Raw genomic sequence first — 109,534 nt, forward strand, 5'->3', positions numbered from 1 at the left:
ATTGGTCAGATCTCAATGGCATACTTCAAAGTTACTAAAAAAAAAAATTCTTGCCTCGGGGTGCCTGGGTGGCTCAGTGGGTTAAAGCCTCTGCCTTCGGCTTGGGTCATGATCCCAGGGTCCTGGAATCAAGCACAGCATGGGGTTCTCTGCTCAGCGGGGAGCCTGCTTCCTCCTCTCTCTCTGCCTGCCTCTCTGCCTAGTTGTGATTTCTCTCTGTCAAATAAAATATTAAAAAAAAATACTTGCCTCTTGGACCAGATGCATTTATTTTTTTCAGCTGCAAATTACCAAGTCTCTGCTATAAGGCCATAAATGTGATTAAGAGAAAATCCTGCCTCAATAATACTATAGTCTAGACAAAGTATTGCAAGTTCAAATGCCCACCTGGACCAGGCATGTAACACAAATGATTGAAGTGGCCCAAGAAACAACTAGGGTGGCCCTATAAGTTCCACCATATTGTTTCTATCTGGGCCAGATATTTCCAAGGGAAGCCATACATTCATATTTTATGTGATATTTATATTTTTTGTATGAAGTATGTGGGCCAAGCAAAATTCACCTGCAAACTGGATTTAGCTTATAGGCTACCAGTCTGAGATCTCTGGCTTAAGCAATAAGACACATAAATAAGGACAATAGGAGGTAAACAAGACTGTAATTACCTTGCAAGGATTGTACATGAAGTATTCAGAGAAGTCAAATATAATTTGCAGTTAGAACATTAGAGATGACTCTGGAAGAAGTCACCTTCGAGTTTATCCTTCCAAAATGGGTCAGCTTTGGAGCCACTGTGATGGGTAGAAATGCTGCTTCAGCTGCCAGAAACAGTAGGAATGAAGATCTGCAGATGGGAAGTGATGGGTCAAGGTCAGGGAACTCAGGTTCCATTACACTCTACTCTGTTTTTTGTTTTGCTTTGTTTTTAGTTTCTTACTGAAAAAAAAAAAAACGTATTTTACACATCATCTGCAGTCATCAAACTTAGGAAAAATTTTGTGTGTTTTCAGTAAGCACTGTAAGCACAGAGAAGGAGATACGGAGGCTGGAAATTGTTAGGGTCCATAAATCAATGGAGATTTTTGAGGCAGAGGAACACTCACTGCTTGTAGTCTACTGCATGGTGTGTGGTAGGACATGAAGCTTAAAAGAACATCTGAGTCTTGGAAGGGATCCAGCAGAGGCACCAGGACTAATTTGGGAGATGAAGGGTATGTCTTATGAGAGGAGGCTTAGAGAGCTTAACATGCTTCTGCTTTAAAATAAGGCGGGTGAGCAGAGTTCTATTGATAGCCTGCAAGGCTTCCAGCATGAACTTGTACTTGGTGTGAGATGAAATTCAAAGTCACACTAAGGAATGTCAAGAAGGCAGTTTTCTTTCTTTCTCGTTTCAAGAATGAGGAATCCAGGAGCATTTTGCTCAAGAAAGTTTTTAAAAATGGAATAGATTCCCCTTGAGTATTGTGGGGAGGGGAAACATCTTCCATTTATCACCATCTGTTCATTCATGGGCTTAAAGACTGGTTATTCATAATACCAATTTATAATGCCATGAGTAGAAACATCACTGTCCTGGTAGTTGTAAGGGCACATAGAACAAACTTCATACACACACACATGGAAAGAAAGAGAAATAAATTTCACTTTAGTCATCGCTTTGCAAAACTCTGCTAAAATTTTGCAAATTCGCCAAGCCTTCACTATCTTTGCCTCTTCTCCCTTCTTGTTTCACATACAATGAGGCAATTTATGATTGGGAAAATTGATGGACATGAGGATATCAGTAAGAATTCTGTGGGGTCAGGTTTCACATTTAAATTACTAGATAACCTGCTTTCTGTTGTGTTTTGACTCATCTAATTTTGGATCCTGGACCTGTGCTTTTCACAATTTAGTTAAAACTCACAATTCTCCATAAAATATGTATGGGAAAAAAATGGAAGGAAATATAACAAATAGGGCACCTAGGTGGCTCAGTGAGTTAAGCCTCTGCCTTTGGTTCAGGTCATGATCTGACAGTCCTGGGATCGAGCCCCACATCTGGCTCTCTGCTCAACAGGGAGTCTGCTTCCCTCTCTCTCTCTCTGCCTGCATCTGTCTACTTGTGATCTCTCTCTCTGTGTCAAATAAATAAATAAAATCTTTTTAAAATTTTAAAAAATCAGAAAACCCAAATATAACAAATAAACATAACAAATATAAAATATGTATGGGAAGAAAATGGAAGGAAATATAACAACATAACAATTATAACATCTCTAATGGATTAAATTTTTAATATCCAATACACATGGTAGGTTCAGAAGTGGAACTCAGGAATGAGGTCAGAGATGGATTCTGGGAGTCATTCACACAGTAATAGCTGAGAATGTGAGAGGGGGTTCGCTCACCAAAGGAGAGAATGTACATAGGGAGCAGAGGGCCCGCAGCAGAATCTTGGGGAAAGCCTCCCACCCCCAAAACACCAAGGGCCCAGGCAAAGAGAGAGAGGAAAATCAGGGGAGAGGCAGGGTCTGTTTCTTGCCACTTAGATATACAGACCCCTTCTTCCTGACCACTGTCCTCTTCTGAAATGGATCATTTAAACAAAGCCTTGAAGCTATTTTGTTCACATACCTTTTGCTATGAACTAAACTGTGTGGCTCCAAAATTCATATGCTAAGTCCTAAGCCTAAATTGATGGTATTTGGAGATTGGGCCTTTGGGAGGTAACTAGGCTTAGATGAGGTCTTGAGGATGAGATCATCATGATGGGATTTGTGCCCTTATAGGAAGAGGCACCAGAGGGGCCCCTGGGTGGCTCCGTGGTCAGTTATGTGTCTGACCTTTGATTTTGGTTCAGGTCATGATCTCAGGATTGTGAGATGGAGCCCCATTTCTGCTCTGCACTCAGCGGGGACTCTGAGGATTCTCTCTCCTTCTCTGCCCCTCCCCACTCTAAAATAAATAAATCTTTTTTTTACCTTTTTTTTTTTTTAAGATTTTATTTATTTGTCAGAAAGAGAGAGAGCACAAGCAGGGGGAGCAGCAGATAGAAGGAGAAGCAGGCTTCCTGGTGAGCAAGGAGCCTGATGTGGGATTCAATCCCAGGACCCTGAGATCATGACCTGAGCCAAAGGCAAATGCTTAACCAACTGGGCCACCTAGGTGTCCCTAAAATAAATAAATCTTAATAAAAAAAAAAAAAAGTGGCACCAGAGAGCTTGACCTCTGTATTTCCCTGCCACATGAAGACACAATGAGAATGCACCTGTCTGAAGATGGGGAAGAAGGCCAGAACCTGACCATGCTGGTACTCTGATCTAGACTTACAGTCTCCAGACTTGTGAGAAATAAATGTCTGCTGTTTAAGATACCCAATCTATGGTATTTTGTTATGGAAGCCTGAGCAGACTACCGCACCTTCAAAGAAATTTTGGACAGCCTTTACAGATTTTCAAAGTGCTTCTTTTTTTTTTTTTTTTTTTTTTTTTTTTTTTAGTAGGTCCATACCCAGTGTGGAATCCAACACTGGACTTGAACTCATGACCCTGAGATCAAGACCTGAGCTGAGATCAACACTTAGAGGCACCTGGGTGGTTCAGTCCAGTAAGTGTCTGACTCTTGATTTTGGCTCAGGTCATGACCTCAGGGTTGTGAGATCAAGCCCTTTGTTGGACCCCACACTGGGTGTGGAACCTGCTTAAGATTCTTTTTCTCTTCCTCTCCCTCTGCCCTGACCCCCAAACCCTGCACATGTGTACACACTCTCTCTTAAAAAAAAAAAAAAATGCTTAACTAAGCTATCCAGACACCTCTTTCCAATTGCTATCTAAAATTTTCTGTCATAAGCTTAAATAGCTGAAAAGAATGCCATTTCCAACCTTCTATAAAAGTTGGCATCAAAAATAAAAATAAAACTGTAACCTCACTGTTTTAAATATCTCCATGGAATAAAAATGTCAAAGTGATACTAATAGCTTTCATAATATATTCTAAACGTATAAATAAGTTCTTTAATCCCTGGAAATTTAACATTATTTCTCTTCTCCCTGAGTAAATATTTTCATTCTATAGGATTCTTCTCCACTTAACATAATTTCTTGGGTTTTTTTTTTTTTTTTTAAGATTATTTATTTTGAGAGGGAAAGAGAGTATGAGCGGGAGGGGCAGAAGGAGAGGGAGAGAGAATCTCACATAGATTCTGCACTGAGCGCTGAGCATGCAGCTTGATGTGAGACTTTATGGGGGGGGTCAATCTCATGACCCTGAGAGCCAAAATCAAGAGTCGCATGCTTAACTGATGGCCCCATCCAGGCTCCCTGCCTTAAGTTTTTTTTTTTTTTTTTTAAGATTTTATTTATTTATTTGACAGAGAGAGCTCACAAGTAGGCAGAGAGGCAGGCAGAGAGAGAGGAAGGGAAGCAGGCTTCCCACTGAGCAGAGAGCCCGATGTGGGGCTTGAACCCAGGACCCTGAGATCACGACCTGAGCGGAAGGCAGAGGCTTTAACCCACTGAGCCACCCAGGCGCCCCGCCCTGCCTTAAGTTTTAAAAAAACTTTTATCTTATATTTCTTTGCCTCAAAAGTTATATAATTAGAAATTTTTAGAAACCTTTTTTTTTGGGGCACCTGGGTGGCTCAGTGGGTTGAGCCTCAGGTCATGATCCCAGGTCCTGGGTTCGAGCCCCACATGGGGCTTTCTGCTCAGCAGGGAGCCTGCTTCCTCCTCTCTCTCTGCCTGCCTCTCTGCCTACTTGTGATTTCTCTCTGTCAAATAAATAAATAAAATCTTTAAAAAAAAAAAAAGAAACCTTTTTTTTTTCTGTGACCACAGAGCTTTAGAGTGTTAGCAGTGTATTTAGAATTTAGTTATTGTTATAAGTATTGTTTATAAACAATTGATTAAAACAACATAAAAGATACTACTAGATAAGTAATTATTAAGCACAAAATAATATTTTATTGGAAATAGAATACTTTTTTCCCAATTAAATATTTATTCATACTTGGATATTATCTATTGTCAGAAAGGGATAGAGGTTGGCATCAATATCAGAGAGAATATTCCAGCCATAAAAGGTCACATACTATATGACCATTTATATAAAATAATCACAGGATAGGTAAATCCACAGAGACAGAAAACATATTGTTGGTTGCTGGGGCTGGGCAGGAGGGTGAATAAGGAGAAATGGCCTGATGGGTTTAAAGAGAAAGCACACCAACCAGTGAAAAATGTACGCTGCATCTATGAATAGATTTAAGTTTATGTGGGAACTTAACATAAAATCTAGGTAACATTTCAGGTCAGTGGTAAAGTAACAGTGAAATGGTGCTGGCATGAGTCTCTGTTAAGCTGGGGATGTGAACAAAAACAAGTTTATAGCACCTAATTCACATAATAAAAATATTTTAATATTTAAAAGGACTTGAAGAAAATTTATGAGAGTCTTTGAATAATTCTGGGTGGAGAGACTTTTTTTTTTAAAGTAAGAGAGGAAATCCAGAAACCATAATGGAAAAGATGACAGATTTGAATAAATACAAATTTTAAAAATTTATTCTATCAAAAGACATCATAAAATCAAAAGACAAAAAAGGGGGAAGTTATTTGAAACATATATTACAGAGTTAATATTGTTAATAAAAACTAAAGTATTTGAAAGCAATTCACAGAAAAAGAAACAGATCACCAATAAACATGAAATACTGCCTAAATTTTTGGAAAAATTGAAACTTAGATAATGAATAATAATTATTAATAATAATAATAACAATAATTTTGGGGGGAAAATATTCTAGTAAAAATCTATTAAATCTATTAAGATTCAAACTATGCATCGGAATCAGCAAGCTCACTTTTAAGAATCTATCCTACTAATTAGAAAGTATCGAGATATAAGGTTATAGTCTATAATGTTTGCTACAGTATTAATTGTGGTGGTGAAACACTGAAAACAATCTAAATGTCTACCAAAAGGGAAGTTAATTTAAAAAATAAGGCACATTACAGCACACCCATACCATGAATGATTATTCAGCAATTGAAAAGATTGAGTTAGGGGCATCCGGATGACTCAGTGGGTTAAGCCTCTGCCTTCAGCTCAGGTCATGATTTCAGGGTTCTGGGATAGAGCCCCGCATCGGGCTTTCTGCTGAGCAGGGGGTCTGCTTCCCCCTCTCTCTCTCTGCCTGCCTCTCTGCCTACTTGTGATCTCTGTCTGTCAAATAAATAAATAAAATCTTTAAAAAAAAGATTGAGTTAGGTATATGTACATATACACATGTGCGTATGCATATGCACATACACACGTGTATATATGTGTATGCAGGCACACACATACATATACGCACATATGAATATATATGTATGCATTCACATACACACACATATATTAGCATGAAGTGACAGGTTAAGCGAAAAAAAGCAAGTTGAAGAGTAATGTAAATTAAAAAATAGATGAATAACTCCCCATATGTGAATATGTAAGTTTGTACTTTTATACACAAGGAAATTTAGACCTTAATTCACATAATGGAGTGAGAACAAGGTTAGGAAGAGGATGAGGCTTATATTTATACTTCTCTGTATTCTTTGGTTGGGGCAGGGAACATTATTGCTTTTGTTTTGGAAGCTGTGACAGAGATTGATACTTGCAGGTCCAATACGCATTCTCTTTACTCTCTTTAGCAATAAAAGTCCATTGCCACTGAGAACAAAAAAACCACACTTCCCAAATTCTTTTGTAGCCAAAGGCAGCCATATAATCAAATTCTAGCCAACAGGATGTATTAGATGTTTTGTGTAGAACTTCAAAAAAGTTCTCTTAAAATGGAGAAAATGAGTTCTTTTTTTCTTTTTTGCTGCCTCCTGGAATGTGGATGCAATGGCCAGAGCATTTGCAGCCAAACTCGGGCATGAAGTTACCTGGAGAATGGTGGAGCAGGAAGAAGCAGCTTGGATTTCTGATGACACTGTGGAACCACTCTAATGACCCTAATCTAGTTACTTTTGGATTTGCTTTATGTGAGCAAGAAATATCTTGGTTTAACTGTTGTTGTTTTAGAGCTATATTCACTCAAATATAACCCTAAATAATAAAAAAGGAAAAACCCGAAAAAGCATTTATTTTTATTTATTTATTTATTTATTTGACAGAGAGAAATCACAAGTAAGCAGAGAGGCAGGCAGAGAGAGAGGAGGAAGCAGGCTCCCCGCTGAGCAGAAAGCCCGATGTGGGGCTCGAACCCAGGACCTGGGATCATGACCTGAGCCGAAGGCAGCGGCCCAACCCACTGAGCCACCCAGGCGCCCCCCGAAAAAGCATTTAATAAAATTATTTTTCTTTAATAAAAAAAGAGCGTTGTTGACCATTTTCCCCACTTCTTGAGAGTGTTGTTGGATTGAAGTCTGTAACCTACTAGATGGATATATTAGATCAGAAATAAGGATTGTGTGTTCCTAAAACAATACAGCCCTAGAAAAATTACATATATCTACTTACTATTCTAATTTAAATCTTACTTGAACCATCTTTTACACTTCACAACCATTTGTCCTAGAATTTGTCTGTACTCCAATTCCTCCAGTAAGTTCTTATCTTTTTAAAATCAAGTCCTGTATCACTAAAATTTTTATAGGTCATAACATATTTTCTCCATGGGTTGCAATATATCCTGGCATTTGTTCACTTCAGTAAAATGATCAGTGCATTAAAGACCCAATGGAGTTTCTGCAGAAGCCAATGATGGCATGGCACCTCTTTTGTGGCATGTGTGAAATCTGTCCATCACTATAGACATTCTTCTGCAACATGATACCTTGTCCTTATGTCCATTTCATATGTGGTGTCCAGCGTGCTGGGAATGTTGGGGGGAAAAAGATTCTTTTTAGGGACCACTCATAAAGAATCATGCTGTTAAACCTCGAAGGGGCCTCAGAGGTCATTTTTTTTCAACCCCTCATTTTACACAGAAGAAAGCTGAGGCCTAGAAAGGCCACCCCTTTCTTAGACTAACTCAGCTGGTTAATGGTAGGTTGAAAAATAGAATCCAAGGGCCTGACTTCAGATTCTAGCCTCTTTAATTGGTTTCATCTGTGAATAGATATTCTCACGGTAGACTCGGGGGAAAAAAGTTACGGTTTCTTTCAAGGCACTTCTAACTTTGTATTACAGAATCTGCTGTTTTCTGGCTGACATTTAGCTGTTTCATATCTAAAAGCACAAGAATATCTTAAAAAGCAGAACAATGTGGCCGGTCTCCTTATGTGGTTGAAAAAGTCTTTCTTTGTAGAAGATGTTCACTGACCTTCTTAACTGGCTTTCCTCCCCCTCCCCACCACATAGCTAAAGCATGATGCCATTGAGTTCTAAGTTGAGTTTCCATCCTTATATGAAAAGTTAGCTTGGCACAGAGTTTGGTAGAGCTAAGTCTGACCAGCTGCGCTCTTAGCCACAAGGGAAATTAAACGAGACAGTGTGGCTGGTTCAGTACAAATCAATCAAAGTCCCTTGAAAATAATCTCAAAAACACATACCAATAAAGATACCTGAACGGTCGTCTTGTCACATAAACTAATTTTAGTCCTGGTCTTTGAGGTGCCATGTATGAGACAAAGAAAGCAAGGTGTGTTTTTTAATTTGATCACATGATAGTTCATATTTCTTCATCAGTTCTATGAGAGTTTTGGAAGAAAGTGGCCAAATCTGACACAGTCTGCCAATATGTGAGTTTACGTTTGTGTGTCTGCTTGCCATCCTGAAGCAAGACAATGGCTACTAGTCTATCTTTCCTCACAGCCCAAATATTTTTAAGTGTACAATTCCTTGGCTTTTAATATATCCAGTACAACCATCACCACTACCGGATTCTAGAAGACATTTTCATCATCCCTCAAAGAAATTCCATGTCTATTAGCAGTGACTCCCAATTCCAGCTCCCTTTGGACCCTGACAACCACGAACTGACTTTCTGACTCTATGGATTTGCCTAACACGGACATTTCATATCGGTGGAATTTACACTGTGGTCTTTTGCACCTGGCTTCTCTCACTTGGCATATCACTCTGAAGCTTCACGCATGTTGTAACTTCTGTTGTTACTTCATTCTTTTACATGCGCCCTATAATTTTTTTAAAGGACATTTCTTTTTTTTTTAATTATTTTTATTAACACATAATGTATTATTTGCCCCAGGGTACAAGTCTGTGAATCACCAGGCTTACATATTTTACAGCACTCCCCATAGCATATACCCTCCCCAGTGTCCATAACCCAGCCACCCTATCCCTACCCACTACTCCCCAGCACCCCTCAGTTTATTTTGTGAGATTAAGAGTCTCTTATGGTTTGTCTCCCCCCTGAACCCATCTTGTTTCATTTTTTTAAAGGACATTTCTTTAAAAAAGTAAACGCTATGTATTCCTCAACAGAAACACTTGCTATTCTTCGGAAAGAAAATGAGACAGGATCATCAGTATAGAAATTTGGCTTGATGGGGAGCCTGGGTGGCTCGGTTGGTTAAGTGTCTAAGTATCTGACTTCAGCTCAGGTCATGATCTCAGGATCTGGGATCGAGCCCCAAGTCAGACTCTCTGTTCACCGGCAATTCTGCTTCTCCCTCAGCCTCTCTCCCTGGTTGTGAGCTCGCTCTCTCTCTAATAAATAAATAAAATCTTAAAAAAAGAAATTTGGCTTGACAAATTAATGTTAACGGGTTAATAAAAATGGGAAAGAAAATTAAAACCAGGGCACCTGGATGGCTCAGTTGGTTAAGCGTCTGCCTTCAGCTCCCGTCATGATCCCAGGGTCCTGGGATCTAGCCCTGCATCAGGCTCCCTGCTCAGCACGGAGTCTGCATCTCCCTCTCCTTCTGTTCCTCCTCCCCACTCCTGCTCTCTCTTTCTCTCTCTTTCTGTCAGTCTGCTCCCTCTCTCTCAAATAAATAAATTAAAAATCTTTTTAAAAAGAACATTAAAACCAATGATTAAGAACAGATGAATTGTTCTCCAAACACAGAGACTTTTTTTCCTTATAATCTTAATGAAAATTAAGGTGTATGTTGAATGAGTATATTATGATTTTTAACTTAATTTTTTTATCATCTGACAAACATTTTGCACTCCTGAGTTGTCACATGCCTCTGTCAGACAGAAAGAGAAAAGTAAGAAGGAACACGAAGCTGCAGCTGAATTTAGAAAGTTAGAGGTGTTCTCATAGCCACATGAGATGGACAGGAGATTCCTTCCAGTAGGCGAGAGAGCAGAGTGCAGACAACAGATGTGAGAAAGGTCCTCCTAGCTGTCAAGTTCCAGCATCCTTGTGTTGAAGAAAGGGAGGTGCCAACATGATTGCTGTGCAGACAGCGTATAAAAGCCCTGGACTTTTCCCCAGCTGCTTGTCACGCTGACCTGCACCCTCTCTGACTGCCTGTGGGGTTTCTGTCAACTGGTGTCGGAGGGGAACAAACTCTTTGGAGAATAACATTTTCTTGTGGTCATGCCAGAACCCACTAAGAAAGAGGGTAAGACTCATCCATAAATCTCTTTGTTGCACTTTTTAATAAAGTATGTTTATTTCTTCAACAGACTACAAGATAATAGGATCACTGCGATTTAAGGAAAAGATCCTTTACAATAAACAGACCAGAGGCAAATTATAGGAAAAGTATAACAGATTGGAAAATATCTGATACAGATGGTTTATGAAGGTATAGGGACTAAAATGATCAAATTTTAATGTTATCATTAAGTTGAAAGGAATCATCAAAGTGTCATGTAAAGAAGTTCATGATGAATAGACTGCATTTTCAAGCATATTCTCTTAGATTCAGTTACAAAGTTTTCATCATGTGTTTGAAACTCGTGGGTGGTGGGAGGGACTTTGTAGTAGTTTCTTAGTTAATAAATTTGATCGAGATTTCAAAAAAGAATTTATGACAGTATCTCCAGATTTGCTATAGTTTTTCATGGAAAGACATTTAAAATATACAGATTTACAGATGCAGGTATTTTTTTGTTTTTATCGGTGTTTTGAAACTTCATTACTTACTATATTGCTAAATTCTTGCATGCAAAAAGGAAATCAGACAACTTGATAAAAGAATATTACTGCTAGGTTGTGTTCTTTAATGAGTTTTGTTGTAGACCTATTCATAATATGTAGCCTTTTAAAAAGAATTACACTGAAAATATGATAATATTCTTCATTAGAAGAAATGCTTCCTCCAATCAGTAGTTTCTCCTTTCTATGAAAAAATAAGTATTTGAAAACTACTAATTAGCAACAAATAAATTGGAATTAGAAATTACTAAAATAAGTAATGAAAAAACCCACATTAGCTGCACAAGTACATTGAGTTTAATTTTTAATGGAAATATCTTTTTAAAATATTATTTCATTCATGTTAGTCTTCATTAGTGCTTACTGAATCTTTATTTTTTACTTCTGCAAATAAAACCAAAAAAAGATGAGCAGGAAGCATAAAAATAGTATTTAGTATTTTCAATTTTTAATTCTTAAAACTGCTTTTAACCACTGTTTTGAAGAACCTTGGAAAAGATGCTAGACATTGAACCTGAAGTTGAAATGCTACCCAAATTATCAGAAGTCTTTGAAATATATTTTCTTTATGTAATTAAGTAGCCAGTGTTGACAGGCTGTGGTGATCAGTTTACAGGTTAGCTTTACTTAGTGGTGGAGGGCATTGATGGATGAAGTCTTCCACCCAAAATAACCACACCAAATGCATGCATTAATATGGGAACTTAATCCCGACTATCAGGCAGTGAGTCCAACCCCTGCTAAAGTGTCTTATTTGTAATGCAAATGATTTACATGTGTATTAAGTGTCCTTTTTATTTGATCTGTCACTTGACTAGCCTCTTCAAGGTTTATTTGGGTGAATTGCATTCTAAGTTTCCTGACTAAGGACAGAATATTGTTTTAATTATCCTGCATTTAGTGGATGAATTCGCATGTGTTATTTTAACACTCCATTGAAAATGACAAGCTGAAAAACTAATAAATAAGATGACAGACTGTAGAGCCTATAAAGCTAATTAAATTATTCTGATTGCTAGAGGTGATGAAGTTTTACTCTTGGTCTGACAACTGAATCTGACCCACTCTGCTTTTAGAGACAATGAAATTTTAGAGCTACAGAGAGGAAGATCTATCTTTAACTTCAGCATACCGCCCCAAAAATGTTTCTTTTTTCCTTTTGAATAAATCAATACAGATACCATAGTTGCCACGATCATCTTTTGCCATAAAAGCACTGTTGATATGCTGTGTCGGAATCCCCCAACCCAGGACAGTAATTATATACTCATAGATTCTTCGTTAGTTTAAATTTGGATGGTGGGGATAAAAAGAGTTTTACTGATATATTTAAAATCGTTTGAGGAAGCACAGGGATTTATTTGTTTGTTTCCTTGTGAGCAGAACTGATTCTTAAAGGAACTGTACTTTACACAGTTTTCCTAATGAAATCACTGCCTTTTAATAGTGTTTCTATTAAGGAGTAAGGAGTACGGTAATTCAGGAACACTTCTGGTCCTTGCACCTTCTCCTAACTGATTTCATTTCCACTGGGGGTGGTTTTGTTCCATAAAAGCATCCCTCTGGATGATAGCCTCAAGAATAAAACATGTCACCAAACCAGTTCTTCAGAGTCATTTTGAACTATCGACAGAAATACCCCCAAGGGACAGGTTCCTGCAGTCCCTATAGATCTCCTTACATCTCTTCTCCTGCTGGGAGAACCATGCCCAGGAAGGATATCACCACTTGCTATGAATCTTAATAGGGTATGGGCCTAGGATCCAGGAGGACCTGGCAATTCCTCAAAAGAGGCTGAGCTTTCAGCACGTGTAAAAGATATCTCTCTTAATCACCTCCCAATCTACAGTGGCTGAATTCTGGGAGCTTCATGTTGGGTCTTGGGAGAACTAAAATCTTCTAAGGAGGTGGAGGAAGGACAGGTGTAACTTTGTCCCTCAAGGAGGAAGTCTAGTGGAAGTAATTAGTCAACAGTCCTGATTTAGGCTCTTGAAAATATTCTGGATGGTTCAGTAACCCCTTTTGGAGAAAGAAAGCCCTGCTTTTAAGGAGTAACCACTTCCCATTGCTCTCCTCTCCACCTTCATCAATTGTAGAGTTACTCATCAGAGAATTTTTAGAGTATTTGTACTGGTCATTTGGAAATAAAAGATCTATCTTGCACTGGGGAATCATGGAGAACCTGAGGCCTAGCAAAATTAGATTATTCTAATCGAATAGTAACAGGATGTGGGCAGAAGTTTCAGATTTGTGGGAATCTCCCAGAATGCCTTACTGATACATGTATTTATGTATCAGCCATGAACTGAGGACTTACTATACTCTAGTCTCTGGGATTCTGTTCTAAAAGCCCTCATGGTTAATTGCCTCTGGGTTCTACTATGTAAAGAAATTACCTTTCACTAGAAATTTCTCTTTTCCTGTCAAAAAGTGATTTCTATCAACGTGAAACTAGAAAATTTCTAATTAGAAATTAGAAAATTCTTCTGCAGTAGAATCCCTAATAGTTTAAAATACTGTAAATGGCTTTTCAATCCACAAAAATGATTTCCTCAATTCTGTCTCCTCAGTACGTGATCATTAAAATCTGGTTCTTTAATATACTTAGACAATTGTTAACTGTCACAATCTATAGGGCTTAGAAAACTTAGCTTCTAAAATACCAAGTTGAGGCCTTAACAAGAATTTCACTTTTTGTTATGTGATATATCAAGCCCTGTTATATTTCATGTGCTTAACTTGTAGGGAAAAGCATAAGTTCTCTTTGGTGCTTGGGTGTGATTCATGAAACCTTGGGAGAGACACTGTAGCCTTCTCGTCTTCCATGTAAAACCTCTTCCTGAAAATTCAAACATATGACAAAACATAGGTTCATTTATGACCATAACTTTAAGGGACCATTCCGGTAACTCCAGGGATCAAAGGTATGGCATTGTTACTATGGACTCTTTTGTCATATCAACATACAAGATCTATCTGTCAAAACCATCTTGGCCTTTTTCAGTAGGAATAGACAGGAACATGGTAATAGAGAAAAACTTTCTTTCAGTCCATAGGAGATTTTCCTTTGCTTTATCCTTCCTTCTTGGTCCCTAGAGATTTCATCACATTTTAAACTTCTGCCCCAAACCTATCTGAATGTAGAGCAGGATTCATGACCTCTTGCTTATTCCTCAGCATCGCCCAAGGCTTAGTCATCGTCAGAAAATGTGCCCTGGTGATGGCAAACCTCCCTCTCAGATTTACTCCTTGACCTTCAAGTTCTACCTGCATGAGACTGGAAGGCCTATTTCAAACACCAAAATAAATTTTGGGGGGAAATGTCATCTCACATTTAGAATACCACCTTTCATTCAAATTGAGGGAGAAGGGGCGCCTGGGTGGCTCAGGTCATGATACCGGGGTCCTGGGATGGAATCCCGCATTAGGCTCTCTGCTTTGCTGGAAGCCTGCTTCCCTTTTCCTACTCCCCCTGCTTGTATTCCCTCCCTCCCTCCATCCCTCTCTCTCTCTCTCTGTCAAATAAATAAATAAAATCTTTTAAAAAAATTGAGGGAGAGTTAATTTGTAGGAAGTAAGAGAAAGAATGGGAGAAGAGGGAGGCTATTTGATCAAGGGCAACAATTTTCCTCCAAATTTGAAATGGTTCGTGTAGGCCAAATTGTAGATTTGGATGAGGAATAAAGAAGTTGTATGAATGAATGCCATGCTCTTTTCCCCCTGAAAAAATTTTGCCACACCGAACAGGAGATGGGTGGGGGAGATCTGAGCTCTCTGCTGTAAGAAGGAATACTCTGGGGCAAATGCACACCAGAGAGGCTTAATACTTGGCAAAATCATTCTTTTTCAGTAGCCTGCTTTTATGACTGCCCGAGCTGCACCTGTTAGGAAGATAAATAAAGGACTGGCCAATTCTTTCCTCTCAAGCGTCCTAAATATATCGCTTTAAAAAAACTTTGGAAAAACAAATTGTATCCCTGCTTCTCATCCAGTAAATCTGAAGAAGTCTTCCCCAGGCCTTTCAAACCCCAGCCAAGTCAGCGGTAAGAGAGTTCCTGAAATGAACAAAGGAAAAGGCTGGGCTCTCCCGGGTGTCCAAGGGACCTAAAAGAAAGGAAAAAGGAAAGCACCCACCAGCCTCCGTTCCCTCAATGACTCCCTTTATTTTGGACACAAGACATGGCCTTGAAACGTGTCATTTTAGGCCCCTTATGGACACACAATTCACACTTTTCCTTATTTATAGCAACTTCAAAGGATCCCCGAATCTGACATGAACGCTGAAGAAACCATCCAGGCTGAAGTCACTTTTAAGAAATGCATGGGTGCAATGACTAAATAAACAAGTGGCCTTTTTAGAAACTTGAGCAAATATGAAAACAATGGTTTTGTAATACTTTCATAAGCAAATAGATCCCTTTTTTAAGCGTTAGAGAGTTGTGGGATGAAACCGCCATGAAAGAAAATAAGTGTGGTTTCTTTTACTGCCCTAGAAAGCGTTTTTGTTATTTTTGCTGAAATTTCTTATAATTATTTTCTCTAAAATTTACTTGTAGGTTCTTTATGCACACAGAGAGAAGAATTTTTATTATTGTTAATAATGACTATTTTTATCTGTGCTCCTCCTTAACTAGTCTTTGAAACCTATATTAAGAGACACAAAATATTCTTGGCAGCCTATGGCTTCTGGTAATTCTAGACCTCACCTCTAGACATACTTGGATGTGTTAGGTAATAAAGAACAGGATTAAAGAAAGCTCAAGCAATCAAAAATAAGCAGAAAATTTTTATTTTATGTGTGTACCTGAGGGACTTTGGCCATGTCTTCTTTCTTTGTTTTTATTCTATGTCAGTTCCTGACAGGAACAGATGTGTTTTCTGGAGTACTTGTTGGTACAGCCTATTACACCCGAGGAAAACCCAAAAAATATGTAGAAAGGCAGTTACTGACTTACAGTGTTCCTAGTTAGGGTAATCACGAAGTAGCTATTATTTACTCAAGAGCAGCTTCCTCATACTTGAAGGTATAGTGATAAAAGAATATGAAGCTGTGAAAAAGAAGACTTTATCACTTAACTTCCTCTAAGTATGCAAATCATCTTATAACCAGAGAGAACAGGGCTTCAGTCCCCACAGCTTTTTATAAAGACGAGCCCAAACTATAAGAGTGACAATATTGTTTGCTCTCCTCTGTGTCGCTAGGCCCAGTTTTAACTTACAAAAAGCACATTTGTTTTGGACGGCCTCACCAGTAGACAACAAACCGAATTTCAGGATGTTCCCATTCACGGACAGATTATTTATGGGTTTTCTACTCCTGTGTTATGGGCAGTGCATTATTTATGCATTTCCAGAGTAACATTTTAGATTCCATCAGACTGGGGCGTTAAGTAGTCGATTTGGCAAACCAGGATCATTTAATCACATGCTTACTTCTCTCTCTAAAATGAGTTCATAAAAAGCTAACTGTAATCTGACTTTCATTATGCCTTTCAAGTCTGAAATCCACTTTGATAAGTCTTTTGCCCTTTTACACTCCCTTAGGAATCTTTTTATGGGCCAATTTGGCACATCAATATAACACCTAAAGTAATGTTTAATAATATGTCAGATGTTAGATCTTATAATTTTGTTTTATTCATTTTTTGGCTTGTACTGTAGATATTTACAAGAACCTAGGCTAGAAAATATTTTTTTTCCTCCAAAATCATCTAATTCTCCCTCAAAATAGTACCAAATCTCTTTTTAAACTCCTCAGGAATTCTTTACTTATATCAGCTATTAGCTTTTGCATTTAACAAAATTTTATATATCTTGTAACAGATGCTCTATTTATAACTAAAAATTCACCTATTTGTATAATTCTTCATTTTAATTTCTCATTTTTTAAAAGTTAGATGTCTTTAGACTTGTCCTGCATGTAGTATGCATTTGGGCTTTTTCCTTATGCCTATTAACTAATAATCATTATTAAGCATAGTGACATAAACAAAGTGTACTATTCATAGAACATTCTAGATTCTTCCAATTCCAGCTGGACCATGTATTGAGTTAGTTACACTACATATGCCTCAGCTTCCTCCTCTGTGTAATGTGAATAATAATAATACCTAACCCATTAGGTCTTTACATGAAGGAAATAAGATAAATAAGGTAAAAAACTCAGAACAGGACCTAGCTTATAAGAGCTTAACTCTTTTCTTTCTAAAACAGCAAGCTCAGAATGTAGTATAAGGTGTTACATGCCTTCTTCTTCTCATACATTTTGAGGGCATTCCAGAAACCCATAGCAACCACTGTAAGGTACCTAACAATGCCTGCTCCTCTACTCAATATTTATTTAATAAATATCATCAATATTTAGAATACATTCCCAAACAGTTGCTGTTATTATCCTAGCCATGATCGTCACCAATATGAGTATTTTCTTTTTTTACTTGTAAATCATCTTAGCTTCCCCCCCACAGAAGCCCAGATCAAATAAGAGGTCTACGCTCCAGAGCCTCTGCTGTGTTCCTACTGAAATATGCCATGTCCAGTTGGGGGTCTCCAGCTGTTAAACAGATGAAGATGACTAGTTGTTTCTTCACTGTTCCATTGTGGGAGCATGGCCTTTCCCACTTAGATGAAAGAGTCACCCTGCACAGTTGACCATGTAACTATATCCACCCCCAAAGTTTGAAAGGCTTGGGTTGGTGGAACATTAAGATTTCTCTCCCCACCAGGGGTGCTTTTAGCAGGTGGGGTCTTCCTCAGGTCTGAATATTTCTAGGATATCCACATAACGAACTCTCCATGACCACATATGGATGTAATTGATTGAGTGCCACTGTGTTTACTGCTGTGGAATTTTATTTTTATGACCCCACCTGGCAGCAGGCCTGTCCTTCCTCTATTTTTAAAAAGTCACCCAATGTGAGGCCCAGCAATGCCTTGCGGCAAGGCCTGTAGGGGATGTATCTGATAACCATAGAACCACTTAAGAATGGTGTGATTGTGGTGAAGGTCTGCCCAGGAACAGACTCTCAGGAGAGGCATAATCAGGGACTAAAAGGGGAAATTGTTAACAATTCGAATCACTTTTGCAATAATTTCCTTGTGACCTCTGCTAAATTTTTAAACTTTCTCTATTTGCGTAAAGATTTTCCCATACCACCACCCCCATCTATGCCACTCCAACCCCTGTTTGATTCTTACTTCAAAACATTTTAAGAATAACATAAAAGAGACAATTCATCAGATCTCAGCAAATGACCTCTTTTTCATCCAGCCCCATGTTAACAATGAGAGGCATAGTGTTGCTATGCAATACTAACTGTATTTTAATCCTCTTCCTGTGTGGAATGACTTCTGCAAGCTGAAACACAGCGTAATTAGAAAGACATAAGAACAATTTGACTAGAAGGGGGAAAAAATCCTGTGAGTTCAGGGAAATTCCATCAAACTGAATAATGAGTCATTGAAAATTTGCACACTTGATGCATAATTAGATTCATTTCTTCAGAGTCTTAGAATATGGTCCGACAATATTTAGCCCCAGTGAATGAATATGGATTTAATTGACTGAAGCTTTCTGAAACAGCTGATTTCCTTGGATATCTAAGAGTTTATTTTGCTCTTGAACCTTATTATTTTAACCATTTTGGGTAGAAACATACTGAAAATGGAACATATTACTCCTTGCTTTTAAAAACAAAGGTCAGCTGCGTATAACTTTGTCTTAAATTATAGATGTCAGTTAGTGTACATGATATCCTGAGAGCCCATATTATTTGCTTTTGTATTAAATGGGCTCATATTACTTGTATTTTGAGTTTGTGTACAGTTTTTCACAGCTCTCCTGTTTTATCCCTTGCTACAAGTCCACTGTCTTCTTTTATTACTCTTGTCAGTCAGTATGTGATGCTGCCCTCTCTTTTCTTGTTTGTTGTGGACCCAAGGCCAGGTCTTTAATCCCCCAGAGTGGGGCTGCACTGTGGAGTGTCCCTGGGGCACCTGTGGCAATATGTTTAAGGAGGCACTCACTCTCAGGGTCGTGCAAGTGCTGGATTGGCACTTGTGAGCAAGGGCCTCCTTAAATCTGGCCCCTGGCCTGCCTCACTCTAGTCCCACTTCCCATGCTAGCTGAGGACCTGGGTGGGCTCTCTTGTGAGTAAAGCATTTGGCACTCCCAGTGCACAGAGCTTGAGGAGCTGGAGACAAATCCACTTTGCATTTTGGAGACCCTTCTAAACTGGCCAGTCAGCAGCTGTTATCTGGACAAGTGAGGTTGCTAGATACTTGAATTCTGAGTAGGGAGATGGTGAGGTACTAGACACTATTGCCCTTTTGTCTCTATTACTGTACACAAAGGAAAATAACTTATATTTCAGCCCACTAAATCAATTTATGATTTTTGACTGCTTCATTCATTTTATTAATCAAAGCTACAGATTTTTCCTTAATGACATATGACATGAGTTTTTTTTTTTAATTCTTTTTTTTTTAAAGATTTCATTTATTTATTTGACAGAGAGAGATCACAAGTAGGCAGAGAGGCAGGCAGAGAGAGAGGAGGAAGCAGGCCCCCCGCCAAGCAGAGAGCCTGATGCGGGACTCCATACCAGGACCCTGAGATCATGACCTGAGCCAAAGGCAGAGGCCCAACCCACTGAGCCACCCAGGCACCCATAAAATAATTTTTTAAGAAGATTTACCACAAATTCTAAATGTTTCTTAAACTTTTTGGTTTCAGATACATTGGCACTTAATAATTATTGAGATACTAAAATGTGTTTACACACATTGTATCTGTCAATATTTACTATATTAGAAATTAAAAATGATAAAATTTTAAAACATAAAAATACACAGTACACATTCTATTAGCTTTCAGACAATTTTGATGTCATCACACATTATATATCCTCTGCATATCTGTTGAGAGAATATGAGTGAAAAAGGCAAATAATGTCTTAACATTATGAAAATTGTTTTGACTTTATAGACTCCCTAAAAAAGTCTCAGGAGCGCTCGAGGAGCCTAGACAATACTTTAGGAGTCACTATTACAAATAAGTAAAGAATCGCCTCTAAAAAAGTATCTAAATCCTTAAATACCAAGGTACAAGATATCCACACCCACAGCCTATAATGAATAGAATAGGGGACGAATTAAGCATATAACTATGAAAATGTTACATTAAACATTTATTTATGTCCAAAATCTAGATTCTGATTCATAAAGAATATGACCAGTACGAACGCATTGTCATTGTGTTTTTAATGACACTTATAATTCATATATCCAAAACTTCTCCAAGTATTATTAACATCTTCATGCAAATAATATTTTATATTAAAGCAATCTCCATTGTGCTGGACATATGAGGTCGAGGCTGCAACATGCATGCAGTCCCAAACCCCACTATCAACGGGGGATATGCCAGATGTGTTTAGCCTATTTAACCTAAGAAGAAAGATAACTTGCTATACTACCAAAAATGACAAAAACAGGAGTTGGCCAGATAGATCCTCATTCACCACAATGTTTACAATATATAAAGCATTCACACAGCTTATTTCAAACCAAGAGTGAGACTTTGAGAATAAATAATAATTAAGAATAATGTAACAGGGTCGCCTGAGTGGCTCAGTCGGTTAAGCGTTTGCCTTCAGCTTAGGTCATGATCCCAGGGTCCTGGGATCGAGCCCCGCCTTGGGCTTTCTGTTCGGAGGGAAGCCTGCTTCTCCCTCTCCCTCTCCCCCTGCTTGTGCTCTCTCTCTCTCTGTCAAATAAATAAATAAAATCTTAAAAAAAAAAAAGAATAATGTAACAGTCTTCGTCTACACACCAAATTACCAAAACATGGTTTTAGCACATTTATTTTATCCCAAAAAAGTGACAAAAAGAAAGCCACAAAAAAGACATACAATCCTACCACTCGGTCATAACAACTGTTATTATTATGTTCTCCCTGTCTTTTCCATGCCTATACAACATATTCATATGTTGTAATTACGTTCTCCATGCTAGCAAAAGGCTAAATTGAGGGTCAATAGGATACTTTTAAGTAGGTCAAACAATGTATTATATGAGCCCGTGAGCCCATGGGAAGGAGAGAGCTGGGATGTTTCTATCATTTTGGTGTGGAGACACCTAGATAGAGAGAGGCAGGTTAATTAATGCCTCCTAAGACTAAAGATTTTTTTCCTCCTTCAATTTACTGACTATGGAACCCTTGATCCTGGAAAATAGGAATGGACCTCATTGGAGAAAACCTGACCATTTATGGAGTGACTAGGTTCTGGTCTTCTAGCAGAGCACCAAGGCCACATATGGGCTCTCTGTTTACTAGCTGCCACCAGTGCCCGTCAGTTAGAATGCCCTGGCACTCTCCGTGTGGGCATGCCATTGGTGGCATACCTGTGCTTTTTACAGTAGGTGGTCATAGGAAAAATCCACCATAAATAGATCAAGCCCTTTGAACATGTTTCAGTGTTGCAGAGGGAGGGAAAGACTATATCTGTGAACTAAAAAGGATCAAAGAACAGCCGTCCTTGCCTGAGGAAGAACGAGGTAGCTTTCGTTGCTGGTTCAGAATCTAGTTAGTTTTCATGTTGTCCACAAGAATATTTCTTTGGGCTTATTATTTTCTGGGTTTCCGAGTTTCTTCCTTTTATTAAAAAGAAGTTTAAAACAGCAGGTTCTATATCCTTTAGTCCATCCCGTCTGTGTGTTTCCTAATCAAGGCAAGAGGAAGAGGGAGACAAAAATCCGACTTCATTCACCTGGCAGAAAAGTCCTACAAAAGCTGCCTTTGGGTTTTTGAATAAGCAGAAGCATAGCAGGGCCTCCCTTCAATAAATAACCTTCTGCTCTAAATCTAAAGACATGGAGAGCTTCCCAAGGACAGGTGCCTCCTGAGAGTGTGGACAGGGCTAAGCTAATTGACAGTGGAGCTGGCATGGCTGATGGAGGGTTATTTGCTGAGATTGTTATTATTTGGGTTATTTGCAGCCCAGATTTTGGAAGGCGGAATTCCTTAGAAAGGCAAGGGTTTATCGGCACCAAGGGGCAAAACTCTAGCCTGATTTCTCTCCTGCCATTGTTAAGAAACGATGGGGTTGGGTGAATGCCTCCCACCATTCAGCCAGCAGGAGGGTCGCCAATGGGAGACATAGTGTTCTCTGTGGGTAACGCAGATGAAGAAAGTTGCCCTTGGAGTGCCAGCAAATGGTTCTTGATTTCTTGGCAATGAGAAGAAGGGGTTTTTGTGCCCGTAGGAACACTCTGCCAGTCAACTATATTTATAGAGCACCTGCTGTGCAGAATTTGAAAAGGAGGAGGAGACAGACCTTGTCCTCAAGAAGCTTGTGATCAGAGAGGAAAACTCCCCATGTACTGTAAACCCTTCACCATTTATAATCACGTTTGAAATGGGACAGGATTAGGGGATATTTAGGGCATAGTCTGAGCTTACTTACACACAGTGTGGGGTGTGGACTAGCAGCATCAGAATCACCTGGGAGCCTGTTAGAAATGCAGAAACTTAAACCCTGCCACAGACCCCCAGAATCAGAATCTGCACTTGACCAAATCCCTAGGTGATTTCATATGTGCACAGCAATTTCAGAAGCACTAGAGGGACTATAGATGTTGAGTCTTGAATGTTTTGAGAGTGCAAAGCCACCTGCTTTTGTGACTGACTTGATAGAAAAGAGTAGTTAATTTACCTGTGAGCATCTTCTTTTTTTTTATTTAAAAAATGTTAAGGGGCGCCTGGGTGGCTCAGTGGGTTAAGCCGCTGCCTTCAGCTCAGGTCATGATCTCGGGGTCCTGGGATCGAGCCCCACGTAGGGCTCCTTGCTCTGTGAGGAGCCTGCTTCTCTCTCTGCCTCTGCCTGCCTCTCTGCCTGCTTGTGCTCTCTCTCTCTGTCAAGTAAATAAATAAATAAAATCTTAAAAAAAAATGTTTAAAGTAATCTCTACACCCAACATGGGGTTTGAACTCACAACCCCAAGATCACGAGTTGCATGCTCCACTGACTGAGCCAGCCAGGAGCCCCAAACTGTGAGTTTCTTAAACACAGGCATCTCATCTTATCAGTGCCCACTCTTGGGAGATTTATAATAGATTTATGCTCAATGAATTCCGGCTGCCTGGGTCCTTCTTCCTACAGTTCCCATTCAGTGGGTACTGTGGAAATCGTTGTGAATGAATCATTGTTATAGAGGCAGCTAATGAATCTGGGGAACATACAAATGGCTCTTAGAGGTGTGGGTGAAGCTGGGCTTGGCACAACCTATCAGCGACAAAAGATGCCTTGGAGTAAGAGAGATATATGAGCAGTTCCTTGAGGCAAAAGGAGATGCCTTAGGTTCTGAGACATACCTGTAATCGTGCATTTTCAATCTAATTCCTTTAATTCCTTTAATTCGTGGCCTTTACTATTCCAGCTTCCCCATTTCTCCAGGTCTAAGACAGCTGGAATTCTTCATTTCAAATGTCTTGCAAACTATTGAGAGTTCATCTTTTTATCCTTTCTCTTCTACCAGGATTTACTGATTGGTGGGTCCATTTATCTACATCGTACAGACTCTGCAGTGTATGTAAATTTCATCAAAAATCAATTATTATTACCATTTTACGGTTAGGAGATTGAGGGGTCTACCTCCTCTGCTTCCTCAGCCCCCAACCCAATTCCAAACATGTTCTAACGTGATATAGCCACAGACCTAGAAATAAGGCAAATCCCTAGCAAATGGCATGTGTAGAAAGACAGGAGTGCTGTACTCACAAATGTGTCAGAGTAAAATTATGACAATACCAGTGATAACAATAAAAAGAGATTGAAGTGTATATGTTGTTACCACATTCCTTGCTTCCGCAGGAATTCACCCACTTCTCCCAACAACTCTTAAGATAAGTTACGCTATTGTTTCCACTACATAGATAAGGAACTTCAGGCACATTCCACTCCTACAGCTAGTACAACACCCATAGGAGGTTATGTGGCCATGGCAATAGATCAACCAACTCACCAGGAAAAATGGAGTGATATTTCTGGAAAGTCCATCAGTCCACTTCTGCCTCCACCAAATATGAAAGCTGAGAAGGGAAGTGCAGCCCCACATGACAAAGTCAAGGTTCTGAGTCAGGCAGACCCGGACGGAGCCTGGCTCCACCTTTCAATGGGCTGAAGGACCTCAAAGGGCCTCACTTCCCACCTGCAAAATGGGGATATTTAAAGCACTGATTTTAGAGAGTAGTAAGGATGGTAAGGATTAACACACATCAGCATACACTGTGTCCTTCATGCAGTGGGTGCCTATAAGTAGTTGTTGCCTATTAAATTCTCCACTGGCTATAAAGTAACAGGGTTTCTATGATTTCAAGAAGGAAAAGTTCTGGCTCTGCCTTCATACCAGGCAGGCATGCATTTTCCTACTTCCACTTCCTGCAAACATTCTAAAAATATCAGTATTAATATCCTATAATATTTCTGCTGATGTTCTGTTGATAATCCAATCGGCAGTTAATGATCGAAGTTCTGTGGATTTGTTGGAACTTGAACTAAGCCCTTTAAATTCTCATTTTGTTCTGATTTGGGGGCTTTTACATACAAACACAATGGAAACAGACAATTCACATTCAGAACACACTTAGTTTCAGTATCCAGAGTAATTCTCTTTTATTTATTTTTATTAGATTTCACTCTTGGCCTTACTTCCAAAACAGGATTTTAAGTAAGCACAGCTTCCCTTACAAAAATGGGCTTTTGTTTACATAGATGCTGAGAAAGCCTGGCCAGTGTGATAGTCCCTACATGATCACCAGTGAAGCCCTTTGAATTCTTTTTTATCAATTCACTATGCATTTAATGTGTTTCCAACAAGAAAATGAGGTATTAGGGAGACAAGAAAGGAAATGAAAGATCCCTGTCCTTGTTCAGCTAGGAGGGAAAAGAAACAAATACACTGAGATAAATGGAAAATAATTTTATTTGTAATTTTTTTAAAAGATTTTATTTATTTATTTGACAGAAAGAGATCACAAGTAGGTGGAGAGGCAGGCAGAGAGAGAGGAGGGGAAGCAGGCTCCCTGCTGAGCAGAAAGCCCAATGCGGGACTCAACCCCAGGATCCTGAGATCATGCCCCAAGCCAAAGGCAGAAGCTTAACCCATGGAGCCACCCAGGCACCCCTGGAAAATAATTTTAAAATAATTAGTGAATAAAGAGTATATTATCATGGGGTTCTGAATGCCAAGAGAATAAGGGAGGGGAACAGAAGGGAAAATCATTCTGGGAATCCTCAGAGAAATATAAAAAGATAGACCAAGACTGACAAAATAACGATAGTACTTATTATTGTAAATTATAGAGCTCTATCTACATATGGGAACTGTGCTTATAATTTAGTTAGATTAGTACCTTGTTGTTATTTCACAAATGAGTTCAGGGAGGCTGACAGAGATTAAGGATTACCCTAGATTACACAACTAATAAGGTGTAGATTCAGGATTCGAACCGAGATCTACCTGTCACAATCACATTCAGAGAATAAACAAAGTCTACTGGGGAGAAGATCATCACTCTTCTCAGGGGCAGAAAGATCAGACATTGAAAAGAGAAACCAGAACAGCGGGGGCCACCAGGGTGCGCTAAGGGAAGGGAAGGAGGAAGTGCCCACTGGCAATGGCTTTGAATGTCAACTTAAAGAGTGTAGACCTAACCAATAGGTAACAGAGACCCTCTCTGGTAGAATAACAGGGTGAAACACGGTTGTGGCATTAAGTAATCCCTGCAGTTATGGGAAAAAGAGGCTGGAAGCCAGAGAAACTCATCTACAAGGAGACCAGGCAGAGGTTCTCGGGCATTAGGCAACAATGACCCTGTCCGAAAGATAGTATGCCAAAGAAGTTGGCTTCTTGCTCTCTGTATTCTGATATCTGTGTGCTGCAACGACTCACCCAAAGCCAAGGGGTCAACATTAGATTCCCATTTCTGCACTCAGCTCTCTGAAAATAAAATGCTTTGGCCGAGGGCTTTGTCTTCTGGTTGATCTGGCACTACAGATCCTTTCCATGACGTGGTAAAGAAACTAAAGTGTTTCCCTTGATGCCATCCAGGGGACACTTGTTTCACTGTATCCTCAAACTATATTGCATCCTGCCACATTACTTTCTGCCTGAAAGCTATACGTTTTCTCTCCTTTGGTTTTATTTCTTCCTCTTTAGTAAATAGTACCGTATTTATGGGCATCTGAATGAAAATAAATTTTTTTTTTAATTTGGAGTTTGTACCCAGCACACACACACAAAAATTAGTGATGGAAGGAGATATCACGGCATCCTGATAACACTGTGTTGTTCCTTTCTTGACTTCTGTTGGGGTGCAGTCCATTCTTTCTTCTATGTCCATTCCAGCCTGCCGGGACTACACATAGTGATGACCTTTGGGCTAAACTGTTTGCTGTGAGCTGTTTTCCTCTTTGCATAGAAAGAGCCAGTCGTGGGAAAAATAACTAGAAAATCCTAGATCTGGACAAGAACAGAGCTCCTGGGATCCCATATGTGCTTATAATATGCAAATTTTTCTTTGACAAGCAGAAAATAAGTTTAAAGATTACCTTCATTAACTGCCTTTTCTGCCATGGAGTAAGAGAAGCTGATTCACACACATGTCACTAATTCCCAGTTCACGGAATCAATGGGGATTCAACAGTGGAAATTCCATGCCCTTTGGTCATGGGATGTGCCCTTAACTACTTGGACATAGTATATTTTTTAACAGAAGTTTCTTTAATAGAATTCACTGCCAGGCTTCTCTATAATTCTGGATATCCAAAGCCAGGTATAAAAACCTCAGAACCAAAGCTCTCAAAAATTTGGATATGTGTAGATAGAAACCTACTCCAGGAGGTGTCTGAGTGACTTGGTTGGTTAAGCTTCCGAATTTTTATTTCTGCTCAGATCTTGATGTCAGGGTCCTGCCGTCAGGCCCTGTATTGGCTCCGTGCTGGGTGTGGAGCCTGCTTGAGATTCTCTATTTCCTTCACCCTCTGCCCCTCCATTCGTCTTCACATGCACTCTCTCTCTCGCAATTAAATAGATAAATAAATAATTTTTTTTTAAAGGAAAGAAATCTACACCAGATACGTGCATTCCCAGAAATAACAGGGAGAGGAGTTGATTCTGTTTCCCAATGAGTCTTGCTTTGACTTGTGATAACTCTGCAGAGCCAGAGGACTTTGGTCTCATCACCATTCAGGAAGTACGTCTCATGGGGGCAAGATGATGTCAGAGATGCTGCAGTGTCCTTGCTCTCTGGGGAAAGCGGGCTCTCATTTACCGAGCACTGTCCTCACCTTAGGCTCTGCAGGGTGTGAGTACTTTGGACCATGAGGGACACGAACGCCACTCAGTGTGTCTCATCTTATCCTCTTTGCAACCTGTGCATATGGGATAGGTGTTGTATTCACTTTTCCAGAAAAGGAAAACAGGCTCAGTTTAAATGCCATTAAATGTTCTGCCTGCTGGCCAGGACATCCTGGATTCCCATTTTACCTGTGCTCTGCCCATCAGTACACCATGGAAATCTATAGAGTGCCATTTAGATCCTCACCTCATACCATACACTAAAAGGCAGTATGTCTTGGCCACAGGTTGAAGCTTTTCCTGCTCCATCCCTCTTGTCAGTACAGGTGAGTTGGCTGCCTAGAGTTGAGTGCAGCGTGGGGCTGTGGAAAATAGCTTTTGCCTGTGAGAAGTGAGACTAACACTTCCATTATTCTTTTTATTTCCAGAAAATGAAGTGTCTGCCCCAGCCCCAGCCCCAGCCCCAGCCCCACCCCCAGGTGAGTAAAAACACCGCTTCACGTGTTTGGGCCGCAAATACAGAACGTCCATCCCAGCATGATCTGGCCTCCACTGAAGCTGTGAGTTTTAACCTAACTCCTATGGAGAAGTTGGATGACCACACTTGTCATAAGCTTATACTAATAATGATAGTCATAATAATAATGCATTGTATTTATATATCCCTCTCATGGTACCTGATTTGAATGCATGTCACATACTTACGAAACCTTTCTAGCGACGCCAAAGTTGTTGTTATGCCCATGTTTTAGCTTTGTGGAGCCTGAGCCTCCAAGGGAATGAAGGATTTGCAGCACTTCTTCACATAGAGCTAAAGGCAAACAAAGCCCACATCTTTCTTGTGAGTTTAGGGAACGCATTTTACCTCAGTCCTGGAAGACAAGCAGCCCCCTGCCCACTTGAACTATATCACCAGCAAGCACCTGGAGAAACAGTTTCCAGGACAGTTTGGTGGCCTCTGAGGCTCCACTTCTCCCATTCTTAGTACCCTGTTGTCCACCAGGTGGCAACAAAAAAACAAGGAGTAAAGAGTTGTAGGGAGCGACAGTGGGCATTACTACTTCACAGAGCAGGTAAAGCCCGCTTTTGCATTCACATAGACCTAAGGAAGAGAAAAAGACTGGAACTCCAAGCGGAAAACATTTCCCTGGATTCTGTTTGCTTACAACCGAGTAGAAGATAAAATACAACCTGAAGAACCCCTTAGTATAACATAACCGCCAAACTGAAACGCAAGCAATACCGGGAGAATCTCCCAAGGCCATCTGTGATTCAAGGCAGGTTTCTTAAATTGACAATATGGTGTGAAGGAAGCGGGTGAGAGGGCACTGGAGACCACAGTCTAGGTGAAAGAGAAGCTCACTAGGCCTTAGTTGCTGGTGATCTTTTTGCATGGACATTTATAAGGGGATTATGAAGCTCTTCCATCCTGGAGATCATTTTCAGGAGGGAACTTTGAGAAATCTGACTGTTCATAGGAGCCCCTTTGTCCAGCTAAGAACACTGGATTCACACTCTCAAAGCCTTTAAACAGTATAGAAGAATATTGCTATGTATCAAAATGAATAAATGAGGCTCTGTGCCTTCTGGGTTCAAACAGGGACAAGCTCTGTTTAGTCTTCTTTTAGCCGGTATAGTGTGACATTCTTCTTAGGACGTTCTTTGGTGTGTTTTCTTCTTGCACATACCAATTTATTTTTGACAATACTGAGTACACTGAGGACCTACAGGCCATTACGGACATAACCTTTTCCTTCTATTCTTCAGATCAGTTGCTGTCACTGAGCCACTCCAAAGTTTCCCTTGTTATAGCATACGCATATTTCATATTCATTGTATAATACTGACCTCCTGTTGCTAAAACAGGTCTCCTCCCAAACTCTGTTAAAATAGTTATTAGTTAGCTGAGATTCAGACCTCTGCTCATCAATCCAAGAAAGAGAGAGAATTCATGCTTAAAATAATTATTTTCTTACACATATCACAAGTCAGACACCATTTGCAGGTATCTAAATATGATTCCGGACAGAGAGAAGTAAGCTAGATAGTCTGTCTCAACTGATGAAATCGGATGTTACTGCTCTCGGGTTCCATTAATTGCCACTCATCTCAACCTAGAAAATTAGTACATGCACCAAAATATTTTCCTTGAAACTACTGGACAATTATAGATTTTATACCCTGACTCATTACTATTATATTAACTGGAAGTCTAAACAATTGGAATCATTACATGGGTCAAGCTTCCTTAAAAAGTCAGTTCCTTTGGGGTCTAAAATGAAGTGACCCACATTTTATACTCACTTTCACACCAGCATATTTAACATAGTCCCAGCATAGCTAAGTATATTTTAACAAAATCTGTATTGCATGTTTCTCTGTATACTTTTTTCAAAAGTGATCAGATTTATTCATTGCTTTTATTAAAATTTTAATGTGATTCTACATTATCATTCCCATGTTCATAACTCATGTATAGCATAATAAATGAATATGTAGCATCATTTATGATGTCTTCTGTTCTCATTAATTTCTTCTCTCCCACCCTCCACCCATTGCTCATCACATAATAAAATGGTTTCTTTAAGACACTTTTAAAAATGTGCTTGTACTTTCCACACAGAACCGAATAAAGAGAAGGAGGCTGGAACTACACCAGCAAAAGGTGAGTTAGAGGGAGGGAGAACAAGGCTGAATTCAACAAAATTAGAAGCAGAAAGAGGTCAGTAATGATTGTCATGATGGTCTGATAGAATTTCTCTGCATTTCCTTTCATCAGTGTGGTTTTGAGTTCTTCATTTGCATCTTCTCTGCATGACCATTCAGCATAATGAATGGATCAGTTTTCATGATACATATTTCTAAAAGAAAAACAACAATGATAAAAATATCACAAGTGTTTGTTGAGATGCCAGCAAATTAATTGGTAGCTTGCAAGTTATGTGCATGTGAAGGAAAAGACGTGTCTGATCTTTAGGGGATTACGCCAGTTTGGAAAGTTATCTGGATTACACATAATTAAAAAAAAATAAACTGTTTTTGTATTACTGTGTGAACTGTTCCAGATTTCACTAGTAATCTTGAAGGCTAGCATCTCATTTTGTAGCACGATGAATTTGCATGGACTTATATAATGGCTTATATATGTTGACACGTGCAACCTTAAGCAAACATTATGTTGCTCCTTATTGAGCTGGAAACTCATTTATCATTACAATATTATTCTATTTTTATTTTATATGGACATAATCCAATCTGAGAAAATGAATAATCTTTATCATGTACTGCTGTGGATCCATGAAATATTCATTCCTTTGTCTCCCCATGGAGGAAGTCATTGTCATTACTGACCAACTCTTCTAAGCTAAGGAGTATTACTCTTCCAAAAAAGAAAGTTTTCACAGAGGTAGATTTGACAATTCTGCCTATATGTTTGTATCATCATTTTTAAACATTCATCTTTTATTTGTGAATTGAATCACATAGTTTAAATTTTGGAATAACCAATTATTTCCTGATTACAATAAGATGTTTCTCTTTGTCTCAGATGCTACTCAAAATTATGCTAAGTATTTCTTTGTTCTTACTATGTCATATTTCATTACTTAATTCCTATGGTATTATTGTCTCCTATACATTAATAAAATACTTTTTTCTTTTTTTCAGTACACTGGACCTCTTTACTTCAGCTACCTTGAACTTACACTTTCATAAATGAACACACAATGTTGGTGCACTCATTTTGTCCTTGACCTTCAGTGGCTCCCATGGATAGTAACATGAATACTACTCCTGGCCATGTGGGCTACAGTCTGAAGGTTATTTGCTTATGGAATGCAGACAGTGCAAACTCCTAGAACTCCTTCCATGAGATGGGTTCAAGGATGTTTGGGCATCTTGGCTGAAGCTATTGTAACATTATTCTCTACAAGACCAATGGCATACACCTCTGTTTCCAAATTTGGAAAGGTAGTTGGACTAGGCTGTAAGGCTCAACCAACAAAGTAGATGATATAATCCCAGAGGGCAAGCTGTCAGTGTTTCGACAAAGCCTGTGACTGACCCTTAATGTGAAAAGTCATTATATTATATTCACATGCTTACTTGAGAATATGGTTAAAATCAACCAGTCAATGTACAGTAAAAGTTCATTACTATATGCAGAACACAGTATGATAAAAGAGCAAAGGCAGATGACTAAGGAATCCTGTAGTTAGCCTCACTTTTTCTGACATTTGTAGAAGTTAAGCAAGGCCATGGCCACGTGTAGTCACGTGTCCAACCACATAAACTGCCATGTTTATATTTGCTCTACAAGATTAGGAAGTAAATCGGTTTATGATACAAAGTGACATCCCTAAATAAAGAAAGTAGGTGGTTGGAAGTTATTTCTTAATACACAATCCTCTTCAACTATTACTTGCTTTCATCAAGGACAGGGAAATTTCAAAGAAAATGCTTAAGTAAAAGGCAGATACAATCATGGCTATATGTATTTCCCTGGCTGAGAAAGAAGGCTTGCATGAGCATAGCAAGACTGACAGGGGCAACGCGACATGTTCTGCATTGACCAGAGTGTCCCTTCCTACCCTTTACCCTCCCCCAGCCCTCAGCCCATCCCATTGTTCTTTAACCAGTCAATTCAGGTTCCACTCCCCTGTGCAGCTTCCACCTGACTATCTTAGCTCACTTTCATCTGCCCTTCCTCCTCCTGATTTCTCTTGGACCTATCGCCTCTGTTGCTAAATCACTCTTTTCTCCACTTAATCACGTATTAGTGGTTCACTCCTTTCCCTAACAGGTTGGAAGTTTTCTGACAGTCAGGCACCATGTCTTAACACTTCTTTGGTCCCCTTAGCTCATTTCTTCCAGTGTTTGGCAGAGAGCGGCATGTGGCAATCTCCTAGTAAATACTTGTAGAATGAACAACTGAGTTTCCAGGAGGGCTTAGCTGTTGATGATATGGACAGTGGTCATCTCCAGAGATTTGTATTCCCTTTTGCCATGTTTGCTGGACAGGAGTATGAATATCGCATGCATACTTTTAGTCAATGAGATTGAGGAGGAGACACTGGTGTTGTGCATTCTGAGTGTTCCTCCTCAGAATAGATGGATGATTTTTACTGTAAGGCCAACTCACTTAAAACTATTGAAAATGGTCACTCCTGGATATTAGTACATTTTCAGTACTTTAATTCGTCCTCTGTTGAGTTAATTGATGTATATTCAGTTAATAGCTCCAAAACTATTACCGGTAAGAACATCATTCACAACAATGTAGCCTTAATATTTTTCTCAGATTGCCTGAATTTTTCTACAACAATCTGGAAATGTTCTGAAATTATTTTTGTTTTTTTTCATAGCTGCAGAATGTTGTTTGGTTCCTAAATCAATCTTATAAGTAGTGTTTGTAGTTAGATTTGCCAAATATTTCACATTTACTAAGGGTTTCTATCTGGGAAATAGCTGATTTCCCAGGAAGGAGTTTTAATATGTGTTTGTTAATTTGCTCGCTTGCCTCTGGAGTTGTCCATCCAGCGATCCTGCTCCCTAGTACTGCCAACTTTCTCCTGGAATTGAAACAAAAGAGATGACAATATAGAAATGTGTGTAATCAAACAACAAAACCAGAAATTAGATGCACAAATCCCATTTAGAGTAATCATACTGGGAAGCAATGTCCTCATAAAAGCAATGCTACTACCATGGCTTAGAATTCATCCAGAATAATACAGGTGGCAAATCAATGAAGTACTTTCTATATGCTCAGCGGGACCAAAGATCTATCTTTTATCCCAGTGTCCTTTTATTCAGTATGTTTTCACTAAGTGTTGGCTCTGTGCCAGGCACGGGTCTGGCTGCTGGGTCCTGCAGTTCTGAAGCCAACTTTAGGGAGCTTTGGAGAGGAGAGCAACCGTCAGCAGAGGACAGTTTTAGAAAAGGCAATTGTCACGGAGAGCCATGTGTAAAGAATAATGTGGGTGATCAAGTAGGATCATACTTCTTTTGATCAGCCAACCTTGGTACATGTGAACACAGGGTAATGAGATTGGGTCTCTTCTCTACCTTAACAATTGGCCCTAAGGGAGGTTCAAAACAAGTCTTGAAAGTAGCTCCAGATGTGTCAGAGCATAGAATCAGACACTACTTTATTTTACTTTTTTATTTATTTTTTTTAAAGATTTTATTTATTTATTTGACAGGGACAGATCACAAGTAGGCAGAGAGGCAGGCAGAGAGAGAGAGAGAGAGGGAAGCAGGCTCCCCGCTGAGCAGAGAGCCCGATGCGGGACTCGATCCTAGGACCCGGAGATCATGACCTGAGCCGAAGGCAGCGGCCCAACCCACTGAGCCACCCAGGCACCCCCAGACACTACTTTAAAGAGCAGTATTCATTTCAATATATAACTTCTGACATTTAAAAACGATTTTTTTGTTTTTGCATCTTAATAGTTTATAGTCTGTCCATATTTCAGTAAGCCCAACTGGGATATTTACTGCCTCTTTTTATTTTTCTTCCAGAAAAATATTTGGTTCTGTAATCACTGCAAGTAAATAAAGATATATTTTCTTTTTCCAGGCACTAACATTAATATTACCACATAAACTATCGTGAATGAACTTTGTGCATATTAAAGATCTTGTGTAACTTGAGATGAAGAATCTTTCATTTGGTGTGAATGTGTTTGGCAGATGAGGAAGTGAATCAGACCAAGTTCCAGCCAGTTTTCTCCTAACTGATATGAAAATTCTTAAAAGAATGATTAAACTTCTTTTTCTTCATTTAGATCCCTTTTCTGCAATAACATTATTCTGGTGCTTTTTACTCAATGCTACATTTTTTTGTGTCTAATTTTACCTTTAGGTGTCAGACAACCAACCATCTAATGGACTTTCTCTATGCTTTCTAATTACATTAATTTTTGTAATGATCTTTGTTAGAAGCTAATATAACCACACTTTTCAATTCTGGGACACAATCATTATAAATTGCAACATAGATTTAATAGATTTGCAGGAGGAAAAAACTCATCAAATATATGTATTCTGATTTTAGAAGCATCAAGGTGTGAAGGCATGTGCCTTTTCATTATGAAACTATGATAAATTTATCCAATGCCTCCAAACATGATGAATTCATGTTAGCTGTTGATGCTATTGCCTTCCACACATGGTTGTTGTTGCTGGTGTTGTTATTTTTGTCATGGGAGCCTACGTTTTCCACAACTGATTTCTCCACTTGAGGATTCTGATCTTAGTCACAATCAAACAAGGTATTATATCAGCATTTAAGTGAGGTTTGTTGAGAGTCACATATATTTTAATTTTATGTGCTTTTTGGTCTTTGCAAAGATCTCATCAACTGTCCCAAGTTTGCATGACTTATAAATTAATTTAGAAAGGCAACTTAAATCAACCACAGGTAGAAGTTATTTTATGGCAAAGTAAGTATGTAGAAGCATAAGAATCTATATATTCTACTCTCTCTTCAGTTCTCACCCTGCATTCCAGATTTCATGTGTGCCCCCCCTAAAATCCCAGGCTAGTAATATGAGACTGAGTTTCTTCTCCGCTTTCCAGGCCTTCTTCTCTGGGAACTTCAGTTATTTCAAGAATCATTTTTATGGTTTTACAAATGCTATTTTCCCATGATTTAAAGACAAGTGAAATTTTGCTTTGGTAAATTTCCTTCCATGAACTAGGGGAGAGAGTCTGCTGCTGTGGTCTGTGGTCCCTTAGATATGCTATATCCTAAGGATCCAAGAACAGATGTCTTTCATCATCATGGTAGTCACTTGTAAACAGAAAAAAAGAAAATATAACTTACATATTGTATTTTTTGTTTTGTTTTGTTTGAAAATATTCTTTGTATGATGCCAAGCCTTTCACATATGTGTTGTTGAATTAGGCACAACCCAGAAGAGTTGGATATTCAGTTTCTCTGCTAGCAGTAGAACCTGTTTTCTCACAGTAAACGGGAACAATTAGACCTTTCATTCTCATCCAATTCAACAAAATTCAAGCAGGCAACTTCTCAAGAATTTAAGGTCAGGATCCAACATCCTAACTACATTTCCAATCTAATGGGATGCCAGGACCAAAGCTACTTTTGAAAGGGAATCAAAAACTTTGCCCCTGGTCCATTATATTTTCTAGCACTTCAGTAAATTTGAGCATGTATGTATGTATGATGAATCGTCAGTTGAGAAGTAACTGGTGTTTGGAAGTAATGTTGGATCATCCAGAGTATCATTTCATGATACCTTAAAGCACTGCTTTAATACAGTAATAGTCTAAAATAATTAGACATGTCCCCCCAAAAGGTTTTAGGTTTGCTTTGAGTTTTTATTTAAATTCTAGTTAGTTAACATATAGGGTAATATTGGTTTCAAGAGTAGGATCTAGTGGGACGCCTGGGTGGCTCCGTTGGTTGGACGACTGCCTTCGGCTCAGGTCATGATCCCGGAGTCCCGGGATCGAGTCCCGCATTGGGCTCCCAGCTCCGTGGGGAGTCTGCTTCTCCCTTTGCCCTTCTCCTTGCTCATGCTCTCTCTCACTGTCTCTCTCTCAAATAAATAAATTAAAAAAAAAAAGAGTAGGATCTAGTGATTCATCACTTCCATCTAACACCCAGTGCCCATCACAATAAGTGCTCTCCTTAAAGCCCATCACCCAACTAGCTCATTCTTTGCCCACTCCCCTCCATCATTTAGCGGACTTTGAAACTACTCACCTATCAAATGTTTACTTAACAAGTGGATTCTCCTTTCATTTTAGTTTTATGAAGGTATGCTAATACTCTTTTCTCAATCATTTTGAATTCCAATTAATTCAATTCACCATGCACAGTGCACAAAGCAAACACGCAACCATAAAAATGCCTAAAATGAAGCGATCATTTGACTCAAAATGGTTCTAGCTTCTACTTTACATATAGTAAAGATGCTCCTTTCTAGGATTTGTTTGAAGTTTAAAACTTTATTTTCAAGAATTTTGACAGGACTTTAAAATCAAGATTCTTTTTTTTTTTTAAAGATTTTATTTGACAGGGAGAGAGAGAGAGAAAAAAAGAGAGAGCATAAGCAGGCAGAGTGGCAGAGCAGAAGGAGAGAGAGAGAAGCAGGCTTCCTGCCAAGCAAGGAGCCCGATGTAGCACTTGATCCCAGGACCCTGGGATCATGACCTGAGCCCAAGGCAACCGCTTAACCGACTGAGCCACACAGGCATCCCTAAAGTCAAGTTTCTTTACATATTTCAGTAAATAAGAGTCTCTGAATAGGTTGCAAGAATAAAATTCTAAATACTGAATTAAATGCATGGCAAATAATATAGAAAAATCTCGGGATATTTTATTTTTAGTTATGCAGAATTGTGATTATTTAACGGCGTTTTGGAATAGCTCAGACATACCTATGTTTCCCCAAATGCATGATTTTGTGGAATATTAACAGATGTTTCAGGAGAAAAGTATCGAAAAAATGAACGAAGTTTGGGAAAGGCTAACTGCTAGATCTTTTTTTGTCTCTATCCCTAAATGTCAGTGCCCATTAGCACACAGAAGTCTGTGATACCCTTCAGGAAGTGCACATTCATACAATCCAGTAAAATACACGCATTTAATTTCATTTAGTTTAGCATTTTTCAAGCTTCTTTGAGCCCAGAAAGTTTCCTCTGGAGAATCCTAAATCCCACAGTGTTCAGCGAATCTCCTCCGTTTGAAAGATAATGACATTAAGTTTCTTACGTATTACATTCATTATTTTGTTAAAAAGTAATAATACATATTACTGGTTGGCAGTTTTAGAAAAGAATTTCAAGCTAGTAAATAATCTTTGTAGTAACTATTCTAATAGATTATATAAAAATGTGCTATTTTACCTCTTGTTGGGAATTTTTTAAAGCACTTAAAAATTAACAGCTGGGTGCATGTGTCCCGTATCCTATTTTATATAGTCATATAGGTTTGTGCTTTGAAATTCACAACTATTCTAGTGTTTTAAGTACAAAGATTATTATTATTTACACTAACATTAATGTTTATGCTTTGGGAAAGGAAAGGTAGAGATTCAGATAACACCAAATGCCTATTTAAACATCTAAAATTGTAAAGACACTTTGAAATTCAGACATTTTAGAAAAGGAGAATATTCAGTGCCTCTGTTCATAAATAATATAAGGCATATTTTGAATTTTACAAACATGCTTTCATAAGGATTAAAAAAACATACAGCATACCAACATTAATATAATTATGGGAAAATGCCCTCAAATTTCCTAAAATAAATATTGGTAAATTTAGCAAGTGTGACAAATTTATTTATCTTAGTTAATGTAGTCACTTTTTCCTTTTGTCTCCTAAATATAAAAGGGGAATTAATCACAAGGTTTTCAGGGGCAGAAGAGACTAAGTTCTCATTCATTTATGCTTTTTTATGTCTATGTCCAAATGACTATGGCATATGAATTATGTCTGACATTGACTTTAGGTTACAAAATAAGAACTTGAAAACACCTCTATTGTTGACTTTGTCAAGGTTTGGTTTTTAACATTAATTTTTTTCCTAATGTACAATCACATGAAATATTTGCACAGAGTTTCATTTCTCAATCTACAATTTCAGAGGATTTCTCTATTCTCTCATCCATTTACTTACTTATTTTTCTTTTTGATCTGAAATATTGAGTTTAATCTTTTAGGTACTGAGTCTTCTGAAGCTTACTCATCAGTTTAAAGCGTTTTGTGTTTTCTTCTCTTCTTTTTCAGCTTTCTCTTTTTGCAGGATACTCAGGACAAAATCCTTTTCTTCTTGACTTTTTATTCCTATTTCTTGTTTCAGATGAAGAGGAAGCCTCCCCACCTAGTGCCCTGCCTCCAGGTTAGGACAATTCCAACACCTTACCCCACATTATAATTATTGTTAATTGACAGTAAAGAAAAAGAAAAGGCAGAGAACCTTGATGACACAGTGTGCAGAACAGGGGCACTAAGTTTTGCCCCTGTCAGCCCAGGAGGGATACTTTGGTTTTAATGGTGATTTTTTTTTTTTTTTTTTAAACAAAAGGAGAATTTCTTTGTGAACTAAATCAGATTAGTAAATCTTGGATATAAATTTTAAGGACAAAATGTTTGTTCTATTTCCAGCTGTATGCCCTTATCCCCTGTTCTTTAGATATTTGAGTTATTTTATTTTATTATTGTTTCTTAAATAAGACACACACTTTTTATAGATGCTTTCATAGTTGAAGGTCTACTGATTTTCAACCCAAGCTGACTCTAGTTCTTTCTCCCTATCATGAGGAGAGACGGGGTTTAGGGGAATCCAAGAAGGTTGAAGTCAGCTCTCCATTTTCACTCCTTGCCCTTGTATCATCCAAATCACGCTTTCCTTTCAGGTATGGGTAGTCGGGCCCTGGAAAGAAAAGATTCAGGTGAGCACTCGCCTGGAGTAAGGCGTCCGGACGCCATCCTAATATAGTCACTAATGACCTCATCTCTTGAAGCTGTTTTGATTCTAATCTTTGTTTTATTCAATTTGTAGCTTTTTTTTTTTTTAGCAATCTTTCATTATGTACCTTCTTATAAGAAAACTAATTTATTGAGAAATAATTAATTTTGCATGACACACATACATACAGTAACTTAACCACATATACCACAGATTTGTGGTCATTATAGCTGACATTTTTAACATTTAGCAAATGCACAGAGATGAAGAAACTGAAAATCTCCATTTGGGGGATCTGCTAAAGTTAGAGAATAATTTACATTTCCATAGAACTTTATTACATTTTATAAAAGCCTCCAAATGCTTCTTGTCATCAATCACTACAATCCATTCAATAAATTCATGTTGAGGACCTACTACAATCCTACTGTGGGCCTCATGGACCAGGCACTTTTGTAGGTACTTGTAGGTATAAAAAGGAAAAAAAAAGACAATACAAGTTGTATTACAAATATGAGTGGCCACAATTCATTATTACTATGAATTTCACAGACATACACATACCCCACTCCACCCCCCACATAATCATGTGACTACATTGCATAACTTCATTGTGAAAGTTCACATCACTTCATGATGATCTCCATGAATAGCATGATCGATACACGAAAACTAAAATAACTAAATGTTTTTCCTTCTTTTCAAGAATCATTAACAGAGTTGGCACCCATGCATTTTTTTTTTTCCCCAGTTACTAAGTGGCTGAAACTGAACTTCTCTACATTTAGCTCGTGGAGACAGAGGGAATGTCTTCAGTTCTCTCCCTTGCCCTCCTCACTGGAGTGGACTGCTGATTCACACCAGCTAAGCACCTGGACTGCAACCTAGAAAATGAAAACAAACCTCACTTTCAGCTTCTCTCTCTTCACGGGAAAGCCTCAAAGAATTGATTTTTTTTTTTCTTTTTTTGCTTTTCTTGCATCTAGTATTCTTGAAATTTGTGCCTGCAGGTCATGATCCCTTACTTAATTGTCCAACTATGGCCTCATCTATACAACCCTAATGGAATTATCTAATCCTATAGCAGCAAGGAATCTAGGAATACCAGGCCAGGTTTGGCTGCTTGATCCTTCCCAGTTGACTAGCAAACTGACTTATCCCTTTAGTTTTTTCCAGTTCTGCTGTTGTATGGATGTGGCACACTATAGTCATTCACCTAATATGACGTGGTACTGCCTCAATATACAGTATACTTCCCACTTGTTTATCTGTTAGGAGACAGACAGAATGGAGAAACAAACCATGGCTGCCAACAAACACAGAGTAACAATGTACCTGAAAAGTTTTACTATTTCTAGGAATACAAAATGTTCTTTACCCTGTCATGAAAGAGGCATCCCTGTAAGAATGAGAATCTGTCACTCTCTCCTGATGGCTGCAGGGGAGAGGGATGGAGAGAATGATGTTATATTTATCCAGGTTTATTAGACAAAGAAAAGCCTCAGCGTTGACAAGAACAACAAACCCAGGTAAGTCTGCCTGAGAAGAACTTGGTCCTGAAATGATCCTTTTCTTCCTTTCTGCTCATTAGAATGGTCTCTAGGTGAATCACCTGCTGGGGAGGAACAAGACAAGCAGAATGCCAATTCCCAGCTGTCCACTCTGTTCGTGGAAAAGCCTCAGTCAGGATCAGTGAAAGTTGGTGAGTGCAAAGCATGAAGTCTTACTTTTCTCTTTAAATGGAAGTGAAATTCACATTGCATGCACTTTACCTTTAAAGTGAACAAACGACCGGTGGTTATCAGTGTTGTACAACTGCCACCTCTAGTTCCCAAATAGTTTCATCACCCCGAACAGAAACCATGTACCCCACTAAGCCATTACTCCCTATTCTCCCTCCCGTCCCTCTCTCCTCCCTCCCAACCACTAATCTGCTTTGTGTCTATGGATTCCCCTATTCTGTATATTTAGTATAAATGGAACCACACAATATACAACGTTTTGTGTCCAGCTCCTTTCCCTTAGCATAATGTTTCCAAGGTTCCTTAAAGCTGTAGCATGAATTGGTACCTCATTCCTTTTTATGGATGAATACTATTCTTTTGTATTTATATCCTAAATCCTGCTTTTTATAGCCTGAAAAGAAGAGTGACAGCTATCATTTCATAGTAGCTGAGTGCCTGGACCCTGGAGCCAGATTGGGTTCAAATCAATCACCTCATCTGTAAAATGGGAGTACTACTTGTGAAGTACAATGAACAGCACCTGGTATATCTTAAAGCTCTGAGCCAGTGTTTGTTATCATTATGACATGCTCCTTCCATAAGATGATTACAAATCTGCATACACATCGTATGATAGGGTGTAGTATCTCAGAGGAAACTAGTGGGACGGGGGCTCAACTTTGGAGATACTCATTCAAAAAATATTGATTACACCACCTGTTTTAGGCACTGTGCTGAGCACTGAGTATAACATGTGAACATTCAGAACTCACAGTCTTACTGGGAGGAATATACAACAAGAAATTAGACAAACAGGTAATCACAAAGGCCAAGTGCCATGAAGGAAATAAACAGTATGGTAAGTTAGAGAGGACTTGGGGGTCCAGGAATTTTGATGAAATAAATTTTTAAAAAATTATTTATTTATTTATCTGACACACACACAGAGAGAGAGAGAGAGAGAGCACAAGCAGAGGGAGCAGCAGAGGGAGGAGAGGCAGGTTCCCCACTGAGCAGGGAGCCTCATGTAGGGTTTGATCCCCAGACCCTGGGATCATGACCTGAGCCAAAGGCAGATCCTTACCCAACTGAGCCACCCAGGTACCCTGCAAAATAAATTTTTATAAGGAATATATTGTAATCACAACAAATGAGCACAAAACTGACTATATTCTAAAATTACTTCTTTCAGATCTATAATACAGAAGCATACTGCAGGTAGATGGGAATATTTGTTCCCTTGTGTTTCTGGAAGACGTCAAAGTGCTGGGCTAGAGTTTTGATGACCTTAGGGTCCAGTCAGTCAATACAAACAGATAGGCAGGTTGATTTTAAAAAGATTAGTTTCATTTAGTCATAGTTAGTCATGTAAGTCCAGACTTCCCATCATCTTACCTAATAAGAAGGATAGAAAAAAAGCCATACATTTATGAGACTTTCTATTTTTATTTCATGTATATATGATAAAGCCAAACAGAAACTATTCCCACCGATTAACCCATTTCTCCTTTTCTTTCTCCTAAACCTCAAAAGCAGAACAAGTTGGAGTATCCTAAGGACTCCTAGAGCATGCGTAAAAAATTCAGGGCACAACTCCAGGGACACCAGTCACATCATAGTCTATACAGTCTATACTCTATACTATATAGTCTATACAGTCTATACTCTATAACTCCTTCCCAAAACAAACAGCAATTTTTAAGCCACAGTCTGAATCACTTGTGCTTTTTCTAGGTGCAAATATCACCTTTATAGCTAAAGTCAAGGCTGAAGATCTTCTTAGAAAACCCACCATCAAATGGTTCAAAGGGAAATGGATGGACCTGGCCAGCAAAGCTGGGAAGCACCTCCAGCTGAAGGAAACCTTCGAAAGGCAAACTCGGGTAAGGCTCTTAACTCCTGGCACAGGGGCTTGGCTAAGTTGTTCCTTCCATGTGGAGAGAAGGTCATTTTCAAGTTCAGCTTTGAGAAATTTCAGTTCCAGAGAATTTCTCTAGAGTTATCATTCCTGGTGTCTGCACTTAAGCATGGTTGCCCTGTTGTGCCCTAGGGCTGGGAATCACACTGACCCATCCCGTGTTGAGAACACTGGGCTGGAATGCCCAGATACAGACACAGCTTTAAGCCAATGCTGAGGAATTTCGTAAATCATCAAAATGTGATAGCTTCTTTCTGTTGACATGGTGGGTCTGAAATGTGCTTGATGCATTTCACTGCAGATATACACATTCGAGATGCAGATCATCAAGGCCAAAGAGAACTATGCAGGAAACTACAGGTGTGAGGTCAGCTATAAGGATAAGTTTGACAGCTGCACATTCGATCTTGAAGTACACGGTAAGAGAGTCTTCTTGTCTGGATAGTTGTGGGTTTTTTTTTTCATGGTGTGTGAGGGGATAGAAGAGAAGAAAGTCATTTAATACTCTGAGATTTTGAAAATAAAGTTTTCTTTCAAACTGTGTTTCTGATTGTGGTAGCCTCAGGAAGCCTGCTGAGTTAAATTGTTATGAAGCAATTTTAAAGTGGAATTTCAGGGATTTCACTGCTAAGTATCTCTTCTTCATGCTACCTTACTCCTTCAATCTCCCAGATAAGGGCTGGAGCCATTTTTTCTTCTACTGAACATGCCTGTTTCATTGGGTTCACTTATTCCCACCTAAGTTTGGGGGAAATTTTATATGGTACAAGGATGTCAGGATATCTGGGTGGAAGGGAGGATTTCTCTTATAAGGACTAATGTCCAATGGGGAAGTTATCCATCCATATGTGCTGTATACTGTCCAGAGTGAGTTTAACAGGAGTAAATGTAAAGGTGTACATGTAGATTGGGGGGAATAAAACCACTTCTATAAGTACACGAAGAGAAAGTGACTTGGCAGCAAAGATCATAAACTTAAGGCGAATCCAAAATGTGATAAAGCTACAAGAAACAAAGCTGGTGTAATTTATTTTTTTTTAAAGATTTTATTTATTTATTTGACAGAGAGAAATCACAAGTAGGCAGAGAGGCAGGCAGAGAGAGAGGAGGAAGCAGGCTCCCTGCTGAGCAGAAAGCCCGATGTGGGGCTCGAACCCAGGACCTGGGATCATGACCTGAGCCGAAGGCAGCGGCTTAACCCACTGAGCCACCCAGGCGCCCCAAAGCTGGTGTAATTTAATACTGGGCTATTATAAGTGGTATAGGACCTAGGTTTAGGAAATAACACTACTCTCTGCAACATGTTAGTTGTTCCACAATTGGAGTAATGTCTTTGGCCATGGTCACCACACATCAACCTGGATCTCTATTATAGAGTATGGTACCCAGGAGGATAAAGAACTCAGAAACAACACCCTAGTCAGCTGAATGTAGTGTGAGGGAGGCCAGGCATAGACAACACATAAATAGGGGAAGTGCTGTCACAAAAAAGTGTTTCAGACAAATTAGAATCTAAAGGTAGGAATTAGGAGGAAGTGAATTTTTTGTCTTTACTTTAGCATGAGCTTTCTATGTAAAGCTCTGTAAATAGCCTGGCAAAGGTGTGAGAGGCCCATCTCAAGAAATCTGAAATAAAGGCTGGGTGATCATGGAGGTGCTGTAGAGATTTCTGTATTGAGTGGGAATCTGGTGCTGAGTGATGCCTTTTCAACCTGGCATTTCTGAGAATCACCTGAAGGGCTTTTGAAGAATATTGATTTCTTGGTGCCCATTCCTGATCTAGTGAATCAAAATCTCCAACAAGGAGATCAAGAAGCTGATTTTTTTTTTTAAGTTCTTCAGGTGATTCTAGTGGGAAGGCAGGTGGAATGACAACTGGATATGGTAATTCCTGCAGTCCCCACATTGATTCTGTGTGAAGGAGGATGAGGTATGAGACCTCAGTGGCTCAGCCATCCAGGAGGAGAGCCATCCCCACTTCCCCTTCACCTGGTATTCCTTCCATCTGAAGAATCCCCACAGCCTGGAAAGGAACTGAGCATAAAACTGCCTACTTAATGGGTATTTATTTTATTGTTTTCTTTCCTTTCAAAGAATCTACCGGGACTACTCCAAACATTGACATCAGATCTGCTTTCAAGAGAAGGTAACTTCAAAAGGGGAATTTAGGTAGCTTCTGTATAATGAGAAAGTGGAGAGGGTTTTCAAAGCACACATTCCCTTCCTCCACACTCTGTATCCCAGAGAGAGCACCTCTTCACTGTAGTCAAACATACTGTGTACCCAAAGGTCAGTGTTCTAGAAAAGCCAGAGGTTTAATGTATAAACTGATCATTTTTTAGAATATTCTTGTCATAGTGAAGCTCCCATTTTTCCAGGTTTCACAGTTGCCTTATAAAAACATACTCTTATGTCTTCACATGTGGCTTCTTCCTTAATTGCATTATTTTTGACCAGATGGCCAAGAAAGGTATATAATAATAAAGCATCAGTTACATAATGTCAGAAAACTTTCATTTATATTGTTTTTCATCTAGAAATTACTTATGGAGCTATTTAATCATGTGTCCAGAAAATCACAATTAGCTACTTACTGAAGTTAGCCCTATTTAAATATTGGATTGCTAAACGAAAGACCACAGAGTCTGACAGAACAAAGAACACTGTAGAAAGATAAAATATAGATACTTATTTGGTTTATTTTGCAGTTGCCAAGGTTGAAAAATTAGGGGTGGGTGGGGACAAGGAATAAAAATGAAAAAAAAGTTCTAGGCTATAAGAAATGTAACTAGCCCCTTCCTGACATTATTTTACTCTCTGCACTTAATTCTTCTATAATGTAAGTTCATCAATGAGAGCAGATATTTTGTTCTTCTGAAGACTGAATCTGCTTAGTTTTGTTGAATAAGGAGAGTCATCCCAAACTATTATAAAGCAATGATTTAGTGTGTTAATAAAAGGCATATTTCTCTCCTAAATTATGAATAAATGAACATTTTAATTGCTTAAAAATATATTTAATATTACCTGATCAATCAATTGGTATTTTTTTAAGTCATAAGCTTAATTCCTATTACTTTCCTTCCACTTTCCTTCACCCCATGTTCAACAAATGCAAAGGGTCCAAAAGTAGGTTCATCCAATGTATGAGCATATTCTAAGAGAAGGAGATGGAGTCCACTAAGTTTTGTGGTTTAAGAGAATAGAAATGGGTTTATTTCAAAAGGTCTTCTCTAAATACCTACTATTAAAGAAATTTTGAAAACACATTATTTGACTTTAATTCTTATAACTTACGTGTTATACACACTGTTTTTAAACCCGCAGACTCTTTTCTTAGAAACCATAACTAACATTTGTAAAGAGCAGGAAACAAAATCTTCATTAAAAAATTAAACATGTAAGTAAATACGTAGTGCCATTTAAATGTCAGCTCCATAGCTTCTATTTAGAGTTTATATGAAATCATTAAGGTCAATGCATGCCTAATTTAAGATGCATTTCTCAGTAGGAAAGCACTCCTAGTAAAGGGTTCATCAATAATTCAAAAACAAATTTTTGAAAAATACATTTTAAAAGGTATAAATATTAACAAGAGAGTGAAAAGCTTACAATGATATCCCTTTAAAACAAAAAGGAATGCATCTCGTGAAAAGCTCTGCACTAGTTCCATTTTTATGTTATGTTGGTATCACATTATCTGATTCAACTATTGATGGACACAAAGAAGTTACCTTTGAATATAAGCTTTGTACTTATATATTTGACACTGGTATACTTCGTCCTCCAAGCCAATCTCTGACCTGAATAACAGAGATCAGCAAAAGTCCTTTGCTTTTTACATAGGTATGTTTCTAGAAACCCCAACTTGGAAAAACAAAGTACTTTGTGTTGCTTGGCTTAAGTTCATTTGTGTTACTCTGCTTTAACACAAATCCAAGCAGTTTCATATACGCAATCTTCAAAAATATGTCTTCTGAAATCGTAGAGTAACACAAGTTTCTCACGTTTACTTTTCCACAAGTACATACTCCAAAACTTAAAATGTCACTTGTGTGAAAAGAAAGAGTTTGTGTTGATTTAGTCCCATGACTTGTGTGCCGGTACGAAATGGCATATACGTTATATGTAGAGTGTTTGGGGGAAACTGTGTGTATATGTCTTCGTATTAAACACAGATTTGCTTTTCTTTTGTTAATGACAGTGGAGAAGGTCAAGAGGATGCAGGGGAACTTGACTTTAGTGGTCTCCTGAAACGTAGGTGAGAACCCAGCGATGGAGTGAGGCGCTGTGGCCTGGAAATCTTTTAGACACCCACTCAGAGAAGTCAAGTTTAAAGTGGATGTTTTTCAAAGAATTTCTCATTTCCTAAAATGTGTTTCGCTTATGGAATATAACACAGAGTCAACTAAGAAAGAGACAGAGAAATCAGTGCATACTAATCTGCTAAAGATTTCAGCTGATGCTTTTTAACCTTCTTTTTAAATCTTTTTAAATCTTTCTTAGTTGGGGATGAGGAGATCTGAAAACTGAAGCAGAAGACCTAAATACCTAGAAGTCTCTGATTTCTCTGATGATTTCTATCATTTCCATCATGATTCCTTGTCATGATCAAATAAATAAAACCTCTATTCCCCTGCCTTTGATATTTTACCAAAAAATCAATTTCACAATTTTGGTAAAAGTCTCTGCAGGTGTATATATGTGTGTGTGCGTGCGTATATATATATATATATATATATATATATATATATATCAGATCTACTTTAAAACAGTATTTATGATTAACTGTATTCCATCAAATCTAAGACACAATTCATTTGAATATATACCTGTATTTCATAAATTACTAAGCAATGAAAAAATTGCCCCAAAGAGTTTATTATGACACACTATTGATTATAAGATACATCCTTATTTAAGATGTTTAAAATGTCAAAAGATATGCATTTTAGAAGAGATAAAATACAGGAGTAAAATGGAAATAAATATTTAGTATTATCACTCACACTCCCTTAACATTGTTCTCTTACAATAAAATTTATAGATTTAATTGTGGATATTCAGTACATAACCATCTCACAGGATTTCTGCCCATATATGCATATATATAATCATATATATGTGTTATATGTGAAGCTATACATATCCGGATATTTACTATAGTGCAACAAAAAGAACTTGATTTTTGCTAGGATTTTATTTAAATATGAAATTTGTGCATAAATAATAAAACTATGATTCTAAATTAATAATATATAATATTGATATTCGTTTTCATTTAGCTTTTCAGGTTCACTTTTTATTACTTTTAGTGCTTTCTATGGTTACTAAAGAAGCCCAAGTGTATATGCTTCACAACAAATCACAAATAGTAATAAACTGGACTCTATTTAGTTTAGTTGGATGGCTTTATCCATCTCAGTTTGGACGGCTTAATCATTCTCAGTTTAGTTGGATGGCTTTATCCAAGTCCCTGTGAATGAAAAATTCGGTTGAAAACAGAAATATTGACAGGTGCAATTTATTGATTACCAATGGATATTAGCCAATCAAGAGACCTTGGCAGTATAAAATACATCTTTCCCTCTTTAGATACTTCAAATAATCATTAGTCTAAATAATATTTATTAATTCCCCAAATTTATTTAAAGCAATAGTATAGGAAGTGGCCCTCCGTGAACCTTGAACCTTACCCTTCCTCATTCTACAGGTGAGAAACCAAAGACCAGAGATGTCAGGTGACTTACCCTCAGTCACACAGCGCTTTAGAAACGGGGCAGGGACCTAAATCCAAGTTTCCCTCTAAGTCAGCTCATTTCCTGTGACTCCACGTAAGAAATACCACTCTGAATATGCCTTGAAAGTTGGGTGATTCGGTTTATAATACAAATTGAGAATTTGAGAAAAGAACATTTTTTTTCCTCCTGCTATCATTTACTCAGTCAGGAAAACGCTAAATGCTTTCTTTGTGCCATGTGTGTGCCAGTGCCTTCCAGTGTCTGGCACACAGAAAGGGTTGGATATGCATTTGTGGGAAGAAAAAGGTACCGATAAAAATATGGATGTGGGTCTCAACTCTCCTAGTTACTAACTGCATGACTTTGGTCAAATTACATGTCCTCTCTGAGACTATTTCCACATCTATAAATGTGGAGAACAAAATCTAGTTAAATCAGTTATGTGATTTATGTGTAATTATGTGACTAGTTGATCAATTATGTAAGAGGCTGGCTCATAGCATGTGTCAAATATTCACTCCCACCAAAATGTGACCTTTTCCCTTGAAGAGCCTATATTCACAAAAAGACATAATACACACAGGCACAAGCATGTGCACACACACATGAATCAATCAAGATGCGACACAATCGATTATTAAACCCCATGCTCTGATTAAGAAGGAAAAACAAAAGAAAAAAGACCAAACTACTGCAGTAGTTTGCAGAGTAAAAGAAATCTAATGCATGATCAAAATGAATAAAGAAAAAAATGAGAAAAAAAAAAAAGGGCAGCCAATAGGTCTCCAGTTCTCATTTTCTTTACATCCCCTAATTATGATTTTGACTCATAATTAAATTGTTGTTAGCAAAAGACTATACTCATTTAATATGATATACTAATCTACCAATATAACTTTAGAAATCATTGTGTTTCCCTACTGATTTGTGATTGCATGTGTTTTCATTGTGGTAATGACACCATTTCTACTCCTCCAAGAGTGTGTGGCAAAATCCCTACCAGAATAAATATCTTTACAACCAACATTTCTCTACAACAAAAGATCTCCCTGACCTGAACAAAGCCAGAGTATTTCAAATAGACATGAACTAAATCAGATTAAATCTATTAGGCAGTATCTCGTTATGGGATTATATATATGTATACACACACACATATGTGTGTGTATATATATGTCAAATACATATATATTTGAAATTTTTATTCTATATAAAATTTCTATAATTGCTTTGTACTTTACTAGGACCATTAAGTTAGAGAAATTTTGATGTAGATGTAAGTACTGCAAATGTTATATATGTCTATCCCAATGCTTGAAAAGGCATCAGTGGTGCCTATGGAATTTTTTTCTTCCTACTATAATTTTTTTTAAGATTTTATTTATTTATTTGACAGACAGAGATCACAAGTAGGCAGAGAGGCAGACAGATAGAGAGAGAGGGGGAAGCAGGCTCCCCGCAGAGCACAGAGCCCAATGTGGGGCTCGATCCCAGGACACCGGGACCATGACCTGAGCCGAAGGCAGAGGCTTTAACCCACTGAGCCACCCAGGTGCCCCTCTTCCTACTATAATTTAACATAACCATGCAGATAGGGCCAAGTGCAGCCACCATGGTAAGTAAAGATATGTTCTGGATGAGTTAAGGTAACCTCATTTTCTAGTAAAAAATAATGAATACTTCTTGCAATTTGGAATTGAATTAAGTAATGGATAGAAAAAGAAGGAATAGGCAAGAAGTCACTGGTATGTTTATACCAAGTTTGATAAGATTAAGAACATGGTAGAGTGAGGTATATTTTGGTGTTTTCATGAAAAAAAAATTGTGAGGATGATCAGTTTTATGAATCTGTCAACAAAAGTGACTTAAGAAATCACACTGAAAATGATGATCTTTATATTGGCTTCTCTTATATAAATATTCACCTCATGGACCTAGGTATGTCTCAGAGTTTTACCTGTGCTGCTTCCTATCTATTTTAATCTAGTTTGGTATCTTTGAATCCTTTCACCAGTGTTAGGAGGTTGAAATGTATACTTAATGGCTGAAATGTATACTTAATTATTGGTTGAAATACAAATTTAACACAATGTAATATAGCATAGTTTTATAGTTTGAGGACTATATTTAGGCTGGACTGTGACAAAAATAGAGCATTAATAAAGTAGTTGAAGAAACATCTACAGAGACAATATATAGATACATACAGACACATTTTAATTGGAATTCTCCAAAACTTCCTACAAAATATTTAAAGGATGTATTTAAAATTTAGACTGCTTTCAGGCAATAGACCTATTAGAATTGGCAAGTTATTACCGATATTCCAACTTCAGGACAATTTTCTTAAGCTTTTCAATTTACCTGTGTTAATAGAGGGTGTAATTACGATTTCATTGACATATGAAGATAATACTTGTTTCTTGAGTTTTTAAAAATTATTTACTTATTTATTTATTTTTAAGTGGGCTCCACACCCAGTGTGGGGCTCAAACTCATGACCCTGAGATTAAGAGTCCCATGCTCTACTGAGTCATGTCCATGTCTACCTGAGACATCCAGGTGCCCCGTGTCTTTAGTTTTTTAAGAGTTACATTTTCCTAATGGTGTTGCCTAGTCTTCTCATAAAGGTTACTGATGGACCAATGCCCTCTCACTTCCTTCCATTTTTCCAGGAGATTTGCCTCAGCATCATCCTCCACTGGGCAAAAAGACTTACATGACAATGTAAATTAGACATTCAAAAGTCATCCTTGCCTAACTCTACCTTAAATTCTCTGTCAATATTTACATCCTCCTCCCCTTCCCTACTATTACAATTTGGTATTTCCTTAAAAAAAAAAAAAAAGCAGAAACAGGTATAATTAGTGTGACAATGCAAACATATGTAACCCATCATATGCTAACATGATAGCATGAATCTGTTTTTACACCAGTGTTTAAGACCTGTTGGCCAGTTTTCCTGGAAAACCATATCCAAACCAGTATTATTCACAATAAGCACTCACTATAGTATTTCCAAATTAATTTGATAGAAACCATCAACTAAATCTTAAAAAAAAAAAAAATCAGGACTATTTAGCCAGCAAAGGAAATCAATTTAAATTACATTTTGCATTTACACTAGGGCCCTTTCCCTAAAGAGTGTTTATTCTTGAGTTTTTCTTTCATTTAGTTTTAAAATAACGGCAGACACGTGTATTTGAAATCTTATATTTTCTTACTCATATGTGTTCTTTATATTCTCTGTATATTCTTTAGTCAGTGATAAAAATTTGGGTCATAATTTTGATAATTACACTAACAAGTTACTTTCCCTTTGTTCATTGGAACCTAGCCATTTGCTTTGCAGTTTAACATTTATATTTTTATAATTCATACTCAACCTGCTTCAAAAAAGTTCAAGACCGTACTTTAAGATGAAATATGAGAGAATTTTTTGCTTCATTTTCCTTTTCCCCTGTCAAGTTAGAAAAATTTTGTTAAAAAGTCAATATAGCCACAAAACTCATATTTAAAACAAAACAAAAGCTTCTGGCAGTTTCAAATATTTTTTTGCATAAAAAACAGCAAAATATGATTAGTGTGCACATTTACTAATATGATAGGAAAACTGCTATTTGCAAATTCCTAGGATTTTAAATACTTATTTATACTGTCTTCATATATAGCTAGAATGTGTACAGTAATGAAGGTAGAGATCATTTTTCTTTCATAAACCAATGTTTAAATCTTCTCATTCCCGATCCACTTTTCGAAATTATTTCAGTACCCATATCCTAGGTGACAACTGATCTTAAATTCCTCAAAATCTCACCTTCTCCTTACACTTTCAAGTGAAAATAAATAAAAACATATTCAGAATATTTTCTTTCTCTATTCCTAATATTCTGTTTTTAACCAGGAAAACGAGGGTGCTAATATAGGTGCATACATCTAATCTTTAACTGCCTGAAAGCTTCCTTGAGACTGCGGGTTCTACGTACTCAGGCTTTAAAAAAGGGGGTGGGGGGGCTTTTAACCCTGAACCGAGAAATGGGTACCATACTCCGACCTTCATTGTCGTTAAGGGCCGGTGGGGGCTACTAAACTAGGGAATGGTTTTCCCCGGTTAGGGAGGTGAAGCAGCAGGAGGAAGAACCCGAGGTAGACGTGTGGGAACTGCTGAAGAACGCGAACCCCAACGAGTATGAGAGGATAGCCTTCCAGTACGGGATCACCGACCTGCGCGGCATGCTCAAGCGGCTCAAGCGCATGCGCAGGGTGGAGAAAAAGAGCGCAGGTGAGTCCTCTGGGGGGTGTGGCTGCGGGGACCGCCTCCTCTATGCAGCAGACCTTCCGGTCTCTGGCTGGGTTTGAGGTGGGGACGGGTGGGGTGGCATTTGCAGTCGTTACCCTTCTCTTCGTTACCTGTGACTTCAGGCGAAGTAGCTCCTCGCTCTGCACATCAGTAGCTAGGACGGTAGCCGACAGCTAGCGGAAGTTTAAGGTAATGGAGATTTACTTTACAAGTACCACATACAACACGTAATGGAACATCAAGTACCTTCGCTGTCACTGGGGATTTCTTAGTGGCCCCTTTCTCCAGCCTCCACATCTCCCTCCCTCTCAAATTCTTGATTCTTACTTAGGAGTTACAAGAACTATTCTATGTTCCTTTGTTTTACCATCGTATTCTTCTACTCGTTTACTGGGGAGTGGGGAAATCACTTCTCACACCAAATGCAGTAATCAGATTATTTTGTAAAATAGCTATGCTCCTCTGCATAAAGATCTGAAGTGACTGCATTTTGTTGTGGTTTTAAATATCTCTTTAAAAACTTTCAAATGTTGCGATTTAAATTTTTAAAAAAAGAAATACATTTTAAATTGTTCATAAGCTCTTCAAAATTTCCTGTACTTGGTCATTGTCAGTTATCCGTTTTATGACACAAAAACGTAACATATCAGTCCTATTATTGTTTATTGTTTGTTAAGGTCCAAATAGAATTTATTTATTTAGGCGCTCAACCTGGGTGTCCATATAGAATTTATCTATTTAATTTATCCACCTCTTTTTAAAAATCTGCCCTTTATTTCTAAACCTCCCTGTAAACTGGTTGAACAATTAGACCCAAAGAAATACAGAAGAGTTTTGTTTTTGCTTGTTTACATAACTCAGCCATTCCCACTATTTCAAAGCTTCAAAACTTTTTGAAGTTTTATTATTAAGAGGTGTCTGAGATGGTATAGTCACAAACATGTGAATGCCAAGCTGACATCTCTTTTCCTCACACTGGCCCATCTAATTCTTATCACTTAGCTCTCAATTGATGTCTTGAGGTAAATGATAGATAACTTTTTTAAAGCTGGTGTTTATTATGTTAAGGTATGAGGAGGTGAACTGATTAAACAATGGTATAACAAAGTTGGAATGATGGAAATGCAAGCATAAAAATTTCATGAGGCATTCCACACTTGTGTGTATCTTCCAAACTGTCTAAATGAGTATTATATTAAAATCAGGGAAAAATGATTAAATCAAGCAAAGAAGTTAACAACTGCTTAGGACCTTTCAAAGATTTTTTTTAAAACTACTATGTTCTTTGTCATTTACAGTGTTCTAATCCCAAGATCCTAACCATTTTTATATAAGGAGTGTTTTAAATGTGTCATTATTTGGGGAAGTTTCCACAGTAGGAAAACTTTGATAAGCCTACTATTTCAATTAGTCAAAGGCATTCAATTTAATCTTATGAGTCATTGAGTTTATCTCATAAACTCTGTGATTAAAAAAACTATCATATACAGGGCGTACAAGTAGAATGCCAATGATCCTGATAGTAATCTTGCTAGAAGAACAGGCATGCTCTTCAAGCTCAGTTTCATTTGGATGCTTTATAATTTCCTGAAGAATTAGGACAATCACTTTTAAAGGTTCTTCAATAGTTATTTTTTTCCTTTCTTTTTTCCATATTTTAAATTTAAATTCTATTAGCCAACATATAGCACATCATTCGTTTCAGATGTAGAGTTCAGTAATTCATCAGTTGCATGTAACACCCAGGGCTCATCACATCATGTACCCTCCTTAATGCCCATCACCCAGTTTCACCATCCCCCTACCCACCTCCCCTCCAGCAGCCCTCAGTTTCTTTGCTCTTCAATAATTCTTATGTTTCTTTCAAAAACATGTGGACTCTCTTCAAATTTTTAGACCATCTTGTCATATATAAATCAACACAGAATTCTAAAATATAGAGGATAATTTGGAAGATTCCTAATTTTTTTCTACTTCAAGTTTCAATTTTTCATTTAGTTTCAGGTTCTTAGACACACATCGACTAAGTTTACAGTGTATGTATGCACATACTGACATAGTTTTGCTTTTTCTCTCTACCAGCTTTTGCAAAAATTCTTGATCCTGCATATCAAATTGATAAAGGAGGCAGAGTAAGGTTTGTTGTGGAACTGGCAGACCCAAAGTTGGAGGTGAAATGGTATAAAAATGGTCAAGAAATTCGACCCAGTACAAAGTAAGTGGCCTTTGAAAATAATCAGTGATAGCTATATAAATCTAACAGTAGTCTGACTCAATTTTCTGGGAATAAAAACATTTTATAATACATTTTTAATGCAAAATCATATGGAGGGAGAGTAAAAACTTTTCATATATTTTGGAACCATTAAAATTATCGTGCTATATAAATACAACCTTGGTTTTTGTTTTAATTCTATACAAACTATTTTTGAGTGATTCCAGTTCCAGATGTGCCAATATACATTATATGTGATTATTGTAAAATACAATGTCAAGAGCATTATCAAACTTCTCCCAATTTTTAAAATAAAATTTTGAAATACATATTTGATATAAGAACTGGAAATAACACCTTACAATTAGAGAACTTATGGTTTTCCAGAAGAGCATCTAAAGACTGTGTTTTATTTTTTGGCCCTCTCTCAAATGAAGGAAACAGACTAATCCCTGATGTCTGATGGTATCGCTAATCTATTATGAAACTACTTTACAGAGATCCTTCTCAGCCTGAGAGATTTTCAACTCCAGTATATTTTTTTAAGTTAACAGGAGTCACATGTACATTTACAAAAGACTTTAATCCTGAAAATCTGTAACTTCTGGAATACATTTAGGTGGTTTCCAATTTCTTAATGGGGCCATGCCTACAGAGTGACTTTGTGATGATACTGTTTAGTCTGATAAAAATCTCTTGAAAGTGGCTTGAATTTACCAAAAACACAATTTTAATGTTATCTTTATCTAGAAAATGTTGTGTAATGCTTTATTTTTAAAGTGTTCAATTTGAGAATTTTCCAAATGAGAACTTGTTAGTCTGCTATTATGCCCAAATATACTTACCCATAATCTAGTCACAGACAATTAAATTTTGTGATATTCCTGGCTTTTAGTTTTTTGTTTCCAAATGCTCAAGTCCTTTTTCAGTAGGTGCTTACTATGATATGATAACACTAGTTCTTAAGCTCACTTAAAAGACCATCACATTATATAAAATTACCACCTATGTTAGTGATTAAGTTCATAGTATTGCTTAAACCGTATAATCACTTATTCACCTAACAAAATCTGTTGTGACACTGCACTAGGCAATGAGTGGAACCAATGAATCAATGAGTAAGATTGAGTCCCTGTCTACCTATAAAGTAAAAGAACTGGTCATTTAAAAAAATGTACAGGGTTCTAAATCTCCCTGACAACCTCAGCCAACCCCATTTTCCAACAATGGGTTAAAAAAATTAAATAACAAATATATGAGTACTAATTTATAGATGAAACTATATATTATATGTAAAAATGAAATTATATATTATATGTAAATATGCATATGTATTACATTATGCATTAGAAAGATAACAATTGGCTTCATGTTTTCTATTAACTACGTAGGATGTGCTACATAAATTACAGATCAAAATTATATCCCTGACTTTCAAACATTACTGAATTATAAGCCACATTTGCTGGTAATAAAGCAAAGAATAAAATCAAGTTCACAAACTGTTCTCTCCCTCCTATTTAACACAGATACATCTTTGAACATAAAGGATGTGAAAGAATCATGTTTATCAATAACTGTGCACTGACTGATGACTCAGAGTACTATGTGACAGCTGGTGATGAGAAATGCTCCACCGAGCTCTTTGTGAGAGGTAAAATGAAATCTCTTACTGTAGTCTTGAACAGCCTCAGCACTCTTCCTCCCAGGGGTAGTAATTAAAATGAGCATGACAAGGTGAGCTCTGGAGCTCCAGAGCAGAGGTAATAGTACCTCTAGAAATGGGTTAGCCTGGGTGTTAGATTGACTCTGACTCTGTGGAAGCTCTTCTACACTGGCAGTTATTAATTAATAATAATTAATTATTATTATCTTAAGTTATCCTAATTAATCGTCAAGTTTGTTGAAGACTAGAAAAGCTGAGGGGAGAAAAAAACTGCTGAGTCCAAATGTCTTATGCTTTTGACTCAAGCAAGCTGTATATAATTATTCTGGATATAGTTTCTAAAACCCAGCAAACTCTACTGGATAGTCCTCATTTCACACATTCAGCTGATTACAAATAGATTTCTCTTGAAACCAGCTTCATTAATAAAGGGGTATCAATGTTTGACACGGAGGGTGCTGAAGATGATCATTGACTTAAACATGGTGAGAGAGCCTGAGGGTGTCCATGAACCTTCTCAATACAGACAGCTCTGCAATCTCTATCATCCATCTAGAACCAGAATCAAAGAATCATACCGTTATAGATTCTCCTTCATCAGAAATTTCTACCACATGGTTAGTCATTTGCCAAAAGAAGGATATTTGATACATGTTTTGCCTGTTTTCCAGAACAATAATTGTTTTGATTTGAGGAAATTAAGAAAACCTTCTCAGGGTTACCAGCTATTTTGCCAAAAAAAGCTGTAAAAAAAAAAAAAAAAACCCACCAACTGTCTACCACCATCTAACCATAGCCCTATGGTGGATGATACTTTCTTACTGTTGGTCTTTAATCTGTGAACAAATCTGTGGTCATGAGCAGGTTTTGAACATTTATGATTCTGATTCCCCCTTTTTTCACACTAGAGCCTCCAATTATGGTAACCAAACAGCTGGAAGATTTGAATGCTTACTGTGGGGAAAGAGTGGAATTAGAATGTGAGGTATCTGAAGATGACGCCAATGTGAAATGGTAAATAGCTTTCCTGAGGTCTGTCCACTTTTAATAGATTGAAAAAATGTGCCTTCATGGTTGGAGAACAGGAAATGGCTTTTACACATATGAAAAGAATTGCAATCTCATTTGTGTTCGTAGAAGTGGTAACTCAAACTGTGAAGATACTTGGGGTTTTTTTCACCTATGAAGCTGGAAAGCAATCCGGAAATCTAGATTGATAATGTAGGGAAGTAGGCACTTACTAAGAAATGGGTGATTTACAGTTGCCCGGGTCTGTTAGACTCTAAATCCTGATGTTCCTAACTTCTATACCGTGCTTACTCTCACTACGGCATGCTGGCAACCTACATGAAAAAATAAACTTACATATATATTTTTCATTTAATTCACAGTTACCTTATTGTTACAGTACTACAGGAAAATATTTTAGACTAAAAATCACCAATTACTTTAAAGAATAAAAGCATTTCTTTTGTCTGGATAGGGAATGTTTTCTCAAGTTCTATGTGAGTAAACTCAAAATTAAAGCAAAGAGTTTCAGAATCCTAAAATGAAATAATTTATTAAGCAGTATAGTAAATTACACAGCATGTATCTGTAGTAATTGGCACAGAGTAGAATGTTTATTCTAATCTAGAATCATAGCTAACTTTTAATTAAATGATGCTATTCTTACTGGTGTGGGTCAAGAGGTAAAATCCACTCTTAGCATCTTCATTGGATTGATCTTGAATGGGAAGAAGGGACTTACATTCTTCTAATGTAATTTTTCAGACACTACTTGTTATATTATTAATCCATTTGATATAATGATCCATACATTCTTTAATTCAACAAATCGTTCTTAGATCCCAGGATATAGCAAAAAAAAAAAAAAAAAAAAGAAAAAAACAACAATAAAAAAAACAAAACCAAGACCAAAAATGTCCATCTCCTAAAAAAGAGTTTTATAAAAGCTTTATAAAACTCTTTTTAAAATCTATTTTTCAATCTATTTTAACTCAGGTTTAAGAATGGTGAGGAGATTATCCCTGGTCCAAAATCAAGATACCGAATTAAAGTTGAAGGCAAAAAACATATTTTGATCATAGAAGGAGCAACAAAGGCTGACAGTGCAGAATATTCTGTAATGACAACAGGAGGACAATCAACTGCTAAGCTCAGTGTCGACTGTAAGTAAGATGTCCTTGGATGTCTTCCAAGGTGGCTAACTATTGGTGTTGCATTTGTTAATTCAATTTTAATTTCAACCTATTTGATTTCTACTTCTGGCAATTTTAAATATGTAAAATTGGATTCCATCCTAACTGAGTGTCTATGTCACATCAGTCAGGGTCTCTGAGATAGAAACCAACTACTCAATTTAATAGTAAAAACAGGGGGAAGGGTTAGGGTGGCTGGGTGATGGACACTGGGGAGGGTATGTGCTATGGTGAGTGCTGTGAATTGTGTAAGACTGATGGATGATTCACAGACCTGTACCTCTGAAACAAATAATACCTTATATGTTAATTTTAAAAAGGGGGAAAAAACAGTAAAACACAGTTTTGGGGAGTATAAACATCACCTTCCAGAGAAGTTATCCAAATAGTTAAGAAATACTTTAATCCCAAGACCACATAAATAGATGGTAAATACTTAGATGTCATATAAAATCCTGATGTTTGCATAACCCATGGGTGAATTTGTTATCCATTAAATAAACATTCAACATTCTGCATTATATTTGGAGTGTGAAGAAAGTTGCTCAAACCAAGAAGGCTCACATGAGAACCTTGTAAGAAATTATTTGCTACCAGGATCCAGAGGCATACGAGAATTTATGTACTTCCCCAAATGCCTCCAAATAGTAGTCCTCAACAGCAGAGTCTGTCTCTTCCAATTACCCATGAGAATTAAAATAACAAATCTCACAGGAAGTTTCATAATACATACAGCAGAAATCCTGCTTCCTGACTTCTTTCATAGTCCAGTTGTGATCCATAGGATCCCTGGGTTATTCAGAGGTTATGTCAGTTACACTCCTTATACTTCACAGAACTGCGGCCATTTTAGTTTACTGTGAAAAAAGTTTTTCAACCATAGGCAGATCCTTACCTGAAATTTGTTTCATTTAAAGCAATTACAAACAAAAACAAAACACACCACACACACACACACACACACACACACACACACACACACACACCAAAAAAATAAGTAAATAAAGCAACTGCAGTCAGTTCTGCTATAATGCAACATAGGCATTTCTAAAATCATTGAGCTATATGAAGTCATGCAATAAAACCACAAGACTAATGGGGAAGGTGAGGTTATGGGCACAGCACTCAAAAATTTTGTCAGACGTATATTAAAAAAATTTTTTTTAAAAAGAAGAACCAAATTAAAAAAAAAACAGTATCACAGTTTTACACATGTCAAATAGTTAATAAATATGGCACTTTACATTAAGCGAGACCTGGAATTTGCTTGTGTAAGTGGTGTTGGAAGTGTTGCCGCTAGTGAGCCACTGTGAAGTGATGGAAAGAGGCTATTTGAAATTCGATGGACAGTGGTAATTTCAGATGTGCATGAGTGTGGCTCATACCACATGGGTGAATTCAGGGAGCTGGTAAATGTTCGACGTGTGTGTGAGTGCATTTTGTGTGTTCTTACCTAGCTCAGTCAGCTGGGTGCTGTTTTCTCTTTTTCATGAATCAAATCATGCATCATCAAACACAAAATTTTTGTTATGTTCCTGTTGCCCCCTAACATATCAATTGCACTGGAACACATTTTCATTTTCAAAACAAGAAAACCATCTTGGCCTCTCCGGAGTTTGAGTTTGGCACCTATAATTATCTATTTTTCTGTAGTGAAACCTCTGAAGGTTTTGACACCTCTGACTGATCAAACTGTACACCTTGGAAAAGAAATCTGCTTGAAGTGTGAAGTCTCTGAAAACATAACAGGAAAATGGACTAAAAATGGCCTACCTGTTCAGGAAAGTGACCGTCTAAAGGTTGTTCACAAGGGAAGGTGAGCAAGTCAGGTGACTCATAAGGGAGGGCTAGTCCCCATATCCTCTCTCTTCACTTCCTAAATTATATATTTGGTGAGGAGGATTGGAGAGTTGTCCTAAAGAGAGGATCTGTGTCTGGTTCTTTGCTTCCAAATAGCAAGAACATGCGATTTCTCTGTTCTACGTCCTGTCTTACCAGTGAAACTTTACCTGCACCTCATGACTTCGTGCTTTGTCTATTCAAAAGCCATTAACCGATTCTTTCCATCTAAACATGAGGTTAAAGGACTGATATTGAGTCCTAGTTAAGGAATGAATCAAAATGGATTAACAGTCCCTAACTAGTAAGTGTCATGTGACCTCCCACAATTTGGGGGTGGACATAATACCCTGTAATCTAGCAAATATCTTAAAAGGCAAAAGTTCTTAACCTTGGATCTATGGATCCTAGGAGATCATGAATCCTCTAAAGCAAGGTCTGTGTATACAAAAATACACACTTTTCTCTAGAGAGAGGATCCATGATGTCCATCAGATATTCACTGACCACCTCCCCCGCCAGAGAGTTAAGAACTACTGCTTTTAGATTTGGGATAAAAAGCCAAGGTCAAGATTATTCTTGGTAAGTTCTTAAATCTTAAAGTGTGGCACTGGTGAGATGTTATATTTCAGTCTTTTTTAAAAGCTATATGATGAGACAAGAATAATGGACTCTTGCATGCATGATAAGCAGGTTGTATTCATACAGATAATTTCATAAACTCCAAAATGAATATTCAGTGTAGGTCAATAATAGGATAATTAAGCCTTCACATTCATATTCTCTCTCTAGATTTCCTGATCTTTCTCTCCAGCTAGCACTAAACAAGTTAATCAGATAAAGGCCAGGTATCTCTTCAGTTGGGTGGTAAGCTATCTAAATCTTTGTAAATTCTTAGAAATGTTTTTCTTGTTTCCTTAGAATCCACAAGCTAGTGATAGCCAATGCTCTCACCGAGGATGAAGGTGAATATGTATTTACACCAGATGCCTACTCTATTACTTTGCCTGCCAAAGTTCATGTTATTGGTGAGTAGATGAATCGTTGCAGAGTTTTATATTCATGTTTTGTTGTTGTTTGCTTACTTTGGAAATATAACACATACGAAACTGTGATATTTAAAGAAAAAAATGTATGAATTGGTATGTCATTAATCGTAATAGTTGATTCTTATGAAGTCTTATAGTGAAGTTGTTTTGCAAGGTCCCCGGCACCTACTACTTTGACTCCTCTTACATTCTTTTTAGCCAGATAAAATATTGGTTACTACCAGTATTTACCACTAGGAAAGTACTAGCCCAGATATTCACACAGAAATGATTGTCTGATAACAAAGGTTATGTTTAATATTCTAGATCCTCCTAAGATCATCCTGGATGGTCTTGATGCTGACAATACAGTTACAGTAATTGCAGGAAGCAAGCTTCGTCTTGAGATTCCTGTCACTGGAGAGCCACCTCCCAAAGCCATTTGGAGCCGAGCAGATAAGGTTTGTTTTGCTTACACACACACACACACTCACACACATACACACATATACACACACACACTGATGATCCCACTTCCCATTTTCAATTAGATGAAAGAAGAAAGCAAATATATACACAGGGGTTCAGTAGAGATATAATTCCTTTGATTAAGGAAGATGACTAATTTTTACGCAAATATAATCATCATTCATTTACTTTTCATATTTCTAACTATTTACTATGTGGCCAGGCAGGTTTGTGTCTGTGTGTGTGTTTGTTGTTGTTTGTTTGTTTTTTCACCAGGCAACTTTTTATATACAGTGAACAAGATACCATTTTTCATTCTTTTTTAAAATCCCTTTTTAAATTTAAATTCAATTAACATAATGTATTATTATTTTCAGAGGTAGAGGTCAGTGATTCATCAGTCTTATATAATACCCAGTGCTCATTACATCCTGTGCCCCCTAATGTCCATCACCCCATTACCCCATCCACCTCCCTTCCAGCAACCCTCAGTTTATTTCCTATGGTTAAGAGTCTCTTATGGTTTGTCTCCCTCTCTGATTTTGTCTTGTTTTATCTTTCCCTCTCTTCCCTTATGATCTTCTGTTGTGTTTCTTAAATTCCACATATTAGTGAGATCATATGATAATTGTCTTTCTCTGATTGACTTATTTCGCTTGCCATAATACCCTCTGGTTTCATCCATGTCATTGCAAATGGCAAGAGTTCATTTTTTGATGGCTAAGTAGTATTCCATTGTATATTACACCACGTCTTCTTTATCCATTCATCTGTTCATGGAGAACTGGGCTCTTTCCATAGTTTGGCTGTTGTGGACATTGCTGCTATAAACATTGGGGTGCAGGTGCCCCTTTGGATCACTACATCTGTATCTTTGGGGTAAATGCCCAGTAAGGTAATTGCTGGGTCATAGGTTATCTCTATTTTCAACTTTTTGAGGAACTTCCATACTGTTTCCCAGAGTGGCTGCAACAGCTTGCATTCCCACCAGCAGTGTGAGAGGGTTCCCCTTTCTCCACATCCTTGCCAACAACTGTTGTTTCTTGGCTTGTTAATTTTAGCCATACTGACTGGTGTGAATGTATCTCATTGTCCTTCTGATTTGTATTTCCCTGATGCCAGGTGATGTGAAGCATTTTTTCATGTATCTGTTGGCCATTCATGTCTTCTTTGGAGAAATGTCTGTTCATGTCTTCTGCCCATTTCTTAATTGTATTATTTGTTCTTTGGATATTAAGTCTGATAAGTTCTTTCTAGATTTTAGATACTAGCCCTTTATCTGATATGTCATTTGCAAATATGTTCTCCCATTCTGTCCTCGTCTTTTGTTTTTGTCGACTGTTTCCTTTGCTGTGCAAAAAGCTTTTTATCTTGATGAAATCCCAATAGTTCATTTTCGTCTTTGCTTGCCTTGCCTTTGGAGACGTGTCTAGCAAGAAGTTGCTGCGGCCAAGGTCACAGAGGTTGCTGCCTATGTTCTCTAAGATTTTGATGGATTCCTGTCTCACATTTAGGTCTTTCATTCATTTTGAGTCTATTTTTGTAGATGGTGTCAGAAATGGTCCAATTTCATCCTTTTGCTTGTGGCCCATTTTTCATTCTAATGGGTATCACAGAATGGAGTGGAAGAGAAATAGACAATAAATTATTAAATAAGTAAATGAACAAAATCACTTTGGATAGTAATAAGTGCTATGAAGTTTTTTTTAAAAACAGAGTAATATGATTAGCAAGTGATTGTGAGGTAAATGACCATAGTCTTTCTGAAGAACAAGGAAACCATTATGTGATGATCAAAGGAAAAAGATTTCTGGGTAAAGTCATTCCAAGAGCAAGGGACAAGAGTAGAGGAGAAAATGAGCTTGATGTGTTAAAGGAGTTGAAAAAAAGCCAGGAGTTGAAGGAGGTGAAAAAAAGCCACTCTGCATCAGAGTGAATGACGAGGAGAATAATAAATAAGGTTGGAGTGGTGGAGTATTACTAGTTCAAATGTCACTCTTTGGCTCCTTATAAAATATATTATAGGCAGTAAAACTATCCTATATGATATTATAATGATGGACATCTATCATAGATTTGGCAAAACCCACAGAATGTAAAACACAAGAGTGAACCCTAATGTAAATTTAGACTTTGAATGATAATGATGTGTCAATGTAGGTTCATCAGCTGTAACAAATATACCACTCTGATGTGGGATGTCAATTGTGGAGGAGGTTGTGCATGTGTGGGGAAGGGTATCTATGAGAAATCTCTATACTTTACACTCAGTTTTGCAGTGAGTCTAAATCTGCTTCAAAAAATAATTTATTGGGGCACCTGGCTGGCTCAGTTGGTTAAGCAACTGACTCTTGATTTCAGCTCAGGTCATAATCTCAGGGTCATGATCTTGAGCCCTGTGTTAGGCTCCAATCTGGACATGGAGCCTGTTTAAGATTCTCTCCCTCCCTCTGCCCCTCAACCCCACTCTATCTTTCTTTAAAAACAAAACAAAACAGAAGAACAGGAAGAAGAAGGGGTGCCTGGGTGGCTCATTTGGTTCAGCATCCACTTTCAGCTCAGGTCATGATCCAGGAGTCCTGGGATCAAGCCCCATGCGGAGCTCTCTGCTCATTGGGGAGTCTGCTTCTCCCTCTCCCTCTGCCCCTCCACCCTGCTCTCTCTCTCTCTCTCATGCTTTCTCTCTCTATCTCAAATAAATAAATAAAGTTTTTTTAAAACAATAAAAAATTTTTAAAAAGAATAATTTTTTAATAAAAAAAATGAGTTTCTGTTTTCTAGTGGAAAAAAAAAAGAACATCACTGAGCTTTGGGACAATCTCAAGCAGGGAAATAAATGTGTATTGTGAGTTCCCAAAGAGGACAGAAGAATATGTAAAGAAATAAGGATCAAAATTTTTCCAAATTTGATAAAAACTAAAATTTCAGGTATAGGAATCTCATTAAAACCTAAGTACAAGGAACATTAATAAAACCACATCAAGACTCATTATAATCAAATTGCTCAAAATTCTTGATTAAGAAAAAAAGACTTAAGTAACCAGAGAAAAAAGTCACATTAAATGTATAGAAACAAAGACAACAGTGACAGAAGATCTCTCTAGAAGCAAGGCAAGTGAGAAAACAGTGGAGCAACATCTTTAAGGAAAAAACTATCAACCTATATTTCTATGAATGCTAAAAAATTCCTTTTTTTTTTTAAGATTTTTATTTATTTATATTACAGAAAGAAACACAGTGAAGGGAAGAAGGAGAAGCAGGCTTCCTGCCTAGCAGGGAGCCTGATGTGGTACTCAATCCCAGGATCCTGGGATCATGACCTGAGCCAAAGGCAGATGATTAATGACTAAGCCACCTAGGCACCCCTGAATTCTAAAAAATTCTACAAATTCTAAAAGAAACCTATCAGTCTAGAGTTCTATACTGAGTAAAAAAAATAATTTTCAGAAATGAAGGCAAAATAAAATTGTCTTCAGATATATAAAAGCTGAAAGAAATCATCACTGGTAGACCTGCACTACAAGGAATGTTAAAAGCCTCTGCTTTCGGCTCAGGTAATGATCCCAGCGTCCTGGGTACTGGGATCGAGCCCCGCATAGGGCTCTCTGCTCAACAGGGAGCCTGCTTCCTCCTCTCTCTCTGCCTGCCTCTCTACCTACTTGTGATCTCTGTCTGTCAAATAAATAAATAAAATCTTTAAAAAAAAAAAAGAGGTCCTTAAGTCAGAAGGAAAATGATGCCAGATGGAAACAATTTCACAGAGGAACAAAAAACATCAGAAATGATAACTACACGGATAAACATAAAAGGTTTTTTTTTCTTATTATTTAAATCTCTTAAAAAGATTATTGACTCATTAAAAATAATAACCATATGCTATAGTGTTTGTAACATAAATGTAAGTAAAAATTATGACAATAGAAATAAGGTCAAGAGGGGAGAAATGGAAGGTAAGAATTAGGAGGGTCGAAAGGGAGGTATTCTATTTTAATATCACCTGAAGGTAGACTGAAAAACATGTATACCATAAGCCCTAAAGGAACCACTAAAATAATAAAAAGTTATAGTTAATAAGCCAAAAAAGGACATAATATGAAAATCACAAAAATATTTAATTAATCTTAAAAAAGGCAGAAAAAGAGGCATAAAGTACAGATGAGACAAGTAGAAAACAAATAACAAGGTAATAGAATTGCAAAGAAAAATAAATAAATTAGAGATTTCAATATTCTTCTCTCAGTAGTTGATAGAAGTAGACAGACCATCAGTAAGGCTACTCTGGGTTTGAAAAATAGTGGCAACCATCTTGATCTAATTAGCATTTATAGAACACTCCACTGACACATGCAGAATGGGCATTATTTTTAAATTACATATGGTGGGTGCCTGGGTGGCTCAGTCCGTTAAGCATCTGCCTTTGGCTGGGTTTGTGATCCTGGGGTCCTGGGATCAAGTGTCACGTTGGACACTCCCTGCTCATCAGGGAGTCTGCTTCTCCCTCTGCCTGCTGTTCTCCCTGCTTGTGCTCTTGCTTTCTCTCTCTCTCTCTCTCTGTGTCAAATAAATAAACAAAATCTTTTAAAAATATAAATAAATAAATAAAATTACATATGGAAAATTTCCAAGATAGACCATAAGTAAGTCTCAATAAATGTAAAAGTATTTAAGTCATGTAAAGTATGTTCTTTGATCACAATGGGGTTAATTAGAAATCAATAGCAATAACATGTGGAAAATTTTCAAATATTTGGAAACTAACACTTTTTGGCATAAATCATGGATCAGAAAAAAGAACCACAAGGAAAATTAGAAAATGTTTATGAGGATACCACTTTTCAGAATGCCACTAAATCAGTATTAAATAGCCCCGTATCAATTAAAGAAATGAAGTTTGTAGATAAAACCTTTTAGAAAGAAAATTCCAGGCCTAGATGGCTTTATTGGAGAATTCTATCAAAGATTTAAGAAAAAAATAATACCAATTCTACATAAACTCTTCCAGAAAATTGAAAAGAGAATAGGAGTATTTCCCAACTCATTTTTGAAGCCCAGTTATTCCCTTATAGCAAAACCAGGAAAAGGCATTAGAAGAGACTATAAACCAGTATCACTCATGAACATAGATGAAAAATTCTAAATAGAATTTAGCAAATCAAATCCAACAATATATAAAAGGAATAATACATTATGACCAACTGGGTTTTATCCCAGGAATGCAAAGATTGGTTTCACATTTGAAAATCAATTAATATAGGGAAGCTTGAATGGCTCAGTTTGTTAAGCATCTGCTTTCAGCTCAGGTCATGATCCAGGGTCCTGGGATCAAGTTCCGCATTGGGCTCTGTGCTCAGCGGGGAACCTCCTTCTCCCTCTGCCTGCTATTCCCCCTGCTTGTACTCATGCTCTCTCTCTGACAAATAAATAAAATCTTTTTTTAAAAAAGAAAATCAATTAATATAATTCACTGTATTAATGAACCAGCAAAAAAAAAGTAAGCATGGTCATCTCATAGATAAAGAAGAACATTTGACAAAACCCAAAATCTATTCCTAATAAATATCTCTCAGCAAACTAGGAAGTAAAAGGAACTTCCTCAACATGATAAAAAAAAATCTATGAAAATCCTACAATGGCATTTTACTTAATAGTGAAAGATTGAATATTTCCCCCCTCAGATAAGCAGGAAAAGAGAGATGTCCGTCCTCACAACTTTTTTAATTTAAGATTTTATTTGAGAGAGAGAACACAAATGGGATAGAGAGACAGGGGGGGTGGGGCTCAATCCCAGGACCCTGAGATCATGACCCAAACTGAAGGCAGCTGCTTGATCAACTGAGCTACCCAGGTGCCCCCATCTCACAACTTCTATTCAACATTTTAATAGAAGTTCTAGACAGGGCAATCAGGCAAGAAAAAGAAATAACAGATACTCATATTGGAAAGGGAAAAATAAAACTGTGCTTATTGTTATTATAGATGATATAATCATAGATGTAGAAAATTCAATGTAGGGGTGCCTGGGTGGCTCAGTGGGTTAAAGCCTCTGCCTTCAGCTCAGGTCATGATCCCAGGGTCCTGGGATCGAGCCCCACATTGGGCTCCCTGCTCAGCGGGAAGCCTGCTTCCTCCTCTCTCTCTGCCTGCCTCTCTGCCTACTAGTGGTTTCTGTCTGTCAAATAAATAAATAAAATATTAAAAAAATTTTCAATGTAACCTACAAAAAAACTGTCACAAATGGTCATAGTGGCCTTATTTATAATTTTTTTAAAAGATTTTACTTATTTATTTGACACAGAGAGAGAGAGAAGTGAACACAAGCAGGGGAGCAGCAGAGGGAGAGGGGAAAAGGAAGAAGAGGGGAAAGGAAGAAGGCTCGATCCCAGGATCAGGCAAATACTTAACCAACTACGCCAACCAGGGGCCCCAGTAGCCTTATTTATAATATCCAGAAACTGCAAACAACACAAATGTCCATCAGTAGATGAATAGATAAACAGATTACAGGATATTCACACAATGGATTCTACTAGCAATAAAAAGGAATGAATTATTGATGTATACAACAACTTAGATGAATAATTATGCTGAATAAAAGAAGCTGAATAGCAATAAAAATATTTCTAAAAACTAACAATACCAAATCCTTATAAGGATATGTAACAACTAAGAACTCATACGTCACTGGTGGAAAGGCAAACTAGTACACCCACTTTGGAAAACAGTTTGGTAGTTTTTATAAAGGTAAACATGCACTTGCCATACAACTCTGCAACAAAATTCCTAGGTATTTACCCTAGAGAAATGAAGACATGTGTCTGTACAAAAACTTGTACATGAATGTTTATAACATCTTTATTTTTAATTGTCAAAAGTTGGAAACAACCAAAAAGTCCAGTTGTACAAACATAGAGTTTGTACATGCATACACCAACTGTACATGGAATATACACTCGGATACTACTCAACAGTGAAAAGGAAGGTACGAATAAAACATGTGGTAACATGGATGCATCTAAAGAGCATCATGCTAAGTGAAAGATGACAGATCCAAAAGACTGCATATGGTTTCAGTCCTTTATATGACATTTCAGAAAAAGGAAAACTAGAAAGACAAATAACAGATTGGTGGTTGCCAGGGACCTGTGTGGAGTGAGTGAGTTGACTGTGAAGGGATACCACAGGGGCCAGAGAAGTGGTCTGTATCTTGATTGTGGTGGTGGTTGCACAATCACACAAGTTTATAAAAATTCATAGAACTCTATGTCTAAAAAGTGTGTGAATGGTATTCTATGTAAATGATAGCACAATAGACAAGCAGACAAAATGTAGAAAACTAAAGAAGATAATATAACACCAGCCTAAATAAGTGTTTTTCTTTTCACATTAAAAAAGAAAGCAGAACATCTTCTATAATCTTAAAATTAGAATTTAGCTAATGTTAGGAAGCTTTTTTTTTATTTATTTTTTATTAACATATAATGTATCATTAGCCCCAGGGGTACAGGTCTGTGAATTCTCAGGCTTACACACTTCACAGCACTCACCATAGCACATACCCTCCCCAATGTCCATAACCCCACCACCCTCTCCCTACCCCCCTGCCCCGGCAGACCTCAGTTTGTTTGTTAAGAGTCTCTTATGTTTTGTCTCCCTCCTGATCCCATCTTGTTTCATTTTTTCCTTCCCTACCCACCAAGCCTCCCACTTTTCCTCTCAAATTCCTCATATCAGGGAGAGCATATGATCATTGTCTTTCTTAGATTGACTTATTTTGCTCAGCATAATACCCTCTAGTTCCATCCACATCGTTGCAAATGACAAGATTGCATTTCTTTTGATGGCTGCATAGTATTCCATTGTATATATATATACCACATCTTCTTTCAATTATAAAACAGAAGAATTATGAAAACTATAACCTATTGCAGGTATTTTTATTGTTGTCACAGTCTTTTGTTATTGAAGACGTGTGAGTCCTAATCCAAACCCAAAAGAGTAAAGAGTTAATTTAATCGTTATTAGAAAATTACCCAGTTTCTAAATTACCTTGACCATCTCTGTGTTTTCTCTTTGTATACTGGCTGTTCATTGTCATGTAGGAAGATGACATAGGAATCAGAAAATTGGAATGCTGTTTTAAATTTCTGGTTTAAGAAAGAAAGAAGGAAAGAAGTGAAGGAGAAGAAAAGGAGGAGAAGGAGGAGGAGGAGGAGGAAAAAAAGAAAGAAAATATAATGGAAGGCCCAACCTATCCTGTCTTTACTTAAGGAATTAGATGTTCATTCTTTCATGTCCTGTTAGAAGGGAAAAATCAATACTCAACAACTTGTGTGGAAAATAGGCATTGTGGTCTTCTACAACCCTTTTCGGTATTTCTAAATTTTCAAGACCTATAAGGAAATAAGCAAATCATGATTAGTTCCTGATATGAATTTAAATGTTCTAATTTCACGTCCAAAGAGACTCCTCTCCTAAAATAACAGTTCTACAGTCATATTTTTGTCCTCCAAATTTTTCTTTGGTGAGTTCATGGTTAGTGGGCTTTTGAGACAAATCCCACAGCTTCCTGCTGTGTAATATGGAATGTTAATACCTTTGTCCTTAGAATTGGTGGAGGATCACACTAAGAACATGTATTTTAGGCATTAGCACCACATCCAGCTTAAGTTCTAAGGCATTCTGGAGTAGTCCTTGTCATATAGGTCATGCCATATTTTGTTTCTCTCCTTCTTAGGCTATTACGGAGGGCAGTGGCCGGATAAGAGCAGAATCTTACCCTGACAGCAGCACTCTGGTCATTGATGTTGCTGAAAGAGATGATTCTGGTGTTTACCACATAAATCTGAAAAATGAAGCTGGGGAAGCACATGCAAGCATCAAAATTAAAGTTGTGGGTAAGTGCTCTGGGTCAACAAACTTCTAGAATCAAGTCGACATGTCCATAGAGAGTGTAGACTTGGGCAGCTCTTGGTTCTCTTAGCTCTTCTGGGTAGCCAGCAAAGGAAAACACAGTATAGCTATATTTTATAAATCACCATTTTTCTATCTTTGCCACTTCTTTTCTTTCCTTGCCTTCTCTTTTCTTTCCTTTCCTTTTTTAAAAAATATCCTTCCCAAGGCACCTGGCTGGGTCAGATGGTTATGCTTCTGCCTTTGGCTCAGGTCATGATTCAAGGTCCTGGGATCAAGCCCCACATCAGGCTCCCCGTATCAGGCTCCCAGCAGAAGGAGTCTGCTTCTCCCTCTCCCTCTCCCTCTGTCTCTGCCCCTGCTTATTGCTTTCTCTGTCTCTCTCTCAAATGAAAATAAATAAATAAAGAAATAAATAAATAAAAATCTTTGAAATTTCCTTCCCTTCTCTCCCTTCCCTTCTCTTTCTCTTCTTTTTTCTTGCCTAGATCCAATTGTATAAATGCATAACTAAGGTTAATCATTTGGGACTGCTGGTCATTAGCTTTTCACAGTTGTATTCCCTTTCGGTGCCCTCTAAACTCACTGAAATACAATTGCTAAACAATTTCCAACATCACAATCATTGTAGAAGAGTAAGATCTGTATCAGTCCATAGATGACCTCCTAAGTACAAGTTTGAAACCAGGTAAAATGAGTCCAGCGGATTATTGATGGTCCAAGTTTTCATGGTCTCTTCATCTCACTTTATTTTTCCCTTAAGAAATATATTTCAGGGGCGCCTGGGTGGCTCAGTGGGTTAAGCCGCTGCCTTCGGCTCAGGTCATAATCTCAGGGTCCTGGGATCGAGTCCCACATCGGGCTCTCTGCTCGGCAGGGAGCCTGCTTCCCTCTCTCTCTCTCTCTCTCTCTGCCTGCTTCTCTGCCTACTTGTGATCTCTCTCTGTCAAATAAATAAATAAAATCTTAAAAAAAAAAAAAGAAATATATTTCAAATGGACAAGAAACTAAGGTCACTTTATCAGGCACTGAACTATGATAACAGGACATGGTAACTTACCATTTTTGACTTGGATTTCTACCAGTCAACATCTTTATTCTTCCAACTGATTTATAACAATAGTCCTTGATTCAGTTCTGCTGAAAGTTCACCTTGTATTTAAAAAAAAAAAAACAAAACACAAAACAAAATCACATCTGATATTTATGCAGTAATTTCTTGGTTACCATTTTCAAGGTAAAGAATAAGTGTCTTGAGTTCCATATGGGGCTTATTCTCTAATGTTGTAACACTAAAGAACTTGAATTCATTATTATTTTTATCTTTATTGGGCCCACCGTCCCTTATCCCATATGGAGTGTGACTTTTTGCCTAAATTAGTTACTATGTACATTTCAATAAGAATGGAAAATTATTCAGAAAAAAAACGCTTCAGTGATTATCACCAAAAATCCTTTTTCCAAGTGACATTTTTCTTTGTGCTCTCATATATGCTTACTTTATTTTATTTTTTTACTCTAGTCTATTTATTCCATTTCTTTTGCTTACTACAGATATCCCTGACCCTCCAGTGGCACCAAGTGTGACAGAGGTGGGAGATGACTGGTGCATCATGAACTGGGAGCCTCCTGCCTATGATGGAGGGTCCCCAATCTTAGGTAACTACATGTTAGTCTGTCTGTGGAACTGCCAGTGGAGTTGGAATCCTTTTTATGCTGATTAGTATAGAGCGTCTTTTTAAAAACTGCATTTAGAAGAAAACCTATCATACTGTGACTTTAAATATCCATTCAAATTGAAATATATGTTGGAATTCTAAGTACTTGCAATTTAAATAACTCTGATAACTCTAATATTATCTGACTGCCTATTCTTTTTTTGTTTGACATTTACATTTAATATCCAATTTTGCAACATCTATAAGTCTAACTTTAAATTGTCCTAGTCAGTAAATGTCTACTTCCATAGAACTATGTCTATGAAGAAATTTCTTTTAGAGATAAATGCTTAGAAGAATTTGCTTCCCCTATGGAATAAGAATTTTTTCTACTTGAAACTCATAAAACTGGTCATTTCCCTCTTCTTACCTACACTCTTGGGACTCGGAGCCAAATCTATTATTCAACTATAGGAATGGTATAAGTTTCTACAGTTTACATATCTGTGATTCATTTTTCTTTCTTCTCTTCTTATACAATTTTATTGTATTATTTTAAATATTTTAATATTATATTCTTTTTATCCAGGTCCTATAACATTAATGTTTATATTCCCTATAATCTCTCTCAAACAACAAAATATATGCACACCTGATTGCTTCACTTAAGTGCTGAGAATATGAGAAATTTTAAGAATTCTAACACCTGACAAAGTTTAATTTTGGAGACCATGGAAAAACCTCAATTTCCACTTTGTGTCACCTGCAGGATACTTTATTGAGAGGAAGAAGAAACAAAGCTCCAGATGGATGAGGCTAAATTTTGATCTCTGCAAAGAAACAACTTTTGAGCCCAAGAAGATGATTGAAGGTGTGGCCTATGAGGTCCGCATCTTTGCGGTCAATGCCATTGGCATCTCCAAGCCCAGTATGCCCTCCAAGCCTTTTGTTCCTTTGGGTGAGTCAAGAGAGATGTGCCTCTTTCATGCAGATCACTGCCCTGGCTTGTGACTGCTCCCTTCCAACCTCTAAATGGAGCACACCTGGAAGCTTCTTAGAGTGGTGGGTGAGCAGAAGGTTGGAGGTAGTTAGGGACAATTTTCTAAGAAACTGAAAAACAGCTTTGGTAGAGTTGAATGTCTTCATAATGTAGACCCTGGAATTTATTACCAGAATTCCAGTGAGAGCCGTAAGTGGCTCTGGAGGCTGCTTTCCTCTTCAGGCACTTATCTGAGCCCAATGACACAGGACCACTCCCCATGTGTCCTGAAGGTATAACCCAGCACCTAGGTGTAAGCATTGTAACTAAAACAGAGACCACTTCAACAAAGCACACTTGAAAACTAATCTCTTTGCTTTAGGAACACACCTTAAATGTTATCTATTGATCCAAATTCAGTTCTTTATTTTTTATTTTTTATTTTTTAAGTTTGTATTAATTTATTTGACAGAGAGAAAGAGATGACAAGTAGGCAGAGTAGCAGGCTGAGAGAGGGGGGGGGAAGCAGGCACCCTGCTGAGCAGAGAGTTCGATGTGGGGCTCGATGTGGGGCTCGATGCGGGGCTCGATGCGGGGCTCGATCCCAGGACCCTGAGACCATGACCCTAGCCGAAAGCAGAGGCTTAACCCACTGAGCCACCCAGGTGCCCCAAAGTCAGTTCTTTAAAGACAAATAAACCAAGAGAAGATGTCCGCACTTTTTTATGGTAGTGAAGTCCTTCTTTCAATGGAAAGGAGATTTAGTGCAAGAGTTTGCACTTTAAAGTTAGAAGGTTCTGGGAAATTTACTCTGGATTATTAGATCTCATTTGACTTTTTTCAACTTCCTTGGGCCTCCCAGCCTCCCTCGCCAATCCAAACTAGAGGGAAAGTGTGGCAGCATTTCAAAAAATTCTATGCCTGGCGAATCTTTGCCTTCCACACAGTATAGGCTTGAGGAATCTTCACTGAATTTTATTAAGACATGGATGGGCCTTCTGTGTACATACTTTTCTGTATCCTAGTTCATTTTATTACAGCTTATGCTGTAACAACATAGTTAATGTCTTCTGTTTCTCTCTCTCTCTCTTTTTTAATCTCTGAAGCTGTAACCAGCCCTCCTACCCTTCTGACCGTTGACTCTGTAACTGACAACACTGTCACGATGAAGTGGCGGCCCCCAGACCAGATTGGTGCGGCAGGTTTAGATGGCTATGTGCTAGAGTATTGCTTTGAAGGAAGTAAGTACAACTGGTAGTTAAAATGAATACCATCATCAATGGGTGAGATACACTCCTCCCCTTTCTTTTGTTGTTCATTCTTGGGAAATCTCCTTCCGCAGAAAATGACAACGGGTACAGGTCATCCTTCTAACGTGGATAAAAACTAAGCCCTTCTTTGGTACTCGATGCTAACAAATGGAGATCCCAAAAGTATCCTAGCTAGTCTACCAGATCAGACAACATGATAGGTCTAAGACTTAGGAGTAAGGGAGTCTGACAAAACTTCAGGGATTTCCACTTCTTGAATTTGAGGGTTAAAATTGTACTAAGCAAAATAAAAGTCTAGTTAGGGTGAAGCAAGTTAGAATTCTAAACCTTATACTAAGCAGAGGTCAGCTATCAAAAGTGTTGCCTATTTCTGGGTAATAAAAAGAGATTATATTTGGCTAGTTGGTGATCATCCCCTATCTTCCTAAAGAAAAAAAAAAGAAGGAGAAGAATTAAGGATATCTTTCAGTGCTTAGAGGAAGCAGCATTAAACCCCAGAGAGTGTATTCAATAGATTTGACATGTGACAGAACTTGTCTCTGTATGGGAAATTTAATCACTTAAATTTAAGAGGAGAAGAGAAACAGCACCCCCCCCCCCAAAATGTTGATAGAAAAAGAGAAATGACACAAGAAAATATGGGCCAGAGTGTACCTAAAACCAAAAATGATGTGAAGTTCACTGAAAGCATCTTGTGTTTTTTGATTTCCTGCTTGACATGATTTGAAAATTGATGAATAAAACTGCCCCAGTTTGAACTCAGGTTCCACTCTAGATGACGGGAGGTAGGTAAACAGTCCACCCGGGAAGCGTGTTCCTATCTCTATAAATGATAGGCCAGGACAACCTCTGAGGAAACTCTTTGGATCCCAAACTTTAACATGGATCTTACGTGAAGGAGAGAAACTACAGAGTACATTTGAGAAATCAGGAATGTGAACATAAAGCACCTTTCCAGGAGGAAAACCTCTATGGAAAAGAAACTTCATATGAAGAAACAACTGCTGAAAAGGAAATCCCAGGCCCCTGGATCGGGACATCCCTTGAAATGACCACCATTGGTGTCTGTTGTGGTTGCGAGGGAACAAGAAGGTGGGTGGGGGAGGGGCAAGGCATCCGGGGAACAGTTCCATTCTCATTTGCTTGGCTCCCAGAACATTCTGCTTGATTTCTCCAGGGCTTAGAAAGCCACTAACCAAAACTAGTGGGGACATTATGAGAAAGTTCCCAGGTATCCCCGTGTGGGTGTGGGGTAGTGTCACTAATGCAACAGGTATATTCTTGAGTGCTTCAAAATAAGTTTTATTCCCATTCCATCCCTCCCCCCCATTTCAAAAAATCCTGAGTAATCCACTCTGTTATTTATATCACCCCAGCAGCAAAATCTCCCAATCTTACATGTGATGTGGCTGCTGAGCACGAACATTTGTGTACGTATGAAACAGAGCAAATTCTTTACTCTTTTCTTTCTGATAGGTTTAAAAAGTAAGAAGATACAGCAAAATGATAGATGGCTGTCATTTTGATGTTACCCACCTTAGATAAAATACAACGAAGTGTATTTTACATAATTTTGTGTGTGGTCTGTGTAGATATATATGTATATGCATTTATACATATATATATGTACACAGTCATTATTATGTATCTATTTTGCCACATAACATTTTGGAATTAGCTTTCTATGGAAGTTCTTTCATAACGTGTATACCTTTCTTCTTGCGGTCTTTTCTTTCTTTATGTGGCTGCCCTATTCTTCATTCTTTTTAATGGCTGTTGTCCTCCAGACTAATTTTCTGTAGTGTTTAATGCTTTTAGATATGTCAGGTTTTATTCTGTAAGAAAATTCATTCTTTTATAAGATCGTGTGTTGGTTTTGAGTCTGCCTTTCTCTTGTTTTGGGGGTTTTGGTTTTTGTTTTTTTAATGCCTGCAGCACATTACTCTTCTTTGTTGTCTTCCTTCACACTAGCTCTTTCTTTTCTTTCTTTAAAAATTCTCCTCGTGTATCAAGTAACTTTCGTATTCCTTCCCCATCCCTCCGACACCATTTTCTTTCTCTCATTTTCCTCAATAAAAGTGGTTCAGATGTGAAGGAATGGGCTATTTTTTGTTCCCCTCTGATCTTGTTTCATCCTGTTTTCTCTTGAAATTTCTCCTTTACTAGGTCTTTACTCTTTCGAGCACATTTTCTGTCTCCTATTTTCACTTTCTCATCAACTGTCTCTTCACTACGAAAATACCAGCACAGTAGCTCCCAATCTGACCACTGGCTTAAAGACGTATCTCTTTTTTGATGTCCTATTGAAATTTTTAAATTTTTATCAATCCATATGCCCTTGCAGCCACCAGGATATTCTGTCTCCCTGTTCCTTCTCCCTGATACTCCCAGAAGGGATGGAATCAGAGACAGGAGAAGGTTCCATGGGCTTCCAATCCCCTGCTCCTCTCCTGAGAAACTAGAAAGGCATCATCCCAAACCAGTGGGGTGTACTCACAACCAGTCCAGGAGCCAGCTACATTCCCTCCACCCCATGTGAAACTCAGGGACCCAGGCAGACTCAATTTGTTTTCTTGACTGCAGAACTCGTTGCCATGGCAACAGGGGGGCTGCCTCCAGAGCTTCTGGGAAGACAGGGCTGGCTTTATCATAAGTGCCCTCACTCCCAGCCTGTGATGACTGAACCCCGTGGTGGGAGCACTATGTTCCCTGGGTACCTGGGAGGACCCTCCCAGGCTGAGGGGGCAGGAACAGGTCAAAGGATAGACTGGTCCACTGTGTGCTGCTCCTCTGTGGAGTCCAAGACCTGCTCCACTTTTCTCTTCAGGGTCTTGCTTTGTTCCTCTCTACCTCTTGTTCCCACAGCTGGAAGTGCCCAGCCTCTTTTCTCCTCCTCTTCTCTGTGGCAGGTGCCTCAGGATGAAAACCGCAGTCTGAACAGAGCAGGCTGTGGCTCTCCTGAGGAACTCCCCCCTCCCTAATGTGTTTGGTCTCTTCGTCACTGCTCTGAAGACAAATATCTTTGCATACTTTGCATACTTTACTAACAGAGAATGCTGACTACTGATACGATATTCTTCTGGTGTGAAAGTGGGTGTCTTTAATTAATTTTAATGACGGATTCTCAAAGGTACATCAGCAAAACAGTCTGATGAAAATGGGGAGGCTGCATATGATCTACCAGGTAAAGTATTCTATGAAAGCTTTCAAACTTTTTTACTTATGATAAACGTTTCTGGGAATGTTCCATGACCAAGCATGAAGTACACCTACCACCCACACACAAAAAAGCCCCTCGAGATCAAGGGAGTGGGTGGGCAGTGAATTAATAATGTGGAATACAAGCTTTCACCCCCTTCCCCCCCACTGAGGGCATAATGCAACAAACCTTTAGAAGTTGAAATATTTGCAAACCCCTCTCTTGATGTTATAGACAAAGCTTACCAAAACCTTGTAAAAATATCAACATTTTTGATCAAGGTAAAAAGAAGAATGCCAATTCCTTAAGAGGTCTTGGCTCCTACCCAAGCTGTGTTTCCTTTTTACCATGGATATTAGCTTTTTGTCTTCATAAATGGGAGCATGATCAGACTCCCTGGGCCCATATTAGTGCCTCATAATAAAAAACCAGCTAAGATGAAACAGAGAAATTATGTGACCATAAAGGTCTGTGTCTCTCATTCATTAGAACAGCATTTTCCTTTTCCAAAGTTTAACATGTATAGGTGGCTAAATGTCATGATTATGTCAATCCTTATAAAACCGAATTGGAATAGAACTGCTACAAAATTCTTGGGGACAGTTACTGTGATTCAGGATACTCCAGTATCACTTTAATTTCCTGAATCACAGTAACTGTCCCCAAGAATTCAGGATACTCTAGTATCATGGTATCTTGAATAAGAGGTTTTTCAGAAATAGCAGAATCTGAAAAAAAAAAAAAAAAAAAAGAAATAGCAGAATCTGATTATCCTTCTTCCTGTCATTTACATTTAGCCATTCGAGACCATTTTTCATTTAAATATGAAAAATGCTCACCCATGTAGTATGACTCCAGACCAAAATCGTATTTCCTCCAACTGATTTAATTATGAGTCAAATGCTAGTTTGGAGCCGACTGTACCAGTTAGGGTGATTTCTTTCACTAAATACCATTTCTTCTTGTTTTCTTTCTCTTTCGTGGGTTTTAGCTGAAGATTGGATAGTTGCAAACACAGATTTGATTGACAAGACCAAGTTCACCATCACAGGTCTGCCTACGGACGCAAAGATCTTTGTGCGTGTGAAGGCTGTGAACGCCGCAGGCGCCAGCGAGCCCAAGTACTACTCCCAGCCCATTCTGGTGAAGGAAATCATAGGTAAGTGGCAAGATTTTTAGAATTTTGTCCCCATTTCCAACATCATTTGGTTTTATGTTCTAATCCCCTTTTTTCTCAAATCTTTCTATTTTGCTATCACTCCTTTGATATATAGTCAGTGCCCCTCTGGAAGTTAGGAATGAACAAAACATCTCCTTTCCACCAGTGTGAGGTCAGGGTTTGCAACTCGGTACAAGGACCAGTTAGTTAACCTCGCCAGATTCCATGAGCCAACTCTGGCTGAGCTGCCGATTTCCACTAAAGAGAGGGAGCATGAATGCAGCAGGGCAAACAGACAGCAACAACATGGTTCCGACGGGTCTGCAAGGCCAGAACCATCTTCATAGTGAAATGAACACATTAGTTGCCCTTTTCAGTGTTTGACATCTGCACTGGTGGTGCACAAATGATGGGTCAGCACAGACCCAGTCAGTGCCACCAAACTCTGCTAGTTATTTCTGTCTTCCTCACCACCTTGAACTCATAGTTAAAGTAAAAAAGCCAGCTTTGCCTTGGCATGTTTTTTTTTAAGATTTTATTTATTTATTTGAGAGACGGAGAGAGCAAGAGAGATAGCATGAGCAGGGGGAGGGGTAGAGGGAGAGAGAACAAGGTGGGACTCGATCCCAGGACCCTAAGATCATGACCTGAGCCGAAGGCAGATGCTTAACTGACTGAGCCACCCAGTTGGCCCACCTTGGCATGTACTTGATGAAGCATAAAAATTATTAATTTATTAAGCCTTGGTCCTCAAGGACACATTTTTCCTATGTTTATGTAGCAATGAAATGCAAAAGATGTACAGAGGCCTTACACTACATATTGCAGTGCAGTGGTTGTCTCTAGAATAGCACTTGTGCGACTGAGGAAGAGGCTGAGCTAGTGACCTTTCTCAGAAAATTCTATTTTTACTTGAAAAAAATGACTGGCTATTTGGCAGGCATTTTGTAGAAAATGAAAGCAATGAGCCTATCACTTCAAATAAAACAACTTACAGTATTTGTTGTCAGTGTTTCAGTGAAAAATAAGAATTTTGGAAAACTTATATCCACCCCCATAGACTTAACTGCTCTCAACACTTATAACTATTCTCATTAAATAGGCAGTGATATTAATGGATGTAATTTTTTGATATTGAATAATGGAATGTGTCAGCATCTGGAAGATCTACATAATTTGGTGAAGCAATATTTCCCAAATGACAAATACATGTTAAAAACATGCACCAGTACAATGTATATTAAAAATGTAAGCTAGGGGCACCTGGGTGGCTCAGTGGGTTAAAGCCTCTACCTTCGGCTCAGGTCATGATCCTGGGGTCCTGGGATCGAGCACTGCATCGGGCTGTCTGCTCAGTGGGGAGCCTGCTTCTCCCTCTCTCTCAGCCTGCCTCTCTGCCTACTTGTGATCTCTGTCTGTCAAATAAATAAATAAAACTTAAAAAAAAAGAAATTACAATTTATCATGTTTTAGTTTAGAGTCAAAAAGGAATATCCAAAATTGTCTAAAAAGCTTATTAGAATATTTCTCCAGTCTGTGTGAAGCCAGATATTCTTCACTAAATGACTTCAACTTAGGGAACATATTGAAGGCAAATTGAAGGCAGGAACAAGCTGGAGATTCCAGATCTCCTCTATTAAGTCAGACATTAAGCAGACTTGCTTAAATAGAAACTAATGCCATTAAAATGTTATTTATGTTTTATTTTTAAATGAATAACTAAATATTTCAAATATCCTGTTTTAATTTCTAATAGGGTAAGTACTGATATATACGGCACACATAAACAAAAGCTGAGAAATTGCTTTTTTGAGAGCGATCGTTGATAACGTTTAAGAGTATGATAGAATAGGGGCGCCTGGGTGGCTCAGTGGGTTGGGCCGCTGCCTTCAGCTCAGGTCATGATCCCAGGTCCTGGGTTCGAGCCCCACATCGGGCTTTCTGCTCAGCGGGGAGCCTGCTTCCTCCTCTCTCTCTGCCTGCCTCTCTGCCTACTTGTGATTTCTCTCTGTCAAATAAATGGATAAAATCTTAAAAAAAAAAAAAAAAGTATGATAGAATACTGGGACAACATGTCCGAGAGTTGCCGCTTCAGGGGAAAGAACACTGGACGGGGGCCTGGGTATCTGGGTTCTAGACCATGTTCTGCCACAGACTTGTGTTGTGGCTGCCTGAAACCTTTTAGAAGTGAGTTATGGGATAGATGTTTGGGTGGTGGATGGCTGGGTGAATGGATGGATGCGTGCGTGAAAGAAAACATGAAGCTTGCACATTTTCTTAGTAGATTCTAGAGACAGCCTTTGTAAGTTGAATCCCGTTTCCATCATGTGTTAGCCATGTGACCTCAGGCAAGAGACTTGATCTTCCTGAGCCTTAATTTCTTCATCTGCAAATCAGGGATAATAATAGCACCTGACCCATCAAGAGGCTCTGAGGATTAAATACATGGATCCATGTTGCTGCTTAACAGAATGCTAGTCTCCATATGTGTTAGCTTTTATTATGATGATTGTTTCGTTTACTGCAGAATCTGGCTGAGTTTCTTTTTCCTCATTTGTAAAGTTAGGGAGCTAGGGGATCTCCCAAGATTTCTTCCAGCCCCAACATTCGGTAGTCATCATTGTCACCATCATCATCATCATCATCATCTCCTCAAGTTTATTGAGCACTTATTATTCTCAACTATTATGCTAAATGCTTTACATGGATAACCTTATTTAATCCTCACAAAAGTCATACAAATTAGATGCATTCATCATGCTGATTTTATGGAAGAAAAGTCTGAAACCAGAACTCCTATATATTAGATCTAAGACTCAAACCCAGATCTCGGACTCTGAAGTCCACACTCCTGAGCATGGGCTCTTGAGGCTAACTCCAGCTTCTAATCCTGGCTGTGTCACCAAGGGCAAGTTACCTAACCTCTTATAGTCCTGTTTCCTTTTTTTTTTTAATTTTATTTATTTATTTGAGAGAGAGAGTGAGAGAGAGCATGAGAGGGGTGAAGGTCAGAGGGAGAAGCAGACTCACCATGGAGCTGGGAGGCTGATGCAGGACTCAATCCCGGGACTCCAGCATCATGACCTGAGCTGAAGGCAGCCACTTAATCAACTGAGCCACCCAGGGGCCCTCCTGTTTCTTTATCATGAAGTAAAACAGTACCTATCCTACAAGATGTCCTTGAATTTGAAATTAGTCCCCTCATGAAAAGTATTTTGTCCAGTGTCTGTCTCATACTAAGCCTTCAAATGATGAAAACTGCTTCATCCTTGTGAGTCTACAGGCTTTTGACTCCCTGTTTCTGATGGGTTTGCAACAACATGTCCTAGTACTTTATGGTGGTTAATTAATGAATATCAGTACATAGTGGGCTAGAGCCACCAATTGTGTCATGGCCACACAGGGAGAGTGTTAGTATCCACTTGCAACAGAATTACCCAAATAACAAGTGCTATATGCTTAAACTCTTTTCTTTTGTTTTTTTTTCTGGTGAGAAAAAATGAGCAGTCCTACCACCTAATGTGGTGCCTATAGATCTTTTGTGGAATGTTCACTGGAGAATATGCTTGCTGTTAGAACCTATGAAAAATATATCAAAGGTCCTAAGAGAAAATTTGCTGTTTTTCTATAACGTTGCTTTAGACTTCTAATGACTGTAAAAATGGGAAGTTACCATAAAGTCAAGGAGGTCAAGGATAAATTCTGTTGAGTCAAACTGTGCAAACATCTCTGATTGAAAAAAAAAATGTGTAGAACCAAAGTTACTGTACATTATCTGGTAATGGCACATCTGAGATTTTCCTGTAGAGACATCAGCACAAGGATATCCCAGTGAGTATCATGCCAGTGTGCTTCTGTAAGGCTATTTCCCGTGTACCCTACTGATCACAAAATTATACTATTCCACTTTCACTCAGAGCCTCCAAAGATTCGCATTCCAAGGCACCTGAAGCAGACTTATATCCGCAGAGTTGGTGAAGCTGTCAATCTGGTTATACCTTTCCAGGTAATGATTCAGGGTCATTTATTTTCTTTTTTCAGTGCTGGGGTGTTTAAGAAGTAGAAACAGTTACTCTAGCACTTAAACTCATCATGATTCAGGATTTCTTCAGAGGGAAAGTAGATAAATAATGCAAGAGATATGGGGAGTGAGTAAACAATCCCGTGCTTGTTGAGAAAACTATTAAACTGATAGATACTCCTTCTCCATGAGATGAATGATGCCTAGGTTGAACTGGTCTGAAGCTCAGGGACTATGGTTGGGCAGAGAGGAAATACCAAGGGGATGCCCAAATAAGAAAAGCTTAAAGATTCTGGCCCTGCACATCTGTAATAAAACTTATCTTCATTTTAAGTGAAGCTCTTGGTGTAACATTCAGGAAAACAACATGTACTTACTTCCCATAATCAAGCCAAAGGAAGAGGGATAACTGAATGTTGAAATCTTGAGGCCAGTAACTGAAAGATGCAAACATCGTTAAATCATTGCTCCAGCAAAAGAATCTGTTGTTTACAAGATTAACCAGACCTCACCTACAATAATAATTTTGGTCTGGTACACACACACACACACACACACACACACTGCACCACCACCCCATTACCTGTTGGACTCTTTTTATGCCTCTAGCCAGCAATAGAATTTTCTACAATGATGGAAAGGTTTTGTAGCATCAATGTCCAATGTGGTGGCCACCAACCAAATATGACCATTGAGCACTTGAAATGCGGTACTTGAAACTAGTGCAACTGGGAAGGTTAATTTTTCATTTTCCTTAATTTTAATTAGTTTTATTTTAAATAGCCTTGTGTAGCTTGTGGCTCTTATCTCAGAAAGCATGGCTCTCGAATTAGAATTTAGGTTTTTGCACACATTTGAATACACACAGAGCTCATTCAAACCCAGGATTCCATGACAAACAAGCTAAAGGAGAGCCATTTGGGCCTCCCTTATTGCACTTGGAGTTACAGCTTAGAAGAGGTAGTTACCTTCTACATGCAGTGTGTGAAATCAGAAGGAAAGCCAAGGAAGATGCAAGTCCTTTATCCAAAAAGTGAGGATAATGATACTCATTATCTTGCTGTGAAGATTAAAGGAAATATTAAACATCATGTACCTAGTGTAGTGCCTTGCACAAAGAATGCAGACAACAGGCAATGTGGGTATCACTGTTTCTGCCACAGTTGCTGACCACCAGACAGTCTCCAACTTTGCCTTGAATGGGGTAAGCAACTGTCATTTTTTGTAACGCTGAAAAAAAAGTCTTGAAACCATCTGATTTCCCTCCCCCTCTACTTTTTCTGTCTTTTTAGGGAAAACCAAGACCAGAATTAACTTGGAAGAAGGATGGTGCAGAAATTGATAAGAATCAAATAAACATTCGTAACTCTGAGACTGATACAATCATATTTATCAGAAAAGCAGAGAGGAGCCACTCTGGGAAATATGATCTGCAAGTCAAAGTGGAAAAATACGTGGAAACTGCATCAATCGATATACAGATCGTTGGTAGGTTTGAAAGAAAGAACTAGAATGTTTTGTCGAAGCAGTATTTGGTCTAATTGTCCTTGTCATTAAGGCAAGAGTAAGAATTTTTGTTAAATTCTTTTTCTAGAATTAGAAAATATAGATAAATTAGTAACGGTGGTATTTCAAAATAATTTCTTACTGACTGAAAATACTAATCATTGGAGACTTGGGGCATACATGTTAAAGAAAATTAAGGCACATACTTTTTAGTACAAAACATGTGTACTGCTTTATAATCCATTTCTCTCTTATTCTGTTTCTCAACTCCTTGGTGACAAAATATTTTCTGTTTTGAATTCTTGCATTTTTTTATGACTATAGTAGATTCTAGACACAATTTACATGTTTCATACTACACCTAAAATTTGCTAATAATAAAGTTTTAATGGAGAATGAAAAGTTTTTATTAAGTGTAAGAAAGATAAATGGTTAAACACTAAATTGGTTGATCCTGTAAGGCTAGATACTCACTCACTTGTCTAAATAATAAATAAGTGTAGTTCTTCTGTCTAGAGTTAAGGGAATAGAAGGAGGAAGTCTAACAGATGGACCCTTCTCACTTGCTATAATTTTTGCCATGTCAAGAAATACATTTAAGAGCAGTGCTATAGAAGACTTGTTTCCAGTCATTTTTATTATCATATTTCAGCAGATTTGATGAAACTAGGGGTTTTCTCACCAAAGGAGCAACTTCCTGTGGCAGACTGGATAAAAGTTCATGCCCTTTAAATTAAGTACTCTCTTCCAACTAGCTGAACTTTCTTGATTTTTGTTAAGTTGAGAAGAGTGTTGAGGCTACCCTGTGCCCTTGGTTGGATCTGGCCGGGCTCCATTGTAATGGGAGCCCGCATAGGAGGGTCTGGAATAGTGATGCCCTCTGAAACATACAAAAGAAATTTTCTTTTCTACTTTGCCATGTAGTTACTTTATCAGGTAGTTATAGTGCTTGGGCCATTGCTTGCACGCTCAAAGTGCTCAACAAATAATGATTATCATTCTAGTTATTTTACTAGTTCCAAATTTATGTTGGCAGAGAGATAAAACAAGTTTTCCTCATGCCTGTTAAAGGTATCTTTTGGGTATAACAGAGGAACCCACTCACAGGCTGTGGCCTCTGAGCCTCTCACCAAAAACCAGAGATGCTTGGCCCAAATGGGCTGTTATGTTTTGGAGTCCCAAGTCAGCTCACATTTCCCATTAGGCAGGGTAGCCTTGTGCTTCATTGCCAGTAGCCTGTCCTTGGAGGGATGACTAATGAGGTTTGAAGTTTCATTTAAATTTTCTTTTCAAAATCCGTTTCTTTCCATGAAGATGAAAGTCAAGAGTTTTCAGAGAAGCTTAGCTGGAGTGCATTCCATTACTCTGATGTTTAAGAATGATGAAGGGAGGGGTACCTGGGTGGCTCAGTGGGTTAAAGCCTCTGCCTTCAGCTCAGGTCATGATCCCAGGGTCCTGGGATCGAGCCCCACGTCGGGCTCTCTGCTCAGCGGGAAGCCAGCTTCCTCCACTCTCTCTTTCTGCCTGCCTCTCTGCCAACTTGTGATCTCTGTCTGTCAAATGAATAAATAAAATCTTTAAAAAAAAAAAAAAAGAATGATGAAGGAAATGTGGGTAGAAATGCAGGGAAGGACGGATATTTCAAATATCCTCCTGTAATGAGGTACAGCAGTCCCCTTTATTGATGGAGACATGTTCCCAGATGTCTAAAACCACAGGTAGTACCAAACCCTATATATGCTATACTTTGTCTTATACACCCATACCTGTGATAAAGTTCAATTTATAAATTAGGCACAGTAAGAGATTTATAACAATAACTAGCAATAAAACAGATCAAGTATAACCATATACTGTAATAAAAGTTAATGTGGTCTCTCTCACAAAATATCTCATTGTACTATACTTACCGTTTCTCTGATGATGATGTGAGATGATAAAATGCCTACATGATGACATGAAGTGAGGTGAATGATGATGACGCAGGCATTGGGACATAGTGTTAAGCTACCATGGACCTTCTGATGCTATGTCAGAAGGAGGAGCATCTGCCTCTGCACCTCAGTTGTCAGCAGAAAGCAAAAGTGCTGTTAAGGAGGGACCCACTGCACAAGTTGAGAGGGAAAGTGATCTTACAGTGATGCTGTGAATTCATCTTATAGACCGTCCAGGTCCACCTCAAATGGTGAAGATTGAGGATGTCTGGGGAGAGAATGTTGCTCTATCATGGACACCACCAAAGGATGATGGAAATGCAGCCATCACAGGGTACACAATCCAGAAGGCTGACAAGAAGAGCATGGTAAGGTCTGGCTTTCTCTGGTTCAGCAGCAGCAGAATCACATTTTATCAGAGGTAAAGGTGGGGCATGAGGTCCTCTGTGGTGAGGAATGTGGGGGGGCATGGGTAAACAGTGTGGCCTCATGGAAAGGATAAAGACTTAGGAGTCACAGAGAGTTGAATTTGAATCCCAATATTGCCACTTAAGAGCACATGTACATGGACAGTCACTTAACTTCTTTGATCTCCATTTTCCTCATCTATAAAATAGTGACATGAATACTTAACTTTGCTTGGTTATCGTGGGGCTAAAACAATATAAAGCAGCTGGCACAATGCTCAATGAAACTTAATTCATTTGTTCACCAAATATTTACTCACTCTGGATTCTAACTCAAATTTAATCAGTGCAACTCTTTCTCCTTATAAGATAAATGTTACATAACATGGATAGAAAGACATCAGTTAGAAAAGAGGGATTCTAAAGGGAACAGTGTGTGTAAAGGTCCTGAAGAGGGAAGGAGCTTAGTGTGTTCCAGAAGCAACCCAGTCAGAGTATGAGTTAGTATTACTTATATTTTATCGCTGAGGAAGCTGAGGCTCAGAAAGGATAAATGACTTACTTGAGATCACCAGATTTTAAATGTTAAAGTCTAGGTGTTCCTGCATCCAAATCCATCCACTCCACCCTATACTACTGCCCTACCTGTTAGTGAATGAATGAATAAATGACTGTTTGGACACACAATGGCATAGAGCCATTTTTCATTCTCACAGGAAGAGTAAAATATCATACTTAATGATATTGATAGGAAGTCGTTCGGCATCTACACCAGTAGATCTCAGGAAGAACTTCAGTTATGAAGTCACATCAGATTGTAATTTTATGACCTACGTTATGAAAGGGAGAAGGTTTTGTTTGGCCCTTGTTTGGACCTTGCCTCTTGTTTGGACCTTGGCCCAGATACTGGCAGTGAATCCAGGGATACCATGGCTCTTATAGAGGGTCCTTCAAGCACCGCCCTCCTCCCCACTTTTCCACCCCCAGCATACTTGCTCAATGTTTGTCTTCTTAGATATTCAGTCAACTCCAGATGAACCAGGACTTTCCCAACGCTTCATGTAACTGAGTTGTACCCGGCAACAGAGGCTGATCCCTAAACCCTGCACTCCTGTGTGTCTGTTGCATTTCAGCAGGGACTGACCTATAGGCCAAACAATGCTCCCTCTGCCCAGTGTAAGTCCCAGGAGATCACCACACCATTGTCTCACTGTGGCTACAGGTGCTTTTCTTCACTTAAATTCCTATTGTCATTCATCACTTCATAAACATTGTTTTCATTGTGTGTGCCAACATGTTAATTTACTCATTTATTTACTATGTGTTGAGCACTGTTCTAGCTGCTGGGTTGGGAAAAAAAAGAAAAGATCACTTACAATCTAGGCAAGAAGAAAGACATCACATTACCAAATGATAGAATAATACACCAAATGTTGGAATAAAGTGCTTTGGGAATAAAGGAGGGCATAACTAAATTTGTCTGGTATCTTAAAAATATCCAAAAATACAGAAATAATGATGGCCCCTAAAAATTCTGAGAAAAATCCTTTTCCTTTATGAACTTTTTGTCATAAAATATATTTTCTCAATTAGTGATACTGAACATACATGCTTCAATGTGGTTCTTTACTGGTTGCAAGATAAACTTTGAGAGATCACTATGTTTCTCAGGATGATGAGAAAATAATTGAAAAGAAAATTACTTGTTTGGGTTCTCATTCATTTATTCAAGTATCCAATAAACCATTATTTTTTGCACAGTACCTATTATGTGCCAGGTATTCTAATAGGCCCTGGAGATACAGGAGTGAAAAGAAAAGTCTTTTTTTACCTTCATGGTGTGTCCATTTCAGTGAAGGAGGTAGCGAGTAAACAAGTAAAATAGTAAATATATAATGTAATTTAAAGTAGCAATTTCTATTAAAAAAAAGAAAAAAGCCTAGCCAGGTTAAGGTGATAGCCTAGAGTGGTAGGAGGATAAACAATTAAGAAGGAGGTAATATCTGAGCAAAGACCTGGAAGGCAAATTTATTGGGTGATACTAATTTTTCTCTAGTGATTTAATGTCATCTCTTCCTCAGAATAGGTAAGTTTAAATTAAAATTCTATAATTAGGGGCACCTGCATGGCTTAGTTGGCTAAGCGACTACCTTCGGCTCAGGTCATGGTCCTGGAGTCCTGGGACTGAGTCCCGCATCAGGCTCCCTGCTTAGCAGGGAGTCTGCTTCTCCCTCTGCCCTTCCCCCTCTCATGCTCCCTCTCTCAAATTAAAAAAAAACAAAACAAAACAAAAAACTTACAAAATCATATAATTAGACTTCGTTATGCAAGAGATAGGTGACAGACACTATATACTTACGAAGGAAATATAAAGGTAGGAGTTGACATCTATGATATATGCATCTAATATGTAAATGAAGATTAAATTATACATAGTCAAGTATAAGTCTGTTGTAAAGTATAAACAAATTAAATGTATGTCATTATTACTCTCAATATAAAAATCAGTGCTATTTTTCTTTTAGTTAATGAAACATCCCTGTTATTTATTCTAATCAACAGTGGGAATAGTTGTGTATTTTTAGATGATTTTTCTCAAACTTTTTTTCCCCATAGGAATGGTTCACTGTCATTGAGCATTATCACCGAACCAATGCCACCATTACTGAACTGGTCATAGGAAATGAATATTATTTCCGTGTCTTTGCTGAAAATATGTGTGGCCTCAGTGAGGACGCAACAATGACTAAAGAGAGCGCTGTGATTGCCAAGGATGGTGAGTTAGCAGTGGACTGGTTTAAAGGGGGTTCTGGACTCAATTTCAATTTGTGAGAGTGAGAAGCATTTCCCTTTTTTTTTTTTTTTTTTTTAAGAGAGGCTTCACTACATAGGCATGGTTGATTAAATCACTGGTCTTTGTGATTAAACACAAGCTCCAGCCCCTCTCCTGCCCCTGGAATTCTGGGGATGGGGCTGAGAGTCTGAACCCACTAATCACAGGGCTGGGTTTCTCTGGCAACCAATTCCCATCCTTGGGTCCAAAAGTCACCTCATTAATGTAAAAAAGACCCCTTTACAACTCCCCTCATAGGAAATTCTAAGGATTTTAGGAGCTCTGTGCCAAAAATGTGGCCAGAAGACCAAATATCTACTTCTTATTATAAATCACCATATCACAACTAGACATCTGGAAATCTCAGTTTTCCATGACTAGATGGAAAGGCCTGGAAGAAGAGATGTGACAAATGGGAATTCAGAAACGATAAACACACATTTTTAAATTACGGTAAAAATATTCAAGCAAAATGTTCATTTTATCAGTAAAATATTTAAATTTTTAATATTCCTTTTTTTTAAAAAAAATGCAAGCTTAATTCATTCCAATTTCTGGGCTGTGGGCCTAGAAATGGCTCAAGTCATAGACATAGGAATTTGATTTCAAATTAGCCACTCTCCTTAAAGCCCTTGCTCATTGCGTTCACATTAAAGCACACTGTTGATCAAAATACTCAGACACCAAATTCTTCTCAATATTTCTTTCAGTCTCAGAGGACCACACTGGCTTTCTGTCCCAGGTGGGATTGACTGTCTCTTTGTACCCTTCAAAATGAATGTAGTATGATATTTACCCATGTTTTTACATGTTTTTTTTTTAAGCTCAGGGGAATTTTAACCATGAGTAAAGTATGCCAAGAATAATATATTCTCAGGCCAATTTGTATATTTCTCATGCTTGTTTCTAAGGTAAAATCTACAAAAATCCAGTGTATGAAGATTTCGATTTCACAGAGGCACCCATGTTTACTCAGCCTTTGGTTAACACCTATGCTGTGGCTGGTTATAATGCTACCCTGAACTGCAGTGTGAGAGGAAATCCTAAGGTACCTTCTTTTTTTTTTTTAAATCACATTAGTGAAATTTAAGAAATAGTCCCCAATTCCCTTTTTTTATATTAGACACAGTATTATTGTGGGTAATAATACAAACTGACTTTTCAAGTGTTATTGTATCATTCTCTGGGATAGGAGGAAGGTACAGCATTATGGTGTTGGTGGCTAATTAGGTCCATCATTTAAATATAGTAATAAAACCTGTTTATATTTCTTTACTAACTAAAGGATACCTATTAAGAAAAAACAAACACTTATTCTTAAAAGAGCTGAGAGGTAAGGAGATGAAAGTAGTGTCATTTTACCTGAAAAATTAGGTGGTAATGTTAATTCACCAAATTCTCTGAAACAGATTAAAGCAAATAATGATGATATTATAATGCAAGGCAGAATTTAAAATGTGCTGGGATAAGGATACAGAGCACCCAGAAAGAAGAAATCACATCTGATTGAAGAGATTCAGAAAGGTTTTAAGGTTTCTTATTGGTATTTGAAAAAAAAAAATGAAGTAATGAATGCTGTTCATAGAGGTATCTATTCCTAGGTGGCACTGTGGGAAAAGTGCCCTAGAATTTTAAAAATTGCAAAGTGGCATTTTTCCTGCATTATACCATGAGCAGGAACAGAGAAGTCAAGGAAGAAGGTAGACTGAAGATGAGAGGAAGATCCTGAATTCACGTTTAGTTGGAAGTAACGTGGATATATCCAAATGGGAGTGACCAGGAGGGAGAAGAGCAGTTCACCAGAGCTTAGGAGAAAGGCCAGGATTGTGACTCTTGATTTGGAAGCCTCCCACCTCTTGGAGCTGAAGCTCTAGAAAGGGTATCACTGAAGAAAGACAGTAGTGAGTGAAAAGGCAAAGTCGAAGGTGTAATCCTCAGTGAATGATCCCATTTGAAAGGAGGAAGGTGATAGTATGAAGGAGACAGAGAATGAAGTCTCTAGGGTCTGAACAAGGCAGAAGCATATAAAAGGTGGAAGAGAGAACATGGAGAATATACATTTACCAAAGGGAGGAGAAGACAATATGGGAAGGGAGAAGGAGGGTCAAGGGTATCAAATATAATTCAGAGGCCAAGGAGAATAGAGTCGTCTTCCTGGGTGACTGACTGGTCCTTACTGATCTTGCATTATCTGAAGTGGATCCATTCCACTGGATGATGAGTAGAGGTGTTTGAGGAGAGATAAAATGGTGGGGAGGCATAAGCAGCACATAAAGAATTAGAAAAGAATGTCAGGAAAAAGAAGTGAAGAAAAGCAGATGGTTAGGATACCCTATGAGGATTCTCTGAAAAATGCCCAGCAATATACATTCTCCAGGACGAGCTGACTTCAGGGACCTGTGGATCAAATTGGAATGCTTCTGAAGAAGCATTTGGGAAGAAAGCCCCAGAGCTGTCCTCTGAACAAGTCTGGCTTGCTTCTTCAGAACTGCTCATTTATCTTCTTGCCAAGCACTAAGTAGAATTTCATTTGAGAGAAACAATGCTCAAACAGATGTGGATTCTTCTTAGATGTATTTTCTTTCTAAGCTACTCTTTAAAATCTGATCCCCTGTTTTAATGGTCTCTTATTACAGTAGGTACTGATATGTTCTGACCTATTTACTTACTTCAATCTTCAGCCCAAAATAACCTGGATGAAAAACAAAGTTGCTATTGTGGATGACCCAAGGTACAGGATGTTCAGCAATCAAGGGGTCTGTACTCTGGAGATACGCAAGCCCAGCCCCTATGATGGAGGCACTTACTGCTGCAAAGCAGTCAATGACCTTGGGACTGTGGAGATCGAATGCAAATTGGAGGTGAAAGGTATGACATCGAAGATCTCTTGTATAGACTAAAATGAAAGAAAATGATTTGATTATTGCCCTTACTGCAAAATCCAAAGTGTTTGCTAAAATGTCTAGGGGTGACAGGGGAAGAGGAAAGAGAATTCTGGGAGAGAAGACATTATTCCATACTGCACTCACTCTGATTTATTTTCATCTCTTGTAGTTCTTATTAACTAAAGGAATATTAATTTCAGTGGAATGGTAGTGTGTGTATGGTACAGCGGGAGTAAATAAAGTTAGTGAGATATGACTTTGGTGATATAATCTATATTAGAAAAAAAAGTCTAGTGTAAAAACCCATCTAAAGAAACTGCAATTAAGGAATTTGTACTATTTTTAATTAGTTTACTATTTTGTGAAACCTTTAATATATATATGAGTAAGTTTGCTAATTTAGTGTTTACTATTGCACATATAGAATATAGCATATCCATATTATAATCTGTTGCCTTTAAAATCTCATTAGAGAATTTCAATTTATAGGTATGCATTACATTTATACTAGTTTTTAGAAGTTTTGCAACTAATGTAAACCAAGAAAACATGTAAGGATTTATGTGGTAGAAAAGTCTCAGAATAACCTGTCATCTTAATTAGTTTTTATAGTAATTGAGTTTAATTTTTATACTGAAGTTTTTTCTTGACAATCAAAACCTATTTTGGGATACCATGAGAACTCCTACAGATGTCAGAGTCACTGTTATGAGATAATGGGTGACATGATCCAAATGTCTTTTCTCTTTTTCTTTTTATATTTTATTGTTTTATTTTATTGTTTATATTTTATTATTTTATGATATCCAAAATCTTTATTTTTTATACCTGTTATGAAATTATGTTCCAAAAATCAGAAAGATAACTTTGTAAATATCTATTTAGAAAAAATAGTAAGTACTTAAGATACTAATGTAAGAAAGAGGTTTTAGTCCTAAGTCTAGTATAAGTACAATAAAGATATTTGTTGAAAAAAATTTTTTATAACTTAAAAAACTGTTTTCTTTCTGCTCTGATTTCTGTCCATCCTCAAGTAATACAGTATGGTAGATTCATGACTGAACAAGAGGAAATTTTTTTATTTTTTCCCTCAAATATAAAACAATGATATTCTTAGAAAATGTCAAATGTGACTATTGAGATAGTGTTTACAAATTTAAATATTATTTTAGCTGTTTACTAGCTCTAAATGCAGTTAACAGTTGCAGATATATCTGGTTTCTCAACTCCTAGCCTTATTATTTTCAAGGTGTTGTTGGTACTTACGTCTCAATATTTAATAAAGAACAACAACAACAAAAGCCCAGTACCAGGTCTGCATGCTTTGAAAATAAACACATGTTGCTATTGATATAAAATGATTATTTCACAAATGGTTCACCATTTGGAGTCCTCCATAGTAACAAATAATATTGTACATATAGATTATATATCCTTTATAGTAATTGTATAGTAAGTTGTATAGGGATTGCATTTAATAATACAAGTAATGTATCTTGTATGTAAGTTCATAATAAAATACCAACTGTGCTGTGTTGGTCAACACTTTTGGTCCTAAGAGTAAAGCCGAGATTGTTGATCATCAGATTGTTATCTGATAATAGGTGATTTGAATCAAGTTAAGCTGAGAAAAAAAAAAAAAAGGTAAGAATGTCAACTGAGAATAAATAAATACTGGTACAAATATTCTAATTCTACAGTGATATATCAAGGAGTAAATACCCCTGGACAACCAGTCTTCCTGGAGGGGCAACAACAGGTTTTAAAAGTTCATATCCCACTGGATATTTCTACTTTCTGTTCCATTCCTCTTACATGAAATCGCACTTTGCATGTAAAGCTTGACTTTCTCATTTGCTTTTCATTGTATTTCTTAGCAGCTCATGGCATACGGTGTTTATGCCATGAACAGGAAGGCCAAATTATTCAAGGATATTAATTAATGTAGGCACTGTGTTTTGTCAGGAAACTAAGTGCCATACCACACATCTCCATAAATAAAGCCAGAAAGCTGCATTTGAAGATGACCTCATGGTAGACATCAGATGATTAAAACTTGGGACTCAGTGACAGTTCTTTAATATTTTCATTTTTTGAATGTAGAGAAATATGATCTTCCTTTAAGATAGTTTTCATTATAGTTTTCTTGGATTCATGTTAAAATTCAGAAGACTAACATTTTTAAATTGTTAAGTGGTAGAAAAGTGTTCTGGACATTTTTGTTGGAGAGAGGACACAATTAAGAATATTTGGAAATCTTTGGATCCAATATTTAGAAACTTTCATAGTTAAGATTTCCAATGAAAAACTTACCAGTAGAGTGTCTGTGACCCATCTATCTGTTGGGCACTTTGGATATTTTCATAGGATCAAAATTATTTCATATATTTATGAACTTGAAAGAAAATCCCAGGCCCTATTACTAAGTGTATTAAGCAATAAATGAGTCCTATCCTCTATGTATAATACACCCCCATTTGGAAGAATGAGTTAAGTTTTTTGGGCCTGGGTAAGCAACCTGATGTAAACTCTAATGATGTAAATCATTAGATGCCTGAGTTTACAATTCCTAGAGATAATGTCAGCTTACAAAAGATGACAGAATTAGGGCTCTTTCTTTAAGGTTTAGTAGATTAAACATAGAGTCACTTTCTAGTCTAAATTTGTTTAAGCCTTTTGTTTATTTAGATCATATATAATCAGTTCAGAATACAATATTACAGATACGCTAGTGTAATAGACCTACTTGATAATTTTGCCTTGTAGAATTTCAACATATATATATGTGCACTAATGCTTTGTCTATTGTCTCTGTTTTTCTTTTGTTGAAAAACACAATATATATATGTTGTAGGTTTTTTTTTTTTTAAGCTAATGGTTTGGAAGCTCTTAGCATAAATATTCACTGTACAATCAGATTGGCTTTGTCACCTGTTCAGGCAAAGTGGTTGTGCATATTAATAAATGTTTTACATATTAATGATCCTTTTGAAGTGACTGGATCCCTGCCCTTCATTCCACGCGCTTCTATTTTCCTCCATCTTTCACATGACTAAGGATTAATGAAATCACCTCATCGTAATTGTGACTATAATTTCATCCAACAAGCACTCAACTTTGTTTTTAGAACTTTATTAATGCTTACAACTTCTCTCTCTCTTTCTCTCTCTTTCCCTTAGTCGTAGCACAGTAAGGATTTTTGAATGTATATTACCATCTAAGGTAAGCTTTCATATGGTTTTGGCATATGAAGCTTATGACTATCATAAGCCATACAAAGCCTGTGGAGTATGGCATGATTTTCATTATGTAATCCAATGAAAATAGACTTTTTAAAATCTCTAACTTTGTAGTTTTAATTTGTATTTAAGTATCTTGAAATTAACAGCTAGTACTTATTCATCACAACAATCTCCTGTTGACATGGAGCAAGTTGCTGAATGCAGTTGAGCATGAATTAAAGCATTTAATGTGGATGAAAATGATACCCAAGCATTCTGGACGCTTTGCATCAAGGAATGGACATGTACATAAGTGGCATCATTTCTACCAATATGTGATTTGAATTTTTTTTTTTTAAAAAGGAGAATGACTTTCCCAAATTTGCATTAAATAAGTTTTAAGAATGTTCAAATGGCATGCTGTTTTTGCCTGGACGTGAATTTATTAGTAAGTAGTAAAGCACTTCCTTAAAGGACCAAGAATTTTTATGGTTTCATGGATTCTCTTGTGAGGGATATTTTTTTTAATGTAATTTAGAAACCTAGAAGGTAAGTTTGAAATATTAGTAGGTGTTTCATCTTCAGAAGGTATTGGATGGATTTTACTCTTTTTAACAAAATCTTCCCAGTTTTTGCACTTTTGACAGGATATAAATAGCCAAAGTTAGAAGAGTGGTCCCTTTTTTCTTATCCAGTGTGCTTGAATAGGAATTCTTTGTACTTAACTAAAAAAAATATTAACAAGGGCATCTGATTCTTGATTTCTGCTCAGGTCATGATCTCAGGGTCATGAGATACATCCCCACATCTAACTCCACACTCAGCGCAGAGTCTGCTTGAGATTCTCTCCTTCTCCCTCTGCCCCCTCCCCCTGCCCATGCTCTAAAATAAATAAATAAAATCTTAAAAAAAGAAAAAAAAATACATTAACAAACAGGAAACAGATCTTTCCACTGATTCATAACATGGCTTGCATTTATCTGCCATTCAGTCAGAAGGCTTAAATCATCTGTAGAAGAATCCTAAAACCTCTCCAAGAACAATAGATACTTTCCAACCAGTCAGGAATTTCAACTAAGATTGAATAATAGCAGGGAACAAAAAACTGCTGTGGGTCTGCTGGGAACTTGCTTTCCCTTCTAGTTGCCAAGTGCTTTAAATTTTAAATGTACTAAACCCAGAAGATTTCCAAGTAGGGGCTGAATGAATCTTTGTAACTAACTGGAACGTAATTAGTCACATTTCTAGTCAGGAAGTAGTATTTGAGTCATCTTTCATGTAGTCAGTTTTGACTTTGCCTTTTCCTCTCTGTCCTCTCTAGGTGGCCTTTCCTTCTGCAGGCTCCTCTTGCAAGGTGTGCCTCCTAACATAATTGATTCATATTTGCGAGACTTGCAATCAAGCAATCCCGAGGAATACTAAGGGCATGGGCCCTGCCTCCCTACACGCCACTGCTTTGAAATCTGGTTGCAATGAGAAAGCATTTTCTGTTTTTCTACCAGGCACGCAAGTGTGGTCGTTTTCTTTCCTCCTGATATTGAAGAAAAAAAAATGTTTGCACGGATTGCTTAATTAAAAATTGCATACAAAATTTCATTTGAAGTAGATTTTTGGTCATTATTGCCTGTGCTTGGTCACTGTACTTTACCAAAAAAAGCAAGCTATACAATTAGCAAAAGCAGTCGTTTTAGTTTAAAATTGTAGGCTATAAATGCTTTATTTTTTACAGAATAAAAACCCATTGTATGGGGTGCCTGGGTGGCTCATTTGCTTAAGCGACTGCCTTCGACTCAGGTCATGATCCTGGAATTCTGGGATGGAGCCCCATGTTGGGCTCCCTGCTCAGTGGGGAGTCTCCTTCTCCCTCTGACCCTCCCCGCTTTCATGCTCCCTCTCTCTTATTCTCTCTCTCTCTTTCTCTCACTCTCAAATAAATAAATAATATTTTTTTAAAAACTCACACACATATATCGTAAATACAGCACAGTCAAATTCTGAAAACCCATCTTTCTCTTGAAAACCCACTCTTTTTTTTTTATTTAGGAGATTTTTCTAAGCAAAACAGGGCTGTTTTTTCACACAATCCTGCTTAATACCAGTGGATCTGTACCCTTTCCCATTTGAATTCACTGCAAGACTTCATAAAGTCTTTCAGGTGAGTTTTCTCAATGGAAGGGAAAATGTATTCAATAAATGGTACAATAAATTTGAAGTGCTTATGATGAAGTGACAGAGTGCTCATTTATGTGTCTGGGGTTGTGTGCTCAGACAGAACTCGGGACAAAAGAGTGGAAGCTGGGGTGCTACCCAACTTGGGCCTGACCTTCATTGGTTTCTGGTGGGGCCTCCTGGCTGAGTGCATCAGGGCTCCTGCCAAACAGCTAGTTATGGTGACAGAGAGCTACTGCAGACTACAGAGACATTACAGATTTAGAGTTTGTTAATGGCATCCTTTCCAACTGATGGAGACCATCAAAATATGGAAGTTGAGAAAAATTTATAGGAGCTCATCATCATCTTGGTGCCTTCTTGTCACTCTTTCTGACTTTCTAGAGAAAGTTTCCATTCAGGGAATGGAAGGAAGTGTGAGTAGATCACCTCACAGCTATTGTTTATTCCCTCACCTCCCCCCATTTCTTCCTTTTGGTCTTTTGTGCTAGGAGTTAAATACATTGTGACCTGCAGATGGGCCCATGGCATTCTGGGACACATTTTAATACATCTGCTCTGCTTCCTTTCCAGATTAGGGCTGGGAAGTTGTGGTGGTCATGCTCCTGGGTTGATGAGGGTTTCATCAAGGGAAGGAATGGATGATCTAGGTAGTTGTAGTACCTTAGGAACCAGCAAGGGAAAACTCGTGTTTTTGTCCAAACTCTGGCCTCTTCTGTTCTGGTGGATTGGTGATCTTGCCTTACTGGTTGTTAAGAGTATTGGCTACCATCCCATATGCTCAATAATTGTGAAATAGTAATGTGTGCAACCGCAATGTAAATACCCATTTTAATCAGAAAATTATTACACATTATTTTATGTAAAAGAAATCTGGTGTATCTCTAAAGTCAAGAAGATCATATCTCTGTGTGTACACCCAATAAATGACTGGCAAAATCAATCAGTGTGGCTGCTGGGTCAGAACCCCAGAACCCCAGCAACTGAGTTGGTTGCTTAATTCAAACCCTCATGGACTGATTTTGCCAAGTAAAGGTCAAGTTTGTTAGGGTTTTTATAAACATCGCCTAAAAGTGACTGTAAAGTATCCCTACAAAATCCTGGTTCTCTAGTCATGACTTATGCTCTCAAAAATATTTTGTACTAGACAACGTTATTTTTCTACATATGATCGCTTCTCTTATTAAGAGTGCTCTTGCACCACAAAGTTCCAAAAAGGAAGAAAAAGTCTATTTTGAAACTACAAAAAGCAAGAAATGTCAGAAACTGTCATTGCTATTAACTTTCCTACAACTTTGTCCTGATTTTGTTTGAATTTCACTTTTTTTAAGAAAAATTATATGTCAAATTATATTCTTTTTGGAAACTAAACATTTATAAAAAATTTTTTTAATTTTTAATTTTATTTTTTATAAACATATAATATATTTTTATCCCCAGGGGTACAGGTCTGTGAATCGCCAGGTTTACATACTTCACAGCACTCACCATAGCACATACCCTCCCCAATGTCCATAACCCCACCCCCCTCTCCCAACCCCCTCCCCCCATCAACCCTTAGTTTGTTTTGTGAGATTACGAGTCACTTATGGTTTGTTTCCCTCCCAATCCCATCTTGTTTCATTTACTCTTCTCCTACCCCCTTAACTCCCTATGTTGCATCTCCTCTCCCTCATATCAGGGAGATCATATGATAGTTGTCTTTCTCTGATTGACTTATTTCGCTAAGCATCATACGCTCTAGTTCCATCCACGTCGTCGCAAATGGCAAGATTTCATTTCTTTTGATGGCTGCATAGTATTCCATTGTGTATATATACCACATCTTCTTTATCCATTCGTCTGTTGATGGACATCTAGGTTCTTTCCATAGTTTGGCTATTGTGAACATTGCTGCTATAAACATTCGGGTGCACGTGCCCCTTCGGATCACTACGTTTGTATCTTTAGGATAAATACCCAGTAGTGCAATTGCTGGGTCATAGGGTAGTTCTATTTTCAACATTTTGAGGAACCTCCATGCTGTTTTCCAGAATGGTTGCACCAGCTTGCATTCCCACCAACAGTGTAGGAGGGTTCCCCTTTCTCCACATCCTCACCAGCATCTGTCATTTCCTGACTTGTTAATTTTAGCCATTCTGACTGGTGTGAGGTGATATCTCATTGTGGTTTTGATTTGTATTTCCCTGATGCCGAGTGATATGGAGCACTTTTTCATGTATTTGTTGGCCATCTGGATGTCTTCTTTGCAGAAATGTCTGTTCATGTCCTCTGCCCATTTCTTGATTGGATTATTTGTTCTTTGGGTGTTGAGTTTGCTAAGTTCTTTATAGATTTTGGACACTAGCCCTTTATCTGATATGTCGTTTGCAAATATCTTCTCCCATTCTGTCAGTTGTCTTTTGGTTTTGTTAACTGTTTCCTTTGCTGTGCAAAAGCTTTTGATCTTGATAAAATCCCAATAATTCATTTTTACCCTTGCTTCCCTTGCCTTTGGTGATGTTCCTAGGAAGACGTTGCTGCGGCTGAGGTAGAAGAGGTTGCTGCCTGTGTTCTCCTCAAGGATTTTGATGGATTCCTTTCTCACATTGAGGTCCTTCATCCATTTTGAGTCTATTTTCATGTGTGGTGTAAGGAAATGATCCAATTTCATTTTTCTGCATGTGGCTGTCCAATTTTCCCAACACCATTTATTGAAGAGGCTGTCTTTTTTCCATTGGACATTCTTTCCCATTTATAAAATGTTTTAAAGGTTCATGCTTATTTACTTACTTTAAAAGAAAGCTTAATGAATGCTTCACCTAAATTAATACAGAAATAGAAAAAAACCCACTCATTCCAAGAAACATTGGAATGAGGTAATATGTCCTTAGACACTCATTTTTAATAATTCTGAAACATTCTTTCAGCTCAACAAATGAGTTACTGTATATCTGATGTGTGGATTCAGCTAGAACCAAACTATGAATAAGCATCTTCATATCTTCAAGGAGTTTATAAAGCAGAAGACTAATAAAAAAAAGGGAAACATAAACAGGGCAGAGAGCAGGTATAAGAGAGCACCATAAGGATTTAGAAGTTGGATAATGTGGCTTGTGTTTTGTTACTATCCATGTATGTATCACACTAGGATGAAGTACAAGACATGCCATGTGACTTTATTTTTCTAAATCAAATTAAAATATGAGCTCTCCACTAGCCAGGGAGTTTGACAAGTGCTCTCTGTCCTGTTTGGAGGTCCTACCTCAGGTCCTAGGTCAGTTCTGTGCCTAGAAAATGGAGAGAAGGAAAGTCTCCCCATTTCAGTCCACACTGATGACTACAGAAATGTCTGTCTGTGTACAGCCCACTACAGTCCACTCAAAGACAAGTGATTATAACTACCTGGACAAGTGTGGACCTGGGGTCTTTCAACCTCCAAAGTCATAGCTTGGCTATTTACCTGCTACTTCTAAGGGTGTTCTTTGTGGGAACACTGGATAGTTCTACCACTTAGTACTAGTGTTGGAGCTGGGCAAGAGGGACCCTTCTACTTTCAAGTGCCTCAGTCTGGCCTTCCTCTACCTGTATCTCCCTCCACAGGGCAGGAGAGCCATGAAGCCAAGGGGATGTGCCTACTTGGAACACCTCCCATATCTCCATCTTATAGACTGAACCCAAGCTCACTTTTATGGCCTTTCTGGTCATTTTCCCTGAGTTCAAACCCCTAAGCGAGAAAGTTATCACCAATATATCACCAATATATGCACCCTGATGTCCAAGAGTTGGCTTAGAGAAACCCGTTTGCCGGGACGCCTGGGTGGCTCAGTTGGTTGGACGACTGCCTTTGGCTCAGGTCATGATCCTGGAGTCACAGGATCGAGTCCCGCATCGGGCTCCCAGCTCCGCAGGGAGTCTGCTTCTCTCTCTGACCTTCTACTCGCTCATGCTCTCTCTCACTGTCTCTCTCTCAAATAAATAAATAAAATCTTTAAAAAAAAAAAAAAAGAAAAAAGAAACCCGTTTGCCAGGAGGTTGGGGTGTGAGAGATGTGACCAGAGCTTATGCTTGAGGCTGGAGCATCTGTACATGTGTGCCTGGGAACCCTCATGATGTGATGCAGGAAGGAGATAGGATGTAAAAAGCAGGGAGCCCAGAGACTGGCAGTGGGTCACAATATTTTGGCAAGTATCTCTGAAGAATCTGAGAACTCTACAATTCAAACCTGGCCTTCCAAGTCATTATGGATTCAGCTCATGAAGACTGGAAGATACTACTAGTTTATTAACCATCTGTTAGCTTGATTTATAACTTAAATAAATATTTATGTATATGAGCTATTAAAGTTAGGGGTCAGTCTGCCCTCAACCATCTTTGATTCCTTCTCTGTATCCCATCTAACATCTCTCCCACCACACCCCAAACTCTTCTCTCTCCTCACTCACCAAACTCCATGTCTGACCCTCCTTCTCCTTCCTCACTCAAGTTCCCTAGAAAAAATTCTAGAAATACAAGTTTGGCTTCTTTTTCCTGGGAATAGGATCAGGAATAATAATGCCAGTCTTCTTACCAACTATCTTATGATATTAATTGATTCTAGATTGAACTCTACATTTGTTTTATTTCCTATTTTAGCCAGGCCATCTTTGTACCAAAGATTCAGGTGGTTGCTACATGTAGATATTTATAAAATCCTTTGTAATTAGACTTTGATAACTTGGAATGGACAAGAGAAACCACCTAATGGAATAACCAGTTCTCCTGATTCTGAGGTCTGTCATCACCCTCTTAATGTCACCTGATGATCTCTCTCTGTCCCCAAATGCACTGGCCTGAGCAATCTATGGCCTAGCTGGATATTTTTCTTCTATCTGGAGTAGATTACTAGGAACAAAATACCAGAGAGGCAGCAAGACTATTAGACACTCCCAGAGGGGTCATTTAGTGTGGCTCGGGGCACTGGATGACTCAAGTCAGAAAAGGAAAAAACATTGCATTTAAGTACACATCCACCATAACTTCTTTCACTCCCAAGCAATAGCTTTAGAAAGCCATCTTTTAGTTCTTTGTGGATAGGCACTTACACAGTTATCCACAGGCAAGAAGGTCCCTCCTTTATTGCTGTACTCTCCCCTTCATCCTAGTCAGAGAACCCAAGAAAACATTTTAAAGGCATTATATACCGGGGCGCCTGGGTGGCTCAGTGGGTTAAGCCACTGCCTTCGGCTCAGGTCATGATCTCAGGGTCCTGGGATCGAGTCCCACATCGGGCTCTCTGCTCAGCAAGAAGCCTGCTTCCCTCTCTCTCTCTCTCTCTGCCTTCCTCTCCGTCTACTTGTGATCTCTCCCTGTCAAATAAATAAATAAAATCTTTTAAAAAAAAAAAGACATTATATACCAATTTTAAAATCTTAACTTAAAGTTTTTTAGTTAATGAAATAAATAAATAAATAAAAAAGAACTAGTGGTTACCAGCAACACCATGGCAAGGAAAAGAACCATTATTTGGATTTTGTAATGAATCCCTCTTAAATGATTGGGACAAGGGGTAATTGGAAAGCAGCCATGTTGCAAAATAAACCAAAGCTGATTTGGAGTCATGTGGTTATTTGGAAAATTCCAGGCACTAGAGAGCCAAGTAATGTATCCCCTGCAGGCTATGGGATGAAGTGTCATTGGACTGGTCATCTCAGTCCCACTCCTGAGTGTCCACTGGGGGTCATTGTCAATTCAGTTCTCATTTCTGCATTGGGAGGCACCACTGAGCTGGAGGCAGGTGGGGTGGTAGAGCAGGTTACCAAGAAGAGGTAGAATATCTCTGCACGGGGTTATTTTTATGTACTTTTTAATAGTTCATAGTTAGGACTCAATAAACATTAGCTAGCGGTAGTAGGAGCTCATTGGTGAGATAAGTTCCATGATTGTCAAGTCCTCACAATGGCAAGCATGGACTCTGACCCAAAGTCTGCCATTAGTAACTCCAATCTCTGAGGAAGTTAAGCAGGAGTGATGGACAGATGAGCAGAAGATGGCAAAAAGGGGCTCAGTGGAGGCCAAGACCAAGAATTAACATCAAACAAGAGGGAGAAAAGGAAGACAGACTAGCACCATATTATTTGTACAGAGGGAAGGGAAGTCAAGAGCAGTGAGCTAGAAATGCATCCAGAAATAACCTCATGAGGCAAAAACTAAAGAAAGAGGAAATGGCAGTGAGAAAATCAACAATTTAAAAAAAAAAAAAAAAAAAAAAAAAAAAAAAAAACCAACCCAAACAAACAAGAGCACCTAGTTATGTCCTTTAGCGGCATTTTCTTGGTCATGATTTCTTAACCTTGTCCCCCACTGCCCTATTCTTCTTTGCAGAAGAAAGGAAAACCTTGGATAGAAAAAAAGAGTGTAGCCCGAAGCTACAACCACAGCCCCTGGTATGCTGACGCATTGAAGTTCATCCACATGTTGCATTCTTCTCTGTAATATAGGAGTTTATTTTAAAAGAAAACATTTTTGTCTTCCCAAATCTTCCAATAGATGTTGCTCCAGGCATTCTGTCAGGGAGCTAAAGTTCTCTCAGTTTGGGAAGGACTGTATAATCTTAGAATAGCCTCATCAACAATCAACAACTTCATCAGGGGCCAACAAGTAGATTTCAATTCCACTGAAGAGAGTACTATGTAATGAGTTTGAAATAAATAAATATATATAATATAAAATTAGAAATACAGGATGTGAGGACGATTGGGCTGCAACATCTGTCACCCCATTGATTGCCAGGGTTGACTTGGCTGATCTGGCTGGCTAGGAGGTTGTCCCCTTCATCCCTTACCGTTCCATGTGCGTCCCTCCTGAAGCTGTGCACTCTGTCAAAGAGGACAACCTTCCCCGATAGAGGAGAGGACCGTTCTTCGGTCAAGGGTATACCAGTAGCTACGCTCCCCTGCTAGAACATCCAAACAAGCTCTCAAGGTCCATTTGTAGGAGAACATAGGGTAGCCAAGCTTCCAAGACTCCAGATACATCCAAATAAGGTGCAGTCTGCCTTTCTTAAAAAAAAAAAAATCAGAAATACAAAATAAGATACTAAATCTTATGCGCCTATCTATCTATCCATCTATCAATCGATCTCTTCTTTGCCCTGGAAAGAATAGCTCTTTTTTTTTTTTTTAAGATTTTATTTATTTATTTGACATAGAGAGAGAGAGAGGAAGAAAGCACAAGCAGGAGGAAGGTCAGGCAGAGGGAAAAGCAGGCTCCCCACTGAGCAAGGAGCCCAATGTGGGGCTCCATCTCAGGATTCTAGGATCATGACCTGAGCTGAAGGCAAATGCTTAACCAACTGAGCCACCCAGGGGCCCCAGGAAAGAATAACTCTAAGCAAGTGAGCCAAACTGGTCTTTCTTGACCTTCAACTGCCCTGAGTGATTTCTCTGTTTGTTCTGCTCAGACCCATTCCACCTGGTGCTCAAGGGGCTTCTTCAGAGCAGTGCATCCACCCAAGCCTTCTAAGACCAGATGTTTCAGTCCCTCCTCATCCAACATCTGGGGTCTTGTGACCAGCAGCATGGGCATCACCTGGGAGTTTGTTAGGAAAGAAAACTCTCAACACCATTCACTCTCCACATCCCCTCACACAGAACCTGCATTGTAACAGGATCTCCATCTGAGCCCTGTATCTGTCCATGTTGGAGAAGTACAGCTCCAACCTTCTTACTAGTTCCTTGCATGCATCTTTATTTGGCATCATTCCCTCTCACCTGCCCAAAGGAAAGACATTCTGATAAAAGTGTCCCTCCTAAGGTATTCCTGATAATAACCTAATTCAATACTGAAATGTGACCCAACCCCAGCATATAAAATCAATGCACAAAAATTGCATTTCTATATACTACCAAGACAGAAGAAAAATTAAAGAGTCGACCCCATTTACAATCACACCCAAAACCATAAGATACCTAGGAATAAACGTAACCAAAGAGGCAAAGGATCTACACTCAGAAAACTATAGAACACTCATGAAAGAAAATGAGGAAGACACAAAGAAATGGAAAAATTTTCCATGCTCATGGGATGGAAGAACAAATATTGTGAAAATGTCTATGTTACCTAGAGCAATCTATACATCCAATACAACCCCTAACAAAATACCGTCGACATTTTTCACAGAGTTGGAACAAATAATCCTAAAATTTGTATGGAACCAGAAAAGACCCCAAATAGCCAGGGGAATGTTGAAAAAGAAAGTCAAAGCTGGTGGCATCACAATTCTTGACTTTAAGCTCTATTACAAAGCTATAATCATCAAGACAGTGTGGTACTGGCACAAAAACAGACACATAGATCAATGGAACAGAATAGAGAGCCCAGAAATAGACCCTCAACTCTATGGTCAACTAATCCTTGACAAAGCAGGAAAGAATGTCCAGTGGAAAAAAGACAGTCTCTTCAATAACATGTTGGGAAAATTGGACAGCCACATGCAGAAGAATGAAACTGGACCATTTCCTTACACCACACACAAAAATAGACTCTAAATGGATGAAAGACCTAAATGTGAGAAAGGAATCCATCAAAATCCTAGAGAACATAGGCAGCAACCTCTGTGACCTTGGCTGCAGCAACTTCTTGCTAGACACGTCTCCAAAGGCAAGGGAAACAAAGACAAAAATGAAATATTGGGACTTCATCAAGATAAAAAAGCTTCTGCATAGCAAAGGAAACAGTTGACAAAACCGAAAGACAACCGACAGAATGGGAGAAGATATTTGCAAATGACATATCAGATAAAGGGCTAGTATTCAAAATCTAGAAAGAACTTATCAGACTTAATACCTGAAGAACAAATAATCCAATTAAGAAATGGACAGAAGACATGAACAGACATTTCTCCAAGGAAGACATATGAATGGTCAACAGACACATGATGCTCCACATCACTTGGCATCAGGGAAATACAAATCAAAAGAACAGTGAGATACCACCTCACACCAGTCAATATGGCTAAAACTAACAAGCCAGGAAACAACAGATGTTGGCAAGGATGCAGAGAAAGGGGAACCCTCCTACATTGTTGGTGGAAATGCAAGCTGGTACAGCCACTCTAGAAAACAGTATGGAAGTTCCTTAAAAAGTTGAAAATAGAGCTAACGTATGACCCAGCAATTGCATTACTGGGCATATACCCCAAAGATACAAATGTAGTGATCTGTTTATAGCAGCAATGTCCACAACAGCCAAACTATGGAAAGAGCCCTGTTGTCCATGGACAGATGAATGGATAAGGAAGATATGGTATAATACACAATGGAATACTATGCAGCCATCAAAAAATGAAATCTTGCCATTTGCAATGACATGGATGAAATCAGAGGGCATTATGCCAAGTGAAATAAGTCAATCAGAGAAAGACAATTATAATATGACCTCATTAATATGTGGAATTTAAGAAACAAAACAGAGGATCATAAGGGAAGAGAGAAAAAAATAAAACAAGACAAAATCAGAGAGAGAGACAAACCAATAAGAGACTTTTAATCATAGGAAACAAACTGAGGGTTGCTGGAGGGGAGGGGAGTGTAGGGATGAGGTAACTGGGTGTTAAATATTAAGGAGGGCACGTGATGTAATGAGCACTGGGTATCATATAAGACCGATGAGTCACTGGGATGCCTGGGTGGCTCAGTCTGTTAACCATCTGCCTTTGGCTCGGGTCATGATCCCAGGGTCCTTAGATCAAGTCCCACATTGGGCTCCTTACCTGGTGGAGGGCCTGCTTCTCCCTCCCCCGCTTAGAGTGCATGCCCTCTCTCTTTCTCTCAAATAAATAAATTAAATCTTTGAAAAAAAAAACAAAACCTGATGAATCACTGACCTCTATCTCTGAAACCAGTAACACATTATATGTTAATTAATTGAATTAAAATTTTAAAAATGGGAAAATGTTATGGAAGTTAAATAATAACAATTGTTAACATTTATTGAGTGCCTACCACACTGAGTACTGTGCTAATTGCTTTCTAAGCATTATGTCATTTAATCCTCACATAATATTATGAGGAAGGTATTGTTTATAAGAAAATTAAATCATAAATATAATTACATATAAATAAAATCTGACTGCTTTACAAAAAAAAAAAAAAAAAGAAATGTGACCTAACCTGTTACTCCTAAAAGCCCTAACCTGAACAAAGGAAGAACTCTTGGGATTTCAGCCCCCCTACACTGCTAAAGAAGGAATTTTTGAGGAAGGGCATTCCCTCTCATGCTCCTCAAATCATACTGTGCAAAAAATTTTAAAGCAGAAGGATGTGAACTCAGAAAAGGATAATAAGTTAAAAAGGTTAAAGGATACAAAAAAGAGTGCTAAGAACTGTCTCTGAGGGAAATCAATTTCCTTAATCCTAAATTGCTTTCGCAATTTCAGATAAAAAGCACAATTACAACTTCTCAGAGACTGTATTGTGAAATTTTATTTCTGATCTCGTCCAGGAAATCAAGCATTTGTAAAAGAGGAGAGCAAATGTTTTTGGCAATCTATTAGTAAACACTGCATGTCTACTCATGCATTTTATAAGGTATCATGGTTCTATAAATTTGTAGACTTTATAGTCTCAAAGTACAAAACTATAAAAACATAAATTAGATCAAAGGAAGTAAATGAAAAAAGACGAGTCTTCATACTGTAAAATCATTCTAATCTTTAGAAATACTCCAGCCTATGAGTCTAAACCTCTAAACACAGAGAGAGCTTGACTCCTTAAATGATAACATTCTGCTACACCAAAAATCTAGTGAGTGGATTCCTTGATTTCAACCCATGCCTTTTTCCAAACCAATAAAAGTCAGTGGCTTTTTGAAGCGGTTTTATCACAACAGATGCACCTAATCTGTGAGGCTACAGTGTTATATTTCATGGAAAGTCAGCTGAGATGTTGAGGATGCTGAAGAAGGAGTTTTGCAATGTGAGTGAAAGTGACATACCCAAAGAGAACCAGTGGTAAAACCAAGGTATCCTTTCTCTTTGGGGAAAGAAATTCAATTCAGCTAAAAAAGCAAATAAAAATTTATGGGCCTTGGGGCACCTGGGTGGCTTAGTGGGTTGGGCCTCTGTCTTCAGCTCAGGTCATGATCTCAGGGTCCTGGGATCGAGCCCTGCATCAGGCCCTCTGCTCGGCAGGGGGCCTGCTTCCCCCTCCTCTCTCTGCCTGCCTCTCGGCCTACTTATGGTCTCTCTCTCTCTGTCAAATAAATAAATAAAATTTTAAATAAGAATAATAATAGAAAAATTTATGGGCCTATTGTACTATGAATATATTAAGATGTTACCATTGGGGGAGGTTGGGTGAAGAGTACAAGAGATCTCTCTGTATTATTTTTGCAACTTTCTGACTCTATAGTTATTTCAAAATTAAAATTTTTTAGAAGTATGGATGGATGGCACTACTGAGTGCCAA

General features: G+C 38.0%; 1 protein-coding gene across 4 annotated transcripts; it reads left to right on the plus strand.

Annotated features, from left to right (window-relative positions):
* Nucleotides 1-10,353: 10,353 nt before the first annotated feature.
* Nucleotides 10,354-97,535, plus strand: MYBPC1 (myosin binding protein C1). 4 transcript variants are annotated; one of them, XM_047741284.1, is made up of 32 exons: nt 10,354-10,511; nt 27,838-27,888; nt 30,033-30,074; nt 38,248-38,286; nt 38,804-38,839; nt 40,448-40,558; nt 42,315-42,463; nt 42,800-42,917; nt 44,593-44,644; nt 46,703-46,759; nt 52,355-52,521; nt 54,622-54,754; nt 56,284-56,408; nt 57,329-57,434; nt 58,425-58,591; nt 60,275-60,437; nt 61,382-61,488; nt 61,816-61,949; nt 70,691-70,850; nt 72,421-72,525; nt 73,294-73,482; nt 74,610-74,744; nt 78,965-79,132; nt 83,050-83,138; nt 84,446-84,641; nt 86,822-86,961; nt 89,617-89,776; nt 90,745-90,881; nt 92,515-92,701; nt 94,419-94,486; nt 95,898-95,940; nt 97,261-97,535. In XM_047741284.1, exons 1-31 carry the CDS (start codon nt 10,487-10,489, stop codon nt 95,901-95,903), a joined length of 3,522 nt encoding a protein of 1,173 aa, XP_047597240.1. In that variant the 5' UTR covers nt 10,354-10,486; the 3' UTR covers nt 95,904-95,940; nt 97,261-97,535. The 4 variants fall into 4 exon arrangements, with proteins under 4 accessions (XP_047597240.1, XP_047597241.1, XP_047597243.1 ...); XM_047741285.1 differs by having other exon boundaries at nt 94,419-94,477; XM_047741286.1 differs by lacking the exon at nt 94,419-94,486 and having other exon boundaries at nt 10,355-10,511.
* Nucleotides 97,536-109,534: the final 11,999 nt, after the last annotated feature.

This window comes from Lutra lutra, chromosome 8 (assembly GCF_902655055.1).
Source record: "Lutra lutra chromosome 8, mLutLut1.2, whole genome shotgun sequence".
Classification (NCBI taxonomy): domain Eukaryota; kingdom Metazoa; phylum Chordata; class Mammalia; order Carnivora; family Mustelidae; genus Lutra; species Lutra lutra.

What these genes read in the sequence shown, in the direction of transcription:
- MYBPC1 (XM_047741284.1), top strand. Translation starts at nt 10,487, where the DNA reads ATGCCAGAACCCACTAAGAAAGAGG. An exon ending in ATCTGGTTATACCTTTCCAG is followed by an intron (nt 83,139 to 84,445) that starts GTAATGATTCAG and finishes CTGTCTTTTTAG; the next exon opens with GGAAAACCAAGACCAGAATT. An exon ending in ATGCAAATTGGAGGTGAAAG is followed by an intron (nt 92,702 to 94,418) that starts GTATGACATCGA and finishes CTAATTCTACAG; the next exon opens with TGATATATCAAGGAGTAAAT.